Here is a 144,179-nt window from a genome sequence, read left to right as displayed (position 1 = left end):
AAGGTACTGGAAACTCAGTTTAAATTACCATGAGTCAAAAAGGGAACTTACTGACTTGTGTAACCTGGAAGTCAAGGATGGATTTGGTTTCACACATATTAGAATCTGGGCTGTACTGATGTTATTAGGCCTTTCTCTTCATCCCTTGACTCTGCTTCTTGCTGTGTATAAGTTTAAATGTTATCAGCTCCAGATAAACTTTTCACATATGGTTAGCTAAAAAGGCTAGCGGTGGGCACAGTTCTCCATGTTCTCAGCTTAATAACATTAGAGGAAATAAACATCTCTTTCTAACCTTTGTCTTCAGAAAAGACTCTGATTGGCTTTGCAAGACATGTAGTTTTATGATTATTCCAGTCTTGGTTATGTGTCCTTCATCACTGACTCTTCCACTCCCAGTGGCCAGAGTGTACTGGACACCACGTGTTAACGGCACTGCGAAAATACATGTATTAATGGGAGAATTCTCAAAAAAGAAAAAAAAGTGAAGCTAGCCATTAAACATATATCTACAAGTATGATCTAATAATGGAGATTAGCCTCCCTAGACTGGGAACAATGAGGTAAGCAGCACACAGCCTGACCGGAGTGACATCCTAACATGATTTATTTTTGCCATGTAGTACTTTGTAAGATTGAATTTTACAAAAACGGCTGTAACAAATCTTCTATTCCATATATTTTTCTTCAATATGATCTTACCATTTTCTCATCAAGAGGTGGAATCTAACTCCTCCCAGGCTGCTCCCCACTGCCCTCAGGCTAGACTATAACCAACAGAATACGACAGAAGTGATGTTTCATTCTGAAGCTAGGTTAAAAGTAGTTTTTCAGTTCCTGCCATGGTCTCTTGGAATGCTTGTGCTTGGAGTGTTCCCTCTAGGAATGCAGAAGCCCTAATGTGAGAAGTCCAAGCCACATTGCTTAGACTCATGTGGATATTTTGATTGACAGTCCTAGCTAAGCCCAGCCTTTAGTCATCCCAGCCCTGGCACCAGCCGTGTGAGTGAAATAGCCATCTTGGAAGTCTATTCTGCAGCCCCAGCATTTTCAGCTCTCAGCCTCCCAGCTGAGGCTCCAGATATAAAGGAGAAAGATAATCTGAAGCACTGTGTCCTGGTTGAATTTCTGATCCCTAAAATTTATGAGCGTACTAAAATAGTGGTTGTTTTGTGCTATTGAGTTTGGGTTGGTTTGCTATGCAGCAATAGATAACTAGGACATACTCCATACTGTAATTGCCCAGCGTGAGCTTTGCAGAGGGCAGAGGATGTCTTTTCCCCCTGGCATTGGAAACACAGTTACTCCAGATGAGAAACATATAGCTTGATAATGATATTACCAGAAAGAGACTTAACAGATACTAGTGGAGAAACCAGATAAATTATTTTAAAAGGGTGAATTTTGAAGTTTTTAAGTCAGTGAAGGATATTAGTTAATGGAGAGGAATGGAAAATAAAACCCAGGAATAGAGAGTTTACTCAGCAACTATTTGGGAGAACAACAAGAAATTGATTTAATGGGGAGAGGGGATGGGTGTATACCTACATGATGAGTGCGATGTGCACTGTCTGTGGAATAGACACGCTTGAAGCTCAGATTCGGGGGACGGGGGGCATGGGCAATATATATAATCTGAACTTTTGTACACCCATAATAAGCTGAAATAAAAAAATAAAAAAAAGAAGAAAAAAAAGAAATATATGAAAGAGAGTAGAGATGAATTTCAAAAAATGGGCAATTTATTGGGGCCTTGAATGCTCTGCTAATAAGTTTCAATTTAGATAGGGACTAATGGGGGATGTTAAATTTTATTCTGTTAAAAGTTATATATCAAATATGGTAAGAGAGACTGTCATGGTAGCCACGTTTAAAATGACTGTGAGCGAGGGATCCAGAGAAGTGGCAAAAGAAACAACCCCATCATGCAGTGACTAGAGTGTCTGGTAGAAAACATGAATATTGGGTACTTGTAGAAAGGGTGGAAGAAAAATGTAATAATTTTATAGCCTATTGTAATTAGAGATCAATCATAAATTCTTGTTTTCTATAGATGATTAGTCTCCATAATTATTCTAGAGCATGACTACGGTTGGTAGTGAGGAGCAACTGGGAAAAGAAGCTTATTTTGAGGGGATTTCAAGTGTTATTAATTAGATGTGTGGTTTTCAAAAATAGCAGTAGAAACAAAGATATTTTCACATAGCATATTTGTGATTTTAGGTTTTTTACACCAGTCTGTCTGTCAATCCTGGCTTTCAAACGAGACTGATGGAATATGATGGACGATGTAGTGGACTTTTGGTTTAGGACTTCCAAATCCCAGTTAAAAGCTATGAGATCGAGAGCAGATAACATACCCAGAAGTTAGTTTTTACATTGGGAGATTATTAATTGACTATTTGGTTGTTTATGGAAGAATCTGATGTATAAACATTTTGCATACAGATAAAATATTGTTAATATCAAACCATATAGTTAATTTTGGGGGGCTCACAAGAATAGGTTAGAAGATTTCAATTGTATCAAAGGAGTATGTTATAGGGGTAGAGCCCTGAGAGTTATATAAATTGGGCTGGTGTCTGGATTTTATGTGGGGCTATCAAGAGAGGGGTGGTTCAGGCCAAACTGAAAATTGGGAAATGATACTGGATGTTGGATCAGAATAGATCCATTTTAGACAGAAAGGAGCCAGAAATGCCAGCAGAGGTAGCAGGTCATATGTAGACACTGTGCCGAGTCCAAAGGTAAGAAATGAGGATTCAGTGGACATCAGTTTGAGAAACAGATTTATATAGATGGAGGAATGAAGTCATAAAGATATCTGTAGGTATGAGTAGGAGAATTCGAGGCAATAGTATGATCAGTTTGCTTTATCTGTGGTCCTCTTGATGTGGGACATCCACACTGAGGATCTAATGGGACATTCTCAGATGTGATTACTTAACTATTATTAAGAGGTACATCTTCTTCATTCTTCCAATTCTCGAAATTGCAGTACATGATTCTTTGGCTAAGATAATTCCTTTTCATATCTCAAGCTTAGATTCAAAAAGCTGAGTAAATAGGAAAGCTGTTTTCCTAGTTGGCTCAGTATTGTTGACAGCACCTTCCCAACATGAGAGTGGGTGATACCACAGACACCACACATATAGCCTCAAATTTGCATCCCAAACCCCAAATACAGCTACTGTAGTTTCTTTTATCCCTTTTGAAGTCCTATTGTCATAGAAGTGGTTTTACCATCTTGCTTGTCTTCTTGGTATTGCTCATTCTGTCAGCTTGGATCTTCACCCTTTTTTTGACCCTAGACATGTCTTTCCAAGGTTTTTGGATTTCATGCTTCACAGCCACAGGCCATCACTGCTCTATTCAAGTGTTTATTTTGGTTCCCATTGACAGGGTCAAACCTTAAAGGGATTAGTCAGCTAAGACAATTGCATATACTGCTAGGCAGGTGTTCATGTGGTCAGTTATATGTCAGGTCTAACTTTGAGGTTATCTTCTATTTTTACATGTTATTTGTGTGATGAAGTAGAACTTTATCATTACCAAGTAATGCTGTGGATTTGAAAGTTAACAAAGATTAGATGGTGAATACAGCTTATGAATATAAACAAAAAATATATCTTTTCCACTTGCAAATATTTTTTCACTTACTGGCTTGGGAATTGAGTTACATTTTAGGTTTAAATTTTTTTAAAAATTCATTGATTTTTAAACATAACCTTTTTATTTTAGAATGGTTTTAGATTTATAGAAAAATTGGGAAGATAGTAGAGAATACCCAAATTCCCCAAACCTACTCTCCCCCATTATGAATCCTACATCAGTATGGGACATTTGTCATAATCAGTAAATAAATATGGATACATTACTATTATCCAAAGTACATAATTTATTCAAATCCCCTTAGGTTTTACCTAATGTCCTTTCTCTGTTTCAGTAGTCCATCTGTGATACCACATTACATTTAGTCACTATGTTTCCTTAGGTTTCATTTGACTGTGATAATTTCTCAGAGTTTCCTTTTCTTTGATGACTTTGACAGTTTTGAGGAGTATTGGCCAAGATTCATATAGAATATCTCTCAATTAGAATATTTCTGACTGTTGTTTTCATTAATAGACTAGGATTATGGGTTTGGGGGGAGGAATATCATAAAGTGACATTCTTATCATATCAAGATTACAGACTACTAACATTTATCACCATTGATGACCTAGATCACTAGACTGAGGTAGTGTTTGTTAGATTTCTTGACTGTGAAAAAACTTTTTTTTTCCCTCCTTTTCACAGTGTCATCTTTGGAAGGAAGTTGCTATGCACAGTGGAGAGATAAACTCTATCTCCTTGAATGGTAATATTTATGTGAATTATTTGTAATTCTTGTGCATGGAAGATTTATTTACTCTCCCCTATTTATTTATTTGTTTATTTAGTCAATCATTTATTTATATCAGTATGAACTCATTGATATTTATTTTTTTGGGCTATATTCCAATACTACTTTATTTACTTATTTATAAAATAAATTTAATTTTTAGAGAAGTTTTGGGTTCACAGAAAAATTGAGAGGAAAGTATAGAGAGTTCCCATACATCTCCTTCCCCCACACATGCATAGTCTCTTACACTGGAATATCCTAACCAGAGAGTGGCACATTTGTTAGAATAGACAAACCTACATTGATATATCATTATCAACTCTATTTTACATTAGGATTCATTCTTGGTGTTGTATATTCTATGGGTTTTGACAAGTGTATAATGATGTGTATCTACCATTACAGTACATCATACAGAATAGTTTCACTGCCTTAAACGTCCTTTGTGCTCTGTCTGTTCATCCCTTCCTCTTTGCTAACCCCTGGCAACCACTGATCTGTTTACTGTCTCTATAGTTTTGCTTTCTTCCAGAAGGTCAAATAGTTGGCCTTTTCAGATTGATTTATTTCACTTAGTAATATGCATTTAAAGTTCCTCTATGTCTTTTCATGACTCGATAACTTATTTCTCTTTAGCACTGAATGGTATTTAATTGTCTGGATGTACCACAGTTTGTTTACCCATTCACCTACTGAAGAACATCTTGGTTGCTTCTAAGTTTTGACAATTATGAATAAAACTTCTATAAACATTCATGAACAGATTTTTGTGTGGAGATAAGTTTTCAACCCTTTTAGGTGAATACCAAGGAGCACAATTGCTGGAATGCATGGTAAGAACATGTTTGATTTTATAAGAAACTGTTAAACTGTTTCAAAGTAGATGTACCATTTTGCATTCCCACGAGCAATGAATGAGAATTTTGGTTTTTACACTGTTGTCAGTATTTGGTATTTTCAGTGTTTTGTATTTAGGCCATTCTTATAGGTGAATAGTAGTATCTTGTTTTAACTGGCAATTCCCTAATGATGCATAATGTTGAACATCTTTTCTCATATGAATATCTTCTTTGGTGAGGTGTCCATTTAGATCTTTTGCCTTTTTTAACCAGGTTGTTTGTTTTGGTATAGTTGAGTTTTTTGTTTTTGTTTTTTTTTTACTTTGGATAAAAGTCCTTTATAGCAGTTACCAACCGTTTTGACACAACAGAATGGTTTCATGGAAGACAATCTTTCCACAGACTGGGTGGGGGGATGGTTTTGGGATGATTCAAGAGCATTACATTTATTGTGGACTCAAACCTCCCTGCTAATGGTAACTTGTATTTGCAGCCACTCCCCAGCACTAGCATCACTGCCCCAGCTCCACCTCAGGTCATCAAGCATTAGATTCTCACAAGGAACGCACAACCTAGATCCTTCACGTATGCAGTAGGGTTGCCGCTGCTGATCTGACAGGAGGCACAGCTCAGGCAGTGATGCAAGCAATGTGGAGCAGCTATAAATATAGATGAAGCTTTGCTTGCTCACCTGCCTCTCATCTCCTGCTGTGCTGCCCAGTTTCTACCAGGCCACGGATTGGTGCAGGTCTGAGGCTCAGGGCTTGGGGACTGCAGCTTTATCAGATATGTCTTTTATAAATATTTTCTCCCAGTCTGGTTTGTCTTCTCATTCTCTTGACAGTGTCTTTCAGAATGCAGAAGTTTTTCATTTTAATAAAGTCTAGCTTATTAATTTTTTTTAATGGATAACATTTTTGGTGTTGTCTCTAAAAATTCATTGCCATAGGCAAGATTATTTAGATTTTCTCCTAGGTTATCTTCTAAGACTTTTATAGTTTTGCTTTTTACATTTAGGTATATGATCCATTTTGGGGTTAGTTTTTGTGAAGAGTGTAAGAATGTGTGTAGATTCCTTTTCATTTTTTTTGGCCTGTGGATGTGCAGTTGTTCCAGCACCATTTTTCAAAACGACTATCTTTCCTTCATTGCATTTCCTTTGCTCCTTTGTCAAAGACCAGTTGACTTTATTTGTATCTGTTTATTTGGTTGCTCAAATTGTCCCAGCTTTGGCTATTTGCAGCTTTCAGTTGACTTCTGAGATCCCTTGGAAATATTCTCAACATTTTTGTTTGTTTGTTTTTGAGAATTCTTTACTTTCTGACACTACAAGTTACTCTAAGCTCATCTTGTGTGTTTCCTGTTCCATTCCCAGAATCAGCTCTTTCTCCAAGGAGCCCTGGTTCCTTTGTTGGAGAATGGTATTAGAAGTTAAGAGCTGATGGTGAGGTATGCTCTCTGTTACTGGGGCATCATTGTTTTAGGTCCTCTCAGATAACATAATAAGGAAATAGATGTGTGTCTACTAATCTATCTATACACACACACACACAAACCCACACACACGCATATTTCTAAAAGTAACTGACTGTATCTACATTAAGCACATTTGTTCCTAATAATGTCCCCAACTCTAACACATTACCATATTGTTGTATTTTTCTTTAATTTGGTCAAGAGGTTTCTCTGGAGAGGAGCTCATGGCTATAAACTCTAACTCTGTTTGACAAGGCTCCATGAATATTTACAACGTGTCTTTTACAGGATACTTCTTTATTCTGGTGGATGGCATAATGCCTATGTGTCTGAATGTGACCAGGTATCCCTCTCACAAGAAACTTGTTTGTACTGGCAGAAGTGTTTATGGCTCTTGTCTGACCTATGTTCAGTTTATTCCTACCAAGGGAGACACTCTCTATGAGAGCTCTGGCCATGAGAGAAGTCAGGTTTGGGTGTGTTGGTCAGGTGAGACACAGAGAAAATAACTCAACAAAACACATGAAATAACAGCAGTGTGTTATTTCAGATCCTAGAGAGAAGAGGACAGTGGCAGCACGCCTTTCAGGACCAACTAGAACTGGGTGGCTGTCTGGGACATGCACTCTCAATCAGTGGGTGAGGAGTGAGAGAGATGGACTTGTCAGCCAAAGCTTTTATTGGGGTCCAGAGCCTTATTCAAGCAGATTTTCTGCAGGGCATCTAATTGGTGGATTTAGAGCAAGCAGACAAGAATTTCGTGGAGTCATGCAGTGATTGAGAGGTGGTTAACTGTGGCATATCTGTGCAGTCCATGCACAGTGTGGGGGTCAATGGTTGAGTCAAGTAGGATGTATGTACCTGTCTCATAGGAAGGTGGTCACCAGGAAGTAGTTGTATAAGGCAGGTATCTAGATCTACCACATGGAGAAAATGGGAGGAGGCGGAGAATTGGTAAGTGTATCAAGGGTGACTAAACTCTGCTTCTGGTATGAGAAAGTCCAACTTACGTTGAAAATGGATGCTGAGGCTACATAAAATTATAATAATTCACTACACACACATATCATTCTTGCCTTCTCCCCTTGCTTAACAGTAACCTGTCATTCCAGTGAGAAATCTGGCTACCGCCGTCTACCATTCTTCTACTTAATTGCTCAATTTCAGTATACACGTATAGTGGTTTCAGAATTGTTAACCCATAGCCCATGGGAAGTAATTTTATCAAATAGAATACAGTGCTTATATACATTTTTTTCCTTTAGTCTTGCAGACTCTACTTATTTCCAAAGTTACTCATCTCAGCACCTTTTCTCTCCATCTCCTTTTGATGAGGTTGTTTCATACATTTGTGATAGAGTTATAGTCTCTTGTCACATTCTGCGTTATATCTTGGGGTCCTTTGACTTCCTAAATGGTTTTTAAAATTTTACGTACATTAAGGTTCACTGTGCTGTAAATTTTTATTGGTTTTGACAAATAAATGGTGTTATATATCCATCATTATAGTATCATACAGAATAGTTTCACTGCACTAAGAAAAATCCCTGCGTTTCACCTATTCATAGACCCATCTTCCCACTGCCCTCTGGCAATCACTGATCTGTTTACTGTCTTTAGAGTTTTGCCTTTTCCAGAACGTCGTATATATGGCATTATACAATATGCAGTTTTTTCAGACGGGCTTCTTTCACTTAGCAATATGCTCTTAAGGTTCATTGATTTCTTTGCATGGCTTTACAGTGCATTACTTTTAATTGTCAAATAGCATTCCTTGTTTGAATGTTCCACAGTTTGTTTATCCATTCACCTATTGAAGGGCATCTTTGTTATTTACATTTTTTGGTGATTATGAATAAAGCTTCTATAAACACTCATGTGCAGGTTTGTGCAGACATTAATTTTCAAATCAGTTGGGTAAATATCTAGGAGCACAATTGCTGGATCATACAGTAAAACTGTGTTTAGCTTTATAAGAAACTGCCAAACTGCTTTCCAGAGTGGTGGCATTGCATTCCACCAGCAATGAGTGAGAGTTCCTATTGCTCTGCATTCCTGCCAGCAATTGGTATTGTCAGTTTTTTGGATTTTAGCGGTTATAATCATTGCGTAGTAGTGCTATCTCATTGTTGTTTTAATTTGCATTTCCCTAATGACAAATGATGTTGAGCATCTTTTCATATGCTTATTTGCCGTGTCTTCTTTGGTGAGATGTCCAGATCTTTTGCCCGTTTTTAAATTGGGTTGTTTGGTTTTTATTGTTGAGTTTTAGAGTTCTTTCTGTATTTTGATACAAATCCTTTATCAGATATGTGATTTGCAAAGATTTTCTCCCACTCTGTGGCTTGCTTTTTATTCTCTTGACAACATACTTGAGAGAGTAGAAGTTTTCAGTTTTAATAAGGTCCAATTTTTTTCTTTCATGGATAGTGTTTTTCTTGTTATATTTAAAAACTCATCATCAAATGTATGGTTATACAGATTTTTCTCCTCTGTTTCTCCCAGAAGTATTATACTTTAGCATTTTCTATTTAGGTCTATGATCCATTTTGAGTTAATTTTTGTGGAAGGTATAAAGTCTGTTTCTAGGATCTTTGTTTTCTTTTTTTTGTATATGAACATTCAATTATTCCAGCACCATATACTGAACATACTGTCCTTTCTCCATTGAATCGCCTTTGTGCCTTTATCAAAAATCAGTTGAATATATTTGTTCAGGTCTATTTCTGGAGTTTAGCCAACTATACAGTCAGAGGTCACAGTCCTCACAAGACTTCCCTCATTTAAAACACCAGCCACAAGGTCCAGAGGTCCCTAGGACCACCTTCACTTCAGACCAGTTGGCTGCTGTAATTGTTAGTTTCATGTGTCAACTTGGCTAGGCTATAGTACCCAGATATTTAATCAAACACTGATATGGATTTTGCTTTGAGTATATTTTGTAGATTTGTTTAACATCTATAATCAAACTACCTTAAGGAAATGAGATTACCCTTGATAATGTGGATGGGACTCATCCAATCAGTTGAAGGCCTCAGGAATAAGCACTGAAGTTTTCCAAAGAAGAAAAAATTCTGCTTCGAGACTGCAACATCAACTTATGGGGAATTTCTAGCCTACTGGCTTGTCTTACAGATTTCCCACTCAAGACTATAGTATTAACTCCTGCCTGAGTTTCCAGCCAGGTGAACTGCCTTATAAATTTTGGACTTGCCAACTACCACATTGCATGAGCCAACTCCTTAGAGTAAATATCTTATGCGCATATATGAGATTATGAATACATATCAATATATCAGATTATATATATTATCTGTTTTAAATCTTTATGAACTATAATATATATGCATATATGATACACATCCCATATATACATATAAATCTGCTTTTCTTGAGAACTCTGATATAGCTACAAATTCTGGGATCCTTATGATCACTTACAGGTCAATAATTTGCTAGAAAAACTAGAACTGAGGAACACACTATACTTATGATTTCCATTTTATTATAATGAAAGTATAAAAATTAAAATCATCCAAGGGAAGACATGCACTGGGCAGAGTTCCAAGTCCCAACTTGAGATCTCTGGCTATCCTCTTTTCTTGGAGTCATGGGCAGCATTGCCTCTCAGCACTGACGTGTGACAATATACTCAGAGTATTACCAGTCAGGAAGCTCACCTGAGCCTTGGGTGTCCACAGTTTTCATTGGGTCTTGATTACATACTTCAGTCTTCAGCCTCTCCCAGAGGTCAGGCTAATATTCTCAGTCACTAGTTCCTCTAGAGGTCAGAACTGATATGGCATGGCCCAAATTTTCCATTGTAAATCACATTGTTACACTGTCCTGTAGCCAAAGCCCACAGGCTAACAAAGACTCTTCGATCAGATAAAATATTCAAAGCACCTACAGATTCCAGTAATTGAGAACAAAGTTCAGACTTTTCTTTGGGTAAAGTTATTTCTTCACTACGTACCACATAAGAAAAAAATTATATGAACATTAAATATCATGAAATTGAATTTAAATATGAATGTTAATTACAATATTTACTGGTATTGAAAAATACACACTGAGATTTAAAAAAAGTTACAGTTTCTTATTTTCCATCAGAAAGTGGATCATTAATTATAATATGTTTAAATATTTTAAAATACAAAGTTTTCAATAAGAAAAGTATTAAAATTGTCAATTTTTGTACTTAGGCAACTTAGTCATTAAAACTTTTCTATATTATTACATGTGTATCTTTTATAGGATGTTGTTTATCTCTCACATTGTAGGGAAGAGAACACCCTCACACATGATCTTTCCCTCACATGTGTTCTTCCAATAAAGTTGGCAAGTCTTTAAAGTTAGCTATTATTCCTGCTTATAAAATTATATTATTTTTTGTGTGTATGTTTTTCAATGATTTGCATGAGCCAACTCCTTAAAGTAAATATCTTATGCACATATATGAGATTATGAATACATATCAATATATCAGATTATATATATTATCTGTTTAAAATCTTTATGAACTATAATATATATGCATATATGATACACATCTCATATATATATTGGAGTCATGGGCAGCATTGCCTCTCAGCACTGACGTGTGACAATATACTCAGAGTATTACCGGTAAGGAAGCTCACTTGAGCCTTGGGTGTCCACAGTTTTTATTGGGTCTTGATTACATACTTCAGTCTTCAGCCTCTCCCAGAGGTCAGGCTAATATTCTCAGTCGCTAGTTCCTCTAGAGGTCAGAACTGATATGGCATGGCCCAAATTTTCCATATATAAAGGTCTCCTTGTTGGTTTCCATTAGCTTACAATGCTTTTGAAATGTCACATCTTGAAAACAAATTTAACTAAAACCACAATAGCTCTCTGTCTTCAAGTGCATTAGTACCTGTAGCACCACAAAAAACACAATCATCACTGACTTTGAGATTCAGCATTTTAAAGGTGATTAGAATAATCAACATGAAGGAAGCAGGCTAATTTTTTGGTAGTGGTTACTTCCTTTTAAAAATAAGAGGCTTCCGCTATGGCTAAGGCCACATGATGATGTGTGCAATGCTCATAGGCTGCATTGCTCAGGTGGTTTCGGAGAAAAACAAAGGATTTTCCACTCTTCTCCTATTCTCTCAAGCTGCCCCTGCTGGGTCTGTAGGGTGATTATGTCTGAGTCAGTAGTCTGAAATACTCTTATCTCACTCAGAAGTGTTGCGTACAAATCATCCATTAAAAGAGTATACTGAAATATATCATTGAATGCTGTTTTAAGATTTTGTAGATGACTTTTCAGTTTCGAGTAGCTTCAGGGGAGGTATCCCTGAAAACTGCTTTATTTAAAGTTTCTCTCATTTCCTCATTAATTCATAAATTCATTTTCCCTTAATCATAACGTCATCAGTTCCCCTTCTCCCTTGTACACTGTCCTAGTGAAGCAGGGACCCAAGAGTTCTTTAATGTCAGGAGTTGGATGCTTGTTTTTGAGTCAGTCATTTTGTCTTGAAAATGTTCTACAACTAAATCTGGTCCAGATGAGATCTAGTCTTAATGTACAACCTGTTTTGGGTCATAGCCTTTGACTTGATTGTCATGGAAAGAGAAAGTATGACATAGTTTATGTGACAGATTTATTAAATATATCAAACTTTGAAATAGATTCCTTATATTTATAAACTTTTCTTACTAATTTGTCTGATATTAAATATTTGTTTTCTCTTATTTTTAGCCAGACACTATGTTGAAACATTATTCTGTAGATACATAGCATCAGCTGCCTAGAGCAGTTCCAGAATAGGATATTATTACATAATCTTAAAAATACTTGACAATGCATTCATTTGTTTTACTGAACATTAGCTAATTCATACTGGTATAGAAAATATTATACTATTATTAATCTTGCCATAATTAGAATTAGAATAATAAATGTTAAAAATAAAACAAAAATAATGTGTATGCCATTTTATAAACAGAAAATGTGTTCATTTATATGTCATCATTATAGTTTTTTTATATTTACAAAGCATGCATTTTGCAAGTATATTCTAAACCTGAACTAATTTTAAAGTTATCAAGAGAGTGAAAGACATTTGTAAGTTTTTACACTGACTTTAGATTTGTACTTATAACCTTGAATATAGTATTATGATCAATTTATTTGTAAAAGTTCAGCTAGCTTGATATTTGTCTGTATATTGAGCAGGGAAGGATTTTAAATAAATTAGTCCCACCATGCTATGTATATGAGATAAAACTCTGGGCTCTTAATCACATAAACATTTTTTACGTTCTGCAATTAAAGAATTCCTTGGTCTACCTCTTAATAAAGCTACTGAATGCTCTTTTTTGTTTTTACAAAAAAAATCAACTATATTACTGAATTAATTGAATGCAAAGGTGTCTTATTTCACATCTAGAACATACTTGGCTTAGAGCTTATTCTCAAACCAAATACTAAATATTTCTGAACAACCCAACTGGTAGAGTGAATAATAATGAATGAATAATGGTGGAAGGATGTGAAAACTCATATTGTATCATATCAATACTTCTTGATCTAAATTCTGTGAGTTCTCTCATATCTTAATTGATATACTCAAGGGAAAAAATGTTTTTCCAAGTTTTAAAAGGTGTGGCAAAACTGTGTTAAACTGCCTTCAACATTTTGGTTTTGTTTTAAAAAGAGCAATAAATCTCAAACCATTTTATATATTAAAAGAGTTGACAGGCTGACTCAAGTCAGTAGTAAAGTCTGGCAATAGGTATGGGTAAGCTATTCAGGATTTCTCAAAATATTTTACTTATAGAGTGCCTTTATTATTTTCAAATAGGGCCCTATTGCCATTAATTGGAATACTAGAGTTCAGAATAGTAGGATATAATATGGAAAATGCTGATATAGATTTTAAAAGTTTACCCCTGGATAAATCTATAATATAAAATAGTTACATAGGCCCTATAATTTGGGACTTTTATGGCTTTTATTACTTTGACTGAATTGTTCTTTGGTGTGATCTCATTGGCATACACTCAAGGACACTTCGGGCAACAGTCTTGTGAAGTCCAGTGTTTTGTCTAATGTAAGGATGTTATTTTGATATATAGATATTAGCAAGAACATAAAACTTATGGCAGGTTGTATTTTCCAAAAAGTACCTCAATAATGTTTCCCATTCCCACATGTTCTTATGCACTGTAACCTGTCACTCCTTAAATAAAAGATGGATCTACTACTCCTACCTCCTAATTCAGGGTGAAGGGGATGGAAAACAGTATTTCAAGCAAACGGACACCTAAGGGCTGACCTTAGGTTCCCTGCAAGCAGGATGTGAAGGCTAAGGCAGAATTGCAAATGGCCTGGCTAAGTGTTGAAGGAGTGCCCCAACACAGAACCAATATGCAAAGACTCAGAGAATAGTTTCATTTTTCTTTCTTTTTTCTTTTATTGGCTCCAGGTGTTTAGGGATGTTTCTGTCAAATCTTACAAGTAAGAAGAGACTGGGGCCCCATTCTCACTCTTCTCAAACAGAATAATGCCCAGCCTAGAGTCTTGTATCCTGCAAAACTAAGTTTCATATATGAAGGAGAAATAAAGACCTTCTCAGACAAGCAAAGACTGAGGGAATTCATCAAGACAAGACCTGCACTCCAGGAAGTACTCAAAACAGTGTTAGACACGGATCAGCACAATAAACACCAATGTAAAAATCATCCAAAAGCTAAACATCAAAGGCCAGACAGCATAATGGCTGGAGGGAGAAAGCAAGGCAACAAAGTTGCACTCAATGGGATGAACAGAAATCTGCCCCCACTTATCAATTCTCTCAATAAACGTGAATGGCTTGAACTGCCCACCAAAGAGACATAGGCCGGCTGAATGGACAAATATGCACAAGCCAAGTATCTGCTGTCTTCAGTAAATACATCAAACCCACAAGGATGTATTCAGACTCAAGGTGAGGGGATGGTAAACAATATTTCAACAAAGCGATGCCAAAAGAAAGCTGGCATGGCAGTTCTGATTTCAGATAACTTAGTCTTCAAGTCAACAAAAGTAATGAAAGACAAAGATGGTCACTATACAATGGTGAAGGGTCCAATTCAGCATGAAGACATCACAATTTTAAATATTTATGCACCTAATTCAGGTACACCCAGATTCATAATGGAAGTCCCACTTGATCTAAACAAAATGATAAACAGCAGCACAGTAATAGCTAGACACTTCAACAACCCTCTGACAGAACAGGACAGATCCTCCAAACAGAAAATAAGCAAAGAAACAATGGATCTAAACAGAATCCTATAAAAAATGGGCCTGGCTGACATTTATAGAGCATTCTACCCCAAAACCACTGAATATATGTTTCTCTCATCAGCTCATGGGACATTCTCAAAGATTGAACTTATCCAGGGACACAAAGCATGTCTCAAAAAAAAAAAAAAAAAAAAAGAAGTTATACTATGCATCTTCTCAGACCACAGAGGAAGAAAATTAGAAATCAACTCCAACAGAAACTCTCATCTCAACACAAAGTCATGGAAACTAAACAACCTTTTATGAACGATAATTGCATTAAGCAGGAAATCAAGATGGAAATCAAAGGACTCTTTGAACTAAATGATAAAGAAGACCCAAGTTGTCAAAATCTGTTGGTTACCGCTAAAGCAGTCCTGAGAGGAAAATTTATATCTGTAAATGCCTACATCCTAAAGACAGAAAGATCACAAATAAACAATTGAATGAATCATCTCAAAGAAGTGAAAAAGCATAAGCAAACCAACCCCAAACCCAGCAGAAGAAAAGAAGTAGAAAAGATCAGAGTAGAACTACATGAAATTGATAATAAAATAACTATATGGAAGATTAATAAAAAGTTGGTTCTTGGAAAAAATAAACAAAATTGACATGCTTCTTGCTAGATTAACAAGCAGCAGAATAGAAAGGACTCTAATAAGCTCCATCAGGAATGAAGAAGGAGAAATTACAACTGATGCCACGGGAGTACAAAATATTATCTATGAATACTATAAAAACCTCTCTGGACATAAACTTCAAAGTGTGGAGGAAATGGACCAGCTCTTAGAAATGCACAGCCTCCTGAGGCTCAATCAGGAAGAAATAGAATTCCTGAACAGAGCAATATCAAGTACTAAAAATGAAGCAGCAATAAAAAAACCTTCCTAAAAAGAAAAGTCCCAGACTGGATGGTTTCACACTCGAATTTTATCAGACTTACAAAGAAGAACTGGTGCCTATCTGGCAGAGATTATTCCACAACATTGAAAAGGAAGGAATCCTCCTGAACACGTTTTATGAGGCCAACATCACCCTGATACCAAAACCAGGAAAGGACACAACAGAAAAAGAAAACTATAGACCAATATCCCTTGTGAATATAGATGCAAAAAATTCTCAACAAAATACTAGCAAACCGAATGCAGGTGCTTATCAAAAAAATAATCCATCATGACCAAGTGGGCTTCCTCCCAGAGATGCAGGGATGGTTCAACGTACGCAAATCCATAAATGTAATTCACCACATAAATAGAAGCAAAAAGAGAGACCATATGATCCTCTCAGTAGACGCACAAAAAGCATTCGACAAAAGTCAGCACCCTTTTATGATAAGAAAGCTTAAGAATACAGGTAGAGATGGGACTTACCTAAAAATGATACAATTGAAAGTGTTCCTGCTTAGAACTGGAACCAGACAAGGTTGCCCTCGATCACCGCTTCTCTTCAACACAGTGCTGGAAGTCCTAGCCAGGGCAATCTGACAAGAGAAGGAAATTAAGGGCATCCAAATAGGAACAGAAGAGGTCAAACCATCGATCTTTGCTAACAATATGATCTTACATCTAGAAAACCCCAAAGATTCTGCCATGGGACTACTGGAATTGAAAAACAAGTTCAGCAAATTCTCAGGGTACAAAATCAACATACAGAAATCAGTAGCATTCCTATACACCAACAACAGTCAAACTGAGAACCAAATCAAAGTCTCAATAGCCTTCACAGTAGCAGTAAAGAGAATACCTGGGAATATATTTAACTAAGGAGGTAAAAGACTTCTACAGGGAGAGCTATAAAACACTGAGGAAGGAAATAGTAGAGGATGTTAGTAGGTGGAAAAGCATACCATGCTCAGGGGTCGGCGGAAGCACCATTGTTATAACGTCTATATTACTCGAAGTGATCTAAAGATTCAAGGCAATCCATATTAAAATACCAACATCATTTTTCACAGATCTAGAGAAAATAATTCTACACTTCGTATGGAACCAGAGAAGACCCCGTATATCAAAAGCATCCTTAAGCCAAAAGAACAAATGGAGAGGCATCCATTTACCAGACTCCAAACTATAATACAAGCCTATAGTAACTAAAACAGCATGGTACTGGCATAAGTACAGAGACACAGACCAATGGAACAGAACTGGGAACCCAGATATAAAACCATCCTCATATAGCCATCTAATCTATGACAAAGCAAACAAACACATACACCAGGGAAGAGTCCTTATTCAATAAATGGTGCTGGGAAAATTGGATAGCCACATGGAGAAGACTGAAATAGGATCTGCACCTTTCACCTCTCACAAAAATCAACTCATGGTGGATAACAGACTTAAACCTAAGGTGTGAAACTATCAGAATTCTAGAAGAAAATGTTGGGAAAACTCTTATATTGGCCTAGGCAAAAAAATTAAGAAGATCCCAAAGCAATCACTGCAACCATAAAAATAAATAAACGGGACATGATCAAATGGAGAAGCTTCTGTACAGCCAAGGAAACTATCACGAGAGCAAATGGACAACCTGCAGAATGGGAGAAAATATTAGCATGTTACACATCTGATAAAGGACCAATAACTGGAATCTCTATAGAACTCAGGAAAATCAGAAAGAAAAAAATCAAACAACCTTATCAAAAAGTGGCTAAAGGACATAAACAGAAACTTTTCAAAAGAAGACAGACTAATGGCAAACAGACATATGGAAAAATGCTCAACATCCCTAATCATCAGGGAAGTGCAAATCAAAACCACAATGAGATGTTACTTATCTCCAGTGAGAATTGCCTTTATCACAAAGTCCCAAAACAATAATTGTTGGCATGGATGCAGAGAGATAGGAATACTCATACACTGCTGGTGGGACTGCAAAGTAGTACAACCTCTGTGAAAAGTAATATGGAGAAACCTCAAAGAGCTACAAGTAGAACTACCATTTGATCCATCAATCCCACTACTGGGCATCTACCTGAAAGAACAAAAGACATTCTATAAAAAAGACATCTGCACTAGACGGTTTATAGCAGCACAATTCATAGTTGCAAAGATGTGGAAACAACCCAAGTGGCCATCAGTACATGAGTGGATCAATAAAATGTGGGGTGTGTGTGTATGTGTGTGTGTATACCATGGAGTTCTACTCAGCCATAAAAAACAATGGTGATCTAGTACCTCTTGTATTATCCTGGAATTTTTTTTTTTATTTTATTTCATTAGATTTAGGGAGTACAAGTGTTTTTTGTTACGTGGATGAATTGTATAGTGGTAAAGTCAGGACTTTTACTATATTCATCATCTGAATAGTATACATTGTACTCAGTAGGTAGTTTTTGATCCCTCATCCACCTCCCACCCTCCCCATTTCCAAGGCTCCAAAGTCTCTTATACCACTCTGTGTGACCATGTGTACCCATCATTCAACTCCCACTTTTAAGTGAGTACATATGGTGTTTATTTTTCCCTTCCTGAGATATTTCACTTAGGATTATGGCTTCCAGTTCCATTTAAGTTGTTGCAAATGATATTATTTCATTCTTTTTAATGGTTGAGTAGTATTTTATACCACACTGTCTTTATCCACTCATCAGTTGATGGGCACTTGAATTGATTCCATAGCTTTGCAATTGTAAATTGTGCTATGATAAACATATGAGCGCATGTATCTTTTGATATAATGACTTCTTTTCCTTTGAGTAGATACCCAGGAGTGGGATTGCTGGATCAAATGATTGTTCTACTTTTATTTTTTTTATTTTTATTTATTTATTTTTTTGAGACAGAGTGTCACTTTGTTGCCCTGGCTAGAGTGAGTGCCGTGGTGTCAGCCTAGCTCACAGCAACCTCAAACTCCTGGGCTTAAGCAATCCTACTGCCTCAGCCTCCCGAGTAACTGGGACTACAGGCATGCACCACCATGCCCGGCTAATTTTTTCTATATATATTTTAGTTGGCCAGCTAATTTGTTTCTATTTTTAGTAGAGATGGGGTCTCGCTCTTGCTCAGGCTGGTCTCGAACTCCTGACCTTGAGCAATCCACCCGCCTTGGCCTCCCAGAGTGCTAGGATTACAGGCGTGAGCCACCGCGCCCAGCCGTGATTGTTCTACTTTTAGTTCTTTGACGACTTGCCATACTATTTTCTACAGAGGTTGTACTAACTTACATTTCCACGAATAGTGGATAGGCATTTCTTTTCCACTGCATCTGGGCCAACATCTATTTGTTTGTTGACTTTTTAATAATGGCCATTCTTACAGGGTAAAGTGGTATCTCATTGTGGTTTTAATTTGCATTTCCCTGATGATTAGTGATGCTAAACATTTTTACATGTTTTTTGTCCATTTGTATCTTTTCTTTTGAAAAATGCCTGTTCATGTTTTTTGTCCACTTTTTAATGGAGTTATTTTTTTTCCTGCTGATTTGTTTGAGTTTCTTGTAGATTTTGGATATTAGTCCTTTGTCAAATGTATAGTTTGCAAATATTTTCTCCCATTCTGTAGATTTTCTATTTAATCTGTTGATTATTTCTTTTTCTGTGTAGAAACTTCTCACTTTAATTAAGTCCTACTTATTGATTTTGGTTTTTGTTGTATTAATATTTGCTTTTGAGGTCTTAGTTGCAAATTCTTTGTCCAGGCCAATGTTACAGAGTTTCCTAAGTTTTCTTCCAGAATTTTTATGGCATCAGGTCTTACATTTAAGTCTTTAATTCATTTTGAGTTAATTTTTGTGTATGGTAAAAGATGCAGTTTCATTCTTTTGCATATGACTTTCTAATTTTCCCAGAACCATTTGTTGAATACAGCATCCTTTCCCCAGTGTATGCTTTGGTCTACTTTATTGAAGATCAATTGTTTATAGGTATATGATTTTATTTATGAATTCTCTATTCTGTTCCATTGATCTCTGTGTTTACTTTTATACCAGTACCATGTTGCTTTGATTACTATAGTCTTGGAATATAATTTGAAGTTAGGTAATATAAAGGTTTCAGATTTGTTCTTTTTGCTTAGGATTGCTTTGGCTATTCAGGTTCTTTTGTTTTTATTCCATATGAAATTTAGGATTTTTTTTCTAATTCTATAAAAAATGACATTGGTATTTTGATGGGAATTGCATAGAATCTTTAAATCACTTTGGGCAGCATGGGCATTTTAATAATATTGATTCTTCTAATCCATGAGCATGGGATATTTTTCTATTTGTTTGTGTCATCAGTTATTTCTCTCATTAGTATTTTGTAGTTTTCTTTGTACAGATCTCCAACCTCCTCAGTTAAATATATTCTTAGGTAGTTTATATTTTTTGTAGCCACTGTAAATGATACTGAGTTCTTGATTTGATTCTCAGGTTGGGTATTATTAGTGCATAGAAATGGTACTTATTTGTGTACATTGATTTTATAACCTGAAACTTCATTGAATTTATTTATTTATCAGTTCTAGAAGTCTTTTGGAGGAGTCTTTAGGGTTTTCTAGATGTAAGGTCATATCATTGGCAAACAGGGATAGTTTGACCTCCTCTTTCCCGATTTGGATGCCTTTTATTATTTTCTCTTGCCTAGTTACTCAGGTATGATTTCTAGTACTATGCTGAATAGAAGTGGTGACAATGGGGATCCTTAATATAGTTCTCAGGGGAAATACTTTTAACCTTTCCTCATTCAGTATGATATTGCCTGTGGGTTTTTCCATATATGGCTTTTATTATTTTGAGGTATGTTCCTTTATGCCTAGTTTTTAAAGAGTTTTTACCAAGAAGAGATGCTGGATTTTATCAAATGCTTTTTCTGTATCTATTAAGATGATCATATGGGTTTTGTTTTGAATTCTGTTTATATGATGAATCACATTTATTGATATTTCTATGATGAATTGTCCTTGCATTCCTGGGATGAAACCCTTTTGATCATGGTGAATTATTTTTCTGTACTATACTAGAATCTATGCTGTGTGAAACTCACATGATATGGAAAAATCATGAATGGGTGCTTGGTGGGAAGCCCATGTTGAGATTACAGTGGAAAACATGTCAGATTACTATAGACTCAGTTAACATCTGCCCACAGCTTCTTAGGAAATCCTAGGTGGTAACTACCCTACTGAGGCCAATCAAACAATAGTAATATGATAAGCAATAATAAGCCATTATTTTAAGGCACTAGGTTTTGGAGTGGTTTTGTTACACAGAAACAGAGAAGAAAGAACTTAAATGAGTAAAACACTCATTTTACTAAAGTTTTTACCTCCATTTTATGGCTATATTTTTGTTTTACCTTTGACTCAACTCTCTTATATGCTTTATGTTTATACTATCTAGTTTATACTTTATGCATCTTTGTAAAATGCCTTGAATTCATTTTAGAAGAAGACTACCTTCTTAGTAAATAAGAAGATTAGTAAATTAGTAAATTAAGTATATAATTCTTTATGTATAAAATTCATATCATGTCTAGGTCAAAAAATATATATTAATCCACTTAACTTTTGAGTCTCATAAAGAAAGTAGAAGGAGAGATACTAAGAAGTAATATTACACTTCTGCTTTCAAGGAAATAGAGTTTTGATGAGAAAGAAAGAGCTTTCTATTTGCTATGTATGTTAGGGCAAGTAGAAAAAAAAATGTTTGGCTATGTAGAATTATTCAGCTTATTCAATCTATGCATACAAATATATTTGGAAATAAATTACACAATGCTAAATATGTCTCATGCTTTAGCACATAGAAAAATAAAGAACTATGTTTCTAATCTCTGAGGTATTCTTAATCAGAATGATGAGATTTCTAGATGAGGGTGGCAGATATAACAAAATGTCTGAATTCTCAAATTAGTAACTAATAAAATTCCTACTTCATTTATCTCAGAAACTTGCAATATCCAGTTTACTAAATATGGAAACTAGAAATTACCTTTATGTTATAACAAAGAAATCTTATTGTTCAGGAAACAATGCTGAACATTTAAATAGCATAAATAATAGGTAAAACCAAATGCATTTTACATACAAGTAACAGGCATTTATTAAAGAATATTTCTTCCTTTCTATTGAAGATTCCTTTGTTAGTTTTTCTCAAGTGTTAAAATAGCTCACTTGCTTTTGTCTTTAAAGATATCAGGATTGTGTTTTAAAGGAGCATATGAAGAGTTTTACATTAGGCAAGAGCAAATGAAATGACTGCAAACTGTCCTGAACAAAGAATATGAAGTACCCAAATAATGCTAGTGTAAATTTTTCCCTCATTTATGGGAATACATGGGAAGCTGAGAGTACTAAAATGTCTTTGCTTTATATACATTGTGTTTAAAGAAGAGACAATATTTTTCAAGGTCATGTAAATGCTAATAGAATTTATATTTAAATAAAATGTATTGATGTAACCTTCATACAGGAAAGACATTTTATTAATAATTTTAATCAAATTGAAGGACAGTAGCTCCTGCAGAGGCAGTTTCTATGTTTATAGACCACTATAGGGCCTCGGCTGCAACCCCACTCCAAAGAACATGTTGACAATGTTGAACATTTAAAATTCTCTCTGACATACTACCATCCTCACAATAGATGGCAATAAAATTTGCAGTTAGAGATTTTTGGTGGAGTGGAATGGAAGTTGGGGAAAGTAGATTGGGAGATGGTAGAAGATAGAGAAAGTAAACCTACAATTTCACTTTCTCATTATTCTTTTTTTGTTTTTATTGCTTCCTTGCTTGTTTTAGAAATAACTTGCTGATAATAATGTGGAAATCTTCAATCTGAACAAAAAATTTGTGTCCATTTTTTTTGTTTGTTTGATCTTTACTGGTGAGTTCCACTGCATACCTAGAGCAGTCACTAGGACCTCAATCAACACAATCAAACAACAGTTGGTCATCTAGGTTACAATAACACTAGCTAATACTTACATGCCACAGGTCACATGCTAAGCACTGTATTAATTATCTTCCATATATTAAGTGATTTAGCTCTGACAACATTATGAGGTTGGTACTGTTATTTCTATTTCACTTATCCCAGAAAAGAAACTGAGGCCCAGGGCTATAACTTGCTCAAGATTTCATAACTCACTATACTAGAAATGGAATTCTAGCCAAAGCAGTCTGACTGCAGAGTCTGAGCTTGTATTCATAGCCCTGCACTGCACGGCCTCTCTGAAAGTAAAGTTCTAAAATGTGAGAGGTGATTGTTTATTTACTCATTCATTTAGGAGAATCTAAGAAATCGATCTGAGTGGGAAGATCAAATTAGGGAGCATTTAGGTGGTTCTGCAGAGGACTTGGCAGCACTTGAAGAACAAGAAGCAATGTTGTTTTGAATAATTACTTTCCTCACTCGGGTCACCTAATGTCTTGCAGAAAAGCCCCCTGCATTAGATTGAGTGAAAGATGTAGTTGTCATGATTGCCGAGTGGGCTGAAGTGACAGAATAAATGACTTCACCTGCACAGTGTCACTCTCCATGAACCAGGATGCACAGAAAAAGCAGGAGAATTTTAGGGTAATTTGAACAATATCTGCAGTGGTGGCAATGCATGGCTGTTTCCTCACAGCAGGCAGCAGTAGCAGGGAGTTTGTTAGGGCTCCTGTTCTTAGCACCTAAAACTTCCACAGCTTAACTGACTGCCAGGATAATTAACCCCTCTGTACAGTGGAGGTTCTTTTAGATCCACTTCCGATACATTAAGGAGAAGAAAGAAAATAATCATTTTCAGGTTGAGCAGCCTGGCCCTTAGATGCTGATATATGGCAAATTGCAACCCAATAGGAAATGAAACCACATTTCTTAAAAACAATTTTGAAAGAAACCTATTATTTTTCCCCTCTTTTTTTTGAGCGCATAAAATACTTTATAGATTTTATTATTTACAATGCCCCAAAATGTGGGGTTGGAATTAGAAATATAGTACATTGACATGGGAAGAGATCTGTTATGGCTAAATGAACCATCTCATTTTATATTATACTAACCATAACTCTCATACAAACCTATGGTGTGAACATCTGAATGAAATACCAAGTAAAATGTTCTGTACTCTCAGATTGCCTACTGATCTTTTTTTATTTTCTTCTTCTTTTTTTAACCACAATATTAAACTGGGTCTATAAATGCTTGTTCAAGCCAGGATTGTAGGGTAAATAATTCAAATCTTTTTCACGTAAATGAAAATGCTCAAGGAGCTTTGTGGATCTCAAATCCTTGCTATGGTTTTCATTGAATACTTACCAGAAATGACAAGCAACCTTTACATCATTCAAGGAGTTATAATGTTCTGGCTTATCAATATAGGTTCACATTCATCTTAGGAAAAAAATAACAATGGCATTCGGTATTTTCAACAACAAAACAGAGCTGTATGGCATAGAGAACATTATTTCTGAAAGTCATTAAGTTCTTCTAATATATTATTACTCTAACCCAGATTGTATACCAGCTGTGTAGTTTATGATCCATCCTCAATATGGAATATTATTCAGCCACTAAAAAGAATTAATGGGCTATAATGTTAATTTACCAAGTAAGCAGGTAACAGAGACATTTTTCTAATGAGATCTCATATTAATGATTTCAGTATGATATGATCAGGAAGAAAAATATGGAGGAATATATAACAGTTTGTTAAGATGAATTGCCAATTTATTAAGTTGAACTCCCTGGGCTAAAATAAAGGTATCAGCAGGGCTGACTTTCTTCTAGAGGCTTTAGGGTCCCTTGCCTAGCGTAGCCTTTTTCAGCTTCCAGAGGCTACCCTCATTCCTTGGTTTGTGATTGAGAACAGGGGATAGAAATAAATGTATGGGGAAGAAATAGACAAGCAAAGAGAAAAAGGATAAAAACATTTTACCTTAAAACATTTGATATGCACTAATTTCAAATTGCATATGCATATAGAAAGGACATGTTAAAATCCCAAGTTAAAAAAGAATGTCATGCTTCCTGACTCCTAGAGGACATAATTGTAGGCAGGAATATTGTCCTTATACTACACAGATTTATAGCTGTAGAACATGCCCTGGAGAGGCAGAAAGCTGGGTTTTCACTTTCTGTCTGAGTGAGTCTGAGCAAGTTTCTGAGAACTGGCATAGGGGAGCAGGAGAAGCTGGGGCCTTGAGTTTGAACACTGACTTTGCAATTTCCTACCTGTGCAAGAGTAGGTATTCTTCACATTGAAAAATGAGGATAGAATTGTATATGTCACTGCAAGAATTAAATGAGATAGCACAATTTAACAACTGAAATCGTTATCAACTTTCAAGAAAGAATTTTTTTTCTTTAAGTGCCATTACTGTTATTGCTTTCTATCTACAATCTAAAACCTAGGAGTTTGAAGCTTGAACACTAAATGATGACTTCACAACAATGCCTATTAAGTGCTATGCTATCTTGTACACTCTGTATGTACTATATTGTAGTGAATGGGGAAATTAATAGGAATCAAATTAATCAGACAGCTTCACAGAGGGGAGCCTTGAATGATGGGTAGAATTTGCATGGGAGAAGACATCCCAGATAGAGGAAAAAACCTGAACAATGGGGTAGTCTTTCTGGATCCACATTGAATTCATAATGCATGCTTTCATCAAAGATTTCATGTTGGGGTGATTAGACAATAATGTTGAACCATTAAAAAGGGTCCTATTATGTAGGGCATTGAAGAGAGGTATAGTAAGTTAGATAGAATATATAGAAAATTAAGAAATACAGAGTTAGTATTTAATCTTAAGGATTTGGCATTGAATTGGAAAGGACTGAAGAAATGATGTCCTCACAAATTAGTATGCAAAGTTTGTTATGCCTAGTATGCAGATCGCGGAGTATTTGCTTATGGACTTTGTTATAATTTTTTCTAACTGTTACATTGCATGCAAATAAGTTTTTTTTCTGATGACAGTGTTATCAATCGATCAACAGATTTTTTTATTAGGGTATTATTACATCTCTAGTTAATAGCAAGTTTTCACACAGAGAATTTATCTTACACTTATTTAGTGTCCATCCATCTCATTTGAGGCTAAGCCTAAAATATTGAGCTTTTTGATTGAATCTTTTGAGATCTTATAACTCCCCCACCTTTGTTTATGAGGAAAAGAGGAGTTTGTAAGTTAGTATTTATTGATGAACTTATGATGTATGTTATGGGTTGAGGAGATTGAGTCTCAAATCCTAATATTTACCCTACTCACTATCAAATGAGGAAGTAGAATGAGGAATAACAGCCAAATAAAAAATGAAGCCCAACTTTATTAGTTTGGCAAGCTCCTTGCCAAAGAAGATCTTTGCTAGACAAAACTGAGCTGAAGCATAGTATAATATCAAAGCTACTTCAGTGGTCAGTTCCTTTGCTTGCTCTGCTTCACTAATTTGAGATTGCTGGGCCAGCCCTTCCCAAGTAACTGTAAGACATGTGTGAGACAAGCATGAACAGCTTGCCTAAGTCAGCTTCTAGAATGTGATACCTAAAGCAAAAAAGCAAAAGGCAGACTGTTCAGAGGATCTAGACTCATTATCACATCAATCATGTGGTCAGGAGGCAGCAAAAGATAAATAGCATTGATTCAGGAGCCCCAAAAGAGAAAAGGTATTAGCCATTAAAGAAGAAAAAAAGAAACTACATACAATGAATGTCCTAAGCTCAGGCTAAATATTAAACAATTGCAACACAGTGCAATGTTAAATAGATAAGTACTATACAGAGTGAGGATAAAAAGGTGGGAGTAATTAATTACTTGTGTGCACCAGGGAAGACTTCATAGAGAAAGATACATAGGGACGAGTAGGTATTTGTCAGAGTAATGATTACGACAAGGAGGAAATTCCAGAAATAGGGAATTTGTGAAACTATAGTAAGTTTTGGGAAAGGTAAACAGTTTGGTATGACTGAAGAAACTTTCATAGGACAAAAATGAAAACTGGGGAGGTAAGCAGATATGAGAAAGCCTTAAACGTCATGCTAAAGAATATAGGCTTTATCCAAGGATATCTCTGGGAGGGTGCGTGGAAACAAGACACCTGAGTTAAGGTTTGCCCTAATGATATGAACAGTAGTTTGTCTCTAAAGATGTTACTACATAAATATTTCCATAGTATTAGTTTCCTATGGCTGCTGTAACAAGTTATTCCAAACTTGGTGGCTTAAAACAATATAAATCTATCTCACGGTTCTGGAGGTTAGAAGTTTGAAAATGGTCTCCCTGGGCTAAAATAAAGATATCAGCAGGGCTGACTTCCTTCCAGAGACTGTAGGGAAGAATCTGTTTCCTTGACTTTTTCAGCGTATAGAAGATGTCCTCATTCTTTGGCTTGTGGACTTGTTCCGTTTCAAAGCTAGCAGTGGCTGGTAGAGCCTGTGTCATGCTGCATCACTGTGGCACTCTCTCTTCTGCCTCCCTCTTTCACTTACAAGGACCTTTGTGATTACAGTAGGCACACCTGGGTAAGCCAGGATACTCTCTCCGTCTCAAGGTCAGCTGATTAGCAACGTTAATTTCATCTGTGACCTTAATTCTCCTAGCCATGTGATCTAACATATTCATAGGTTTTGAAGATTAGTACATGGATATTTTGGGGGACCATTCGTCTGCCCACCACATCTAGTTTTGTACACAAAAGAAACACATCTGATTGAACAGATTAGTTTTTCAATAACACATTCTTACAAAACTATCCTGTAACGATGATGATAATAATAGATCACAGGTTTACCATGTAAGAAATTAGAAGATATAATGAAAAGTTATTATAAAGGATTCCCTAAAAATATAAAAGACTTAGTAGCAGCTAGCTCATCTTTCTTGCGAAAACAACTCAGCAAAGCAGTAGCAGAATTGCTTCATTTGGGTAACATTTTATTTGTTACAACAAGATTTGACAGATTTTAACACCTGGAGAAATTAATTTAAAATTGTAACAATTAGTGTATTGGCACACTTTTACAGGTAGGTGAAGAACAATTACATATTTTTGAAATAAAGCCACTGCTTCTACATCTTAATGAGAAGCCATACATTTAAGCAGATAAGCTTTAAGAGATGGTAGAAAACTGTCAGAAAATATAGATCCACTGTGAACACTTCTACAGTTATCGGTGATTTTTTTGTTATAAATAACATTTTTAAATGTGTACTTTTCTGAACAGAAAAAAATAGCAATTCACTTGATGAATGCTTTCATATTTACAATGCCCTTTTAAAAATAGTAAATTAAAAGGGAATATGTGATATGGACTATATTTCTAAAATTAAAAATAATAAAGTATTCAAAGATACTAGTCTAATGAGATATGATAATTTTCACCACTCTTAAGGTAATAGAATTCTTCAGCTTTATATATACTATGTTTACATTTATAGGCATAAACAGTATTATATTTGACACATTTATATTTTATTGATTAAATATCTGAAATCAAAATCTGTGAATAGAAACAGTATATACTTCAATCTAATGTTAACTGAAAAAACAGATATATGTCTTTTTTTAGTTTGTGGAGTTGTTTTTTTAGACTATTGGGAAAGGAAATGGATATAGCAAATAAAGGTCTAAGTCATTTTAGCAGAAATTTAAGTTCAGAACAATTCACAAAATGGTAAGATGTGTTTCTTCAATTCTTTATTCAGTTCTCAACAGTTTCTCATCTAGTTTACAGAAACACAAGTTTATTCAAAATACATCTCCTTTTTATCACAGCCATTCCCTTTTCACCATTTCATATTCAGCCCCTTCATTCTCTCACGTTGCACTTTCTATAATGGACCTCATTACCAAGGTGGTAGGGGACTAGTTTCAGAGGCAACAGGAGTCACAAAAATATCAAACCAGTGGTTTCCTTCAGGACATTCATATATTTTTTGTGTTAGAAAGAAAATCTTTCCTTGGGTGCAGTGATATCACTCCTGAGAAACCAATTACTTTCCAAATATCTGCAATACTATTTTTGACATAACTAACTATGTCATGTAGGAAAGCATACTACAGCTATATGGTACATAATTTCAACTCTTGTTATCTGGAGTTCCTATACTGTAAACAGAAAAACTGATTTATAATATTTGATTATCTAGTAATTCATAACTGAATAATTTGATTGAATCAACTTTATACACTGGTCATCCACAGCTTGGGTTTTTGGCTTCTGTGCAGTTATAATTATCCATAGTTCTCTGTTTACCTTAAACAGCCAAAACAACAAGGCACATTTTTGAACAATCTATAATACTCTTCTTGAATCTAAAAAAAGAAACAAAAAGGGAGAAATGTTAAACATAATCATGACAGTAACATCAATTATTTTTCAAATCACAATAAATTATTGCATTTGGTTTTCTAAGGTAGTATTGCTTTCTGATTATCTGTCAGAATATGCTTATGTGAATGTAAGCTTTATTTACATCCCTAATAGCAAGATTTTTTAAAGCATATTTTCCTATGAACAGCTAGGTGTTCTGATTATTTTGATACTAAAATGACACTGTTATTTAGGCAATAAAGGCAGAAGCTATAAATCTACAAGAATAAGAATATTCTATTAATTTGGTAACTGATGCTACATGAATATACTATAGGGTTGACCAAAATAAATTGCTTACCTTTCTAGATAAAACACACAGGAATAAGAAAATGAACATCCCTTGGAAGGCATTGCTGACTGTGAAGAGGTAAGCTGTAACCACGGATGCTTGCACGACATGGAGAACCCCAAAGATCCAGGTGGTGCCAAGAAGGAACAGGAGAGCCAGGGCTCCTCTTGCACAAGACCTATCATATATTTAGAATGTTTCAGCCAAGAAAGCCATATATGCTCAACAGAGTTCTCAAATTACTCAAATTATGTGGAAAATGAGTTTTTGGTATAACCATGAAGTCTTTTACAAAGACCAATAATGATTTTTAAACTGACAAGTTGCGCTGCATTTACATGGTATAGCCTTTAGGGTATGTTCCTGCACTGTGGCAGGATGTGCTTCCAAAGTCAAGGTACTATCATTAAAATACGGTATTTTAAAAGGAATTTCCTTAATCTTAAAGTATTTTATCTGGTGTACTGCAGTGTGCATGCTTTGATTTCAAGTCTAATGTTGCAGTAATTTCTGAAGGTAAGACACATTTCTGCTAGAAAGTATTTTCCCTAAGAAACTCTGGGAAGTATAGCATGTAGACTGGGATCAGCCTAGGTCCATGACATCAAAGGAGGCTCTGCTTTCCTTTCAAGGTTAGTAGAGGAGAAAATATAGGATACAAAGCTAGATTTTTTTTTTTTTTTTTTGCTTTTGAAATACAGTTACTTAAAAAAAATTCATGCCAGGATACTGATTTATTAAAAAATAAAGAAAAAAAGACACACCCTCAGGTTTACAAATTTTCAACATTTGCTTGTGACTTTTGGTAAAACAATATTCAATCCTGCTCACTGAGGATACTGCCTTGAAAACGAAGCAACTAATGATTATTCTCTCATTCATTTTAGGCCAATCATTCTCTACTGCAGAAGGTGTTTTAGTAGTGCTCCTCAGAAAATGAGTCATTTTCAACTTTATTAAAACCAGCACACTACATGAAACCATGAATGGTGAGGACTCAAAGAAAGTAATCGATCAAGCATTTGCTAAATCCCAACTATAAATCTTGTGCAAGGTATTGAAACTACAGGAGTGTTCCCAGGCAACACAAATAGTCAGTTGTTTCCAACGTTCCCTATAGTATACTTCAGCTTTTCCTGAACAAATCATTTTCAAGGACTCAATAAATCAGTTTTAAAGACAGGGGGCTGAGGAAAAATTATGGCAATATGCTAACTAGGAATCACAAGAAAGAAACAATTACTAAGCTCTGAGAAATGTTTTACCAAAAACAAAACAAAACAAACAAAAAATCAACACAATATTAAGGCCTACTTTTGACTTAAAACACAGTCATCCTCTTTTCCCTTTCAAAGGGGTGTATATTTGAAAAGATTGCTTCACTGACCATTTAATCTGCAGTGGCTGTAGTCTTATTAAACATATTAAATTCTATTTTCCAATAAATATTTTAGATATGGTGAAAGAAAGTATGAAACAATGATTTTAAAAATAATTCCAAAAATTATTTGTACTTTAAGTTACTAAAGCTTTTAGTGACTAAACAAAGTGGATTTAAAGAAACATTTACCTTATGTTCTCATAGCAACTAACTTCTGGTTTCAGTCCTGCAGTGTGACGAAAAACTTTGTATATGATAACTCCAAAAGCCAAGAGATTAACCTGGGAAAATATATTAATTTCAAAGAAGAGATAATTTTTATAGGAAATTAGATACATATAAAGGAAATAAATAGTGAAGATTTCAATAAGATAGAAACAAATAATCATGGCATTTTTATATGTATTACGAAGTACAAATGCTCTAGTAGACTTAGGCAAATAAATCTGTGGTTGTTCTTCACCATATCACTGAAAATTGTAACTAATTAGTACAATTCGCCAGATTGTGCCAAACAGCCTGTTCAGCAAAATTCTTCAGATCACACCTAAAGATTGAAGAGTATCATCTGCTGCCACTAATATGATTAATATACACAGTAAGATAAATTTTGGTTTGGAAAGCCTTATAAATACTTGAGAAAGCAAATTTCTGTTCATTAAATTGTATACTGTTTCTTTGAGGAGAAGTGTTAGTGATAATTCTGTTAACCCTTTAGAAATTGAGACTGGAAAAGAAAAAATTGAAAGGAAATTAGAAAACACAACAAAACAACTTCAATTTCTATTGCTAGAAAATGTTTGAATGTACTTTCTTTTGTAAGAATCATGTAGAATCTTTCTTAATATTTATGTTGAGATTTCCTTTCCCTAGATTTAACCTTAGAAGCTTTCAAAATATTAATCGATGAAATAAATGTTGCAAGGCAAATAATTTTTTTTTAATAAACACATTCTATTATTTACATTATGTAATATGGGCTAAATAGAATGCACAGTTTTTACCCTTTTTAATGTGACTGCATTATGAAGTTTCCTCTTTTTTTCTTCTTTTCCTATGTTTTTTTGAAAACTTCAAGTCATATTTGCAGTGACATACGACTAAAGGAAGGGTATATTTTAAATGTATATCTATTCTAATATGAGCACATTAATAATTTAAAGTATGAAATATTATAGAAATAATTGGAAGGTTAATCTTTTATTGAATATATTTTATTAATCCAAACAGATTTTCAAAAGCCATTTTGAAATGACAATAGCAAAGTACAATATTATAATTTTCAGCTAATTCTTATACTAGTTATTCAGAGGCTTATAGATATCCAAAATTTCTTTCTTCTATATTCTAAGGAGTTTTATATAGGTTTCCAAATGAAATTTAGTAATTACTATTATAAAAAACAGTATGACATAATGAGTCAGAGAATTTCGTGTTGTCAATTCTCCATGGAGAGGTCCTTGAGAGCAAATCTTATAGGAATAAGAAGTCTAGTCCCTTCTTCCTGTTTCCAAATGTCCATTACTTCTAATTATATGATTAATGAATTCTAATTACAGTAATGCTTCCATACAAACACTTTAGCAATTGCAGAGGAGAGATAAAGTATATTTAAATTGATTTAGTTGACAGTTTCACTCTATTTGTATGTTCAAATAATTAACTGAAATGACAATTTAATAATATTTATTTTTATGAATAGCCTTTGATACTTATGAAAGTGGAATACTTAGTATTTTCTAGGTTTCAATAGCTATAACTTGTTTGAATAAATTTGAAATCAACAATTGTACTTAATTTTATAAATGTATATTTTTTAAATAATAACAAGTATTAAAATTTGCTTAGCATAAATAATATATGTCAAACCATCATTGGTTTGAAAAATCTTCAAATAATTTTTGTGAGGTACTTACATTAAACTTGTCTCAACAAAGGAAGAATTATAAGAGAAAAGAAATGATTTAAAAAGTGTTCTTTAGTCCCACAATTTTTCCACATAAATGAGTAATGTACAATATTTATTAAAATTTCTTAAATATTTGATTTTGATAAAACTGAGTTTTTGAAAAATAGTTGTTCATACTGCTATGGTTTTTCAGAAGTACATACACATTTTGGATATGCTAGTCTACATCACATGCTAAAATAGTGAAGAGAGGAAATGGAACATTCCCTTGGGGTGACCCAGATCCTGAAAGTACATTTTTTTCTGTTTACATATTTATAAAAACCAGGTGCTGCTGGGCAAGTGGGAGACTAATTCTTATTCCATAAGCTTATATTTTCCCAAATGTATAAAAAAAAGATTAAAATAATTTTATCAAAAGGTTTTACAGTTTTATGTAATAAAAAAACCCAAATACATTGATTATATTATGCATATTCTTTGATAATTATATGAATATATGGAGCTTTTTATTTTCATTTATTCTAATAATTTTATAAAGCATCTATTAAGTGTTTGGTATAGTAGCAAGGGCTGGATACATATTAATAAATAAAAAACATGGTCCTTTTCTCCATTAAGATTCCATTAAGAAATTAGGTAGTGAACAATCATACAAATACTTATAAATCCACAAACCTTGGTAAATGCTATTAATTCACAAATTTGAAATGTTAGGAGAGACAAAATGGAGATGGATTAGAATGAAGGCTCAGGAAGTACCTGTCTTAGGACTTAGTATTTAAACCCAGTTCTTATAAATTATAATGCATTAGCAGATCAAAGAATGAAGTGATAAAAGCACTCCATGAAGAAAAACAGCACAGGGAAAAGCCCTGAGGCTTGAGGATTTGAGAAAGTGATATTCCTATAAACAATTGATAAAGGTGTCTAAGATGTAGTGAGCAAGGGGAAGAGTAGCGTGAGATGAGGTGGGTGAAAAAGACAGAGACAAATATCACATGGATTTTGTCTAAAGTGTCTGTCTCTTACCTGTCTCTCCTTTTGCCATCATTATGCCAGCTATCACAGTAGTCCTAAATAAAGTCTTCCTTACCATTTAACAAGTATCAGAATAACTTTTTCTTTAATTTTTCTTAGAATAATAATTTTTACCAGTAATAATTTTTATGATACGTAAAGAATCAGTTATGCATTACAGACCTTTTCCTCAAGAAACTTACAGTATAATGGAGGCAATGACCAGTCAACAAGCAAGTACAACAGAATTCAGAAAGTATACAGCAGTTGTTTGCACAGTGGCATGAAAGGACACAGGTGAGAACACCCTAAAATATGATTTCTAAGCCAATCTTGAATGACCAGTAGAGTCAAAGGAGACAACACAGAGAAATAAGTGATTACTCTGGATTTCAGCCATTGGACCTGTCTAGCACACTCACTTCCTAGGTGATCAGACTTAATGGTTCAAAATGCTATCTATCCTTAGGCCCTATCTGAAATTCTCCATTTGGAAGTTTAATAGGCATTGTGAATTAGAAAAATGTCCAAAACCAAATTGCTGTTCTTCCCCCAAAGAACTATTTTTGCTGCAATCTTACCCATCTCAAAAACAAAAAAAAATTATATCATTCTTCTAGCTTATCAGTCTTATCCATCAGCAAAATCTTAACCTCTACCGTCAAAATAGATTCAGAATATGAACACTACTTACTATCTCCACAGCTGTTATCCTGAAAGAGGCCACCATCATACCTCCTGGCGGCTACTGCAGAAACCTCCTAATTGATCTCCCTGCTGTCATCTTTGCCTTCCTACAATCTATCTCATCACAGCTGTAAGATCAGTCTCTTTAAAAGGTAAAGGCAGCTGATCTCAGTGCCTCACACCTACAATCCTAACGCTCTGGGAGGTCGAGGTGAGGTGGGAGGATCTCTTAAGCTCAGGAGTTTGAGACCAGCTTGAGCAAGAGTGAGACCCTGTTTCTACTAAAAATAGAAAAATTAGCAGGGCATGGTGGTGCATGCCTGTAGTCCCAGCTACTTGGGAGGCTGAGGCAAGAGGATTGCTTGAGCTCGGGGGTTTGAGGTTGCTGTGAGCTAGAATGATGCCACTGCACTCCACCCAGGGCAACAGAGTGAGACTCTGTCTCAAAAAAAAGTAAGCCAGATATTTTCTCTATTTAGAATCCTCCAATGGCATCCCATCTTATTCAGAGTTAAAGCCAAAGATCTCACAATGGCCTTGAAGGTCTGAAATGTTTTGGTCCCTGCTTTATCTCTTCTTTCAAATGTTACTTCTCTATACTTTGATCATTTCACTGTACTCACAGTGTATTCTCCCTGGTTCCTCCAGGACACCAGGCAGGCTGCAGGGCAGTTGTACTTACTGGGCTCTAAGACATTCCCGTGGCTCATTTTCTTGCCACCTCCATTCAAAAGCCACCTTAGCTGCATACTGCCTCCCAGTGTACATTTATTCAGATGATAAAATCAGAGCTGAGTTCAATTCTATGGAAATTCAGAAAATGATGCATATTCTTGACTGTTTTCAACAATGCAAACTCTGTATGGCAACATGGTCTTCCTTTGCCTTAATCGCTAGAAAACCTATGAGACGCTCTCCTTGAACAAACTTTAGCAGGTGCTTCTCAACTAGACCTCAACCTTGGGTTTCAGAATCTATCCTTGTGGAGTTTAGTTTTAGCAAAAATCCTGCTCAGTCAGTTTAGAGAGAATCTTCCCACTTCTGATATCTGATCACTCTCAATATCTAATCAAATGCCTCATCTCCCACCCTTGATATTTGATTACCCTGGCCTGCCTTTCAACAAGAATCCTCTCCAGGCAGTTTAGCAAGAATTCCCCTTCCCCATGATGTCTTTTCTTAGTAATTATTCCACTATCCTCAAGCTGCTCCTTGGCTATACCTTCCTGGTTGTCTTTACTGTTTTCAGAGTTGAGTCAATCTGTCTCTCCTTTTGCCATTGTCTTGACACCTATCACAATAGGCCAGAGTAAAGTCTTCCTTACCATTTAACAAGCATCAGAATAATTCTTTAATTTTTATCAGAATAATTTTTTCTTCAGTTACCCCAAATTTGCTAAATTTGCTGGATCATATCCAATTTCATAATATTCAGCAAATTTGGGGTAACTGGAAAAGCCTACATTTACTCCTTTTACATTGTCTGCATTCTCTCTTTATTCATAAATATATAAATTACTCAAAATCATTTTTCTAACAGAGTCAGAAGCCATAAGTAAAAAATCCGTACCACCTAAAGTCATCTAAAGGCATGTGGCTTTATGTATGTAGACATGGAAATTAAGTTAAACTGTCTGTAGTTTACATGATATGGAAAAGTATCTTTTGGGAGTTTTATGAAGTCTGAAGGGTCTGAGTTGAGGAAAAAAGAGTGGCTCAAAACAAGACGATATAGAATTAGAAAGCATTTCTGATAATAAGAAACAGTTTGCAATTAATCCACAGGTAATGACTTTGAGGACAGTTGAGAAATGTCTGCACTTTAAGTAGAACAGTTAAAAAGATGATACTATTAATATTAGCAATATGCTTACATGGAAGTGGCTACATCATGATTACAGACTTGAGTACTTGAGTAATTCTTTAAAGTATAAGGAAAAGCATTGATATTAACCTTAATCAAGAAAATGGTGCTTTAAAATGATGTGCATTTTTGCTTGTTGGTGTTTACCTATGTGTGCTTATTTTATCCACTGCGGTTCCCTGATGATTTATCTCTCAATGTTAGTGCCTCAAAAGCACAGGAGCTAATTAATGACTTGTAAATGAACATTTACTCATTATAATTTTTGTCTGATTTTTAAACTATTTTAGGTTGTCAACTTGGAGTTCATGATACTTTTATAGGAATAAACAAGACAATGACCCTATATGGCAAACAAGAACTCTGAAATTCACTGCTTCATTTCAGAATACAGAAGAGAATGAAAATAGCTGTGAAGGAAAAAATCAATCTAAGTCATGAACATAACCCTTGAGAGAAAGTAATATTTTAAATTTAAAATCATATTCCTTGTTTCATCTTAAGTGATATTTATCTATACAGAGACCTGCTTCTTAACTTGAGATATATGCAGTTCATATATTTCATATATTTCAAAGTTAAAGCACATACATTTTGTTGTTTGACAGTGTGTTACAATTTTTTAAATGCCTTATTTTTTAAAACCAGAAATTTAAATAGATGAGCTGGTGAAAGGACAGGAGCTAATTCTGAAGAATTTAGACCTACAGGTATATTCAACCCAAGGGCTTCAAAATCAGACTTCAAAATGAAGCATTCCAATCTGTCATTTTTCTTTTCTCAGTCTTTTTCTCAATAATTGATGAAGCTATCTATATGCTGATGTTAGATCTCACCAAAAAGAATGAGAAAATTTCTTTTACAGCACTTTTAGACCCATGCTTTAATTTTTCATATATATCAAAAGGAATCTGGTTCATTTAAGAATGTGTCATGATCACAACTTCTATGTCCTTTCAAATAGTTTTATTACGTTTAAATTAACTGGCCTAGGACAAATCTGCTTCTGCCATGAACAAAGGGCAGGTTTCTACTGGCCTACTGAATGGCCGTATACAACAGTTGTTCATTCTCAATCCTTAGAACACAGTAGAAATGGCTAAGTCTGTAGTTATCAATTTAAGCATCAAAATTAAAAAGTATTCTCTATTAATTGTCCATGAATTCCATTGGAATTACGTGGTTAAAGTTTTGTCTTCTGATTTTCTCTTTATCATTTCCCAATTGGAACCACCACATTAAATGCCTTAGTTACAATGCTGATCATCTAGAGTACCAGAAAATTGGGTGTGTGGTAAACAGAATAATGTCCCTCTGCCCCAAAATGTCCACACCCTAATCCCTGGAACCTGTGAATATGGCAAAAGGGATTTTGCAGATAGAGTTAAGGTCATAAATTTCAGATAGAAAGGTGATCCTGAATTATCTGGTTGGACCTATTAGAATCACATGAGCCCTTAAGGCAGAAAAGATTTAGGAGATGAAAAGGTAGGGGAGAGGAGGCAGAAATTGAGATGGAGGCAGAGAGAACTGAATCATGAAGACTCCACTAGAGGTTGCTAGCTTGGAAGACAAAGGGGGCCATGAGTCAGGGAATTTGGGAGGCCTCCACAAAGCTGAAAAGGACCCATGTTTTATAGCCAGCAAGGAAATGGGCCTTCAGTCCCCAAATCGCATGGAGCTGAATTTGGTCAACAACCTTAATGAACCGGAAACAAATTCTGCCCCCTGCCCCACACTCAGCCTCCAGAGGGGCTGATGCCTTGATTTTAGCTCAGTGAGCCTCTAAACAGAGGAACTAGCTGAGCCATGCTATACCTAGACTTCTGACCTACAGAGCTGAGACAGTGTGTGTTGTCTTAAGCTCCTAAATTGTGCTAATTTGTTGTGGCAGCAATAGAAAACTAAAACAGGGAGAAAAGCATGTAAATTCACATATATACGTGTATACATACATAATACATTACACTTATACATTAAACATATATAATGAAATATCCTGTAATTATAGTGTTTATTATTTTTAAATAAAAACTTAAAGTTCAGTTTAAAATAAATGCCAGTTTATCATTAACTCATGTTTATTATTGATGTTCTAGATATTTGGTGAATAGGCAATTATATAAAGTCTCCCATGTTTATTATTTGTGAATTCTGCTTCTGTTTCTTAAAAAGATTAAGACAAATTATAACTAGTAAATGAGTTCCTTTCCAGGAAGTCATAAATGCAGCTTGTACTTTCAAGTACCCACCAACCAACTTTTCTTTTGTATAATACTCACCTTTATATGCCCTTCTCATAGGGATACGAGATGTAGCAAATCAAAATATAGGAAACTAGTATCCTGGTTCCAAATATTGGTTCCATATATTGTTTGGGACATATTTAAAAATTCCTTGTTTACTTACAATTCAAGTAACTGGGCATCCTGTATTTAGTACGGCAACCCTAACTTCATAGCTTTCAAATTATTTTCACATCTGATCTTTTTGTAATCTGAGGACATTGGGTTCTTAGTGGAAAACCCCAAGGAAGTCACCCTTTTCATATAGGCTGATCTGTAACTGTTTGAAAAGAGACTTCAAAGGAAGAGGAAGGAAAGTAGTAAATTTTCAGATGCTCCAACTATTGTGGAACCTGAATGTATGTGTATGTGATAAGATTGATAAAATGTCCTAAAGCTATGCACTGGAGGAAAGGGCATCTAAAAGGACTGGGGCCAGAAAAGAACACATGTGGGCTTGGCAGAACTCTTGCCCCTGGGTGTTTGTAGTAAGGCTGTGTGAGGAAGAAGTGGATCGGGTTGGCACCTGTTAAATACCTTTTGTTATAATGTAACATAATGGTTAGAAATAAAATGTATAAGGCTTAGGTGTAAAATGGCATTAGCATAAATTTAGTGAAAACTCATGGAAATTATGATGCCACAGTTTTTGTTGATCTACTGTCAGAATTGTGACAAAGAATAATTTTTCCCCCACATATACCTACACGATACTGCTAGGGAGCATTTCTGTCATAACATCATGAACCTCATCTTGCTTAGCACTCACCAGGCTCAGGATTTAGCAGCCTTGGGAATATTTACAGAAGTAAAAGATATTCCTCTGCTGGGATTACCAAAACCCAGTTCAGAAGGGATTAGACCTCAGTGAAATGGGAGTTCCATCTATAATTATATGAAAAAAAAGTTGAATAATCCGAAATGTATTGAAACATACGAAACAATTTGAAAACATAATAAATATATTCAAGTAGGTTCTGAATATCACAAGAGGAGAGAATTTTTAATAGATCACTCTGGGATGTTAACAGTATTCATGACACTATGCTAGTCTCTTGAGATTTATACTTTAGAAGACAGCAATGTTCTCCCACCCGGGCATTGATTGCTGGGGAAGACAATTGGATGAACAATTGTTCTGAGATAATGTGGCATTTTACACATACTTACAAACTACTGTAATATTGAAACTCAAGTCAGTGCAAAATAGTATTTTTGAGAGCTAAATACTTATTGAGTGCTTCCAATGTGCCAGACATTGTTCCAAGTATTCTTTACTTACTAATTTATTTAACACTTTCACCACCTTTATGAAATAAGTATTCTTTTTCTTCTTAATGCTACCATTACTATTATAACTGTTGTTGTTATCATTATTACATTTGTTTCACATCTGTGGTAACAGAGGTAGAGAGAGGCTAAATAACTTGCTGAAAGGGACACAGTTAGAAAGTAACAGAGCCAAGATTCATACCCAGTAGTCAGGTTATGGCGTTGATGCTCATGAACACTTTGTACAGCTACCAAATTACAGATGAAGGACCAGTGAAGAGAAGCTAAACCGACATCTAAAATTTTAAGAATTTAATTGTGTAGATATTTAATTACTTGACTAGCTAACTATTGCTTCATTTTAGAAATGCTTAAAAGGAGGAGTAAAATATCAATATGAATAGTGATGTGGTTAGCTATATGGCATTACTGTTCACTGCACTTAGTCATGATGCCAGTGATGAAGGCTTTGTTAACAGTGAATAGGATTTAGTGTGTTGTGCCAGCAATCCTCTTCTGGAGATGCTTGTTCTCACTGTTCTTTTCAATAAAGGGATCTAAGAATATGGAGGTTTTTTCCTGTGCTGGTGAACAACAAAGCTTTCCATCCTTTAGAGTCCAAATACAATTTCCAGGTTCATATTAGTGGTCTACAAAGTGGATTGCCAAAATAATCTAATGGGGCACATGAAGAACACATTACAATTAAAACTGATATATTTAAAATTTTCTGTAAGTAAAAACTTCTGGAAAGTACAAGAAAGCATTACTGAAGATTTGAAGAAATAAGTATTAGAACAGAGTACTCAAGGTGGTAGATCTGCTACACATAATGTGAAAGTACAGATTTAATGTATCTTTGAGGTTGCAGTTCTGATAGTCATTAAAGCCAAGTATTAAAATAAACTGAAGTCAGATCTATACCTTTGGATTGCTGTATTTAAAGTGTAATCAATATTTCATTTTAAAAAATGAAATGCTGATATTTTAGTGAGGATCATATTGAATTACTTTAAATATTGTTATTTCATCTTTTATTCTTTAAACTTATACTTTAAAGTATGTTTTATAATATACATAATATATATTATTTAAAATAATGTAATAAAATAATAAATTAGGAAACGTATATACATTTTCAAAATGTAAACATTTATTGAGGTATACTTTTTACTGATGGGTCTTTTACTCAAAAAAGCTTAGAGACCACTTTCTTACATGGTATGACAGTTTTTTAAAATTTTGGGGGAGCTTATTTCAATATCAGCAGAAAATACTTCCTCTTTTTTTATTTCAATAGACATAGGGGGTACAAATGTTTTTTGTTACATGGATGAATTGTATAATGCTGAAGTCAGGGCTTTCAGTGTAGATGAACAGGATAGTTTTAAGAGAGAAACAGATGTACCTTCAAAATAAATAGAATAAATGGACTTTAGAGCTACATTCCTAGATTCAAATTCCAGTTCTGATACTTACTAAATGGGCAATTTATTTAATTATTTGTATCTTGCTTTCCTAGGGTGTAAAACATGGATAATACCAGTACTTTTCTCATAGAGATTTTGTTTGTATTAAATTACATAATTAATGTAAAGCACTCAGAATAGTGTCCAATATTTCAGTTTTGAACAAACATCAATTATCATCACTAGGTTATAAAATTCATATAGAATTATATTCTTCAAAATTGTTTTCAATATTTGAAGTGTCCAAAAATATATGTAATGTATATTTATTTGAAAGCTGGCTAAGCATTATTTTATTACATAGTTTCATTGGACCTATAAATAGCACCTTAAACTATCAGAACATATTTGTCAGTCTTTATTTTTGGGCAATATATCCTTAATATAAAACAGAGAATTATTTTCCACTCTCAGGGCTTTTCTCTGAAATGATACCAGCAAAATAAATATTGAAATGGATATAATTCAAGAGTAATTCAGTCATCATTTGTGTAAACAATTCTTCATTTTTGTTGATACTTTTTCAGGGTAGAATTGTAATTTACAGGTCAGAAACCTGGCTATCTTCAAGAAGTTTATTGAAAGGAAGGGATAACTTTATTTAAAGCGTGATCCATAAACAGAATAACTTAAACATAAGACGTATCCATATTGAGTGCAATATGATATTCTGGGATATTTTATAGAGAGGAAAGCTATCTTTTCTTATATTACTCTAGGATAGATCAGGGGTCAGAAAATGTTTTCTCCAAAGGTCCAGATAGCAAATATCGGAGGTTTTGAGAGTCATATGGTCTTTAAAACAACTACTCACCTCTATCCTACTATTAAAGCAGCCTTAGACAATACATAAACAAATGAATATGCTGTATCACAATAAAACTTTATTTACAAAAACAAGCCATGGCCATTGCTGAGTCTTAGTCTAGAATCCAAGATCCAAGAGTAAGCTCTTTTTTCTGTTTTATTCTGTGATGTATTCTCAAGATCCAGAACAATGTCTGACATATAAAAAATGCTCAATAAACATTTGTTGAACGAACAAAAGGGTGAAGGATGAACTCTATATTAAATTCCCATACATCCTGAACAGCATATGTAAAGGAGTAGTCAAGCATTAATTTGATTAAATATTTTTAAAAATTCATTTTTTATTTTGACACACACCTTGATTTTGACACAACAGTATTATATATAATTCAAAATAGATTATTTGTAGCTAAATAAGCCAAAAGAAACTGAGAGATATATTCTAAATTATAAAAATGTAATGACCCTGCAGGAATAAGGTTGAGTAAAGGGAAAGGATTAAGTTATACTTCTTTTATTTTCTAGATATATACCATGAGAAATCTTCAATATTTTGCATCTTACAGAAACTATAGATTCATGGATTTTATGATGTACATTCATTAATCTAAGATGTGGGCACACAAGTAAGCCATAATAAAAGTCTTAATCAGCAAGTTAGCAGGAAATTTCTTCATTTCATGTTATAGCTAAACAATTGCTCTATTTTATATGGCTAAAATCCCATCCTAACATATAATCATTTTAGGCATTAAAAGAGTATTCACACTTCATATTTTAACATGTTTCTATTAGAAATGTCTTAATAGCTGAATTTTTTCAGTGTTTGAGAGAAAAATTTACTAGTCTTGAAAACCAAATCATAAGGAGAAGAAAATTGGAACTTATAAACATGAAGGATATAAAGTGATCCCATGGGTGTAAGTGAAGGTCATGGGCTTATTTTTATAGTTGGTTTTAACTGTAGATGTTTGTAAGCCAGGGAAAGACACTAGAAAAGGAATAAAGGTGATGGAAGAAACTGTATGCGAAGAGAATTTACAACAATTGTTTCATTTAATGTGACAATGAAAAGAATGTGATGAAGTCTCTTTTGTTAAGACACAAGCAATGAAAAATGTTTTTGCATATACTTGCAGCATAAAATGTGGATAGAGATTAGTAAGAATGAAAAACTTAATATAAGTTTATCAAACTATAAACTTGTTATAAAAATTATATGAATTCATATAATTATTTGCTTATAATCTAAAATTGAACTTGCACAATTAAATTTAAAGATATATCTAAACTTATTGCCAATTTAAATTTAATTTAAAAGGTAAAAGCAAAGGAGACATAAAATTGTCCTCCAAATTATTATAACTGTCCTTTTTTACTTTTTAAAGAATGCTCTTATTCTTTTAATTTTATTTCTTAGATAGAAGCTCTGTATACAGAGTTGATGTCATTATCCTCATCTATTATGCATCTCAGAAATCCAGGGCATAGAAAGGACCCATTGTGTGTATTCTTTTTTTTTTTTTTTATTTCAGCTCTTCATGGGGGTACAAAAGCTCAGGTTATATACATTGTCCGTGTCCTGCCCATCCCCCTGAGTCAGAGCCTCAGGCGTGTCCATTCTCCAGACAGTGCGCCTGGCATTCACCATGTAGTCATACCTCCATCCCCCCCCCCCCCACCTCCCTGAGTCAGCACCTGTGTATTCTTTACCAATCATATTGCTTTTAAGAACTTCTGACATTGTTCGGCCGGGGCCTTATTTTCTTCAGTTAAATACAAAACATCCTAGTGAAAGCATGCATAGGTAGACTGATGTACAGGGGTATAGCACTCATCTCTTTAGAAGAAAAAAAATTAAGTAAAAATGATAGGTTATAATGGATGTTGCAAATTTTTCTCTTTTGTAAAAATTTCTCAAAATGATCCTATTTCCATGATGCTGCTGATTTCTTTAAATTTCCTATATGATAAAGGAAATAACATTTTTGAGTAATTACTATGATTGGTGCATCATTCATTTATTTATTCAACAGTATTACTTGAGTGATTATTGCATGTTAAACCTTAAGGATAACAGAGTGGGAGAAAATCCATAAGGTTGTGTTTTCACAGAGCTTACAGTCACCTGGCGATGACAGATATTAATCAGTTATTTACATTAAAACATGTAATTATAAACTGAGAAAAGTATTCCAAAAGAGAAAAAAGGGGGGCTTCTATGAAGGCATATAACAAAAAGATTTATTATAAACCAATGAGTCAGGGAGGACTTTCCTCAGGAAGTGTTTGAGTTGATATCAGGAGGTTAGATGGAGGGAGGGACAGAAGGAAGTGATAGGGAATGTTTTAGTGCAGAGGTGCTGAGGTGGGAAGGTACATAGAGCCTCTCAGGAACTGTCAAGCAGCCCATGTGATTAAACACAGAGGGCCCACCGGAGAGTGGCTGAGCAGCAGATAGGGGCTAGAAGATGCAGTACCTTCTCTAGGTACAGTGTCCACATGTCCTTCTTTCCCTGGGCCAGTATTTTTTATGTCTGTTGACCAGAATTCTGTTCCCTTTAGCTGGATTTTTCATTTGTTAACATCTTATTATGATAAGCTCAGAGAGATTTGCTGTGATTCACCCCTAGCTTCTGCCACGTCCACAGGGGTACCCTGTGGATGTCACATGTGTAGTGAACGCACTCTGACTTTCACATGGGGTGAAACTTGGAAGTTAAGCAGCAATAATATCTCATCTCTCTTTTCTGACCCTATCCAGACACAGTGTAAGCATCACCTCCCATGCAAACACACTCAGACACAGGTGGTCAGTAACAACTGCCTCCTGCATGTTGTCAGAGGGTAGTGGAAGAAGGGTTCAAACTGGCTGCCACTGTCAACCACATGGTTCTATCCCAAGAACCCTGGCTGCCACTGTCAGCCACATGGTTCTATCCCAAATCATTTTTACTTTGTAGGAAAGGAAACTACTTTTGAAAATAGATTTTAGCATAGAGCTGTTTTGTAGCCTGACCGATATAATAAAACCTATTTGAAGTGTTTTGTCACCTACTTTCATCCTCCAAAGGGTCTGTATTTTGCTGATAAATAAACAAATAGGGTCACCCTTATCATAGGCCATGGGAAAAGTTTTAGACTTATTCCCAAAAGCAATGTGAAACCAAGAAAAATGTAAACACGGAGTGGAGGTGATAAACAGATCAGATCTGCTTTTCTAAAATATTGCCTCAAACTTAATGTCTTGTCTTAGAGCTGTTTGCTTATATGTCACCTTGATATGCTTTTTGATAGCAAGGTATCACCTTCATTTATATCCCTTCAGTTCCTAGCACAGCCTTATTGGGGCTTCAATACTTGATAAAAGATGTGACCTATTTTGAAATATTCAAAGTGTAGCATCTATTTTTTCCAAGATTTTTACTTTTCACACTACCTGTACTTTTATTTTAATTTAATAGTACTTATATATAGTTAGAGAAAATCATAAATATTTTTAAAGAATCTAACATTGGATCTGTAGCTTGTGGATATTTTCTCCCATTCTGTAAGCTGTCTATTTTCACTGTTGATTATTTCCTTAGCTGTGCAGAAGCTTTTTAATTTAATCAAGTCCCATTTATTTATTTCTGTTGTGGTTGTGATTGCCACTGGGGCCTTCTTCATAAATTACTTGCTTGGGCCAATACCTAGAAAAGTTTCTCCTACATTTTCTTCTAGAATTCTTATGGTTTCATACCTTACATTTAAGTCTTTTATCCATCTTGAATTTATTTTTGTGAGCAGTGAAAGATACTGATCCTGTTTCATTCTTCTGCATGTGGCTATCCAATTTTCCCAGCACCATTTATTGAATAGGGCTTCTTTTCCCCAGTGTATACTGTTGTCTGCTCTGTCAAAGATCAGTTGGTTGCATGGGGATGGTTTTATATCTGGGTTTTCTGTTCTGTTCCATGGGTCTATGTCTCTATTTTTGCGCCAATACCATGCTGTTTTGGTTACTATAGGCTTATAGTATAGTTTAAGTCTGGTAATGTGATGCTTCCAGATTTGTTCCTTTGGCTTAATATTGCTCTGGCTCTTTGGCTCTTTTCTGGTTTCAAATGAAGTGTAGAATTACTTTTTCTAGATCTGTGAAACATGACATTGAATTTTTATGGGGATTGCACTGAATCTGTAAATCACTTTGGGTAGTCGGGACATTTTAACAATGATGATTTTACTGATCCATGAGCATGATATGTTCTTCCATTTTTTTGTGTTGTCTGTGATTTCTTTCCTCAGTGTTTCATGGTAGTCTTTGTAGAGATCTTTCACCTCCTTGGTTAAGTATATTCCTAAGTATTTTGTTATCTTTGTAGCTATTGTGAATGGCTCTCAGCTTAATGGTTATTGGTATATAGAAATGCTACTTATATGTATATATCCAATAAAGGGCTAATAACCAGAATCTACAAAGAACTCATGCAAGTCAGAAAGAAAAAAATCAAACAACCTCATTAAAAAATGAGCAAAAGACATAAACAGAAGCTCTTCAAAAGAAGGTAGACAAATGACCAATAAACATATGAAAAAATGCTCAATGTCACTAATCATCAGGGAAATGCAAATCAAAACCACAATTAGATCTCACCTTAACCCAGTTGGAATGGCTTTTATTGAAAAGTCCAAAAACCAATAGATGCTGGCATGGATGCAGAGAGAACAGATGCAGAGAGAACGGGTTGGTGGGACTGCAAATTAGTACACCTCTTTGGAAAACTGTATGGAGATTCCTCAAACAACTGAAAGTAGACCTACCATTCAATCCAACAATCCCACTACTGGGTATTTACTCAAAAGAAAAGAAGTCATTTTATCAAAAGTCACCTGCACTAGGATGTTTATGGCAGCACAATTCACAATTGCAAAGATGCAGAATCAACCCAAGTACTCATTAATTCACAGTGGATTAACAAAATGTGGTATACCATGGGATACTACTCAGCCATAAAAAAAAAGATGAATTAATGCCTTTTGGAACAATTTGGAGACCATTATCCTAAGTGAAATATCTAAAGAATGGAAAAATAAACACCACATGTACTCGCTATTAAATTGGAACTGAATGATGAACACATATGTGCACAGAGGGAAGTAAAATACAGTGGAAATCAAGCAGGGGGAGAGGAGAAAAGAGGATGAAAACTTACCTTACAGGTACAATGCACACTATCTGTGTGATGGGCACACTTATAGCCCTGACTCAAGCATTAAAAAAGTGATCCATATAACCAAAAACATTTGTACCACTGTAAAATTTTGAAATAAGAAAAATAATGTAATAGAACATAATTTTTTTCTAAAGAAAATAGATCTGCAAATTAGAAGTATGAAATGAAGGATAATTAAAAATGATGGTGTATTAATCTCACTTTTCAGCTTTTTCTCTATGAGAAAAAATGAAAAAAGGAACTTGAGCAATTTGATGTAATATAGAGTATTGGGAGTTACTTATTGATGAATATCAATTAGAAGAAGAGTAAACACCCAGATTATCTGTATTCCATATATGGATCTGTGTTCTGATAAATTCAGGATTTTAGGTAGGATATTTTGGTTAGTTGTTAAAAAATTCTTATCATGTATTTAAATAAAGCAATGCAAAATGGGAAGAGATATATTTATAGAGACACAATTTTCCCTAATTTCAACAGGATCAGGTAAGTTATTTTGACACCTTCACTAAGTAAATTTAAATAATTGAAAGTTTATGAATAATTTTTATAAGGTCTGAAGTTGCTAGATTTCTCAAAACTCATCCTAAAACCATTTCTGAAAACCAGGATATAAGAATGAGTTTTTCACGGACCTAACAAAGATCTACTCCCTTCAACCTCTTGTGTAAGGGAAGATGAAAGGATATGTGTGGTGGTGCAACAGTGCAGAGTGTAAACTCTGGAAGCCTGAGCTCCTCTTTGCTTCTCATTAATTGGGTGATCCTAAGTTGCTTAAGTTCCTAAGTGCTAGTTTTCACTCATTTAATATACAGGGATAACAGTAGCTCTTACCCAAATAAATGTGAATTGAATTCTAATGATTAAAAGCTGCACCCTGACACTGAACAACTGGGCTCTCTTTTTGATCAGATACTATCAGGAGCCATGTTTTTTTTTTTGCATCAGAAGGAATATAAATATTCACTCCTTGGGCAGCACTGAAAGCAGACAGGGCAATGTTCTCCTAGGAGAGAAAGATATCAAGACAGGGCCACACAGACTGTCCATTCTCTCAGAATGAGTAATTCATAATTTTCTGGGTATATAAAAGAGAACATAGGGAGACGATAAACACTTATAGGGAAGTTTAAATATCTTCAGATGTGTAGAACAAGGGCTCTGCAAATGTTAATAAAACTGATTCAAAGAAGGGCTCCCTCTTATTGCAGATCAGCTTGGGCAAGGATATCGTGTTACTCTCAGAGGGTGATCAGAAGTCCAAAGACTGGCCAGAGTATACACTGTGCTCTTGGCCAAGTTTAAGGAGTTTATGAATTCTTAGTGAATAGAAATGTGAAAGATTTATCTTGTTAGTTACAAAAGAATGCACATAATTTGCTTTAGTGTAATTAGTCCTTTTCAAGGAATTGTTCCACATTGTTAAAAAGTTATAAATAGCAGAACCCCTCTAGGTACTCATAAGTAGATATATCAAAATTTCACACTATATGAAAATTTAGTAAAATATCATCTTTTACTAAATGCTGTTACTATTAATATTTTTATTTTCATGTACTTCTTGAAGCTTCTGTGGGGATTAATCAGATATATTAAAAGTGTTTTGTAAAGATGAAAAGACTACTCAAATGTATAGTGAATAATAATTCTATTGACTATCTAGCTCTACCAACATCCATAGTTTTTCACTTTTATCATATCATTATGTAACATCCTTCAGTGTAAAGCTACATTCATAAGGAAATGCTAGTGGTGAACTTCATCTTAAACAGTTATTTCTAACTGGGCTTGAGAGATCCAAGGGATTTTTTAAAAAATATCTCTTAGATATCTGATTTCTATGAGGTTATTCAATTTTTATGAAATTTTCTAATATGAGTCCCAAGGATATTATCTTTGAAGGTATTCCCAGTAAGAATACAACTCCCACATATAAGAACACATTGGAAACTACCAATGTATTACTTATGTTGTTTTTTTTCTTAGATTCTACTTTTTCTTATTTTAAATTCTAGTTATCTATTGTTTCAAGAAGGTCAAAATAACATGAGAAAAGTGGCAAAATGTTACAGGCACTTATTAATACATATTATGGATGAAGGTTAGAATATTAAAGCATAGTGAACCACACAGGTCACTGAAAGATGTCCCTAACAAATATGATGACATTAAATTAAAATATTGATACTATTATCCAGAACATTTAAAATTACAATGGGTAGTGTTTCTAATATAACTTTGATATGGTCATCTAAAGTGCATTGCCCAAACCATGATTGTAATTATTTTTCATATATTTATGCGATTTGTAAACAACTGCAAAATATACTCCTATTCAAGACAACTAACATCCATGTCTAAACTATTGGTTCCCAGTGAAGAGAACTGGGGATATGATCCGCCAGAGGACATCTGGCTGTGTATAGAGACATTTTGGGTTGTCATACTTAGGGGTTGATGGTAGATGGCATCTAGTGAGTAGAGACCAGAGATGCTTATAAATTTCTTATAATGCACAGAACAACCTCCACAACAAAGATTTGGCTCACAGTGTCAACTATGCCACTGTCGTAACATTCTAATCTATCCTAATCCTTCCTTTTGATTATTGTATTATGATTTAGCCATTTAGACACCTCAGAAGATAATATCTAGTGTTGGAAAGAATGTCAGCAAAAGGGCATTCTTATATGTTGTTGGTAGAAGTATTAATTGAATTAATTGTTTTGAAGGACAATTTGTACAATTTATAAATATATATGCTTGCATTCTACTTCTAAGAAGTACCTCTTAACAATTTTATAAAATGGATATATGCAACTATATTGGAACAAAGATTATCTGTGCAGTATTATTTGTAATATGTACAATTTGGAAACAAATATTCAACAATAGGGAAGTAATTTAATAAGTTAGAGCACACTCATAACATGCAATGATAAAAAGATGGTAGAACTGTATACTCTAACAAGGAAGAATGAATATGATATATTGCAAGTTATAGACAATTTCAATTTTTAAAATTTGTAATCAAATACACACACATGGCAAAGGCCTGGAAGGATACAGAGTAAGTATTAAGAAAAAGAGTAGTTATGGAGAGTACATAGGATGTAGGATGGAATGTTCATTTTTACTTTACATAGTCTTGTAATGTTTGCATTTCTTCCAATGTTCAGCAATTTGTGCAATTAAAAATATAAGAATGCATCACATAATAAATATATGTAGACATGGTCTGTTTTGTAAAGATTATGTAAAAAATTCATTTTCAGTAGGTTTTAATAGGTATTTCCTAGTAAAAGGAAATGAAGAGATTGTAGACATAGAAAGAATAATTAGAGGAGGTCGCCACAAAAAACGAGCGGAGTTCTGGGCAGACCTGAAAAGAAGTTAACAGTAGTGATATAACAACACACAATATTAAGAGTTTTGATTTAAAATCAAATGAAAGCTCACATTTTTTTAAAAAGAAAATGCCCTATTTGGACATAGCTTAATTAGTATTTGCCTCAATGAAGCAAATTCTATTCTTCAATACTGAATGTGTCTATGGGAAACTTCAATTTATAGTTAAAAGTTTAATTATTTTTACAAACTCTTCTTTATATTTGTGCACTTGGATCTAATCACTTGCATAGTTTTAGTTGAAAGAATTCCACATTAAAGATTAAAAATATTGAAGAAAGAAATAAATTATAGAAATTATCTTCAGTTTGCAGCTTGCTTTACAAAGATTTAGAAGCCTCTTTCTTGTACAGCTCAATCTTTCAAAAGCATGGCAACGCCTTTTCAAGTCCAGTCACATCTTAACATTTTAAACGTAGTGATTGGTAGATAGAATCAGTGGGGGTCACTGGGTAATATTTCAGAATTCAAAGAAATCCTTAATATTAGTGAATCAACACCTGAAGAAGTACTTTCATATGATCAATGCAGAAAATGTTGCTGTTTAAATACCTAAGTAGTTAACACTTATCAGAGTAGATTAAAAGCTTGAATATTTGTTTGAAACAACACACCTAGGGGTAGAAAAAGCCACTAGTGCTGAACTAATTCAGTTCTTACTCATTTACATGTTGTCTCAAAGGCATTTCACATCATAATCCCAAACCAAGCATGCCCAGGGCTCCATTCATAAAAAAAGGCAAATACCATTTAATACATTAGTCTCTAGTCTTTCCTCTAGTAGTTCTTACTTGATAGATGAAATGCAAAGATTCCATGTAAGAATGAAAGCGACTGCAAGTTGCTCTATAGAGATTTCTTCTCTAGAGTACCTGTCTTCTTAGATTTGTTTAGAGAAAGCCGTGAAAGCAATCTTATCCCTTATTTAAGGTCATAAAAAATTGCCCCTAATTATCTATTTAAATTTGTTTTCTGGAAAATAAATACTATTTATTCCATTAAGTTTCTATTATGTTTTTTGTTTTTTGCTTTAATATATTTCACAATTACTTTGTTTTATTTTAAACTTTTTCTGGCATAGTTTACTAGAGACTTTTAAAAAATTCTATATAGTAACAGGCACAAGTATTATAATCATATCTTGCTATAATTAAATGCTGCCACATATTCATCAATATTTAAAAAATCAGGATCTGCAGATCTGCACATAGTCTCTCTCTCACACACACACACACACACACACACACACACGTGGCCATTATTGTTTTAAGAATTAGATTAAAGGTGCTAATACATGAAGAATGCTTAGATTCCTTCCAGGAATATACTGGGGCTTAACATTAAAATTCTTCTTCTTATTATTAATAGCTCCCATTATCTGAGCTGAGTCTGGGGCGTTTAATTCTGGATAGATTGAAATGAAATGGGAGAGACTAGCAGCAGAAGATAGGTTAGAAGGCAACTGCAGAAAAAGCAATGTAAAATGAAAAGTGGGATTGAGACAAGAAATAGTTTCAAGTTCTAGACCCAACATTTACCGGTAGACTTAATAGCCTTGGGTCAGTCACTTAACATTTTGAATCAAAGTCTATGTTTCTTTCACTATGAAATGGGATGATCAAAATGTGATAGATTTAAGGAGATTGAGTATTAAGGAATAAGCTGTGTTTTTCAGTTTAGAAAGGAATTTCTACTTGGTGAAGTATAAGTTTTTTTTTAATATAAAAGTAAAATTTTTTTTTCTCTAGACACTGACATAAATCTACATGCCACAGTTGTTAGTAATTTTAGATTTTAGAAAATCTGGTCTTCTTTTTCCATTCTAGAAACTTGGAGTACGTATGTTTGTGTCTAGGAGTTGGGGCAATATGGTTGGTCCTGAGATACTGGGCCTCCGTTGCCAAGGCTCCACAACTCTGCTCTTAGAGATTGGAAGAGTCTGACCACTTGTTGATGATGGGGGAGTGTCATGATATCACTTGGTTCATATTACTGTTAGTAGTTTCAGTTTGTGAGAGAGCATCCACTTAAATGGTAGAAACGGTTTACTTGGTGTTCACTGGATTTCATTTTCATCTTGGTCCCTTCAATTCTTCACAGAGGGGCCACTATGTCTCCGTTCAACCCATTCTCTTCATGTACATAACTTCACTTGATTTGCGAAGTGCTACAACTTCTTTTGACTTCTCTGACTTTTCTGTGCTTATAGAATAGCTAAAGTCTTTGTGTGTTTCTCCACGATTTTATTCTTAGGCACACTATATGATAATCTTTTCCTTCCCTGCTGTTGAGGAATACTTCAGTAAACCTGCAGCCTGCAGGAATCTCCAAACAAAAGCAGGTGCTAGTCTCAAAGTTCACATTTGGCCCCAAATCAGGGGATATATGTCAAACTCTCACAAAAACAAATTGCTCAGCATACTCTGCCCTTATTACATACAAGAGAGACATGAAAATTCTACTAACAATCTGGGATTAGGATGATCCTTTTATTATTTCTGACTTCATATTTTGCACACCTTTGGAGTTTTCTACATCTTGTCTTCAGGGGATAGAGTATCACCACCTGTTTTACTCATGGGTAAGGAAAACAAAAAACTTCTAACAGAGAACATTGTATACCCTGAAAGGCCAGAGATTCCTAACTCTGAGCCACCACCACTTGAGCTTCCCTCCTCAGTCCTCTTACTGGGCTATCGCTGCTCCTATTGTCTCTGTGTAAGACCTGTGGGAAGAGTCAGGCCCAAACTGCTGGTAGTTCTTTTTTAAATGTTTGGTGTTCAAGATCTCTTTGACTTACCTTTGAACTAGGTGCTATTCTGGGGCAACAGGAAAAGTGTCACTTAACGTTGTATTATACAGCTGAATAATAATAATAATAATAATAATAATAATAATGCTATGCCAGCATTAGTGCAGAACAAAGGTAACTAGAGTAAATTAACTCATTTTGATTCAATAATTATTTAAAAATTTTTAGTATTTTAAAAGATACTATGAAAGATAAACAGTATTTAGTTTTAGAGTAAAACTGAGATGTCTCACCCATTTTTTTTTTAACTAGCTGATTCTCTGTTTAACCTGAGAATGATTATCATCCTGAAAAATACAGGTGATAAACTGGTTCACTAATTCCAGATTAAAACAATGTGATGGTGTTCACTTAGACTTCTAGGAAAGTTTGCAGGACTCGTTTTTAGATAAACCCATCTAAAGTCTCTACCTTATGTAACACAATTCCAATTAGCCTTGCATAAGCAACTCTAAAAAATGATTTCAGAGAATACTTTCCCTTTCTCATTTGAGAGAAATATGCTCCTGTTTTTACTGTTTCAATACAATTGGGAGCCTGCTACTTTTCACTTAAACTTTGAGATTCTTTGCTCCCCAGACCTCTCACTTGTGTGGAACAGTATCAGAGATGGTTCACTCTGTACGAGGAAATCACTAAAACTAGAATATGTAGAATATGTCTTCACACAAAATAGTCACATCAGGGCAACCCATGAAAATATGTGAATGGTACAACATTCAGTTTGTATTCTAATGTGGGTTGAAAATTTTGTAGTTATAATAAATTAACTCAAATTGTTTTGGCTGAGATCTAGCCGATGGCTTTTCTTTTTAAAGTATTGCTAGATTCACTGTGAGAATTATAAATAGTTTTCAGTGACAATTAGAATATACGGTTTCTGAATGCACTTGATTTTACCCACACCATTAAAAAATAAAGCTTGATGAAAACTCTCTGCTTTGCATTTCAAGTCTCTCTCCGTTTAGCAGCTCTCTCACAACCATAAAAAACTCAAGGGAAAAGAGTGAGGGAGAAAAAGAAATTCAAAAAAGATGGCTAGCTTATGGTCAAAACATATGGAACAAAGTCGTCCAAAATATTGTCACAACTCCTCCACTGACAATTCATTCCACTCTAGTCTTGTCAGACCTTCCAGATTCATTGACAGACTATTATATTCAGAATGGCTGTTGAAAACTTTCAGCACTTAGAAATGTTCTTGAGACATATAAAAATGTCTTTATTTAGAATGGAACATATAATATCTGCCAAATTTGTAGGTTCGAAACCACTTCCAATAAGAATTAAAAGGCCCTCTTCCTTGCTGAAATAGGACTATCAATATATGACTTGTCTGTTCATGAGAAATAGTGGGTTCTTGTCTCTGACGTTGCAATTTAGTTTAAAATCACTTTATGATGACAGGGTACATAAAGATGATAAAACTATAAAGATGACAGTCTAATCTTCAAAGATGACCGATCATCGATAAAACATTAAATAACGTAAACATCTGAAATGCCAGATTATCAGTTGGTTGGCACATTCTCAGTATTGAAGTATGTTGAGATATTACTGATAAGTGAAAAATGTTTTTATCACTGTGTTATGCAGAAATCTATCCTCTTCCAGAAAGGGCAAATGAATTGTAATACCTTTGAATTTACAAGATATATATATTTTTTTCTCCATCAAAATATATATAAAATGTTAATAAATGATATACTGTAAAGTGTTCAAAATTCTTTTGTTTTAGATTAACATCTGATTGCTGGGAATTTTAAGCACACTTTAGTCATCACTTTTTTGAATTCTAATAACAATTTCATATATACTTACAAGAATGATTAGACATGCTGGTCCTATAAAACTCCAAATAAAGTTGTTTTCGGTGCTAAGCCAACATCTGAAAAGTAAATAATAGATAAAAATCTATAAATATGTTTGTAGGCGGTGCAACAAAGCAAAATCACAAAGATATGCAAAGCATATTCAGAATTGCATTTCAAGTGCTCATGAAATTATTTTAACTTACACTTTGGTGGTGCCATAATATCTGTATCCTAATGCTGCTGAAAATCCAACTACCACAGCGGGGCTGAGATAGCCAAAGATATAAAAATTCTTGTGCAAAAATCCCTTGTTGTAGATGACTCCCACCACAATGAGATAAAGATGTATGCCTTCAATGCACATCCACGCAAAGGCAGCCAAAAAGAAGTAATGTAGCAGCCCAGCAATGATTGAACAGAAGAGCTAAAAAGCAAAGAAAGAAACCAGAGGCAATGTTTGTTTTAAAACTATCATAACATAAAATCTCAACTTTCTCTGTAAATTATGAAGCTTTTTGTAATTGATCACATTCAAATATCCATCGTGTCAGGTTTTTGAGATGTACTACTTCTAGCTGATTTAAATGAACTGTGTTTCATCAAAGTGAGGCATAACCAATCCTGTGATAGAACTAAGTTACTGTTCTTGGACCGAGATTTATTATTTTTATAGATTTATTTTGTGTGATAAATTGTGGATTATTCACATGTAAACAATGGTATCTTGCTGAATACGTTATGATTTAAGTTGATTTCTGTTTTGGAGGTGCCTCTCCTTTATTTTATTCATGCTCAATGAATGAAAATTATTGATTATAGTGTGCTAAACAAAAGAAAATGAATATCTTGATTAGGTGACAAAATAAAATTTACAGAACAGACAAATGATATATTTTACTAAAATATCCATTATAGAATCACTTTTAGTTGTAACATTATCACGTAAATATGAGATGGCTTTCAGTTAAACGTTACTTAACAGTGTTTACTTCACACCTAGAACTGAAGTTAAGCTTATAAGAAATAACAGGAAAAGAAGTAGTTACATGTACCTGTATAATCGAATTAATGATATGTATCACCAGAGGGATAACATAATACACACTTACACACCTATCCCACTTATTTAAACAGAAAACAATTCAAGATTAATAAGATTAAATACTAAAATATGTTGGAGGGTACTAAATAAGGTTGGGGAACACAGAGGTCACTGGCAATTAAAATCTGGGAACCATGTTACTGAGGAAGGGAGATTTGAGATATGGCTTGAAAATGGGAAGGCTTTAATAAATGAATGAGAGTTGAAAATAAACACTACAAGGAATAATTTTGGAGTGAAGACGACACTAGTTGGCACCTGAAGGGGGAAATAGGCATTGGAGACTAGTGCAAAACACGAAAACAGGTAAGGAGTTTATATTCCAGCATATAATATTTAGAATTGATGCTCTGTGGCAACTACTTGAGAAGAAAACCTTGATAACTGATTGTTAGTTTCAGTCTTTGAAAATTTTTTAAGAAGGATGGAAATATGGAGGCAATTTCTTGTTCTGTGGTCATGAGAACACACTTCTTCAAGCTCTGACTGCAGGGAGTGCAATTGACCTAAAGCTCCAGCTACAGTTCACACTTTCCCCAGCCAGCGACTGAGCACATCAGGGTCACTAAAGCATTCCTGCTCCTGAGAGACAAAGGATGCCTCTGACAGGTGACTTTGGCTCTAGGAACTCCCCCAAAGACTCCTTGATCCCCCCGCTGAACTTTCCTTAGAACTGCACTGCTCTGTAAAACGCTTCCATCCACTCTTCTTTTCTTCCCTTTCTCCTTCACTTGGGGTCAGACCTGAGTCTGAGTCTGATGGCTCTCCCAGCCTCTCCCCATTTTCTCTCACAGGCATTTCCTCTAACAGATGTATTGCATATTTAATCCCAGTTTAGTATCTGCTCTAGGAGGATTCAGACTAACACAGGATGAAACTGTTTTTGGTAAGTCTGGATTTTTATAATCACCTGTTTTAGTTTACAATAAATACAATTTATTCCTTCAAAAAAAAAAAAAGAAGAAGAAACTATTTGGTGATGTTCAAGATCAATAATCTTGGGAAATGTGTAGCTAGGAAAGTTCAGATACTAAGTGGAACCAATTTATTATATTTAAACCTATAAACCCTGGCTGCATTTATGTTCAGTCCCTATCCTAAGGTAAACTTTATTTCCAATTCTCTCTCTCCTTGGTCTTTTGTTTAATGGACTCAATAAGTAGTTTATTTAGATATGTTAGCATTATCAAACTTAGAAAGGAAAGCTTAAGAACAAATTATTAGTATGTTTGCCCCATTAAACCTTTAATTATAATTCATGTTTCCATGACATATATATTTACAAAAGTACAAATATCTACAAAATAAAAATAGAGAAAAGAGGGCCTACATACCTTATTAGTATTTGTATTGATCCCAACAAGAAAAACAAGTTCAGCAAGAAATAGGCTACAACAGAGATTTTTGTGAATTGTTGTCCTGGTGCTTTGAATTTCACTGAAGAACCAGAAGGTAAAAATGCATATGGCAAGACAAATCAGTGAAATAATTATCCCTAGTTGAGTGATCCTTGTAAGAATATTATAATCTTTAATACCCTAAGGGAAAATAATAATAAAGCTGTTAAGAGAATAACTCGGTAACTTGTCAAAGGAACTACAACATATAATGAACTTCCTTTTTCAGTGAAACATTAATCAAAATGTTCATAAAATGTAAAACTATAAATGTGCATTTATATGAGAAATATTTAATACTTTCAAAAATCCTGAATATCCAGAGAAATCTGATATAAATCATGTAGCACTTTACAGTTCTGTAATTGGTGATTTTTTTTCTAGGCATAGTATTTATTAGTATAGGGTTTAACAATGTTATCCTCATCAATTTCATTATATTAGAAAGGCAATTCATTATTGTAATGGGAAAATGGTTAATTAAAACAGATTTATCAGTGGTAAGACCAAGTCTTATTTCTATGCGGTGATTCATCTAAAGCACATTAAACAAAGGTGTTAGCAATGCTGCATATATGAAATATTAAAGTGGTATAGTTCAGAGACTTTGAAAAGGGGAATGCTGGTTTTATTCTAACTAGATGAATATTTATTTTTATATACAAAATAGAGACTTTTATGCTTAACAGCCAGAAAAAAAATCACTTTTATGATTGACAATATTTTTAGGCAGATTAATTTGGTTACTTTACTTAATGATGGATTCTAAATATAGGTGGAAATAAACCTGTAATTTAGTGAAGATTATGATACAGGGATATAAAATAAGAAATTATTTGATGATTATATAAGTGAAATATTACTAACGCAAAATGTATATTAAAAAGCCATAAAGAGATTTTTCATGTTTGAAAATTTTGTGGGGTTCCACATTGCTGAAAACATTACATTAGTTATAAATGTGCTAATACTTACTGATCAAGTATCAGACATTTTTGAGCACTTTTTCTGTCAATGGTAAAAATATACTTTCAATAAATAGGCAAAGGCCCTTAAATTCTATGATACATTAAAATGGGTAAATAGCTTTTGAAAGAAGCATTAAAAACTAATTTAACATGTAATCTACTAAATATTACAGACTAAATAAATCCTAGACTTGAAATAACTTACAATCCATTTATTAATAGATATGATATCTTAGAAGGCAGGTAGGAAAACAAAGACTAAAAGAAAGATAAGGGTGGGGTTTTATCAGTTATATTAAATATGCTATTTATACCCTAGAAAAACATAGAATATCATTTTCTTGAATGATATTGAAAAAAACAGAAAAAGGAACATAGATAGGCAGATTTATAAATATGAAGTGGAAAACTGCCTTACAATGGAATGACCAGAAGACATCAAAATTGCAAAATGTGTCAAGTGATTACACCGGCAAGAGGTGTGGGTCTCATTCGAGTACATCAGCTCACAGCCTTCTGAAGACCAGCTGCCATTCCTGGTATCAGGTGAGTAGTTCCAAAATGCACATAGACTCCTATATTTATCTGTGGTCTGAAAAAGAGAAATTTTACTGATGAATAAAATAGAAAAAGTTGCATGTACAGTATTTCTTTGGTCATATTTAAGATACCATGTGTAAGATTAAAACAATGCTTAAAAGTGAAACATAAATTCTAATAAATCTAGGCTGCTGTTTTGTGGAAGAATGGAAATTTATATTGCAAAAATGCTGTGCTTTATCAATCTTGTGTCACAAAGTTGTGATAATTTTTATTAAATGAGATTATGCGTATGTCATTTAGAAGAGTGTACGACACATAATTATCACATTTATCTTTGTTCAACAAACATTTATTGAATATTTACAAGATATTTGTCATTGATCCAGGTACTAAAATTACAACATTGAACAAAACAAAAAAAAGTATTTGCATTGTTGACCTCACATTCTTAGTTGGAAATGAAAATTATTAAATAAGAAAAGCAAACCAGGGAAAGAAGAAAGAAAGTGGGATGGAGGTGGTCTGTGGAGGTCTTTCCTAGGGGATGATGTCTAAGCAGATACTTCAATGAAGCAAATGGTGAGTCCTGCAGACTTGGAAACAGAGGGTTCCAGACAGTTGGAATGGCAAATGGAAAAGCTCTGAAGTGAGACTGAATAGAGGCCTTCCAGAAACATCTAGAAGCCAGTTAAGTTTGAGCACAACGTGTGAAGTAAAGAAGTGAACAAAAGATCAGAGACAGAGGCTAGATCACACAGACAATGGGATGGTTATTCAATACATGGTAGAGTTCTCTTTATCATATTTTTATATTCACTAATCATAACACTAGACCTAATACATGAAAAGTTTTAATAATAATATTAATAGAAAGTTGAACTTGTAGAAATAAAAACTATTTACAGTTACTTAACAGTTTACAGTTAACTAAATGCTTTCTCATTTACTTTGCTTTGCTTAGTTTGACCCTCAAAAGAACCCTGTGAGGTATGTATTGTGTTAAGAGGTCAAGAGATGTCTAAAGATATATTAAGATTAACCATAAGTATGTGGAGTAACATGGAATCAATTCCAAATCTTCCAATAGCTATTCATTAAAGAAAATATGTCTTGAGTATCAAATATATGGCTTGCACTGTTCAGGGAGCCAGGATTATCAGTTAAGAAGATGAAGCATCTGCTCTTCAAGGATAATAAAAACTCAGATGATTTTAATATTAATACAATAAGATAATTGCTTTAATGTGATACATACTAAATACAATGCTTGGATCAATAGTTGGAGTACTGACAAAGTCTGAGTTTGACTGGATTGAGTCTGGGAAGACAAGGATTGAGCTAAAATTGGAGAGATGACCAGATTTTTTTCAAGGATGTCAAGCTATAGAAAGAAAATTGAAATTCTTTATCAGTTCCCCCCCAAAAGCCTGGAATGATAGGGAAAGGCATGTCTAGGTTGGCCATTCAGACACGATCAGGTCACAGAGGCTTGGGAAGGATGTCTCCAAGACAACAAATTAGCTGACAGATAATCTTACATGTTTGGATGTTTTGAGAGGCAATTTATAATACTGTCAAAAAATTTGGAACAAATTAATAATAGATAAACAGAAATCTAACCAAACAAAAATAGAGAAATTTATTAACACTAGGAAAAAGATTCAGGTTCATGTTTCAGTCATGAATAACACATACCAAATTATAATACTACACACATTGAAAAATTATTTTACTAAAAATTGGAGGTAAGTGTGGGTGGATGGGTGGATGGGGCAGTGTGTACATCACAGGGGATGATGTGTATAAGAAAACTAAATCTGAATCTTCCATAGACGGAAGTCAATATATAACATGTATATTTTACCACTTTAAAATGAAGAGGAGTTATTGAGTTTGGGTTGAAGATGATACAGGGCCAAAGGAGAATGATTTTCCTTTTTTTGTAAGAAGCCAGAAGCTTGAGCGTATTAGCCAAGACACTAGCACCAGTATGAAGAGATCCAGGAAAGATAAGTTGATAGATATAGCATAATTTCTTGGGAGGTAGGCTGGGGAGGGAGTCAGAGAACTTGACTGAGCAGATGTATCATAGCTGTTGAAGGTATGGATTCTGGAGGAAGACTACATGGAAATGAAACCTTCTTCTACCAGTTGATTGCTGAGTGACCATAAACAAATTATTTAATCTCTCTGAGTCTCAGTTTCCTTATCTATAAAATGGTGATAATAGTATATAACTCATATGGCTCTTATGAAGATTAAATGAGTTTTTTTTTAAGTGTATAACTAATATTCCTTTGAGGTAATGCAGAAGTATGTATTAATCAGTCAAGTCACAGATAAATTATTGGGGAATCAGAATACCGGAGATATTACACATGAGATAGTTTTTATTTTCTGAGAAAAAAATGGGATCAAAATTTCATTGTCAGAGAGAGTAGAAGCTGGGATTAAGTAGGTACACTTTCATAGGGGAATGATGAAATTTCATAATAGTCATTACTTTGGGAAAAATATTTGAACAGGGAGGCAGATTAAGGACAATTAAGTCTTCCTACTAATTATTGTAAAGAGTTTCTGTTCAAATGTGTGTTTAATTTTGTTTTGTTTCTTTGTCAAATAGGGATTGGTGAAGTGGGTTGCCCTTGGCAACTCTTCAGCTGCCAAAATATTCCACTGGTAAACAGCACAGTTCACACTCACAAAGATGTAGAATCAACCTAAATGTCCATCAATTCATGAATGGATTAACAAAATGTGGTGTGTGTCTGTGTGTGTGTGTGTGTGTGTGTGTGTGTGTGTGTGTACACACATCGTGGAGTACTTCTCAGCCATAAAAAGAAATGAATTAATGTCCTTTGCAGCAATATGGATGCAACTGGAGACCATTATCCTAAGTGAAGTATCTCAGTAATAGAAAAACAAATACCATGTGTACTCTTTACCAAGTTGGAACTAATTGATGGGCACAGAGAGATTAAAAGTCATCGGAAATCAAGCAGTGGGGAGAAGGGAGGAAAGTTGGGGTAAAAACCTACCTGAAGTAGAATGAACACTATTTGGATGGGTGATGGGCACACTAATAGCCCTGACTCAAGCATCATAAAAGATATCCATGCAACAAAAACATTTGTACCCACTTAATATTTTGAAAACAAAAAACTAGAAAAACCATCAGACCACATAAAAGAACAATGTTTAATTTCTAGTATTAAAAATATCTTGGGATTTAGCATTTGAAAAATAAATCCAAGTCTAGTTTCTGTTAAAACATTTCATGCCTTTTTCCTCTCAACATAATGCTTACCATTGTTTGTTTCAGCTATTATTTAATATTTACTTAATTTTCCTTACATTTACTTTCTCTCTACATTACATGTCTTTATTTAACGGAGATACATTTGTACTGGTGTAAGCAGATATGTTCTTTAGGTTTAGAAAGTCCCTCCTCCATCATATTAGAAAGCCCCTTCTCCATCATTATATTTGCATATTGCAAATATAATTGATTGGCTTTAAGATTTTTCAAATGGAGCTACAGAGGTACTTTAATCATGTACTAGAACTGAAATTCTGTTGAAAGCCCAAGAAAGCATCCACTGTAACAAGACAGCAAACAATCTATGATTTTGAGTTTCCTCATTCATTTTTAATGAAAATAACTACATACTAGGTTAGTTCTAATCATGCTTTTTATTATACGGCTTTAATTATCTATGAGTTTGAAAAATGATTTAGATCATTTAAGGCATTTAGATCATTATTTAGAAGAAAAATTACAAGAGTAAAGTGGTCTCTGCTAATTTCTTTATGAAATATTGTAAACTTCTCTATGATTTTATTTTAATCAACCCCCCAAATCCTTCAAGTATTATTTTAAATGACAAGTATTAACCAAACACTTCTGTTATTACACAAATGACATTTATATCTTTCATTGTGATACTTTTCTTGTAACTCATTCCTTGCAAATATGAAAACTTCCACATTAAACAATATGCTTTGAAATAAAACTAAAATATAGCTTAATTTCAGAGAATCAAATATGCAAATTCTTTGGTGTTGATTAGAAAATTTAAATAGCACTGAAAGTACAAAATATTTTTTAGAAAAATTAGTTAAAACCACTTTACTCTTATTTTATTTTTGGATCTGTAGTTTTAAACTCAAGAATTCACATATAATTTAAGTGACACAATAAAAGAAAAAGGTCACTTATATAGATTAATGTATCACAGTCATAGCCAACAACTACCAGAAAAACAGCTTACCTTTAGGTGACTTAATGTAAATGTTATTTTTTCAAGTTCATACAATGTTGGTGGGTTTGAGCTAATCGAGACTGAAATTACTGAAGAGATGACTCTTTCCTCCTCTTCAGAATTATCATAATTTTGAGGTTCCAATAAGAAGTTGTCAGACGATGAAAACAAGGGACCAATACTCTTATAATATAAAAATGCAACTGCAGCATTACCTATCAATCAAATACATATACTTAGAGTGAAATTCTTATAAAACAAAAATATATTTAAACTCTTAAAATGAACATAAAAATTGAATAGACAGCAATTTTACTTTAAAAGAATTATACAAATACCCAGATACTAAAATGTGGGCCACAGTAAGCCCATGACTCTACCATATTAAGATTTATATTCTCTGACCTCTGCAAATCCAAAAATAATCATGAACTGATTTATCCCTTTTGTATCCCTTTTGTGCAAACTATCTTTAGGAGAAAAATAGTCCCAGATAAATTTAAATCCAAATCCTAAGAACCCGGTTGTGAAGTATATTCACTTCAAAGATAAAATTTTGAGTTATTACTTCCATGTGCAAATATATAAATTGAACAGGTAATGGGAGAAAATTATCACAGGCTTAGATTGAACGAGTTGTGACATGTCACTGAGTTTAAACGTATGCCCACTGAAATGGTTCTTACTTAATATTGATAACATATAGTTATGCAGTGTCAGAGTAGGAAAGGCTGCTTTGAGAGGCAGCCATTTATCTGTGCCCCTGAAACTCCCAAATGCAGTGCATTAGCACATAACTCAATACTACAAAATCAAAAATACCAATGTTGATAGTATCATCAAAAACAAAGCACTATAATAACAAAACTGGAAACCTCCACATCACACTAAAAAATAGAATTCTTTGGATATGCTCATGTTACCTAAAAGTTGCCAAAGTGTATCACTATTCATATTTTCTCTCTTAACCTAAAACAGCACCTCAAGAGATTGCTAAGAGCCTTGCTAAACCCAGATACATTAAATAGAGCATTTTTCTTAACTGCCAACTTAGAAAACTTACATTAAAAAAAGAAATGGATGTTAGGATGACCTGGTTGGTCTAGTAAAATTATGGCTCCAAGAGATAATAACCATCCCAGCCTTTGCTATAAACAGATCAGGGCCTGAAGTAGGACCTGGATACCTGTTAGGTCAACATGACCTGGTCCAGTTGATGAACCAGTTCATGAGACAGTGGCTTCTTAGGAGTTGCAGCAGGAGATGGTCCAAAATCAAATGAAGAATCAAAAAAAAAAAAAAAGATGGATTTAAAAAATCTATTAATTACTGTATCCTTTCTAAATGAAAATGTTTATTTAATATCAAGTTCTGACTTTAAGTAAGGGGTGCCACAGAGAATGTTCCAAAATACCTCTTACCTCCTTTAAGAATATAGTCTCAGTATTTTTCCATCTTCATCATTTTAAACCTCTTCCAATTCCTATGATTTCTCACTAATTCTAGGCCTGATCTAGGTTTGAATTCTCTTATCTGATCTATACCTTTTATAAAAAGCTAAGGGTTCATTCACTAATGAAAGGGACTAAAAACTTGGAATCATTTGTAAAGAATAAGTCATTTTCCACTAAACCATTATCTATCCTTCCTCATTTTTCTTCTTGTTTATTCTAGTCTTTTTGCCCTAAGATCTTTCTAATATCTGTTAACATTACCATATCTTTACTAAGAACAAGTTATAGCCTTCAATTCAATGAATAGAATACATATTTGAGCAATTACATAGTGCAAATAACTGTGATAAGTTCTGAAGACTTTACTTCACAATTAATACTTATATATATTTGATAAAGGATTCCCATTTGGTAGCTCTTCTTACTTATTCGTATTTATTTTCTTTTTGGTAGTTATGCTGCTTTTAAATGAAATTAATAAAGCCTTTTATTACTGTGGTCCAATCATGAGTTGGACACCACACTATTGGAAAACTATCAAGATGGCAGCAGGAGTTATAATTTTCCTTATGTTAAATTCCAAAATCAATTTTTCCCACATAGACTATGCAATGAACTCCTTAGAGAATCACAATGATCTTCTCAGAGATTTATTGCTCTCAAACTGCCTTATTGCTTTCACTTGAGAATAATTAAAACATCTTATCAATAGGGCTTCATAGGCTTCTCTTTCTTGTCATCTAAATATTATCCCAGTTTCATAAGTTAAAAGTAAATATGTGGAATCTCTTAATAAAAATCTATTGTCTTTTTATTATAAAACCATATTTCAGAGCATTGAATCTTGTTATGCTCATTCTCTACACCTCCCCCTTAACTCTTCTCAAATTCAATCTATAAAAAAAGATTAAAGATCCACCTGTGCCTCATGGATTGCTTTTATTTTCCTACTAATTACATTGTACATGTTTTAAATAATTCATGTATTTAATTAATGAATTTTGTCAATCAATGGATAATCACAGGCAGACATTGAGAGAGCTTTATCAGTTTGTTAGATTTGCCCTGATTTTTAGATCCAACCTTGAGGAAAACACATTTTCTCACTCTGCTGTATCGAGAGCTGATATTACAGTCCCTTTGAAATGTCAGTTTGTATGTGGGATCATTAAATATAGCAAAGCTACCATGCAATCAGACAAGATCTCCTTGAGATATTAATTCCATGACAATTTCATCACCTGTCACGATAATAAGCATTTTCAATGTCTTTTCCCAAACTTCCAAACACTACTAAAATTGTCTTTGAAATTTCAACAGTTTAATACATTCTTTGGATTTGAGCCTAAATATTAGATGTAAGCTTGGTTAATTAGAATATGGTATAATAGGGTAAGAGCCCAGGGTTAGATGACAGTATGGTTTAGTTATTTTTGCTTCATTTTATGACCATCTATTTCTTACTTTTGTGTAGAAAATGACAAGAAAGAATGGTTAAGTTAGTACTGGTGGATTAGAAAAAAAAATCCAACATCAGTGCAGGGAAAAAAAAACAAAAAACATACTCTTCTTAGAATGAATGTGCAACATATTTTTAACAATAAAGAAAATATATCTTTTTATGAAATAGTGTCTACATATGAGACTGTATGTGTGTTGTATATATTTTTAATTTGTATTTATGACCATCCACACATTCTTTGAGAAAATATTATAATTCATGTTTTCCCTAGGAGATATATTTTTACCCATATAAGAACAAAAATAACGAAAATTCTACTATCAGCACAGTTTTTTCTAAGTGAATTGCATGCACTAAGAGAGCAGATAAATGGTTAAAATAGTACCTACTTGCTTCACTATAGTTAGGTGACAGGGAAAAGCTGATTTAGGAAGGACTGATCCCTTTCTTAACTCCCTCCTTCCTAGAACTGATTCTGTACTGTCTGCTGGTGTGCATGGAGATAAATCCACTAACTTTGCACATTAGTTCCATCATCCACAAAGGATATTCAGTTATACAATCATTAAATTGCTTGTGAGTACTAGCATTCTCTGATTCAATTTTTTAAAAATGCAGCCTTTAGTTTAGTTGAAGAGTTTACTAAGCAATGACAAATGGAAAAAGTCTAAGCCCAAACAAAAACCTACTTTTTTAAAAAACACTATATCTGTGTTACTTCTTCACACAATCATAAATTTAATCTCCTGATGAAGAATATGGTGGATTACTGAAGAAGAAATTCAAAACTCTATGGAAATTATAGCATCTTTGCTGCTGCATAAGAAGTAGTAAAATCAGGGTTCTTTTGTACATTTGTGTTGGAATGTCAAAAATGATTATCTGATAGTTACAGAGGTTGGAGGTAAGACAAGGACCCAGATATTGTCAGTTAAAATTCCCCTAAGGTATTTGTACAAATATAGATATTCTGTATGCTGTAAAATCATCAATATTTTTCTATAGAAAAGCACACGTTATATGTAAATCTGATATAATCAAACATATGATAAGTATTTATTGAAAATTCATTACCCATATCATATATAAGATTGTTAAAGTCCTACCATCTGAATCATATGCAGCTCTTCTCTTTGGAAGTATATTTATATAATCTCCATTCACATTCATATGAGGATGAATATGATTCATGTGGTTTGAGTCAAAAAAGAAAACTTTGAGAGCTGAAACAAACCATGAAAATAAAAAAATTATGAAATTAGTTTAATCAGTATATCTAATCAATATAATTACTTATTTGGAGACTTTCATCCATCATTATTGTATTTTCAACTTCTTATTTATGGCAAGGAGAATGAACATATTCTGAACATGTTTGGACAGCATAATTTATATCTTTAAAATCTGACTTGAGTTTTAGTATTTTGATTTCACTATAGCACTCATGGCTTAATTTAATCTTTACTGAATTAAATAAAAAATAAAATATGCATGTACTGAAAGAAGCTATAAATCATAATTACCAAAGCAAAGACGAGTAACTACAATGTCTCAGAGTATGGTATCTATAATATAACTTACTATTAAAAGAGTGATTGAATTAAATTCTTGAGTGATAATTTCCTTATCTGGGTTCATTTCACCTTTTTCATGGAAGAATATCATAAAAATTTAGGGCACTCATATATTAATCACAATGATTAAAACCATGATTTCAAGTAAATGGTGAATCCTAATGAGATTGTTGTATATCTACTATTTCATAGCAGGACATCATCCAGAAAATGTAATAAAGATGCATGCAATGATTATTTCAGAAAACGTGCCTTGTTTCCTCAGAACAACCTTACTGGGATCCACAATTCGATACAAGATCCTGAGTGTTTTAAGTATGAAATTGCATGAAGCAGGAAACATTAGAATTTACTATATTGATTACTTCATATTATCAAAAGGCAAAGAATTCTTTTTTTCCTTTTTTTTGAGACAGAGTCTCACTTTGTTGCCCAGGCTAGAGCAAGTGCCGTGGCATCAGCCTAGCTCACAGCAACCTCAAACTCCTGGGCTTAAGTGATCCTACTGCCTCAGCCTCCCAAGTAGCTGGGACTACAGGCATGCACCACCATGCCCAGCTAATTTTTTCTATATAGATTTTTAGCTGTCCAAATCATTTCTTTCTATTTTTGGTAGAGACGGGGTCTCACTCTTGCTCAGGCTGGTCTTGAACTCCTGACCTCGAGTGATCCACCCGCCTCAGCCTCCCAGAGTGCTAGGATTACAGGCGTGAGCCACCACGCCCGGACAGGCAAAGAATTCTTAAAGAAAAAAATTGAATATATTATGTCCAAGAGATCTGATGTAAGTATCATTGGTTAAGGTAGAGCATACCAAGCCATAAGATAACTGACTCAAATAACAAGGGAATAATGTATTTAAATGATTAACAGTTCAGGAAATGGAAAAGGTGGACAGGAGAGGAAGGAGGCAACTGTTACATATTCATCCTTTTTACTAGTACGTCATTCATACTGCTCTTGTAATATGCATCACCATTCATTTCTACATTGATAAAACTATACCAATTTAATCAACAGTATTATAAATACTCCCCACCACCACCTTTGAGAATGGCTTATTTGAAAAACACTATTGCTTTGAAATTGACCTTCCCTTCTTACCTACATCACTTGAATTAGTATCAAACTGAGTGGTCTTTAGGAAGTTCTGAGATATCCTTAAGGTAGCCTGCTCAGCAGTGTGCATGAGTTTTGCAAGATGAGTTCTCCTATGATTCGTAGATAACTTGTCCCAAACTATAAATGTATCCTTTTGAACGAAATTATTCACGGTTTTTACAAATTCCTATTGAAAAGAAAAGTTATGTCTTTTAAAAATGTTAGAATCCTACACTAATCACAGATGAAAGGAAAAATTTCAAGCTCAATTATGTTAAGAGTTAAAGCTTAACATACTTACAGTAAGAGTTGTATTAGAAAGGGCGTCCTTGGCTGAGATAGTGTTATTCCTGTAACCTAGTAATAGGGATGATTCAGCTAATATTTCTATATACGTAATTATGTCCATTGGAGAAAGATCTGTCACAGAATTTCTATAGACTTCTTGTAGTAAAGCCACAGGTTCTTCTATGGATCTAAACTGAGCAAAATGAATCCAAAAAAAGTAAACTAATTTAGAGTTCTACTGGAGCTTTTCAAGGATAAAACTTATATGTTAAATTGATTCTGAGGTTGGCTTTCTTGTTCTATACATAAATAATATCAAACTAATAAACTCAAGCTATAACATACAGCACTGAAATCTGAATTTATTTACAAGAGATTAGCAAATAACTTAAAAACCATAAAAGTTAGTTCCAAAAGAAACAGAGCATGTTTGAATTGATAATTTTTTAATTAGCTTTTAATATAAATTCTTATTCTTTGATATCAAATTATACTTTATCCGATGAACTTACCTTGATATTTAAACTCTTTAGTACTTATAAATATTGACATCCTAAGTAATAAATTATAATATAATACTTTGAATTAGAATTTAATCAACCAAAGGAAATTCTTTACAATGTGATTAAATGAAAATTTTCTTTAGCTGATAGCTGATTACTCCTATTGAAAGTCACAATTTCAAACATATGACAATAATTTTGTGAATGTCCTACTTTATTTGCTCTTTGAAATATTCACTTTGAATTACCAAATCTAGTTGCATTCAATTATGTCTTCTTCAAATGTGGAAATGGTCTAGAGTTAAAGTAGATTTTTATTATTTTAATCATCAACTTTCTTTACATATTGAGAAGAATTATTCAGTGTACCAAATAATGAAAACGTAAAAAATTAAATACGTAAAAGACTTCTTGAATACTTTTGGGATTTTTAAATTAATCCTATCTGTGATGCAAACATGATACTTAGATTTCCATGTGTAAGTAGTTTCAACTCCACCGAAAGTCCAACTCCTTGTTACTTTTCTTGAAATGTGACTTTGGAAGTATTTTAACTGAAACCAAAATGTCAAAATAAAATAAGGTGTTAACTCTATTAGTCTACTTACTTTTGATAAAGTTTTATTAATATGTGCAGCAATACAGACATTATCTAAATGGCAGTTTGCATTCACATCTTCTGTAGAAAAAGAAAACAGATTATACAGTAGATTATAAAAATTTTTTTTCCTAAGCTGACCATATTAATTCCATTGATTTTGCACACATAATGTTTAAACATTAAAAGGACATTCTGTAACACTTGAGTTTCAGCTTCAGTTTTAGAATACACGTTATTTTATAGAAAATGAAAGAAAGTAGTTTTAAGGACTATGGTATGTTAATTACATAAAATATATTATCTATATCTTGCATTAAATAAAACAATACCTTTTCTTTTGTGAATGTTATAGAAGATAAAGGAATCCTGGCACATTTCTTGGAAGGTGTAGCTCTGTGATACTTCCTAATTGTGTAATACATATTTTATATAGTTTTTGATCATACATAACATTTAATAATATAATTTACCTTGGCAGTAAGTACCATCATTAGCTGTGAAGTGTGATTTTCCTGTGGATGTCTGATAACCTTCCTTGCAAGAGCAGTTGTACCCACCATTCACATTTTCACACACCGCATGATCACCACAGACAACTGATTCACTGCACTCATCTATATCTGGAAATATTTGAAAAATTAATTTTTTATTTAGTGCTCATATAGTTGCTACCTTTTTGATAACAGTATTATATATGGTTAGTGGTTTCATATCAAATTTCTCAAAAAATTCTAACATTTCAAAAATGGCAAAACAAACTTAGCTGCATATATTTTTTAACTCTAATTTGCCCAATCCAATTTGACAGAGAATTGAAAATGTTATTCATGGGCTAAACTCTCAAACTGCTTTCTGAATAGCATGATTAATCAGTAAAGTCATGATACCAATTTTCATCATTGACAATGTGACATTTAGTCTTAATTTAATAAAAAAAAACAATTTTTAAATACATTTAAACACTTTTTTCCAGTATTAAACTGAATTGATTATAACAACTCAGTTTAAACTGGAGGATAAAAGAGTGATCTATTTTCTTTCCAAAGCTTCATTTTTGCCTGTAAGTTAACCTGAAAAACTAAGATGTAGTGGAATGTGTTACTGAACTCCCTTAAAATTTTACAACTCATTACTTTTGTTTGGGTTATATTTTACCATTGTGCTTAATACACAATCATCATAGATAAAGTAATTGTACAGAATAAAGTCTTAGATTCTTGGTAGCCATATATTGAAGCCATAATAAGTGCTGAATTTTAAGCTCACATAATTTATATTCTTAATTTAAAATTTTATGTAGTGCAGTGAAATATGCTTTAAAATTTATAAATACAGTATAAATACTCTGCCAGTATAAGAAAAGATTCCAAGGAACTGAAAAATCCTGATCATTACTTTAAATTAATACAAAGATTTTTGTGTTTCTAGCCAAGCTCTGAGAACTTGGAGATACTTTCTCCAATTAATGAATGAACCTGTAGTCTTAAATTTACAATTTGATTTTTTAAAAACTAATAGAGTAGCACAATACTGCTTGCTACAATGAAAAGACAAGTAATCAAAGTCTAATTTAAAATGTCATCTAGCTAGGTATCTTAAATGCATCTGCTCCTAATTTCTCACTTAAAAATACAATAAAGACAAAAAAAAAATCCAAACTCACACCATTAAAAGCTAGAATTTACAGTGAGTCTCTTGCTAGATTCTTGAAGAAATTTCTGTTAGCTAGAAAGGTGATGGCACTAGATTTAAGAAGACAATTAACAGCCCAAGCCTGAAGGAAGATTAGAAAAGCTCTTGTTTTTCTGACAAGTCTATATATTCACGATCTCTGCTACCCAGAAATCTTCTAAAGAAAGAGGAATGTTGCTGCAGCGTCATCTCTCTTCCTCTCATTTCTATGTGTATTCAGAAACTACCACTCCACAAAAACAAATGGACAGAAAATAAAGTAGGAGACAAGCAGATTGACTCTTGGGATGTAGAGAACCACCAAAGAAAGCATTTAGTCCTGGCTAAAGACACAACACAGGTGGTAGTGTATACTAAGGCTATTATTATTTTTCTTGTTATCAACGAAGTGGTAAAAAACATAGCACTAAATCAAAGACGAGTCTTTTTGGTTTCTTTTGAGTGAGGCTGTTGAAATAACACACATGCTCTACCCCAACTGGGAAAACACCCTAATGAAAGTGTGAAGAGACATATAAAGTATATCATAAGTAGAACAATTGATTTAATGGGCAAGAAAAGTTATCATGTTCTTTGAATGTCCATGTTTTGTAGTTTAGATGCCTTCTATGCTAATAGTAAACAAGGTTTTGATTTCTCTCAATTTCAAAACCATTTAAATGTACATTACCCAATCTCTGAGCAACATAAAAAATCTTGGCTCTATAAACTCAATTTCTATACTCCTTCTTGCACTTTAGACTTAACCGTACACAATCTTGGTGCTCACAGCTGATTCTGTTTCAGCTTTTCCCTGTGCCTCTTCCACCCTCTTTGGTATTTCTGTTGGGGTCTCTGTTCTAGGTCAAGCCCTCCCATCATTCATTCAGCCAGTTTGTGTTCCAGCATGTCAGCCTTGGACCAAGTAGGGTATTTCATGTTCTGGATTCACCAAGTGACATTATGGCAATCTTTAAAAATAACGAGGTAGTCTCCTGGAATGCTAACATTTAAGATTAAGTTTATGTGATTTTTTTTTATAGTAGACTCCAAATGTTATGAAAGAACATTAATCATCCCATCAAAGTAATGTTTTCCAAACTGTTGTCTGATCTACCTTTTTATTTTTTCATTATTTTTTACTAAAATGTGGAAATGAGGTATACTGAATTCGATACCCTTCTCATTCTGGGCTTTAGTGGTAGAGTTTACAGAGTTTAACCCAGGAATATGTTAGAGTTAACCATGGAATATGTGACCACCTCAACTGGTTGTGTGCCTAGGTAGTCAAAAGAGCTTCCACTATCCTCAGCTCTACATCATTCTATGCCTCCTTTTTACCCAGTGGTATAGAGAAAACCATAAAACATTGAAAAAGCATCTCATCTCAGAATCAAATGAAACTGTCTTGGCCAAAATGAATGTAACTGCCATTTTGCAGTAAGATCCACACTAACTTCTCTTGCAATTTCTTTCAGGGCCCAAATGGTTCGAATCTAATAAATTTACTCTGTTTCCTTCTTCCTGTAGTAAAAAGGCACTGGGTTTGCTAATTAGAAGACCTTAATTCAAATCCTGACGCTAACATTCATTATCTGTGTGACCTTGGGTAATATCTTAAAAAAATACCTTCTAACTCAGAAGAGCCCTATTTCATAACAAATGAGGAAATGTATGTGTAGGTGTTTGGAGTAGTGCTTAGGACATAGTAGGTACCTGATATTGTAAGTGGAAAATCAGGATCAGTGATTCTATTCATACTGCATGTTTTCCCATTAGCAGCAGCCCTGTGAATAAGTAGGTTTGGAGATACAGATTGATAAAGGGTGTCTTTTTAGGTTGCCATGTCTTGGTAATCCACAAGGCTGTAAAAGAGAAAAAGAACTCTCTCCCTCATCTTAATGAAAGCTAAATTGCTGGTATGTAATTATTGAAGTCAGGCTAGAACTGACAAAACAGATTTATTAATTGACCTACTTTCCCCACTACCAGTTTATCACTTGACTTTATACTCATAATTTGATATCACTAAATGAAAGCATATCATTTACAAATTTCATTCATTTGCTACTTTTTCATTAATAAAGTTATGCTTGTTTTTCATGTCTACAATTAGCCAAGCCAGCAGTATTTTATCATAATCTTCTTTCAAAACACGATCATATGATGGTTATGATTCCTATAATTATTATCAATAATGGAGTTCTCTAATGTTTAACTCACAGACTGCAAAGAAAAAATATTCAACTGTTGGAAATAATTTTCAAAGACAAAATTCAATTTTAATATTATTTAAAGCTAGAAAAAAATCTAAAATTATCACAGAGTACCTAAGGACATAAAACATTATAAGCAGTAAACACTGCTCTAAAGCATGTGGTGAAAGTGAAGGAATTCTTGGCTTCTACTAATCTGGCCTTGAGAGAGTCCTTTCACAATTGGAGGCCTCAGTATCCTCATTCGTGAAACGCTGGTCTGTAACTAGGTCTCTCAAGAGCTGCGCTTCTGATATTTTGTTTTACTGTGATTCCAAGGGTAGAAAAAATATGCATGGTGCTAAGTCTCACCCAAAGCATTCTGCTGCAAATTACCTTATCTGTGAAACTTAGTGTTTGAATATGGACTAAAGGTAAGGAACTTTGCTTGGATCATTTCTTGCCCTATATTGGAGTCTTCCATTTTCTATTCACAGAGGTTCTTAATGATTATAATTACCAGACATGTCAAATTTAAGGGTCAGCTAAAATTTCAAATCAGAAGCAGTACACTATAAGGTGATATTCTAATTTAGAAAAGGAATAGATTTATGTTTCTTTGTTCAAATTCCCTAAGGATTATCATAGTGCACAATGAAAATTGCTACAGGAATAGAGGAAAAAAAATAGCTGCACTGCTTCTTAAAAAAGCTTAATCCTTAAGGACAAGAAAAACTGGTGAGAAATAACATTTTTCCAGAAACTGAATTTTTCACTGAATAATCCATCAAACAAAACAGGTAAAAGCAGAAGGACACAATAGCAGGTACTGGGTTTTAATACAGTTAGTGCATTTGCTGACTACTTAAGTAGCTAAAAAGGGAATTAGCAAAAAGTTAGGGCCATTCCACAGTATCTCAGCAGAAATGAGTACTGAGAGAAAGACTTTTAAATTACAAATATACTACACCCCCTTAAAACGCTGGCAATCAATCATCTTTGTGTGTGTGTTTTCTCTGTGTCTATGACTCAGTGTTTTCTAATGTAGGAATTCTCTACATGAAGGAACATGGACAGAGAAATATAGCCCTTTGTGAATTGAGGGATATTAAAAGTAAACATGATCAGATAAAAAGACAGATGTCTTCTAGAGACAAGGGACATTAGGGAATGGAGAGCACAGTTAAAATTATATTAAATTACAGTGATTAAGATGTTACAAGTTAGACTTCTCCACTAACTGGAACATTTCTACTAAAGCTTACAGAGCTATGTAATGCGAACTTAACTAAGTACTATAAGTTTTCTGGGCAGAATCTCATATATTTCTATTTCCTGAATTATTGGTATGCTATATTCCAATAAATTGTTTTTTAGCAAACACTAAACATAAATTATCATTCGACAGAAATAGCATTATTTCCTCGTATTTTAAATATTTTATACCGTTGCAAAACTTGACTCACTGCATTTGCATGAATTAGATTAATGCAGGAGATGTAAATGGTCCACTCATCTACATATCTGTGGAAATTAATAACAATGGCTTCCTAGATACAAGACTGTGATTCTAGTCCTACTTTTGTTCCTAAATGTGTGAGTTTAGAGTAGCCCTTTACTTCCTTCGGCAATAAAATGAGGAGACTGAAAATCTTCCCTGTTTACATAGCGGAGTAAACGTTGTGAAGCATAGGTACATGAGACTGGATAATTTCTTTAATATAGACATTTCACAGATAAGTTTTCTTTGAACATTGTATCTTAACTTATCATATGTGAATAATATCTCACTAGGGAACTAAGCAAAGACTTTAGTGTGATCTAGGCTAACTAGAATATGTCTCTTTTATTTAACTATGTAATGCAAAAGCAGCACACTATTCCTGTCTATGTTGCATACATGTTCCTAAATTCTAGTCCCATACCTAACCTTGGCTATATGATTAAATTCTCAGGGCCTAAATTCATCTATTAATTTCATAGCTTAACAATCATAATTAATTATACTAGTTATTGGTAAATTGGATATGTTTTTAGAATCCATGATTAAGATGATTTAACATTTATTTTCAAAGTTAAAAATATTCAGCTCCAGAAAATTTGCTTCTCAAAATTGTTCATGTTAAAGTTCTAAATAATCTTTTTTTTCCCTCAGACTGTAATCCAAATTCTATAGGATCTGATAAATCAGATGTATGACCAAATTAGAAGAATATGTTTTACAAATCTTCTAGATATTCTCTTCAAACTTAGAAGACATGAATAATCACTTAGGGATTGAATTGAAATTACTATTTATACAAAGGACATTTAAGTGAACCTGAGATGATTTTCTAAATAGGACTCTAGTGTTCAGAAAAACAATGCAGATCTGAAGTGTGACTAATTTTCATCAAGGCAGAAGTAAAACCACGAGTACAAATCTTTTGTAACTAATGACTGTTTGAAAAACTGTGGAACCCATTGCAGAGTGCACACTTATAAAGCATCAATATCTTATAATACAAATGACAATTTTCTTGAGTTAATGTATTTTTCTTAAGTATAAATATTTATTTTGTTGTTTGCCACCATGCTAGATCACATGGCTTCATGAAACACTTTTCTTTGTTTCTGTAAACTATTTTATTTTCTCAAAAAATTTTTTCTTCTTTCCTTGAATAAATATTCCATAATAACTAATCATAACACCATTAGAGAAATAAAGAAATTGAAAATATTTAACAACTACAGTACAATTAGGGTCTGGTAGAATTTGGTTCAAATATTATTTAATCTCTGGAGTTTAATAACAAACAATAAGAGATAGGTACACATTCTAACTTAGATCATTGAACTTACCTATGCAGATGGTTCCATCATTAGTGATAAACCTGTCTTGGTTACTGCTCGATCTAAAACCAGGTACACACATACAATAATAACTTCCCTCTGTGTTAGTGCAATTAGCATTTTCACCACAGGACTGGGTTAAATTTCCACACTCATTATCATCTGTGGACATATCAATTAAAAACATTATTTTTATATAATTGACATAAATTTCTACTATTTTGCATCAGCATTTGGGAATTCTGGCTGTTGAATAATTTAAGGTAATGCCATGTTTATTTCTAAGAAAACTTTCTACTAAAGAATCCACATTCCATACTTGTCTTATTCTCGTTTATAAAGTGAAAACTTTTTTGTAGTTGCAAAGCAAAATAGGATCTCTTACTTTTAAAGCACTAGATAAAATGATTAAATCTATATTGTGATTTTAAAAAAATTTATATGTAATTTAATTATAACAATGTCAATAAATATATGCTTATTGGTGAATTTATAATACTCTTCTTGAACAGTCAAAAGCACATCATAAGTTAAAAATGAAAAATCCGATTACAAATTGACATACTCATTATTTACTACTTATTTTCATCCTTTGTTTCATACAAAAATTTTGCAATACTAGGTTTTCAATCTCTTAATTTATTCATTAATGCATTTATTCCTAACTACATCATTATTTGTTCTACAGAAGAGTACACAATACAAAAAAATCTAAAACAAAATTATAACATGGCCTTTACCCTTACACTCTTACAATATAATTTACCAGAAAAGATAAAAGTTCATACATCCTTTTTAAAAATCAGAAAGCAGATTTATATTATCTGTTAAATACATGGATTAGAAAATATGTGCTTCTCAGAGGTGATTATATATGGGCTCGAGACAGAGAACATTTTCCAGTGACATGAGACCCTGTTGTGGGTTGAATTGTGTCTCTCAAAAAGATATCTTCAAGTCCTAACCCCATAGTGTCTGTGAATGTGTTATTATTTGGAAATAGAACCTTTGCATATGTAATCAAGTTAAATTGGGGTCATACTGGATTAGAGTGGGAAAGCTGCTGAAAATACAAAAGTCAGTAAGATAAACTGTGAATAGTCATATAAAATTCTGATAAGTTAAACCTTTAACATGTATGTATTTAATTTATCTAAACTATGTATTATGTAACTCTCTGTGGCTATATATACATATATACTCAGAGAGCAGACATTTATGTCTATGTATGCATAGAAGAGAAATTAGTTTCTTAAAATTAACTGAGAGTGGCTCACAAATTGAACACAAGCACCTAAATCAAGTTACAGAAAAAAATTTCACCCACTTTGGGTCTGATTCAATCATCCAGTTACTCAAATATTTATGGAGCTTCCCAGTTCCCAAATGTGAATATGTCTGTACTGGGAAATAAGTAAAAATTAATCAAAAGTCAGGATCTGTGCCCTGCTGTCAGAGTTCACATTCTAAAGGCAAGTTAACACAGAAGCATATAATTGAGTTTTTATTAAAATAAAAGTTTTCATTTTTATCTCTAAATTTGACTCCCTTCCCAGAATACTGGGAGAAGTTTATATTAAACTTTAAAGGAAATTGTGCTCTCAGATCAGTTATTGGTAATATAGAGGACAATGAGGATTGTATCCCTTGTGGGCTATACCTGCAAGAATGATATGCAAAAATACAGAGAAAAAGGACTCACTAGGTCTGAGGTATTGGTCAGAGTCCAAGAAAATGAAGCACTTTATATCACCTAACTGTGATTCTAAAAATAAATTATCATACCAATATGTTATTTAACTCCAACATATTTTTACTAATCTTGGGTAACATTAATAGCCAGAAAAACCCCAAAGTTGATATTAATCTCTCTCTATTGTATGGTTTTGAGCACGTGACTTCTTAGCTTTCTTATCAAGAATTTGGAAAGAAAATATTACCTTACCTATCTCTCCATCTCCTGAACTGGATTTACAAATGGACAAATTCCCTAATGGTCCAACTCAAATCTTGTTCAGTAAAATACCACTCATCTGAAAGTAACCTCCTCTCTTCCCTCAAGATAGTGGAGATACGCAAGAAATTATCTTTGTGAAGTACTATATAAATATGAATTATTTAAATAGCCTTAAACTTTCCAGCATCCAACTTCATAATAATTAAGCTTCAAGGAGAAAGTTTCTTTGGATGGGTATACTATAGAAAAATATCGAAAAAAGCCTGCTTCCTTTGTGCTCTTATTTCTAATGTTCACATCAATTTACTAGTTATATTACCTACTCCCTGTATATTTAATCCTTCCTGGTGGATTATAAAATAAATATTTAGATTAAGATGTCCCTTGAAATATTCATTATAATACAGTTACATTATAGATAAATTTTTAAATGTTATCAAAAATTGCCAATAAGGAGAATTATTTGGCATTCTTTCACCAAAAATTCATCTTGGCTCATCTCTAGCACATTGAGTTGAGCATGGCAAGAAGAAAGGCATACACACAGCCCCCAAATACAAGGCATCCATGGCCCCTGGAGAAGATTTACAAAGACCCAAATTATTAGATTGTGGTGTGTGTTACAAATAAAAGAGGCATTTAGTAGTGCAGTGGTATTATAACTCAGAGAAGGGAATGGCTTCCTCAGGTTTGTTTTCAGGATAAAAGAGTGAAGATTATTCACAGGGAAGGCTTAGAAGAGAAAGTGATGCTTGAAGCCAGGCATTGAAGCATAAGCAAGGGTTTAGACAAACAAAAGGGGCCGCAAAATCCATCGGGCACAAGAAAAAGTTTACTCAAATGCTTGAAGGTCTGCAGGAGCAGCATCACTTAGAGGAGAATTAGACTGTTGAACACTGGATATGAAGGTAGAGGCTGTAGGGTAAGAATTTGTGCAGGTAAGCATGACCAAAACTGGTCATGAATTGAAAATTGTGGGTGATGGCTACATGAAGATTTTTATGTTATATATTTTTGTTTTTACTTTTTTTATTTGAAATTTGTCTTAATAAACTAATATTTAAAATATCAGTGGAGCTTGGAGATTAACTGGATATTTGAGTTGGCTGAAGAGGGAGGAGAAGCAAAGATGATTTGGGGAATTCGGCAAATAATCCATCCACTTACCAGGGCAGGAAGAAGCAGAGAATGAGCTTTCTTCCGGGTTAAGATAGTTCACTTTTGGACATGAAAAATTAAGGTGCCTGAGTTAACTGAGGACATTTCAGATAGGAGTATCAACAATTGCATAGTCAACCATATATCCACAAGGTGTCTAATCATGAGAGAGAGGTCAAGATGCCCTTCTTCTCTTCCAGAGGATGAGTTAAATTCAGGAGCTTGGCATTTACTGGGCTGTAGTGAAAGGGGCAAGCCTGCTGTTTTCCTTTGCACTTCTCTCTAGATGGACCCTTTCACCCTCCTTCTAACTCTTCCTGTTTTGATTTTGGTTTAAATGAGCTTGACTGTGGGAATTATTGCACTCGTGTTTTACCTCCCAGACCTCCTTTTCTTTCTTCTTCTTCTTCTTTTTTATTATGCTTGTCTTGAGTTTGCCTTTTCTCACCAACAAAGTGATAAAGTCCAGAGGACTGAGGCTAGGATGTGAAGATAGAGAAAAAGGACAAAGGAAGCCTCTCCACCAATTTTTGTTTTCAGCACTGATCAGATGGTTCTGCCTACCCTGCCAGAAAACCACACAGGGGTTTAAAATAATAAACAGGTGCATATGTCTGAAATACCCTTTCAATATATTTTTGGGCAGCTTGTTTCTGTGGTCGGTGGTTAATTACTCATTCAGTTATCTTGGGTTTATATCAACAACTAGATCAGCATGATTTACATCCAATAATCTGAAAGAATTATTTGAAAGAAAGCATGTTTTTCAGGCACTCTGCCAAATGGCACATTTTATTTTATTTAGTTGTTGCAGTATGACAATGATTGATATTGTCTCCATTTTACTTAGAAGGCAACTAAAGCTCAGATGGGTTAAATTGGTCCTAGTGTAAAGAGACAATCTGGTGGATACAGTTTTTGTACTTAAAACTGTCTAACTCCAAAGACTGAGGGTTGTTTTTTTTTTTTTTTGGCATTGTAGAATGAAGTGTACTTTATCATAAAGTGTGCTTTTAAATAAGACATAAATAGTGAGCATCTAATGCTTCATATTCAAGAGTGATATTGTGTGCATGTTAATGGCATGTTTTGGTCAACAACCTATACGATTATATCACCTTCTATGCATAATAAAAGACAATTTTACTAGCTTCATAAGACACAGGTATTCCAGAATCTGAACAAGATTTTATTGTGTATTCCATTTTTCAATCTATTGACCAAAGATGGGGAAAATAATTAAAAAAGAAAAAATAATCTCCTCTGTTTTCCTAGCACTTGAGATATTATTGGCTGGGCTCAAATTGATTATAACAACTTGAAAGCCACGGAAGTTTAACAGCAGCATCACTCCTGTAACACTTTCCCTCTGGACGTGATTGCCAGTATTGCTCCGTAAATCTCAACACTAAAATGACCATAACCATTATGGGATTCCTTGTGAGACAGGCTCTTTATGTCAAAGGTGGAGCAACACAGAAGGCTTTTTTGATGGTTTTTGTTTTGTTTTTTTGTTTTTGTTTTTGCTTTTCTTCTTTTCTATTTCTCCTCGGTGCAGCCTTCTGGGTACATTTGTTTTCAATAGCACTGAAAATTCTCTTCTTATACCCAGAACTCTATTGAGCTTAAAAAATAATCATTATTAGCCTTCTCTATTATGGTCTTTCTATGGTTTGTAATTTTCTTATGAATACCAAGGTAAATATATAGGTAAGGAGATAAGGGGGAAGGAAAGAAAGGTCAGCAGAAGGGGAAGAAAAAAGGAGAACTTCAGTGAAACTAGAATGGGTTCGATCAGTCAAGGAAAGTAATGGAGTTATTGTTTCCACACTGGAACAGACGCCATTGCCATCCTCTATATAAGACAAGTAAAGGTGCCAAAGGAAAGATAAAGAATACCTTTCTGCTTCTCTGTGAATTTCTTTTGCACCTGAATCTTTAAGTGCAGGCCAGAATAAGAGTATGATACACACATAACCTATCTCTCCACATATATATACTTATGTGCAGAATTACCGATTATCAAGACAGATGAAAACACAAATCCAATACTGAAGATATACTTCCCACTTTTCCATTGGTGATTATAAAGCACATAATGCAAACTCACATTTCCTTGATCATTGATTTAATAAGTCCAACTTATTAAAGGAAAAGTCAGATATATCAAATGAAAAATGTTGTAATTATCAAGGTAAACAAAGTAGAGTTACATAAGAATAAAGTGTTTATACTGGGTATTATTTTTAAATTTCTTAAGTAGAAATGTGTTTTCTAAACTGTTTGAAGCTGCAAGTATCATTTCAAGATTTTTTGGAAGCAAAAATGTGCCTTTATCTAAGAATCAGATTTTGAAAAGGATATTTAAGCCAGGAAAAAAATAAACAATATGTATATGGAATGGTCTCTGCTGCTGTTTGTATGTACTTATTTTCGGAGACACATGTAGCACTTAAGAAAATGATCCCATTTTATACTAATATCAGTTTTTGGTCCTCTCTTTGTCAAAACTATTAATACATACATATTAGTAAAAACAAGCAAAATAGAGTATAAATAGAGGAAATGAATGAAAGGAAAATAAATGTTATTTTCTATACCTGGGAAACCACTTTTCTTGTTCATTGGATGCAGAGACTAGGACAAATTCCTGACACATTTATTTCAAACTATCAATGATTCTATAATTTTTTCATTCCATTGTATCTATCAACTATAATAGTAAAGATGAGTAATACTCTTACAGTCTCTCTGGGACTTAAGTGATGGCTATACAGTCGCTTTGGAGAAGCTAGTTTTATTGACTTTTGTTTCTAATCATTGAATTAATGCATATTCAATGGGGAAAATCAAATCACAGACAGAAAAATTTTATAAGCTCTCAGTTTCAAAAAAAATAAAATTGCTAGTTCACAAAGAAAAAAAGATTAGAATAGGGCCAGACTTTCACTAACATCGCTGAAAGACAATGGGGCAGCATGTACAATTCACTGAGATAAAATGACTGTGTCTTTGTAATTCTCTAACCAGCCAATGAAACCTTTCACTCATCAGGGTGAGAAACATTTGTAGAAATACATGGATTCAGAGAGTCGGTCACCTATGTACCGTGTGTGAAGGAAATATTTCAGATAATGTTCTAACCAAATACTAATGAATTCAGAAGACAGAGGGGAAGATGAGAAGGAGAGGCAAGAGTGGTAGATGATAAACCCTGCAATACAGAAGTTGAAATGGCTGATGACTTTGTGATTATGAACATGTAATATAAGTGCTCATTAGGATTCTTGTAAAATATATACTGAAAAGAGAAACTAATAAATAATCTAGATATAATAGCATTCACATTATTTTGGTCAGAGTGAGGGTGGAGCACAGTGGGCAAGTAAAACACACTGGGGAAACAAAGAGTTGTTATTTAATTTTAGTAAAGTACAAAAATATGGACTTGATTATAAGAAATGGGGAATGGACTAAAAATTCACAATTGAATTTTCAAAAAATCCCTGAGCAAAAGGGATGAAAAGTAACTGGACAAAGTCAAACTTCAGAGAAAAAAATGATACTGTGACTGAGTAAAAACAAAATAGCTAACATGAAATAATTTTGGTGGAAGAAAAATAGCAATCGAGTATATAAACTGTTACACTAAATGAGGAAGACCTATACTTCGTCATTATAACAGCTTGTCAGATTAGATTGCAAACAAAATCCAGTTATATTTTGTTAATAAATAAACATACTTAAAGTTTAAATTAAAACAACCTTGAAAATAAACCAATGGGAAAAGAAAACAGGGATGAAACATGTAATACCAAAGTAGAATTTAAGAGTAAAGTCATTAAATGAGATAGAGGAACATTATATTACAAAAAAGTTCAGTTTGTAAAAAATTTTAGTAGTTATAAATATAGAACCCCAAATCAACATAATGCCTAAAAGCTATAGAGAAACAAATTATGTGAAATTCAAAAAGAATTAGATGAATGTGCAATTATACCTGAACATTTAAATTTTTCTTTTTCAAAATCTGATATATTCCATTTACTAAAAAGTATGTGATTATATCAATAGGTATCAAACATATAATTAATAAAATTCAACAGATAAGATAAAAACTCCTTTAACGTACTAAAGGATATTTTAGAAAAACAACATAAGTATTATTCCTAATGATGAAATTTCAGTCAGCATAGTCAAAGTACCCTCCAGGACTTGTAGAGATTTAATAGTGTATAAAATGTGCCTATTTTCCAATCTCTTTGCATATGATGCCAATTTGATAGATAAAATATGAGATATCATTTTCATAATTATGCTCAGATCATTTATTTAAATATCAATGAGGACAGGCACCCTGTCATCTATTTATCTGCCATTTATTTGTGTTTCTGCTTTTGATAACTGGCTCTTCGTACTTTTTGCCTGGGCATTATTAATTTTCTTATTGATTTAGGAGAGCCTTTTAAAAATGATCAACTATTGTCTCTCATTGGTATGATACAGATGTCAAATTTAAAACTGTTTTATTTTTGGCATAGTTTGTTTTGTTTGCTTTTTTGCTTTCTAAGCTTCAGAGATCTTTTTGTAGCCAAATCTTGCATTGTTTTCCTTCCTTTTTTTGATCTTGTATCACATTTATAAAATATTCCCACCTCTAAAATTACGAAAATGTCTATTAGTGTTGTTAAATTACCTTTGTTTTATTTTCTGCAATAAATTTAAATCATAAGCAAATTGTTCAATTTAAAATGTGAGATAGAAATCTATTTTTACTAAAAGGGGCACATTGTTTCATCATTTATTACATAATTGTTCATTTCTTCTCTTAAGTTGAAATGCTACCTTTTTCATATTCATAATATGCTCATTACTTAGAACAGTTTATAAAGTCTCTGTTCTCTTGATAAGTTTTTTTACACCTACATCAGCTTGGTTTAATTATTAATGAGACCTCATTTCCTTGATTTTAAATGCCATAAATTTTAAGACACATCATCATTGTCATAAAATATTTTGGGAAAAAACTGTATCCAATCTATACTTACTAAAAGTTTATGCATTTACCCATACAACTACATTGTACTTTCTTTACTATATCATAAAGACTGATTCTAATCCTTTTTCTCATTATACTCTAATATTACTTGGAATTACATTTGGTATCCAACAGAACATAGTATCATGATGACATGTTGACTTCCATAATTTGTGATTATATTCTTATTTATTATATTTAGGGGTGACATATATTGTTGAGACATAAAAATTATCAGGACTTGACTTCTCTTTCTTTTCATCTAAACCGAGATCTCACTTCTTTCCCCTTTCTTGCATCATATAGCACTGAAAATTTACATACTGTTCTCAGCTCTCAGTTTAAGCTCTGAAAGATAGATGACCCATATCTGAGTGATAGCCCTCCCTGACGCCTACCTTGGTTGGACCAGCTTCACCTAGGCTTGCACATTTCATTGTCTGTTCATACAAATTTGACTGTACTTATATCTGAGCAAGAAACGGCAGCAAACTCACAGCTTATTTCTCTATCAGCCAACAAGTTCATCCTGCTATCAAAGTGATTATTATGTGAAAAATATATTTGTCCTAATATACAAGTTTATGTTAGATTTTTATTTTGGGTAAGGCAAGAGCCTAACATTCATTTTTCAAATGTCTCAATCTAATGTAGTTTTCCCCTATTTTTAAAATCTTTTATATAAAATTACTTTGCCCCAGTATTATTTTTCATAATGCATAATATTGAATAATATTTATGACTACAGTGAATTAAATTAGGTATCAATAGTATTTAAAGTTGACAAATTTTTTAAATTAAAATTATCTAATATTTGAGAAAACAACAACAAAAATAAAAACCCTTCTAAATAATGCATAAGACAAAGAAGAAAGCAGAAATCAAAATGAAAATGCCGTATACTTCAGAAAATAGAACTGAGTTTAGGCATATTTAGTTTCATGCACAATGTTTTATTTCACTTCAGAGATATTGCATTTTTTACAAATTGAAAGTCTGTGGCAAACCTGTGCCCAGCAAGTCTTGGTACCATTGGTACCATTTTTTTTTCCAACAGCTCATTTTGTGTCTCTGTGTCACATTTTGGTAATTCTTAAAATATTTTAAACTTTTTCATCATTATTATATATGTTATGGTGATCTATGATCAGTGATCTTTGTGTTACTATTGTAAGTGTTTTGGGAGGCCATGAACTGTGCCTATATGACAGCAAATTTAATTGATTAATGTGTATTCTGACTGCTCAACCTACTAGCCATTCCCCTATCTCTCTCCCTCTCCTTGGGCTTTCCTGTTCCCTGAGACACAACAATATTGAAATTTGACCAATTCATAACCCTATAATGGCCTCTAAATGTCAAGTAAAAGGAAGAGTTGCAAGTCTTTCACTTTAAATCAAAAGTTAAAAATTAAGCTTAGTGAGGAAGGCACATTAAAAGCCAAAATAGACTGAAAGCTGGGCATCTTGCACCAAACAGGCAGTCAAGTTGTGGATGTAAAGAAAAAGTTCTTGAAGAAAATTAAAAGTGCTACTCCAATAAACATACAAATGATACGGAAGTGAAACAGCCTTTTTGCTGATATAGAGAAAGTTTTAGTGGTCTGGATAGAAGATCAAGTGATCCACAATATTCCCTTAAGAAAAAGCCTAATCCAGATTAAGAGCCCTACCTCTCTTCAATTCTGTGAAGTCTGAGAGAGGTGAGGAAACTGCAGACACAAAGTTGGAAGCTAGTAGAAGTTGGTACGTGAGGTTTAAGGAAAGAAGCCATCTCCATTACATAGAAGTACAAGGGAAGCAGCAAGTCATCTAGAAGATGTATCTAAAATAATTGATGAAGGTAGCTACACTCAAGAACAGATTTTCAATGTAGACAAAACAGCCTTATATTATAGGAAGAAGATGCCAACTAAGACTTTCATAGCTAGAGGGGAAAAGTCAATGCCTGGCTTCAAAACTTCAAAGGGCAGGCTGACTCTCTTACTAGGGGCTAATTCAGTTGGTGACTTTTAAGTTGAAGACAGTGCTCATTTACCATTTCAAAATCCCAGGGTTCTTAAGAATTATATCTACTCTGCCTGTGCTCTATAAATGGAAGAACAAAGCCTGGATGACAGCACATGTGTTTACAGTATGGTTTATTGAATATTTTAAGCCCATTATTGAGACCTACTTCTCAGGACAAAAGATTCCTTTAAAAATATTACTGCACATTGGCAATACACCTAGTCACCTAAGAGCTCTGATAGAGATGTATAGGAGATGAATGTTGTTCTCATGCCTGCTAACAGAACATCTATTCTGCAGCACATGGATCAAACAGTAATTTTGTTTTTCAGTTTCAGTATTGAAGAAATACATTTCATAAGGCCATAGCTGCCATAGATAGTGATTCATTTGATTAATCCAGCCAAAGCAAATTGAAAAACTTCTAGAAAGTATTCAGCATTCTAGATGCCATTAAGAATATTTGTGATTCATGAGAGGAAGTCACAATATCTACATTAATAGGCACTTGGAAGAAGTTTATTCCAACCCTCATGGATGACTTTGAGGGTTTCAAGATGTAAGAGAAGGAATTAACTTCAGATTTGGTGGAAATAGCAAGAGAAATAAAATTATAAGTGGAGCCTGAAGATGTGACTGAATTACTGCAATCTCACAATAAAACTTTTACGGATGAGGAGTTGCTTCTTATGAATGGGCAAAGAAAGTGGTTTGTAGAGACAGAATCTACTTCTGGTGAAGATGCTGTGATGGACATTATTGAAATAACATAAAGGATTTAGAATATTCCATAAACTTAGTTGATAAAGCAGCAGCAAGGTTTGAGAGGATTGACTACAAATTTGAGAGAAGATCTACTGTGGGTAAAATGGTATCAAACGGCATCACCTGCGACAGAGAAATCTTTTGTGAAAGGAGAAGTCAATAGATGTGACAAACTTCACTATTGTCTTATTTTAAGAACTTGCCCACAGCCACACCAAGCACCACCGTGACAAGTCCGCAGCATCAGCTTCGAGGCAAGATCCTCTACCAGCAAAAGATTATGACTCGTTGACGTCTAGATGTTTATAAAGTATGTTTAAATTAAGGTATGTGCACTGTTTGTTAGACATATATAGTATAAATATAACTTATATACATTTAGAAACCAAAAATATTGTGTGACTCGCTTTATTGTGAGCCTGGCTTTATTGTGATGGTCTGAAACTGAACGCACAATGTCTCTGAGTTATGTCCGTAAACATTCACAGAAGAAAATGGAAATAGCTGATTTATCTGTAAATAAATATTCATCCTTATTAATAATCAAAGAAACTCAAACCAAAAGAGCAAATGTAAGGCTAATTATCAGCTATAAAATTGGCAAGCTATATTTAAAAAGCATAATCAGTGTTTTAAGCCGATTAGATTTGATATTTTGTGATTAATAGTCAAATTGGTTATGACACTATCCCACATTCAATACCACCATTTGTCAGCACAAAAGTTTTTAAACCATACTGAGTCATTAGGTCAAAATAACAGAGACACATTCATATCATCCTTAACATCTTACGCTAGTGATATCTCCACCCTGACCTTCGTACGTGCTTACCTCCCAGGCAAAGTAGCAGAGCAGGGCATGGACTGGTGGACAGCTTGGTCTTGTGACTTTTTAAAAAATGTATTTAATAGCATGTAACTTACAGAAGTCGTAGAATTAAACTGTATTTCCTTAGATTTTATTGGTGTGGACTTATTTTACTTTAACATTTTACTTTCTTATAATTCTACATGAGAGAATGTAATGACTTTAGAGAATACTGAACCAGAGTCAGTATAATCACATATCCTGCTAAGAGAAGCATAGACACTATTACATCAAAAGCCCTAAAAATGATCATATCCTTTTCCCCAGGAATCCTCCTTCTAGGTATTAATTCTAAGGTTCAGAGATCTGGAAAAAGTTATATATAAGAATATTCACAAAAAGTACTATAATATTACAAATAAGCAAGAGGTTAAATGCCCAATAAAAATAATTTGAACAACCTAAGAATGTACAGCCATTCAACATAACACTTTAAAGAATATTCATTAACTTTAGATAATATCTACAGTTTAATAAGTGAAATCTCCTGAAAAACACGAAGATGAATCCTCTCCCTTATTGCTTACTGATTAGTTGAAATATCTCTTCCTTCTTTTAAGAAAGATGCTTACTTGGAGGAATATCCCTATATTAACTATTGCACCAAAATAAAAACGTGGCTTTTTAAAAAAATAATCTGCTTGCATCATGATTTTTCTAAAACTATTCAAGTGTTGTAATTTTATTTGTACCCATGGAATTTTATGATTTTATGTATTTTATGTTGTAAATATTATCTAAAATTTAAAATTATCACACAAATATAAATACCATAATAAACATTTAAACTAGATTTCTGATAACCATAGGCCTTTGGAATATACCATAAATCTGACAATAAATATGATTCCTTGCTCTTGAAACAGTAATTATGGCCCTGACACCTGTATTGAGTGATCTAACGTAATTATTCTGTGTCTCAAACCATGTGGATGACCGAGACCACTGTGACTGAGACGCGGAGTCAGGAAAATTGACTCTTCCTGAGTTAAATTGGTTTAACTCTTGCACTTTACTATGTGCTTCTTAGGGTAATGTTTTGAATTTTTTTTAACAGTAATCTGCTTGTGTCCTCTCTCCCAAATTCATATGTTGAAATCCTAATCCCTAAAGGGATGGTATGAGGAGGTGGGGCCTTTGGCAGGTGAATGGGATTAGTGCCCTTATAAAAGAGGCTCCAGAGAGTTGGTTTGCCCCTTCCACCAGGTGAGGGTACAGAAAGGAGTTGCCAGAAAGTGGGTATTCACCAGACAATGACTCTGCCAGTGCTTTGATCTTAGACTTCCCAGCCTCCACACTGTGAGAAATAAATTTCTGTTGTTTAGAAGCTACCCAGTTTACAGTATTTTGTTACAGCAATCAAAATGGACTATGACAAACCTATAGTAAGAAATGTATTTTATACACCCACATAAGGATATATTTATAAATAAATTAAATTTTTATAAAAAATAGTCACCCTTCCATCATGTATTGCATGTGCTCTATTATTTTTGATTCTATACTATTTCAGTATGTTTCAAAATGCTGGTCATGATTGGCTACTTTGCATGACCTCTTAATGGGTCATTAAAGACAGATTGAACAAGCAGAGGACAGCTCAAGTCACTTGATTCTGTTTAGTCTAAGTTCTACACTCTAAGACACCATTTGATGATGGCCTACTATATGCCAGATGCCAGAGAATGCTTTTCAATGTCCCTCACAACACTCCTGCAGCGTGACATCATGGCCCATGTAGCCCTGAGGTTCTTATAGGTCCCCATCATAAGTTTTAGAAAAAGATGCCCCTCTGGGTGGACCAAGCTGTGCAGGCATATGAATAGGTGAGTGTATGGAGCCTTTGCATCTCTCCTCTGTGCAAAAGCAGCCCTGTACCACGGTACAGGGATTGGAGAGTGAACACGGGCAGGATTTCAGTCCATAATTCCATCAACATTTAGTGTGCTCCTAACATGCCTCTGTTGGCAGTTCTTTGTCCTTCTCCTTAAGAGATCACATTTACTCTTCTATGTTCAACTATGAATACTGGAGACATACCTACATTTTTTTCTCCACCCTTGATTTCTCTCTGTATTTTAATTCAGTAGGTAGTAAATATTTCCACTTACCTCTCCATACAATAAATACGGACAGTTTTAACTTACTGCTTTCCTCTTCAAAGATGGCAGCCATTCTGACTCCCTCATGTTCTTTCTATCCACATATCATTTCACTAGTCTTCCCACAGTCCCACACTGAAGAGATCTTTCCTTACCTTCTCTCCCCTGTCTTCTCCATCCAAGCAGAAACTTTATCTTGACAGTGACAGGATAATATCTTTTTCTTTTGCTATTTCCCACAAATCATCAAATATTCTTCACAAATCATAGTGAAATGTCATTTATGTGTTTTGTTTTCTAACTATGTATATATAGAAAATGTGGTTTTTATTTATTTAAAGAAAATAATACAGAAATTTAACTTCAATGATTTTTCCTTCTTTGAGGAACATTCTTTCAAATCTGACAGATATCTCACTCTGTAAAAAATAAAGTGCAATTATAGTGAGAATGTAGTTAAATTCTATGGCTACACAAAACCAATCAAATAGCAAACTTTAATTAGCATAAAATGTGGTGCCAATCTACTTGAGAAAAATGTCCATGGAAGTTAACCTGTTCTTAAGAAAACCTAATATGCAAAACTATGGTGTGTATAATATCTTTTCATATTTTATTATTATAAGTTGAGGAACCTCTACAAATCTGACCACTGTAGTAAACTGTGAGTTATTAATATTTGCATTTTCAGAAATTTCCAGAAGTTACCTGGGACATAGAATGTCAAATATTTTTGTTCATTGAGAGAACTATGGTATCAAGCTTTATGGCTGCACCTAGATCTGACTACGTGAAACATCTATTATTGACACGCTGTTTAAAGCCTGTATGGGATTTGTTAGAGGTATAAATCATTCTAGTGTTCAAACTGTAACACAGAAGCTGTACTCCCCAACGGGCAGTCCAAAATCTACATTTCATTTGTCCCAATCCCCCTTTACTTCTTTGAAGACCTGTCTGCTTTTCTACCTGATCCCAAACTCCTCTGAACCCAGAAAGCTGCTGAAGAGACCCTATCAGATAGGAGCACTCTCACTCCTAGGTTGCTGTCAAGATTGTCTTTCACTGCCTTTTGAAGTCTCCTTAGTCAGATGGAAACATCTAGTTGGATTTGTATATTTGTAATCTACTTTGGGACTGTGGAAAATGAATTTTGAATTCCTAATTTTGATACTAGCCAGATTAAATATGACATTTGTTTATATTTTAAAATAAATGTTCCTTTATCCTAAAACATGCCATAAAATTATTCTCTTATCATTCATGTCTGCCTGGTCTCAAAGCATTAGTCATTTGACAATTTTACATGATTTCTTCATAAAATGAGAATAAATTTATCCATAATAGAATCAAGACCCTAAGAAATGATTAAAGCATGTGAAGAAACACCGTTTTATGGGGCACATAATCAACATATGCACATTTCTTCAATGCTTAGAAGAGTTCATTGATTTAAAAATTGTTGCTGTTCAAAAAATGTGAGTAATTTATAGCTATTTAAGTTGAAAATGATACTGAGTATAATCAAATATCAGGCTTCCAGTCCTAAAATAATTGCCTAAAGGGTCAGTTAGAAATTGCTTTCCTCCATCAGCTTTGCAGCCTTATACCGCTGGATAGATACACTGAGCTGTGTGAAGATGATTTCACTAATAGTACAGACCCTGGAAAAAGACATGATGCCTTATTTTCTGGACCAGTGATCTGACCCAATATGGGATAGTAAAACTGATTATATAACTTGAAATACGAATACTTAAGAGCAAAAAATACTGATTCAAAACTTTGTCCAACTTGAAAATGAGTGTTCAAGATCAGAGTGATCCTGATATTACTGTAAAATGTACATTCCTTTATCACTCTAGTGCTCTTCTAGCTCAGAGTATGCAGTTACTGCATTTTTTTATGTTTAATAACAGCCTTTTATGACAAGCCACTGAAGTCTTAGAGGTATCTCATTTTTATTTCAGATACTATTTCTGATCAAAATACAAAGCAGGAAAGGTCGCACAATAACCTTAGAATTAAGTTGTTTACATCCCCATACACGATGCAAAAGTAAGTGAAAACAGCAAGGACATTTTAGGCAGTTTGGATTAGGCTGCGTTCCTACTATCTACTTAAAATGTTTTTATGTTTATTTTTCCCCTAGCACTACTCTTAGCAATGTCATTTCAAAACCTAATAAAATTCTTCCATTTAAGTCCTTTCTTTCTAAAATGTTTCATCAATCATAGTAAAACTGTGCTCTGTCATGGAGTAATTGCAAATTGGCATGCCAAAAAGGGCATCTACACGTCCTCATTCGCCTTATCTTCACACTGGGCACAGATGACAACCAATTTATTAGTTGAGATATTGTTAAATTCATCAAATAAAATACTGTTTTCTGCTTCTGTAACATTTTCTGTTACGGTATCTAAGTTGTTTCTTTCAAAAGCCCATTTAAAGATGACTGTGATAGCTGTTAGTTATATCTAATGACTTTTCTGTGCAGACTTATTGAAAATGGAAACTTCCTGGTTCTGGCTAAATGACGCATACTAGATAATTTGGAAGAAGAAAGACATGTAATCAGAATGCAACTCTGCTTATTGGTGTGATAAAAAGTATGAAGACCTTAAATTGGGGAGATAAATCCCAGTCCTGGATTTATTTACAATCATTTTTTGGGGGGAGGGAAAGGGAGGAGCAAGTCCCTTAGTTCTATTTTGTGGCTCTGTTTTCTTACCTACAAAGTGATGATATTAATACTGCAGATTTCTAAATTTCTGTAGATTGCTTTCAGCAATAAATGATAATAACTATAAATTAACTTGAATAAATAAAGCTGTGAAGCTAAAATATTTTTAGTATTTTAATCTTTAAAAATAGGAATTTAACTAATTCAAAATATAGAAATCCACTCCATGTTGATAATTATCTAGCCCAGGGTTCAAGTAAAATGTAAATATACATTTTTGGAAATTATTTTTTTAATGTAAAAGCTAAAATTGTTTAATTTTTTTTTAAATTTGAAAACAACCACACAAATATGACTCAACAAAACTACAATCTGTATAATACTTTGTTAAAAGAATAAAATTTAGGTGAAAATTTAGCTGATGATTCAATTTTAGTTATGCTAGAAAAAGAAATATTTGGAGCACTAACTCCTTGTGCTAGCTTGTTGATAACATGCAAATCTTGTAGACTAACAGAAAGATCAATAACAGAACAATATGCATTTCAGTTGTTACAGTATTCCTGGGAGTTTTTCAAATAATTAAGTGTTAATTTAAAAAGAAAATAAGAGAATTTTTTCATTTTGCATCCCACCAATTTTGTAGCAAGTAACAAAATTATTTACCAACAACAGGTATAAGTAGAATCTTTTTTTAAATAACCTACTCCAAAAAACAATAACTAGAAAGAACAAGAGATTGTAAGTGTTCAACTCCACTGTCCCCATTTCCACCCATCTTTTATAAAAAGAAAGCAATTGCTAACTTTGAGCATTTATTATGTGCTAGGTATTTAAATTACCATGTAATTTAAATACTAAAACAAACATTTGAAATGATTTTGTCCCCATTCAATAGATAAAAATACTGAAAGAACAGAGATGTTAAGTAACTCACTGAAGGACACAGCATTAGGGAGTGTCAGAGCTGGCATTTAAATCTGACAGCTAAGCTGACCCTCTAACATATTAAGCAAGTTTTGTATTATCTCAAATGAACATCGTGACAAAAAAGTAAGGTTTATTTCATTTTGACAGTGATGATGGCACAGAACCCAAAACAAAACAAAACAAACAAAACGAAGTTCTTTGAAATTTTGGTTGAGAAGGACCATCATGGGATTGAAAAAAACACAGACTGAAGAGTCATAAAGTACAAAGTTTGAATCTTATGTGACTAGTCCAGATTTAATTTCCTTGTTTGTAAAATTGAATTAATGTCAATGGTAAGATGACTTTAGGGATTAAAAACCATTAAGTATCCTCAGGTAGTACTTGGCACACTGTGGGTGCTATAGAAATAGTATGAATTATAAAGCATGCTAACTATTGAACAACTATGTGGGAAAGTTAATTATTTTTAACTTACTGCTTATATTATGAAATCCTACCTCAATTTATGTAAAACATGTATTTCTAACCATACCATATCATCATGATGAAAAAGTCTGACTGGATTTTGTGTTAGTGCTAATGGCCTATATTTATAGGGGAATCTCCACTAAGGCAACAAATAGAAATTTAGAATTGTGTAATTTTAAGATTGCAATTAATAAATCTTATTGATTAATATGTTTTCTTATTTATGTATGCAGAACAAATGAAAATTATAAATATTTTAAAAAGAATAAAAATCAAAACATGAAGAACTTGCATTAAAAAAACCCAGAGGCAATAGTTTTATTCCTATAACAACCCTTTATAATTTAAGTACCAAATACATTCACCACTAGATCACTGACATAAGTTTATTAAATTAGAAAGGGAACATGTTGGGAAATAAAATTGATCATTATTTTTAAGATGTGGAGGACAGTGTTGGCTATTTGGTTTCATAAATGTAATCTGCTTATTGCTAAAGCTTTCACAAATACTATGCAATTTTCTGTTTTCTGATTCTGCAGTAGTTCTCTTTTATGATTAGTTTCTCAAATTGTAAGACCTTTCACATAATTTCATGGCCAACATGCATCTGCATATGGTTCCCACCAAATGTTTCTTGTACCACAGTGTTACTCCATCTGTTGTTGCTGCCTAGCCCAGTCTGCACCAAAAATGAGGGAAGTTTGGTTGGGGAAGAAGATTGCCAGTGGACCCTGCTCTCACCAGGTGTGGGCCTTTCAGCTATGAACATTGGACTGAATTTAGTTGCAAAGCACATATTTCTGTAGTTTTAAAGGAAGCCAGACAGGTGGTACCCTTAGGTTGTTAGCATTTGCATTTTCTCTCAAATATCATTTCCTCTGCTTTACTGCTTTGTTTTCCTTCCTGGTTTAGTCTTTTTTTCCTTAGGAGCTAGTTTCAAAGCATTTTTAAAAATAGATTCTTAATTTTGGTTCATATTTTAGAGTTAAAGCAAGAATCACTTTTGCTGTCCAATCTGTGTGTCTTTTTAAAATGTTTATTTTTGCTCCGCACAACAGAGAAAATATCTAGTAATTCCTTTCATATATATGTATAAGGACTATTATATGAGCTATACTGTGTATATAGAGAGATTTAGTATAGTTCTAAATAACTGAATGATTCCTAGCGAACGTTCTGCTTATAAACTGAAATATTTTGAAACTTTTCACATAAGCATATATGGTTTTAAGAGATACTGTTATAACTATACTTAAAGTTTCAAATTAGGGCTACTTTATGAGCAAGTATAATATGTTAAAATGCAATTGGAATAAAATGTAACACATAAATCTCTTCTAAGTGATGTAAGATATATCATATATGAAAATAGTTAAATGCCAATAGAAATAAGAAGTCTATGTATTAATATGTGTGTGTGTATAGCTGAGCACATAAAACACCTTTTTCAACAAATTTTACCATTTAAAATCTTTTTATTTATTTATTTATTTATTTTTCAGACAGTCTCACTGTGTTGCCTGGGCTAGAGTGCCCTGGTGTCAGCCTAGCTCACAGCAACCTCAAACTCCTGGGCTCAAGCAATTCTTCTGCCTCAGCCTCCCAAGTAGCTGGGACTACAGGCATGCGCCACCATGCCCGGCTAATTTTTTCTATATATTTTTAGTTGTCCAGATCATTTCTTTCTATTTATTAGTAGAGACGGGGTCTCGCTCTAGCTCAGGCTGGTTTCGAATGCCTGACCTCAAGCAATCCTTCCGCCTCGGCCTCCTGGAGTGCTAGGATTACAGGCGTGGAGCCACCGCGCCCGGCCCATTTAAAATCTTTATGAAAAATTGACTTGTTTTATTTTTTTAATCTGTCTCCAGTTGTAAAAAGTGTTAAAATACCCATTGGTGCTAAAGTGTTTTTGTTTAATGTTTCTTTTCTCATATACATTCACTCATATTCTATAATTCCCCTCTCTACAATTCCAGGAAGACTTCTGACAATTCTAATAAATTAATTAAGGTTGGGACAACTGACACCATGCTTCGGTAGTTAATCTTGAGCTTTACTTGGATTTCATTTTTTAATTATTGAGGATATATTTATAGCAATGTTTAGAGGAAAATGTAGTTTCTTTTCTTTGCCGGATTCAGTATATAACCCAAGTGCGCACACACACACACACACACACACACACACACACACGCACACGTGTGCACCCCTCCTTCCAGCATCTCGTCCAAGTCTGCACAGCCACAGCTGTCCTCCCCATGTTATTGTACCTCCCTATTCTTCCCTCAAACATAGACAGAAATCTTATTACTTTCCAGTTTCTCTTTACTGAAAAATCTTCTCCTTAGATAACTATGCTGATTTTAAAATATTATTTAATAATCACCTACAAAAATGGGGGAAAACTTTCCACGTATGGGGAAGAAGTCTATGTATGTCAGCATGTGGATATAGGTGAATTTTAGGACAACAGTACTATGATCTATTTTCTTCTACTTTTCCAGATATCTATTGGCAACCCAATTGTGCCATTTGGCTGTAAGTATTTTTGTCTAGTGTCAACTTTGAAAATGTGATTCCAAAATCCTATGAGGTTTCAAAAAAAAAGAAAAAGAATGAAAATGTATGTAGTGACGCTTTTCATGTTTACACAGCATTATACCCTAAAAACATCCTCTGTTACTGTATTAATTTCCTATCATTGCAATAATGAATTAACATAAACTTGGTGTCTATAAACAGTACATATCTATTATCTTACAGATTTAAAGGTTGCAGACTGAAATGGGCTTCACTGGGCTAAAATGTATCAACTGGGTTGAGTTCCTTTCAGGAAACTCTAGGGATAATCTATTTTCTTGCTTTTTCTGGCTTCTAAGGACTGTCAGAATTCCTTGGCTCATGGACTCTTTCCATTTTCAAAGCCAGAAATGGCTGACTGAGTCTTTCTCATATTGCATAAATCTGACACTGATTCTTTTGCCTTCTTCTCCACATTTTAGGATACTTATGACTACACTGGACCACCTAGATAATCCAGGATAATTGCCCTGTTTTGAGGTTACATGACTAGCAACCTTAATTCCATTTATAACATTGATTACCTCATGCCATGTAACGTAACATACTTGTAAGAGATGCCTACATATTCAGATTTCTGGGCCACTTATACCACTCTTTGTCAGTGTTATAAGGATCATCTTAAATGGTCTTATGTGAACTCTTCACTTGGCCCTTTACAGTTAGACCTCAGCTGACCTCAGACTTTGCCACTGATGTAATTTCTTAGGCTCTAAACTGCAGATAAAAATCTAACTGAGGGGTTATCTTGGTATTTAAATAAATTATTATGTATATATTAATAAAATTCTTAACTCATGCCTCAATAGTACGTACTTGTTAAAACATTCTGGTAGCTAACCACCATAGAGTCACTCTTTTGTGCCAGGCAGTATATTAGATGTAATTACTATTATGCACATTTTATGGATAATGAAACTCAGAGCAATCTGATATTTGAGTATAAAAGGAATATGCTTACAATAAATTTTTGGAACAATTTTTTTGGCACAGGGATCAGATTTACCCTCCCGCCAAAAAACCACCACCATCAACAACAGCAGCAATAACCAGGAAAAAGATGTGAAACTGATTTTCATGACACTGGACTACAGGTATCAAAAAACAGTAATCCCTGAGAGATGAATAAACAAGTAAAAAATAAAAAAATGAGATAAGCCACATGATTGCCCTGGCTTATTGATTTAAGAGAGTTTCTTGACTGTGACCTAGATGAGCTTGATGGATTCCTGAGTTGAGCAGATCAAGCTAATAGTCTCAGAAGAACAAGGTACCTCTTACAAGGTAGGAGAAAACAAAAACAAAACAAACAAACAAAAAACTTCAGACAGAAAGAATCCTAGAGAACTGCAAAAGTCACCTTGAGGATTCAGCAAAGTGCTGCATGTGAGGAAAAACCATCTGAAAGGATAAGAAAGAACAGTATAAGAGAGAACTTTTGCTCATATAGCAATATTTTCTGTTCTCACAAACTAGATGGAAAACAAGATACTGGGTAGAATGTTTAATAGGATTGGGCTTCAGTAGTTTCTCCCATTTAAAAAAAATTGCATAAAGACATGAAATATTAACAAAACAAATCTTCTAGAGACAAAATCTTCAACATCTAAGGTAAAAAATACCCCAGATGTCTGTTTTTGTTTTAGTTCAGTATAGTTTTATTTGTATGCCCATAAGCTAGGATGGTTTTTATAATTAAAAATGGTTACATGTTTAGTTATATAAGTAAATAAAAAAGAGCCTTGATTTTGTCCTGTATATCCTAAAATATTTACTTTCTGTGTATTTATAAAAAAGATTTGGCCGGGTGCGGTGGCTCACGCCTGTAATCCTAGCACTATGAGAAGCCAAGGCGGGCGGATCGTTTGAGCTCAGGAGTTTGAGACCAGCCTGAGCAAGAGCGAGACCCCATCTCTAGTAAAAATAGAAAGAAATTAGCCAAACAACTAAAATATATAGAAAAAAATTAGCCGGGCATGGTGGTGCATGCCTGTAGTCCCAGCTACTTGGGAGGCTGAGGTAGAAGGATCACCTGAGCCCAGGAGTTTGAGGTTGCTGTGAGCTAGGCTGATGCCACGGCACTCTAGCCCGGGGAACAGACTGAGACTCTGTCTCAAAAAAAAAAAAAAAAAAAAAAAAAGATTTGCCCACCCTTAACTTAGATGAAATGAAATGGACTAATTCCTTTAAAAACACAAAATATCAATGCTCACTCAAGAAGAAATAGATAATCAGAATGGCCTTATGTTTTTAAAGAAGTTAAATTTATAATTAAAAGCCTTTTCAGAAAGGAAACTCCAGGCCCAAATGGCTTCAATAGTGAATTCTTCTAACATTTAAGAAATACATACTAATTCCACAAAAACTCTTCCAGAATACAGAAGAGAAGAAAGTCATTTCCAATTCAATCTATGAGGCCATGCTTACCCTGATACTAAATCAGACAAAGATATTACAAGATATCTACAGACCAATATCCCTCAGAGCAAGAGCATTTCACTTTTAAAATTAATCAGTATGATTCACTATATTGACAGACTGAAAAATATAAAAGATTCTATCCATCAATGCCAAAGAAGCATTTGACAAAATCCAACATCCATTCATGATAAAAACAATTTTCAGCAAACTGGGAATAGAAGGAAACTCCCTCAGCCTCATAAAGGACATTGATCAAAAAAATCACCTAAAACCATACTTAATGTTGAAAAAATTGAATGCTCTCTTTAAAATGAACAGAAAAATGAGGATTTCTGCTCTCATTTCTTTTATTCAATATTGTAGTAGAGCTTTCAGCCAGCGTAACAAGGCAGGACAAAGAAATAAAACCCATCTAGGTTGGAAAGGAAGAAGTGAAAGTATCTTTATTTGCAAGTGACATAAGCATCTACTTGCAAAGGATAGTCTTTTTAGCAAATAGTAATGAAACAGTTGGATATTCATATGTAAAATGAATTAAACATTTATCCATATCTCATACCATATATTTAAAAAAAGACATCTGCACCCAAATCTTTATAGCAGCATAATTCACAATCGCAAAGATGTGGAAACAACCCAAATGCCCATCAATACATGAGTGTATTAGTAAAATGTGATATATGTATATCATGGAGTATTACTCAACTATAAGAAATAACGGTGATGTAGAATCTCTTATGTTCTCCTGGATAGAGTTGGGACCCATTCTACTAAGTGAAGTATCCCAAGAATGGAAAAATAAGCACCACATGTACTCACCATCAAATTGGTTTCACTCATCATCATCTAAAAGCAGATTTGGGAATAACACTAATCGGGTGTTGGGCAGATGTGGGGGGGGAGGGGATGGGTGTTTACATACATAATGAGTGTGATGCACACTGTTTGGGGAATGGACAAAGCTTGAAGCTCTGACTCGGGGTGGAAGGGGCAAGGTCAATATACGTAACCTAAACTTTTGTACCCCTATAATATGCTGAAATAAAAAAAAATAAATCAAAATGGATCATAGATCATAATGCAAAACCAAATATAGGATGAATCTTTGTGATTTAGTATAACAATTATTTTTTAAAAGAACACAAAAAGCACAATCCATAAAAAATCAAATTAATAAACTAATCATCAAAATTTAAAATTTCTGCTCTTTGAAACACATTATTAAGATAATATAAAGTCACAGATTAGGAGTAAGTATTTACAAAGCATATATCTCATGAAAGACTTGTATCTGTAGTATATAATAAACTCTCAAAACTCAATAATAAGGAAATAACCCAATAATATTGCACAAAATATTTGAACATTTCACCAAAAATATAGGGACTGTAAATAAGTATATGAAAAGATGCTCAACATCATAAGTAACTTGCCAAATTCAAATTAAAACCACAATGAGATACCATTACACATTTATTAGGATAGCTAAAATTAAAACTATGCTCTACACTAAATGTTGGTGAGGATATGGAACAACTGGATCTTTCATAAATTGTCTATGGGAAAGTAAAATGGTTTAATTATTTTGCAAACCATTTTGTCAATTTCTTATTTAATTAAATCTACACTTAACAAATGAGCCATCAATTCTACTTCTAGGCATTTACTCAAGAAAAATGTAAGGATATGTCCATACTAAAACTTGTATATAAATTTTCGTAGCAGTTTTTTTAATAATAGTCCCAAACTATAAACAACTCAAATGTTCATCAACAAGTGGATGATTAACAGATTGTGAAATATTGATAAAGTAAAAGGAATGAACTACTGATATGTCCCACAATATAAATAACAAAATAATTATGCTGAGAAAAAGAAGCCAGATATTAAAAAGTACTGTGCATACTTTAAGATTTCATATATTTGAGATAGATACAGATGATCGGTGGTTGCTTCAGACCTGGTTTGTGGGTGGATACGATTGATTATGGTGGAATATATGACAATTTTTTAGGGTGATGGAATTGTTCTGTATATTGATTGTGGTGTTGGTTAAATTGTTTTATAAATTCATAAAAACTGATCAAAGTTTACATCTAAAATGGCTGATTATTATTTTATGCAAATTATACCACATTAAAGTTGAGTTTTTTAAATATAAATGGCTGAGTATTGCTAACACAGTCTTGAAGATAAGAAAACAAGGTAGGATGACTTTATCAGTAGAGACTTATTTAAAGTTAATCAAGAACATCAAGAACATGTGATGCTGGTACCCAGAAAGAAATCCCTGTGCAAATTGTGTATGTGTAGTAGCAGTCGTAGTAGCATGTGTGTATATTTGGTGAGTAGTTTGGAGAATAAATGCTATTTTTCATCTGGCACTACCAGAACCTGGCTATAAACCGCTTCTATCCATGTTAAAATATTGGTATAGCCATTACCTGGAATTAATTAGAAAGAACTAACATAATTAAAACAGCCAATAGCCCAATATAGGGCCAGTAGACCAGAAAAGAAATTCATTAAGTAAATAGGAAGTCAACAAATAAGCATGTGTTTCTCAATTTATATTCAAGTTAACATATCCCCCAACAAATTTTGCAACAACATAAATTTCCACAACCATTCCCCATTCTGCTATCTCACCCCATTTACCTTGGCCACGTGGAAAAGATGTGGGGATCAGATTCTTTGGCATCTAGTGTAATAGGACTTACACTTGGCTCTTGCACCCTAAGGCATGTATGAAATCATCAGCATTACAGTTCTCTTGCAACTTAAAAGTAGCCCTTGGTAATCTATATTGCTGACTGGGTAATCTATGTGCCTGTTTTCAGGTTCCAGATTTTTGGATCTTGGGGCACTCTCAGGAGACTCTCTTGCTCCATATGAAGAATCAAGGTGTATCACCTATTGTCATAATTGAACTTTTACCCACATAACTATTTTTGTTTTAAATATATATTGCCTACCATATAGCTGATGTTGTAAAAGTGAAAGACACTGTTGTTGCCCACAAGAACATGAAAGATGAAAAGCTACAATTTCTAGGTAGAAAATTGCTTGCAATAATCAATGCTTTACTTCCTCTCCTGTGTAATTCCTCAGGCTATCGTTGCCAGATTTTTCTGGTTTTATTATCATCTTTTTCTCATAACAATACTCTTCAACATATATGAAATATACATCCCTTTGAACAGGATCCTCCAAGAAACCTTACTATACTTTACAAATATGCACAAGAGCAGACTAACATTTATTGAATCTTTTCCAGTTGTTGAAATCTGTTAAGTGCTTTACTTGTGCAGTTCCAATTGATCCTCACAAAAATTCCTGTGGGTTAGATTTTATTAGTTCTGTTTCACTAGTTAGAAAATTGGAGTCAAAGAGGCTAACTTTCCAAAGTTTACAAAGGTGGAAAGCTTGAAGTCAGGCGTAAAACACCAGTTAATCTAATACCAAAGATTTTATCTTTTGTTCTTCTCTATCTTAGCATCTGCAAATGAATTGATAATCTAACGTCAGTGTTCCACATTTTAATGTTTTTGGACTGTGAATATTTATTGCTTAATGCTAGCAGCAGCAATCTTTAGAATCGGTTATTAGTTAAACTTAATGAAAACACATCTCCAAATGTGTCTAAATTAAACTAAGAAAACACCACAGCCTTCTCTAGACCTTGCCTGCTTATCTCCCTAATGTGGCTGGCCATCCTAAGAAAGTAAATCTAAAATTTTAAGATGATTTATAAATGGTGAACCTAACACAAAAAAATATAGATTGTTCACACACTCATAAGAGCTGTATTCCTAAAATATAAATGCCATTAAGTCCTTTCACTACTTACAAAAACCTTTGTTTTCAAAACTAACTTTAAATCCCACAACTTGATATATAAGTCCATTTCCTACAGCTTGATATTGAAGTTCCTTCACAATTCAGTCCTTGGCTACTGCCCTCATCTCTCCCCACCCTTGCAGCCAATATTTCAGACCTGAGAAGTACTTGGAAATTTTCAAACATATTGTGTCTTTCATATTCAGAACCATCAAACATATTTCTTCTGATATATTATTCTTAAGTTTGCTTTAATGGAGAATACTAATGTTTGTGTATGCAGTTCGGGATTATTTTTTTCCAGAAGCATTCGTAAGTTACCTGCACAGACACACAGACACACACACACACCCACACAGACCCCAGTTTGGGTGGCATTCCATTCTTACATGAGCTACCTACCTCTTCTCAATGTACTTATTCTTACTGAGTTCTAATTTTTTTAAATAAACTGTTTGACATTTTCACTAGGCCTTTATTTTGAAGAGTCAGGACTTTGTTTCTTTCTAGTGCCTAATATATTATAAGCTAAGAATAAACATGTAATAAATATCTAGTAAAAACAAAACAAAATAAAAGTGCTGCTTCTTATAACATTGTCTCCAGTAGAGACCTATAAATTGAATCTACTTAAGTGTTTCATTGTAAAACAGTGCTGACTTCTACAATTAAAAGAGTTTTACTTAATATTCCTAAAACAAAATTTTACAGCCACTGAGGAGTTAAAGTGTTATTTATATAGTAAAGTCGAAAATTTTAGAAGAAATCTTTAGCAACTAGTTTACCATTGAGAGTACTAACTGTAGCCTAATGGAATTTATGAGCAGTTCTGAAGAAATATTTTATTTCTTCACAGAATCACAAGGCTGGAAATGAACCAAAAAGGTCATGCAGTTCATCTCTCATGTTTAAATCATCCCGCAGAGACGAGAAACTACACTATTTGTAAAAACCTTCAGAAAGTAGACATGACAATTTCTCTTTGTAACCAATTCCAGCACTTTACACCTTTCTCCCTAAAATTTTTTCCCTAAACATAATCTAAATTTCTAGTGATAGAATTTAACCAGTTTTGTATTATACAATCGCTGTTGAAGGCTGAAACTAGCAGGTTAATATCCTCTGTGTGGTGGTTACCATACACTTGTACAGTGTAGCCTATTACTAGACCCCTGAGTAATTCTTTTGTCCCAGGTTAAATTGCTATTTTCCAAAATTATATTAATCTTCCTCTCAGAATTCTCACCGAAGACATTAGTCTCTCTGCAGGATAACCTTCTAATGTCCACTCCTGCCCCTCAACAAGTCTTTCCTGGCAAAGCAGTCATATTATTATGCAAACTTCAAAGGAGAGAGAAGGAAAAAAGATCAATAGATCTATAAAATCAATAGATCAGAAAATAATCAAAAATTCCATATTTTAAAGTAAAATAGATGAATTAATAAGAAGTGTTTCATTCAAACAGAGAAGACAATGTAGAAAAATTGTGAAACCATGATTTTATTATGCTCATTCCCTTCATAATACTTCAAATCATTTTGTGTTAATTTATTCCACAACTGATTCAGGTATAAATGTTATATTCTAATTATTGTTTCATCCACAAAATGCTTACAATAAGAGCATCTACCTTATAGGGTTTAGGAAGATGAGTGAATATGAGTGAATCAAAAAAGACATCTCATTGAGTAGGCACTCAGTAAATATTAGTTGGCATTATTCATAGTATTTGTAGTAGTATTGATGATGTTGTTATACTCCTTAAACATATGAAACATATTGTATAATTTTAATTCTAAAAAAAGCACTGAAATGACTAAGAATATTGCTTTACAGAAACAAATAAAAGCCTAGTTGATATCTTGATTTTCCTTAGTTTTATGAAAGCGGTTGCTTAGAGAATATAAATTCTCTGCCTTGTGTTTTGAATTAAGTTTAAACAACAATGCAAAACAAAGATTAAATACAAATTTAATTAAATAAGAATTATTTTAGGTTCTCTAATGTCCTTGATATAATTACACGATATTTTTCTATTTCCACATTATGTTCAACATTTATTGTAATTCATTTTCAACTTCATTTTTTACCTCTATTTTTAGTCTTCTTTGTAAACTGCCTCACCTGTCTTTTTCACTTTCCATTAACTTTCAATCTGTAGGATCTTCTAAGAAATACGGTAATGACGTTTGCTTCTTTGAGCCTTATACAATTTTTGCATTGATATACTCTGCTTAAATTTATGTTTTTAATTTTTTCTGATTTATTATAGAATCCTGAACTTAAGTTTAATCTCATTCACTAAGACCACTTTCTAACTTGAAAATCTCATTTATATGTCCCATATTTGCAAGCTCTCCATTCTAACACATGTGTACCAATTTTGTGAGGGCCTCACTGTCCGGGGAACCAAAGCAAACAAGTTGACTACAGATCATAAAGTGCTTTAGATTGTAAGTAACAGTAAACCCATTTCAAAGTGGCTTAAGCCATAAGGCAATTAATTATCTCACAAAAGAGAAAAAGTACAACAGTGGAGCAGCTTCAGGGTTCATTAATTTAGTAGCACAAACATGTCATCAACGTTATTTCCTCTTTCTGTTCTGTCATCCACAGGATTGAAACTTTTTCCCTTGAGCTAGCTTTTGTCATGGTTATAAGATGACTTCTAATGAGCTTTGAATTTCTATTCTAAAAATATGAGGACTATATAATCTTAATATCTGTCTCTAACAAAACACCTAATGCTAGATAAAATGTGACAAATAAAATAAATGTAATCTTAAATGTACTTTTATTTTAGAAGGTAAAACTGAGCATAGTAGAAAGTAAGAGAAATTCCCGGGGACAAAAATAAATAGAAAGATAAAAATTAGGATGTAAAAGCCTCAAAAGATTTTTGGAGGGTGATGGTTTTTAATGGCTTCTCTGGGAAAGAAGACAAGGACTGAACCTGTACAAGGTGGAGCTAGAAGTGAAATAACTGCCCAAAGTCAGGATTTCAAAGGGCTGCATATTCAATGATAGGATGGACTTTAAAAAGGTACTCACTAGGAAAAAGACATAATATTATTTGTCTTGCCCTAGGCCGTGAATATTGGGGACGGAAGAGGGGACGTTTAAGAATCCATAACTACATGCCTGTGGTTATAGAAACTCCAAACTGACAAACAGCAGAAAGTGACCTTGAGGTGGCAGTGAAGGGTATACAGTGGTTGGGAGAAGCAAATGAATATTCTTTCTGTAGAGAAAGATCCTTGACACAAGCACCACAAGATTCCGACATATAAATGCCTGCTAAAATAAGTTCTAAAATTAAAATTAAACAAACACACACACTATGCAAACAATCCCCCATCAATGACGATCAGCAGAAACAACAAAGAGCAGATTTAGGATTCTTTACAAACAAGCTTATTGGATACAGGACATAAAATAACTATGTTTAAACATTAAAGGGATTAATAAAATTTGGTATATGTATGGCTAAAAATTGATGAACTAATACCTCTTGTATTAACCTGTATGAGACTGGAGATCATTCTTCTAAGTGAAGCATCACGAGAACAGAAAAACAAACACCACATGTACTCACCATTAAATTGGAACTAATTGATCAACACTCATGTGCACATATGGAAATAATATTCATCAGAAATCAAGCAGGTGGGAGGGGGAGGAGAGGATGGGTAAATTCACACCTAACGGGTACAATGCCACATTATCTGGGTGATGGGCACACTTATAACTTTGACTCAAACAGCACAAAAGCAAGTTATATAACCAAAACATTTGTGCCCCTGTAATAATTAAAAAAATAAAATAAAGTATGTGAAAGCAACAAGGTTCTATTAAGGAAGACTAAAGAGAGTTTAAAAGAACCAAGTAAAAGCTCTAGGATTTAAAAAAATGACATAATAATTAAAGTTAATGTAGTGAACTGGTTACATGACAAGAGTACATACAGCTACAGAAAAAATGTTGAAGTGAAAGGTCTGAAGAATTACGTAACATGTAAGACATATAAACAAAGAGATGGAAAGTGGGAAAAAGTTTGAGACATGAAGGATAGAAAGAGCATGTGATTGGAATTGCAAGGAGAATAAATGAGAGCGAGTCATTACTTTAAAAGCTAACAGATAAAAACTTTACAGAATTGAAGACAAGGATGTTTAAATTCAGACAACACAATTCAAAGCAAGATAAATGAAAAGAAATATAAACATGGAATTACTACAGTAAAATTGCAGAATGATCTCATAAACAGCTATGGAGAAAAGATAAATGACCCACAAAGAAAAATATAAATGAGGGCACATTTTTTAAACAACTAGAAAATAATGTACCATATACCTTCAAAGTCCTTAGGAAAAAGTATCTGTGAACTCAGAATGTTATATTTAAAAAACAAGAAAACATAGACATCTTCAGATAGACACTAAAAATTCATCACCAATGGTGAACCTCAGGACCAAGAATATTGCACTCAGAAGGAAGGAATGGCAAACATGAAGTAATAGTAGGAAGAAATGGATATTGAGGTTAAGTATAAAACAACATTACCACATAAACAGTATATTCAAAAAGACAGTAGAATGCAGTGATTCAAAACATGCTTTCTGGAGCTAGACTGTGTTTAAAATACCATTCAACTATTAGCTAGCTGGGATATCTTTGGCAATATATCAATTTCCACATCTGAAAATAGGGATTATGAGGTTTTTATGAGTTAATATAAGCAAAGATGGTAGAATAGTTCCTGGCACAAAGTAAGCACTTTATGATAGTTCTTATTGCTATTATTACTATTAATACTACTTAAAATATTAATGACTAATTTGAGGGACAAAAAAATAGCAAACTAAAATACTGGACTATAATAACAATTAAGAGGTGGATGATTGCTGTTAAAATATTTAAGTTCTTATTTTTTAGATATGTAAAAATACTGATTGTTTTGGGCTTATTTAAGTAATTATGCAAGCTAAAATAAAGACTAAGGATATTAGTAAAATAAAAGAAATGGAAAAAGTAAATGGCTGGGCGTGGTGGCTCACGCCTTTGTATTCCTAGCCCTCTGGGAGGCCGAGGCGGGTGGATCGTTCGAGGTCAGGAGTTCGAGACCAGCCTGAGCGAGACCCCCCGTCTCTACTAAAAAAGTAGAAATAAAAATTATCTGGACAATTAAAAATATATATAGAAAAAATTAGCCGGGCATGGTGGCGCATGCCTGTAGTCCCAGCTACTTGGGAGGCTGAGGCAGTAGGATTGCTTAAGCCCAGGAGTTTGAGGTTGCTGTGAGCTAGGCTGACGCCAGGGCACTCACTCTAGCCCGGGCAACAAAGTGAGACTCTGTTTCAAAAAAAAAAAAAAAAAAGTAAATGTCCACCAGAACACCAGAACACAGTCTGGATTAATTTTAAATGTATCCACGTAGGCAGAAAAGACGTGACATCTATGAGAGGTGACTGCTGTTTGTTTGACATGACAGTACCAAAAGTCACAAAATGTAGTTTACAAAAGTTTTAATGAAGATAGTTTGATCTAAAAACAGTATGTCAAGAAAAAATTTTTCAAGCATAAAAGGAAGAGTAAGACATTTTCAAATACAGAGGAAAACAAGAATACAGTGGCCAGAAACCCTTCTTGAAAAGAAAACATATTCAGTGAAGAAATTCAGCTAATTAATAGATTGCATTTCTTTTTAAAGCCTCTACAAATGGAGATATATACGGAGAAAATGACACAGAGGTAATGCTAAAATCTTTTTATCATAAAATCAAGACTAAACTACTGTGGGAATCACAGTAGAACAGAATGTCAATACTATAAATTTTCATAAAGTAAAAATAGTATTCAAAACCAGGTTAAAGGAGAAGAGAAGGGAGGAGGAAGTGTTAGTACGATAAACAATTTATTTTTTGCAGTACTGGTCAACAAGTACTGTTCAAAATCAGAATGCGTGGTTAAAAAAAAAATCTCTGCACTAGAATTATGTTTACATATTTTTGCTTATATTTATATAGCTGTTTTAAAACATTTCTCTTGTGGTGAAAAAGAGAAATCTGCCATCAGCAATTCTTTCAATGTCATTTTAGTTTCTTTTTTCTTCTGTTAAATCCTGATAAAATGAGAGTGGACTCCTTTCAGTGAAATAAGACATAAATAATAATCCAACTGTTATAACTATCTATCTATCTATCCATCTATCTATTCCCTATCCATAATATATTTTTATAGGTGTCCATGCATAGAAAGAGACCCTGAAAAATGTTAATTAGATACATAAAAGCAGAATTACAAGTTAGGGATTTGAGAGTGATATTTTGATTTTTCCCTTTTGAATGACTTGAAAGTTTTACAATAAATCTATATATCACTTTTATAAAAAGAAAAAATTCGTCCTAAGATAATATTTATAAAAAGCATAGAGTTTATTCCTTATTTGATCAATTGAACAGCAGTGTCTCAATTTTGACCTTTTAGTTGTCATTGCAAAACTAGTATAATATGCTTCCTCCACTGGTAATTTGAAGTTTCTTGATAGTATTATATAATCTTTCATTTCACATCTAAATGAAGACAGGAAGCCTGAAGAAACAAATTGCATATAACCACCTCCTCTTCAATGGCAGAAGACAGCAGTGGCAAAGCTTGAGTCATACATAAAAAATGTGATTCATATGTAAGTTTCCACAACAGAACTATGACTAATTGACTTTGCTTTTTGGGCAATAAAATTTGTGACAAAGATGTCAATTAAAAAAAAGTATTATGTGTTATTTTTTATTCTTATTCAAACTTTCAAAAACTGTGGTAAGAAATAATATTTTGCAAGTAATAAAATTGAAGTCCAAATACAAACTGTGTTTCTACTAAAATTAAAATATATTCCAAGTTATGAACTCATCATAGCTAAGAGCAGCTGGTGTCCTACTTGAAATAACCATAAGCAATGTAAGTTAAAGCCTCAAAAAATTATCAAAGATAAAAAAAGTATATTTTGGAAAAAAGATTGGATAAAGGGTCTAAAAGTAAATTTATTCTGTGGCAATAAGATGCTTTGAAGGCATTTTAATCTCAGTACATGGGGTCATGAAAAAAATAGATAAGTCATGGCATGATGGTATATTTTAAACAGGATATTTTGGAAGGAGATATTGGTGCTATTTTAAATAGTAAATTTTCATCCTCTGATTTCTTTTTACCAATAATATATACCTACATATTTCAATATCTAAATCATTATCTAACAGAAAGCTTATAATTACAATTTCCATGAATGATTTAAGACAGCAACAATGACAGGCCATCCTGGCATACTTGTCAATGAATGCCTCCTCAGTATCAGTTATTTCCAAATTACCATGGGAGAATGTACCCCAAAATGTGTGCAAAGCAGTCTGTTGATATATAGGGGAAAATGTTAACTTTCTTTTCATTTATTTATATCTCATGCATTTCTATATTGTGGTATTTCATAATGTAGAGTGGTGTAAATATAATTAATAAGTGTACTTATGTTGGATGCGCAGTCTGAAAAATTTTTATGAATTTGGATTAAAACATTCACCACCATTAATTAGAATGAAGTTGATTCTTATGCTGATTCTAATTATTTGGAAGTTAACTGCTTAATACACCATATGAAAAAAATTCTAAGGAAATGTGCAGTCATTGTTGGTAAGGGATACCATGATGGTTATCTATAGGAGAAGGTAGGAAGTGTGTGATCATCAGAACCTTATCATATGACATCCTATTCTAGGTACTGGCAAACTCCGCTTGGTTATTTTATGTGGATTGTTTCTTTTCTGCTATCCTGTTCTTTTTGATATTGCAGGAATCTTACAATTTTTCTAGACTGGCCATATTTATTTACTCTTTTGTCTGTACTACTCAAGCATTATAAATAGCATGTGGAAAAAAAAAAAAAAGAAAATAGAATGTGAGGGTACTCCAATGCCAAACCTGTGCCTGTGCCCACAAGTAAGCCAGAATCTCCTGCTCTAAACCCTCACTTAGCCTGCGGGTACTTTTCCTGTGCTCTAGTTCCTATTCATTTATGTCTTCATTGAACATACGCCTTCTTCTAGCCCTTTTCTCTCATCTTCTACTTTTTCTCCACTCAAATTTTCCCAACAGCATTCAAATTTGGTCAGTTCCCTTTCTTAACAGCCAAACTACTTAAAAAGATTAGTGACACTTGGCTGTGGCTTTTATTTCCTTACTTCTCAAGAACTGTTTAGCCCATTGTAAATTGGATTCAGTCACCAAAACAGTACCAGAATCATTCTTGCTAATGTTACCAGTGATCTTGTAGCTGATGGCATCAACATCTATGCAATTGTTCATACTACAAACCTAAGAGACTCCTCACATCATCTGAGAATACCCAATTCATCATTGAGACCTATAGATCTCTACATTTTATTTATCTCTCCTGTTCGTCTTCCTCTATCTTTATCCCAGCAATCTTGATGATGTTATTATTGCCCCCTTTTTTTCCCAGTGAAGTAGTTCCCCAACTGATGAGCCAGCATCGAGACTCGCTGGCTTCCAGTTCATTTCCTTTACATTGGCTAATGTGATTTTCAAAAACAAATATCTGGAAATGGAATTCAGTTTTCCTATGGATAAACATCAGGGCCCTATATAATATGGCCACTGAAAAACTGTTTAGATACCTGGCCTATGATTACACATTTTACTTACTGTCCTTCAACAACTGCTTTTTGTCACTGGAATTGACATTCCTTTCTCATTCATTAGAGCCTTCAGAAGTGCATGTAGGGATCATTCTTATTCCCAACCATTCCCATCCTCAATCATGTGCTTCATGGAGCTAATACCCAGCTCAACAATCCGTTTAAACCTGGCCTCCTTATGAAATTTCCGGGACCACTCAGACCACTCAAATCATTAAGTAATCATTTGGGTGATTTTGTTTTGAATGTTTCTCTATCCTTCTACAATCTATGAGGGCCACATATTCTTATTCATTGCTTTATATATTACCTTAGCAAAGTGCCTAAGTGTTCAGAAAAAATTCATTGAATGAGTGAAGGCATGAATTAGTGAATGGTAAATTATCCAAAAGAGCTTCCAATTTGATTCAACCTTAGTGCACTATTGTTAAAAAAAAAGTAATCTACACTAACTATAGAAAAATTTTTTACATTTATCATAAGGCATTATTCATCACCTTATTATTTGGATTTTAAAAAGATGGCAACTACTTATTTTGGTTTCTGTAATTGAGGAATATTAACAAACTAGTAGGGTAGTTGCAAATTTTATTGGAATTAAAAATAACAAATTTTAAAGCCAAACAATTTAAGGCATAACCTAATACTTTCTTGCCAAATTACAAAATGAAAGTAATGGAAAACAAATGATATTATATCAAGAGTTTAAACACTTTATTTCAGGATATTTTAGAAAATTTAAATTTATCATTAGCTCTTTGATAATTACTTTGAAATGACAGGTTAAAAAAATACTGGAGTAAATTTAGACTTAGGAGAGCCTGATAGCACTTCTACCACTGGAGAAGTGCTAAGAAGTCTGTTCTGACTTTCTAAAAATAAGTTGAGATTTAGTCTCAAAAGGATGTCTTTTCATTCTTAATTAATTGCATTCATATTTAGTTCTCTACATTTTATTTATTGGAAAGGTTTCTAAGAAATTACAAAGGGTTCAAATGCAGTAAGTAAATATTTGATTGTCTTGAGTTGACATAAGTTAAACTGTAACTCAGAAATGTTGGTGAACTGAATGAAGGTGCCTTGACATATTTCCATTCAAATCTGTCTTTGTTCAAGATGAGATTTTACACTGCTGAGTGCTTGACCAGCCATGGAAGAGCAGAATCATGATAGAGTAATTCCAATCATCGCTCTCAACCAGTTCCTGTCAATGAACACACATCCTTTCTCCCAGGCACTGAAAACACTGCGAAGTGTTGTCTCATAAGGCTATTCTACAGAGCCACTGTTTTTCTGAGTTTAAGAATCTACCTGGAGATTATATAGATCACTTGAGAGGTAAGATATCAAATTGCAGTCTTTGAAACAAAAGTGTGCCAATTATTCAATCTTTCCAGGCTGCGAAATAATTTTTCATTCCATTTCCCCAGAATTATCTTGCTCAAAAAAATACATTTATTTCTCTATTCCAACAAGCTTTTTTCCAAAGTATACTGCAAGTCTTTTTAAAATTTGCATAATAATTAAAAGAAATTGCATATACAGAAATATCTGTCATCTATCTATCTTCTATCTATCTTCATATATGTTTAAGTAACTAATTTCAGTGGAAGATTTGTAAGCCAAACAAAAATATTTAGAATTTTATATATAGAAGCTTGTTCAAGTTTTCATGTAACCTTCATTGTTTGCAAGTAATAAGAACTTGTGATAGATATTAATATTTTTGTTAGTCAATGTTGATAAATATTCATAGTAAATAAACTGTTTTGAAAATTTATACTTTTTAAGTCTGTCTGTCACTTTACTTTATATCCCCTATTAGGTACTATGCATTCAATACTAAACATCTGGTTTGGGATCATTTAATTTTATTGGCATATATATATGTGATTTGGGAGAAATTAGTACCAAATATTCTTTATAAACATGCTTCTGCTTTAAATGCAATCTTCCATCATGCTGACCAGGTGACTGGTACAAAGGAAGTTAAAGAAACTCACTCTTTAAAGAAAGATTACTAATAAGTAAATAATTTTTTTTTCTGATTTCTTTTTACTTTGAATACAGTGAGCTTAAAATATAAATTAAGAATTAGTAAACTGTTAAAGAGTAGTGTGTAATATGTTCTTATTCCAGGTATATACTGAGCGCTCAAATGTGTTGCAGTTTGTGGAGTTTGGGAAAGGCGGAAGAACATCTGGTTATTACTTGTGTCACGTTAACTACAGAATCTTGCTGCTTAGATGACCTTAATCAGCTTTCCTGAATGGTCTGGGAAAGTGCAAAGGGAATGAACCCAGCAAAAACAATTTTGACAGAAAGTGATTGACAGATTTATCTTAGTAACAGTCATCACTTATTGAGGCCTTTCTATATGGCCAGGATTATAACTAAGTATTTTATTTGTATTTTCTTCTTTAATTTTCAAAAATTATTTTGATGTTGATAAAACTATTTACATTCTATAGATGTAGAAACTGGTAAATGACAGAAACAGGATTCAATCCTAGGGATGGTTTCCTCAGAGGCTCTGCTTCTTCCATATCCTTTCCTTTCACAATCAGCTGTAATTTTACTTATTTTTTATGTTTTTTAAAATTTTTTCAGTTTATTTATTTATTTATTTTATTCTCAGAATATTATGGGGGTACATTTTGGTTACATATAATGCCTTTGCCTTGTCCAAGCCAGAGCTACAAGCATGCCCTTCCCTCATACAGTGTGCTCCGCATCTATTCATTGTGAGTTTACCCACACCCACCATCCCCTTCCACCTGACCAGCACCCGATGAATATTACTTCCATGTGAGCACCTTAGTGTTGCTCAGTTAGTACCAATTTAAGGGAGAGTACATGTGGTGCTTGCTTTACCATTCTTGTGATACTTCACTTTGAAGGATGGGCTCTAGCTCTATCCAGGATAATACAAGAGGTGCTAGTTCACCATTGTTTTTTGTAGTTGAGTAGTATTCCATGGTATACATATACCACATTTTATTAATCCACTCATGTATTGATGGGCACTTGGGCTGTTTCCACATCTTTGCAGTTGTGAATTGTGCTGCCATAAACATTGGAGTGCAGATGTCTTTATTATAGAATGTCTTTTTGTCCTTTCGGTAGATGCCTAGTAGTGGGATTGCTGGATCAAATGGAATTCTATTCTTAGTTCTTTGCGGTATCTCCAAATTACTTTCCACAGGGGTTGTACTAATTTGCAGTCCCACTAGCAGTGTAAGAGTGTTCCTACCTCTCTGCATCCATGCCAGCATTTGTTATTATGGGACTTTTTGATAAAGGTCATTCTCACTGGAGTTAGGTGATATCTCATTGTAGTTTTGACTTGCATTTCCCTGATGATTAAAGATGTTAAGCACTTTTTTATACATTTGCTGGCTATTATTTTGTCTTCTTTTGAAAAGTTTCAGTTCATATCCTTTGCCCACTTTTTGATGGGCTTGATTTTTTTCTTAATTTTCTTAAGTTCTATATAGATTCTTGCTATCATCCCTTTATCAGATGTGTAGCATGCAAATAATAAGCTGTAATTTTACCTGCTACTGATCATAGGGATAGTGTCATTAGGTTTTGCTCAATCTTGATTGAAATCATCAATATTTTACTTCTGAATCAAAAAAGCTGAGGCTCATATTTTCAGTTGGTCCCTATCAAATGCTTCATCCTCTGAAATCCACTGTGAAATAAACAATAGCCATTTTTCTCTTCTATATTTATTATCTATACTTGATATCCTAGTTTTAAACACTTACACTTTAGAACTTTAAATTCTACTTTCTAAGTGTGTCATGTTTCCATTCAATTTTATCTTTTTGATTTTTTTCTATCACAAAATTTTGGAAGAATCTATTCAATTTTAAGTATTGTTAGAAGGACAATTTCTTTTCCATTAATAAAGTAATTGATCTATAAATATTAAGGTACTACTAGTAGTTAGGTCCTTGGCTCCCAATTTAAGAATAACTAGAATCTTTTATTAAAACTGCATCACCAATAATTGATAAGACTTAGGTTTTATCTTCTTAACATAATAATGCAAGTTGTATTATAGACCACAATCTAAAACCTTGCTTAAATTCAGATTAACTCTATACTTATTTATTCTTAAAGCAACTATCTGATTTTTTTTTCCTAAGGAGAAGTATAAAGAGGTTGTTGACTATAAAACAACAATTGATGCCTCTACTGAAAATTTTCTGACATATTTGTCTACTAATAAACTGAAATTCCAAGTCCAAAACACATTTAAAAGACCATTCTTCTCCACATGGTATTCCATTATGAAACTGCTGCAATGAACATAACATTAGTTGAAGAAACATAACACTATAATCAAGCATCTGTTTGCCTTCCTGCATTGCATATACAAGAGAGATTTGTTGTACTTTCTTTACTATTCTCAATAGGTTTCTGTGTTTATAAAGGTCCAGAAATAATCTTCAGAACTTACCCTCCATATGCCACAGGAAATCTGGCATAAGAATGTTTCTGACACAAAGGATATACAACTGTCTTATTTTGAAATATCAAAAATTTGCCACAAAAGCAAAACTATCAAGCAAACCACCTCAGTTTCTGCTCAATCTCACCAAAACTTATTTAGTTGTCTGTACATGTCAACTGTCATTATCAAAAATGCACGACAGACAGCACATTCCTTCCTCATTCTAGTTCTGAATGTTAAGCACGATTTCAATTACATTTTTAATACTGAATTCTTTAAGACTCAGATGTGTTCTTGTCCAGCAGAGAACCAACGGCATGAAGTAACTAGATAAATATGATCTACATTTTGGTTCTGATGTTATATATACAAAAGAGAAATAAAGTGGAGATATTATGCAACAGAAGGAGATTATTTAGTTCCCATGTTAGCAAAAAGTAGTTTCCTTCCTTATGAAGGTAACAAATGATTAACTTGCTAGTCCAGTGTGAAGGGATAATATGGTTCCAAGTATGTATGGTTCCTTTAACCTAGTCAAGACACATTGCCAGATATTTCAATTAATGTGTACCAAGGTCATAAAATCAATTTCTTATCAGCCAAAAACATACAGTAAATTTTACTTTCAAACCATAATCTCTAAATTAAATCTGTGTACCAAAAAAATACCGTGCAGAAACTCAGTCATTGGGTTTCTCCCCGATAGCATTTTCACAAATGGCACAAGGCTTTGTATATTATATTTAGCCTACAATGTTTGGTTAGATTATAATCTTCCTAGAGAAAGTCATTATCTCTTTCCATGGCAAGTAAAGAACCAAAGTGTTAATTTCCTCCTTAAAATAAGTACAAGAACAGTTCTAACATTTTTTCAGCAATTTATTTAGAAAATTTTAAACAATTAAAATCTATGCAACTGTATACTAATCTGGATTTCTTGGTAATATAAATTATGTATCTGAACATAAGATTGCAGAAAAAAATCATGTTAATATGGAAAATAGCATCGCCTTGCAGTAATTCCCATGTAGAGGGACTTCATAGGAACAGAGCTTATCCGACCAACAGCACTCGAGATAATCACAATTTTAATGAAAATCATTCGACATGAATATAAAATACCATTGTCTATTACATTTAGGTGTTGAAGTTCTTTCCCTATTTTCGAATTGCTCTGAACACATTTTTTCTTCCTAATATCCTTATTCTCACCCTACTCACAACTACATATAAGAGTACAGTTATATAATGTTGGCACCCTTTCTCTATGCTCAGTGGCAATGGACTAAGATAGTTAAGAGAGCTGAAATATTTCAATAATTTTGCCTTAATGTTTTAGTAGTCATAAAATCACAATTTTTGTACCAAACAAATATGCTTTGTTCTATTTATTTAACAATCCAAATATTTAATATATTTATACAAATTCTGTATAATACACACTATTCAGTGGCATTCTCTCTCACAGCTCACTAACAAACTATACAAATCTATTGTAGCTTCAGATCCTTGAGACCAACTCGATGTTTGATGTTGATAAAATATAGGATATAAAATTGCATTTCAGGCAGATAGAATGTAGAAAATTATCTAAAATAATACATTTAGAGTTTCTCCAATTATTTTCCCCACATTCTCTTAAACATGTAATCTTTTGGTTGATTATAATACTGTTAAACGGAATGAAAAGAATCATTCCTAGAGCAAGAAAGTAACACATGGGAAGGGTAGATATATGTGATATATATAATATGATAGAAACAATATTTTCTTCATAATCATTATATATTGGGAATACCAAAATTCTCATAAAATTATTTAAAGTTGTAGAGAGAAAGAATATTTTATTTCTTCCCAGCTTTTTTATGTGATCATGTCAAACATTTTAATGAAATTTAGAACTTAATATTAAATGCCATAAACTTACTTTTAATAACAAATTGTCTTTCAAAATGCAAAAAAAGATAAAACTTCATCTTCAATAGTTTACTGAAGAATAAATACAGCTCCATGTAAAGCTGCATTTATAGTTTGGTTCACTGGAAGGAGTGATAAATGTGAGACAGCCATTATGAATAACACATAGACTAAAATTATTTTTGTAATTAAAAAAAGAACTGTGAAAGTACTAATATGATTAGAAGTAAAAATTTCATTTTTTTAAGTGCCAGTGATTTCACACTTCCCAGAATTTTTCTGAAAATATCATATTTGATACATAAGATCCATAAGGAAATAACAGTCAAAGTGATTCTTGAGACTCTCTGAACAGAAGGGCCACAGTGTCTCAAAAATAGAAGGGCATTACAAGGCATTAGTGCCAATATTACAAATAGCTCTGCCTTAAGACATATTGCATCCTAATTCATGAAAATTGTACAAAAAAACAATAAATAAGTCAATGAAAATTCAGTCTTGCAAAATTGATCACTCAAAATGGAGTAGGAAAACAAAGATATTATGGAGCAAACAAATGTTAAGTGTATGATACTGACTTTGGTAATTTATGCAAATTTTTCATCTGGCTATAATGGATTCTCTCTATTTACAGCAAAATGTTTGGGATGGAATTATATCTAAGGTAATCCTGTTACAACAGCCTTTTACAATGTGTAAAATTCAACCAGATCCAAGTGCCTGATTCATACAAGCAGAAATACCATTCATAAGGTCTCAATAAATTCAGCATAGGTGAAGGTAAGGAACAATATAAATGGGACACCAACAAACCAGAATTGAAGCATTTTGTAGATTGGATCTAAGGCATTTTGGTGGTTTCCAAGGTTACAATCAAGAATAAGAACTAGTTATATTCCTCAAAGAACAGTCATAGTTGGGATTTCCCAGTCACTATTGAAAAGTAGTCAGACTCCATCAAAACTTGCTACAATATTATACATTAATACAAAAATAAAACGAGATTATTCATTACTAGGATGAACTACTAGGAGAACGTGAATAAATAAACAATTAATTCATAACAAAAATAAAAGGTCTTGCAAAGAAAGTGACATGCGAATTGAATCTTAGACAGTGAGTCTCAGGTTGTAATATTCCTTATATTGAAAGTACCCAATTTGTCCCCCTGAGCACAGACACAATGGATCATCCCACCTCATTTTTTGAGCCTAATGCAAAGGTATTTTGATGCCTGGCAATAAATATCATTCTCAGAATAGAGAAATTTTGCTTACAGGGTCTTTCCCAGCTGAGAGGACTGCGCCTCTGATCAATTCCACTTTTACTACACCTGAACATAAACACTCACTCATCAAAGTTCTTTTGCAACTGCAACACACGAACAAGTTCTACTATGTAGCATTTTCGATTGTTAGTTAAACGGTAATCATAAAATCAAATGAACCACAGCCCTCCTGCGCCTAAATTGAATATACACACCATCTTATTGAAAGGGAGTGCTCTCAATCACAGAATAGTGACTAACCATCACCAACAGGGGAGCAAATGTAAAAATCATGGTTTGTTTTTAATGGTTCAAGTGACGCCAATATAGCCCTTCTCTCACTGATCATATTATATTTAACACCTTACTTTTCGGCACTCTGATGCAGGAAGGCTTTCTGAAGATTGATCCAGAAATTCTTTCCAAGGGAAGAAGCCACCAGAAAAAACATGGAAAAACGGTTTCATTTATGTGTCAACCTCTATTTATTTATAGCACCTGCCTGGTAATATTAGGAGAAGAACTATGAGGTCACATCTTGGATCAGCAGGAAAGAACATGAGGATACATCAAGGTCATGAATGGGGAGGAGTACAAGGAGGAGATAAAAGCATCTCCTGCATTGGTCATGCCAGCTCCAAAGGTCAGAGTTTGAAAAAACTAACTGTGTTATACAGCGGAAAGTGCACTGAGCTTAGAGGCAAGTGAACAAAATCCATACCCATTTCACTTTCATATGTCCAACTGAGTCCAAAATCAAGGCTATTTACTCAAGAAATAGTTGAACCGGAATTGACTACAATGATGTAAAATGTATAACAAATAAATGTGTTACTATAACAGGATCAAAAAAAATTCAAGCTGGGGGGGACATTAATAGAGAGATCCTAGTCCAATCTGCTTATTTTAGGGAAGCTGAAGCTTGGCTGGTCTTTGTGACTCCTAAGGAGAATCTTAGCTGAATAGGGCTAGAATATACATTATAAATCTAGGGACCTTAGCACAAGAAAATTAGAATTTATTACCAGAAAATCTAGTTCCTGGGGCATGAGATACTAGGAGGGTTTCAATTTATAGGACTGGGTCTTAGTTGCTGGGGTATAAGGAGATAAGAGAGGAATCCAGTAATGGGAACCTGGAGGATAAGACATTGGTCTAGAAATTATTTTATTTTTAAGATGATACATCACAGGATTTCCAGTATATGCCCCTCTACTTTAGACTAGAATTAGCCTCAGAAAAAGGATAAAGTAGCGGTTAAAGGAAAGTAGACAGATATGAAAAAGGAGACCCTTTGCAAAGGATTGATAGAAACTTTCTTGAAGTGGCCATCTGCATCTCTGGCTGCTTGGCATATACTCACCCTCCTGCTGCTACCAGTCACCCAAATGTCATTTTGAAAAGCACTTTTCTCACCGTTTTCACAATGTGAGTGGGTTTTTACCCTAGACTGAAGGAATGGGGTAGCCTGAGGTTAAGTCAGCCAGTACATTCCGTTATTATTTAAGGACATGAAGATAAAAATCAACTTGAATGTATAAATAAAAGTGACAGGTTGTGAAATAAACTATACTCCTCTTTTATAGCAGGATATCAATAGATGTTTTTTAAGCATGAACTGAGAAATGGAGGCACAGGCATATTCTTTGGAGGGTTAAGTGGTCATTAGACAGTTATTTTAATTGAAGACTCGTGACTTTCTTAAGCTTTGGGGAATTATATTCTATGTTTTATTATTTCCTCTGCTAAATCTTGCCGGAACCATTCTTCAATAAGGCTTCTATTAATATTAGATAGATATTGGTCTTTACATGTTTGGTCCTCTGTTTTTCAGTTTTGTTTTCACGTGTTCCGTCTCTACTTTTTAGTGCTACAATTTGAGGGGGATTATTTTACAGCCTTCCTATTGTACACTGTCACCTCAATTTGGGACTAATATTGCTCAGAAAATGAATATATTTTATTGGAGGTGAAATATATATTAGGTTTGTTTGACGGGAGCAATCAAAATATTAGCCAGTTTTAGGCATTATTTCAGGTGGCCTGGGTGGGAAGAAGGCATCAATTTTCACTCCCATGAGTTCCTTATAAGCAGATGGCCAAGTATCCTTTGAGAGTATTTTCTCAGCCTTATCTAGGGGCAAACAACAATGAGGAATAGAGGGCCCAATCTATGTAGTCTTTGGAAAATAATGTCTCAATTAATCATGCAGACTTACACTCCATTTCTGGGAAGAGGATAGGGTACCTCCACCACAAGGAAAAGCCACCATCTTTGCTGCAGCCTTCTCTGTGTGCACTGAACTGTTCCCTTTCATGACATTGGACTCTGCTTTGACAATTTCACTCTTGTGGACTTCTCATGGCTCCCTCTGGTTTTTTACCCCTTTTATTGTCAATTCACTGAGCTTGAAGGAGGTGGGTGGATGAACAGGAGTTAAACACTTATATCCAATATACACATTTTATCAAGTTATTAAAACATGTAAATAGTTTTAGCTGCCCTGCATTTATTCCTAAGATATCTTAAATATACATACCAGTTTATATATATATAAACTGCTTTGATCTTGTAGTGGGGAAAAAGCAGATGGGGGAAGGGTAGAACCAAAATAATTCATTACTATCTCAATGAGATTTAATTTTCTTATTTGCAGATCTGCCTCCCAGAGTAGTTTGAGGACCAAGTGAGGAAATTGTTTAAATATGCTTTCTCTGGCAAATTACTTAATTTATTAATTGGGAGTAATACTAGCCCTTACTTCAAAGAGCTGTGAGGATTAAATTCATAAATTCATGTAAAGGTTAGAATAGTTTCTAGCTCACAGAAAGCAATAAAATCAACATCAATATATTACTCTTTTTTTGTTATTAAGCTGCAAATCTAAAACTTACTTATTGAAGCATTAAAGAGAGTAAATAAAGAATAAGAGAAATAATGGGGAAATAGATAGAGGACTGGATAATTTACTTCTAAAATAACCAGGAGTTGGCTATGAAGTGTGCTGACGCCCTACACAACTGGGACTATAGATAACTGACCTTCCCAGAACAAAGGAAACATCATCGATTTTGCAAAATAAAGTTTGAAACCTTAAAATATTGACAAAAGGGTACAACTATAATAAAAAAGCAGTAAGCTGGAATTCAGTGAGTTTTTTTGTGGTATAGGAGGTGTTATGTTCACTATTTCTTTGCTCTCCTTTCTACCAGTATTTTTCCTGAAAAGCAACAGAGAATTAAAATGTATGAAAATCTACATTGAGAGCACAATTTTCATTTAATTTTAATTTTCTAACAGCTCCAAAAGATATGGCAGAACATGAAATCTAATATGGTATAGCTACCATGTTTACTTTGCATGCAAAATACAAATCAGTTCTAAAAAATCAATATCCAATTTTTATTGTCAGTGATGCCTTATCAACAGCACATATTATATGATCCATATCTCTAGTTATAGCTATCTATCTACCTATCAACTTTACAAATTGATGTTTTAGCCTTAAGTATAAACATAAAATGGTATCCTTCACTTGGAAAAAAATCTACAATCTAATAATGTCAACCCACATGATATTTCTTGTTTTATAAGTAGAAAATGTATCGTGAGAAGTCTTACACAGAATTGATTTAATGCATAATTTTGAATAACTTTTTGATTCTTGAAATTAGAACTCAGAAACTGTGTGTTCATTTTTATTATTTCAGTTTCATTCTTGGTGCTATTAGTTACTTGATATTACTTTTCTGGTTCTATATTCAAAAATCCATCTAGATAATACTGATTAAAAATGATTAAAAGTAATGAGGCTTCTATGTAAAGAAAAATTTTCATGATGTTTCATTATAGGTTTCTTGGGAAAATCCAAAATCATATGTTCATATTAAACGTTTAAGATCTCAAGATATTTTTAAATTTGTATCTCATTAATTCTTGTAATTGTCCTATGAGATAAACATGAAACAGGATGATTTTGAAAAATGACTCCTGAAACTGAGCCCGCAAAACTGACAACAACAAATCAGATCGGAGAAGTTTTTGGCTTTAAAACTGCAGAATTGCTTAGCAAAACTCAAATGGCATAAGCCCTTTTATCTTTGTCCTTTTCAAAATAAAATTTTAGCTTAAAGGAAGTTTTTTTTTTATAATGATTTATTGTTTTATTTTTCTCTGTGAATACACTGATGAGATTTGTAATCTTATGGAGTGGATATTTTTGAGGAAGTTCCACCTAATTAATGTGGTAGATTTTGTTCTCTCTATGGTATAACCCTTCTTGTGAACAGAGGAACAAGGTCGTATTTCTAATACAAGGAAAAGGATTTCTGAAATTGGCAAAGCTTATTTTATTTATTTGGTTGAGGTTCACAGACATCATGATCCTGGAATGTAAGCCTTGGGTTAATTTAGGCCATCATTTTGTGAAGAGTTTTCTTTTCCTTTTTACTACAAGAAATCCCAAGGAAATATAAACCTCACTTTAAACAAATTTGATAGACAACTCTCTCGAAGCACATCAGAGTTCATACCTTTTCAAGTTTGCCATAGTACTCATTTACCTAAGAAATTTCTCTGAAGTATATAAAAATGCATTTGTTTTACAAAAAGCATTTGCTTTTACCCGAGAATTTTTGGTAACATATATTATATATGAAGACAGTTGTATGCATGGTATTATTGAGATATATAATTCCAATTCTTCAATTAATCCTTAAATATTACCTAAAAATCAGGAGTCACCTCCTTCTGAGGATAGAAGGAAAGGAAGGAAGGGAGGAAGGAAGGAAGGAAGGGAGTAAGGGAGGGAGGGAAAGAGGGAGGGAGGAAAGAAAGAAAAATGCTGGCCTAGGTACTACTCAACTCTCTGCTCCAAAATTTGAAAACCACAAAGATAACAGAAACATAAAAGGACCAGAAAAGTTTCAGATGAGCTACCAGAGAGCTGATAATGCCTGACGAGAACTGCAAACAAATATTTAAAAGATACAAATATTAAAAAGATACCCATTTGAAACCTTAAGACAAAAAAAAGATAATATTTAGAAGCTATTTTGAAAAATAGCTTCTCTAGAGGGACCCGAAGCAGGTAGTTTTGATCCAGTTTACATTCTGGGTATGTAACTCACGTAAGATACATATCTGTACAATTTAAAGGTTATTTGTGAACTACAACTTTCCTTGTTTTCATAGTACACTGTCTTAGTGAATAAATACACTAACTTTGGTGAGCAGATTATTTAATTCACTAAGCTATGGTAAACTAAGCTGATGGACTACCTCTTCTGGTAAACAAATTAAACTTTTGTTATGCTAAGTATTTAGGGGTGTTACTTTTGAAAATTCCAAGTATGAAAGTATGAATACATATTGCAATTGCTTAAATAGGCAAATGATTTTGCCTCATTCTCAGTCATTTTATAGGTAATTGTGATCTATTACTCAAAATGTACTAATCCATTTTTATAACATTTTTCTTCTTTGTAATGGTTATTTTATAAAATGTTTGCATTAATAATTGCATCATGAATATATTTCTAAATAAGCTGGTTTACCCCTAGGAATTGTTTCAACAATGCATTATGTTCATCTTTGTTACTTTTAGAGGTAGAAACATTAATAATTACCTTTGTAAGTGGATTTTTGAAGAAGAGATAATGTTTACAAGATGAATGCATGAAAATAATTTAACTATCTTTAAACAAATAATAGAGCACATGCATCCAAATGAGAAGTAATAACTTGAAAGTCAATACATTTATTCCAGTGATCTTGCTGTTACTCAAAACATCTCATAAGTTTTCAAATTGTCTTTACTCCATGTTACTCACGCAAAATGTTTCCTACATATTATTTTATAACCACACACCATTTTTAAAAAAAAATCCATTTGGCCATTAATCATTCCCTTTACCCATAAGATTTGGATAAAAGTTTCTCTTAGCTGTTTCTGAAAACTAGATCCACTCTCAAAATTTCACTGCCACTGAGGATAGGAAAAAGTATGCATTATATATATAAAATATATATATATTAAAAATATATATAAAATATATTATATATAACATATATAATTATATATATAATATATATATAAAATATATAATGCATATACACACAGTAATTCTAAAGTAAGAGTGCTAATTCATTTTTGAGTACTGGCAGCATTATTGTAGTAATTGAACAACCTTACAATTATGTTTAATTGAGAAGTGGATAATGCCCATTAGCACACTGATTCTGGCATGCTTCTCTTAAAAAATAATTGACAATACTTTACAGTCACACCTCACAAAAGTCAAATGGCACATGTATCTCTCTCTATATTCATATCCATTATAGTTAAATGTGAAATATTGAAATGTGATGCAAAGAAGAGCATTCGGTGATTTTTCTGTTTACATTTCTATTATGGAAATGATCATTTCATTAAATGTGTAAAACTGAGGTTATTATTTGTAGGACACAGTTTATTTAGACAGTATAGCTAATTGTGTTAACTGATATTCATATCACACACATATACATGCACACACACATTTTGTATGCTTTCCATTTGTTCTGCTGCCTGGTGGTTTGCCCATTCTGATGAGCATCCTCTTTATTACTAAAGAACAAACTATCATGGAAGCAATCATATGTCCTCAGCTCTTATTCTATCCCAGGCAGAATCATGCTCGTGGATTGTTTTAATTAATCCTTCTCCCACATTCTGAATTCATAGGTTATCTCTTCTTGAAAACTTGTAGATAGCTATTGTGAAATTGTTTCCTCTACCTTTACCAGTATCATACTGCTCTCTAGTTCACTATAACATCGATCCAGTTGAGTTCTACAAGCACATATATGGTCATTAAATATTGATAAAAAACTGTTTTTTATTATAAATGTAGTGTGTCACCCTAAGCATAGACACCAAGGATTCATTATTTTCTTCGTGATGTTGCTTTACAACAGTCATGTTTCAAGCTATAAAAAAGATTTTAATACATGTAATACAAGCCACCAATTACATCCTTCCCCACCCATCCAGTCCTCACCTGGGGCAATTGTCTTTTCTCCTACCCACTCTGATTGCATGAAATTCCCAAGAACACAGCCCCACTTAATGAGTTTATCTGAGAGTAGGGAGACTGCCTCTTCCACACATCTCTCACCCACGCATACACTGAACTACATTCTCCCCTTAACTCCTGCCTCTCTCTAACTTCTCCCAGCTCAGTTTATCCCAATTCAAGCAAAATCTTGTTTCAGATGTACACAAAGATCCTCTCAACACCTTTGCAACCTTCCCTCCCTGTTTTCTTTTAATACTATGCTAATTACCTGGGGAAGGAAGGATCTCTCATTTCCTAGATTGATGAAAATTGTGTACCAAAGGGCAACCAAAAATGTGCTGAAAAGCATAAGGAATAGCAATAGTAATACATATTTCAAAACTAAATCTAAATTTAATCTTTAAGGTTAACTATTATCAACAGTTTCAAAAGTGTTTAAATGTACCCTGAAATTTCTATAAGAACTTCACATCTTTTCTTAAAATACCCTCAAACATTAGCATAAAAACACATATGCAAGTGAATTCCCATTAATACTCCAATAAAGCTGTTAAGATACTAAATTCCTATTAAAATCATACTGTTCTCCCAATTTTGTTTAGAAGCCTATACTCTCCTAATTATGTGAGGTGATTAGTAATATGCTGACATTTATGGTGGTCTTTAAAAGGTTGAGATCCCAAGGTTTGAGTCCTAGCTCTATGACTTGGTATCGGGACACTGGGAAACTCACTTAAGCTTTCAGAGTCCTATTTCTCTCACCTGCAAAATGCCGTAGCATGGAGTTAAATAGAAGCTAGTCACAACTAGTCATAATGGTGCTTTTAAGCAAAGGACAGCACCTATCCTATTTAAAACCTGATAGGAAAATTAAAGATATACCGGGTAGAATGGCATAAACTACAATTCATTGTACAAACCTGAAGTACTATTGTTTTTATAGTTTGGGTAAAATAGCTTCTGGTTGGCAAACCCTTGCTAATTCATTTTTACTCTACCTCACAGGGTCATCTTCCTCATACACATGGTTTACCATGTCACTCAACTACTTAAGACCAGCCAATGGTTCTTCTTTGTCAAAAGAATAAAGTCCATACCCATAACATTCTGAATTTATTCCTGCTGACCCCTTAACTAATACACCCTGTGATATATATCTGGCATTAAATATTTGGAACTCCTTAAAAATACCCCACATGTTCAACTTCTAGGCCTTTGTTCCTTCTGATTCCTTTGGCCTGCCTTGTCTTTGGCACTTTGTAAATATTGATAAATCTGATTTATTCTTCAATCTGAAGCTCAAATATCTCTTGGATGTGGAAAACTTCTCTGTGTCAGTTGTGCATCTCAAATATACCTCTACCTATACCTTTTAAAAAACTGCATTATGATCATTAATATAGTTCTTTAATAGTTCTACTACAAACACTGGAACTCAAGCCCAATTTCTTATTTATGATTTCAACCCAAGGACATAGCAGTATATATTAACCAGAGGCATTATGGTTGAACATATTGATTAAGAGTACAGGCTGTGAAATCAGATAGACTTAGGTTCAAATATTGGCTCCACTACTTTGTTATATCACTTGAGCTGTTCACCTAACATTTTTAAGACTCTGTTTCTTCCAGATAAAATGGAAATAATAAAGAAAGTGTCCTAATTAATATCTTAGACTCAGTGCACAGTAGATATTAGCTATTCTAATGATGATGGTGGTGATGATGATGAAAGTACTCAATAAATATTTGTTCAATAAAAATATGATTAAATGAAATAAATTCACTTCCATTAAAACTTATTTCTATGGGACTATGTAATCCCAGTTATAAATGATTTCTTCAAAACTAGCTGTTGTAGTACATTTAGCAAGCTTGGGGCATAAGTTTATTTGGTGTCTCTGAAAGAGCTAAATTTTATGATGATAATGGTAGTGATATTGATGATGCTAAAAAGGAAAACAAGTTCTATTCCTCAAGAAGTAGGCATTCTTTATTGTTAAACTTCTGTCTAGTCATGTCTTACTGATCTAATACCAATACCATCTTGGAGAAAGACAGGAAAAGTGGGGAATCTCTTTAGAGATGAAAAAGCCAACAAGCGCCTCCAAACTCAAAATACAACCTTGACTATTCAGCAGTTGGGAATATAATGTTTTAAATTTAATTCTAAAGAGCATATTAAGTCTACCCACTAAAAATATGTCAAACATCTATCAATGAATTAATAAAAGGTGAAAGAAATGAAAACCAGTGTCTGAACAGTTTCAAGAGGACATTACAACCCTCAGATTATAAATATTAAAACAAGTGAATATGTAACTTTCCTTAAATAGAAAGGTATTTAAGTTTAAGATGAACTTAAAAAAAAATTCCCTTTACAAATTGTGTTTTGTATGAAAAGAAATCACAGGCCAAATGTCCTGAAGTACATTTTTCTCCAATGAAAAATATTTTCTGTTCGTTAGCTGACTATTGACTTACCCAGGTTTTGGGGGGGAAGGGAAACCAACTTCACTGGGTAATGGAAGATGTGTTTTTAAAAGAAATCCTTAAAAACATGAATGTAAGCTGTTTGGTTGCCAAAGGTCCAAATTGTGAAAAATTATTGATGTTACTGCTGATAATCTTGACAGTTGAAAAGTATATAAATAACAGAAAGGAAGTGCTGCTTATGAAGTACTATGGCACAATTTGTAAGGATTAGTGGGAAAGCACACTAATTTGTGAGATGCAATCTTTTGAAGATCACTCAACTTTCAACTTGCCATAATGCCATTCAATTAAATGCACAATAAAAATCTACGATTATTTGTGGAAAGAATTTTGTAGTGCTTGTAGAATCCTATATTACAAATTCTGGCTGTATGTACAAGCAGAAACGCCTGATCTAATGCATCATTAAACAAACAGCAGCTTTGCTATACATTTTTTAAACATTAAACTAATTATGATGAGGTTTGGTCTTACCATAGTGCATATTTAATCTTTTTAAAGAGCCTATCAAATTGAATCATGAGATATAATTTGTTTATGCTATAAGCAAGCACATGCAATATTAACAATGCACAATATCCTGGTTTAATTAGAAAAAGTTCATGTTATCTTAAATACATTTAGGAGTATAATACCACAAAGCTCTAATTTGAACTTGCCGTTTAATTATATTTTAAAACTAATTTCTATGACTTGGAATTTTTTTTCTCTCTCTCTCCTACACAGAATTTTGATCTATCAACCCAGTTACAACTAGCTTCTACTGAAAATGAATAAAGAAAGATTGAGTGAGACTTGAGGGAGAAGGGAGTTGTGGTAGCGGTGGTGAAGAACACAGACAAAAAATCACTTACATGTGATTATCAGATGGTGTTCCGTTTATCGAGGAAATGGGCTAAACTGCACCCTAGAAAGATTTTTTCTAGCATCATCTCTCTGGGCTGTGGCATAAAATTCTATGAATGAAATCTACTGTTTCAGAAAAGAATATCTTTTCAAAATTCTTTCTTCTCTGTCTCTCTTCATTACCTACACCTAGGAGGTGCGCGAGAAAACTTCAGATCTCTTTATACCATCCTCAAATTTAGTCAGTCCTAAACAAGGGCAACTCATAGCGAGATAGCCTGAATTTCATGAATTCTGTTCTTTTGCTCCCAAAGCGACTGACTCTGCCCTTTGAACCTGGGTTGCCCAGCTTAAACTCAGGGACAGTCTTTAATATTCACACCAAAAATAAGAAATGCTTGAAGTCATTAAAAATCAATAATCAAGTAAAAATTTTAATATGGAAGTTCAAATTCATTGTTTAGTTACTTAAGCTTTTTAAAAATAGTATGAAACCAAACAGTATAACATAAAACAAGTTAATTTCTTGAGGACAGAAAGACAATCACATTCTGATTTAATTTTTATAATAATCAAAAGAAGTAATAAAGATGGTTTACCTTCACAAATTGTGACACCGTTTCCTGAAAATCCCATGTTGCAATAGCAGGCTTCAATTCCACTGCGTACTTCACATTTTGCATTGGGGAGACAAGGTGTCTTGGTGCAATTTTGAGCATAGGAACAATTCAACAAAGTGGAAAAACCCACTAAATAAAATAGAGAAATATACCTTTTCAAAAAGAAAAACAAACACTTCTCTCCATTGTTGAGTTAGAGTACAATAAAATACAAATGCTCTTCTCTTCTTTCTTTCCATTTAGATAAATGGATTATGAAAATTTCCCAAAGGAGCATTTAGCTAAATAACAGCAAAAAAGCAAGTAAGCAAAAAGATTAAAGCTTTCTTTCGGCCCCCAATTTCAACCTTTGTCAAGTAAATATCAACAAAGCTAAAATGTAATAAACAACCCAGCTTTTGTAATAAAAACTGCTTTACCAGATCAGTGTACCATGGTGATTCAGTATCACCCTTCACCCTCAGGTGGGACATGTTTAAAGGTAACTGCCTGACTGTAGAGCAATTTCCCTCTCTGGGAGTAATTCTGTGCAGAAATGAAGGTAAATTGAGTATTTGGCGCTTTTCAAATTCAAATCTGTGTTATTTTAAGATGATATCTTACCATCTGGGAAGACAAATGCAATTGCTGTTTGTTTCTGTGTTCTAGTGATTGTTTTTAGTTCTGCCTTTTTCATAATAAAATTTGTTTTACATTTTCTTCCATTAGGAGAAATTTAAAAACAACAACAACAACAACATCATCAACAAAAACTCAACATGTTGTTCAAAGATTGAGTTTCCAGAAATGGGAAAGCACACAAACATGACCAATGAAAAAGAAACAAAACACAGAACAAGACTTTATTTCAGAGTTATTAAAAATAAAGTTGGAAATGATATTTTGTGGACTGATAGGAAAAGATAAGGAAAAGCACAGGAGGTTCCTTTTTTATTGTTGTTCCAGGCCTTCTGGAGAGATGTTTTGAGGACCAACAGTTATGAATCATGCAAGTCATTGTTCTGGAAACAGTCATCGAAGATAAAGTGTCCTTAGCTGGTACCAAAAGATTCTTAAACATTTGATGCTAAATCTTAGTCTCACAAAGGTTTTAGTTTAAACACTGTCTAAACCGTAATTATTTCACCCTCAGAGATGTGATTTATTATCTTTCCACACAGCATCATCAAAATGCTGTCTTAAAGGAACCCCGAGTCTGAGCTGGCAATCTCCTTAAAATGCCAGGAAGCCTCCCACAGGTGTTAACGTTTTGGATATCCCGAATTTCCTGATGCGAGAAGAGAATGAAGGTCAAAGTCAGAGACTTGACGGACTTTGGGGACTTCATGGAGAGAAATAAAAAGGTTAAGAGTCCCTGGGCCTTGAATATCCCACTCGAGAGCTGAAAGGCCAGGGAGAAAAACATCCTGAGAAGTACTGCGTCACCAAATCCCCTTGCCCTGGAGCTTTACCTCATAAAAACAATTAAAAGAAAACAAACACAAAACCGTTGCCTGTAAGCGATCGGCCCTCAAGGGTCTCGGTGGCGGTGACGGGGCGCCAGCACTCACCTAGGAGCGGGAGGAGTTTCATTGGCGGCGGCGGCGGCGGCGCGGCTGGGCGTGCGGGGACCCTGGAGCCGGGACGGAGCTGCCGGGCGGGCGCGTCAGGGTCCCGGCTCCGTCCCCTGTGACGCGCCGGCTTCCTCCGGACACTTTCCGGCCGTTTGTGTGTGTGTGGAGCTAGCCCTGAGTCTGCTGGCCGCGTCCGGCCTCCAGCCCCTTTCCCCACACCACCTGGGCTCCATTCCCTGCCCCGCGACCGCCACCCCAGCACCGAGCGCCACTGCAGACCCTCTAGGGCATCAGCGTGCCCCCAGGGGCAGCTAGCAAGGTGCCACCGAAAAGTCAGTGCTAAAAAGCCAAAGCTCTCCAGACACCCTTGGGAGTGCCCCTCCTAAAGAGCATCCAGAACTCAACAGGTTTTAGGGATCCTTTCTGCCACCTGATTCCAGGGCACAGACTTTTTTAAAAAAAAATTACTGATAAATTTACCTAAAGAACGAGGAACCCAAAAGAAGTCAGGAGACCTGGGTCCATGCAAAGGGGCATGCCAGTCCTCAGTCCTCACTTTGCTATGACTCAGGGTTCCAGGGTGTAAAATAGGGATATGTTCTGTCTTGTCTACAGGTTAGGATTGTGTTTTCTGTTTTCAACTAAATTTCAAGTAAAATCCACCCATATCCCCAGAACAATTGGTGCATCCTATATGGTTTTCCTTTTGCATATTAATATGAGTTGACTATGTAGAAATAGACCACGTTGGAATATGAAACAATTCTTGCTTAAAAAATTAAAAATAAGTTGTCAGGCAAAACTAATGTATAATGAAAGGAAGCAGAGCAATGGTTGCCCAAAGTTGGAATGGGGTTGGAGAAGTGACTGTAGATAGGCACAAGGAAAATTTGGAGACAATGGCAATATTCTATATCTTAATTGACATGGTAGTGACATGAGTGCATGCATTTGTCATAACTCATCAAACTGTATTCTTAAAATTGGTGCATTTGATTGTAAGTTAAGTACATTGAAAGTTTAAGTAAATTGATTTAAAGAAAAGAAACCCTTAATGTTTGTGCCATCAACACAAACCATTTTGCCATTAAATAGTCAGGCACACTTTTGTCACATTCCATTTCTATTCTGTATACTTTAACAAATGACTGATGCAAATCTATTGATACTTTGTATAGAAAGCAACCTCAGAAAGATGAACATGACCTCTGGAATCCAGGGGACTTACAAATGACAGGAGCAACAACTAAACTAGTCACAGTGACACAAATCACAAAACGACTTATGCATAAGTCACTATGTGTACAGTTGATACAAGTCACAAGTGGTTATGTATTGACACATTTCTTGGCTCTCCACAGCATTTTCCTAGACCCTTTCGATCTTAATTTAACATGGGCAAAAACTTCCTGAGAGTAGTATCGCAATAGATGAGGCAAATGAAGAACAGAGGGGTTGTGTGACTTGCCCAGAATCAAGCAGCTAGTCTAAGTGACTGGCCTTGATTCAAACTCAGGCTATTTGCTCTCAATTACCCTGCTAAAGTCTTTTGTGGCATCACCCTCAGGGGGTTGTTGCAAGAATGAATCATCAGATATTACTATTCAGAGAGTCTGAAAAAGTTATTTAAAAGCATATTTTAAAGAAGTATTCTCAAAGGAATATTGAACTGTAAGTCTAAATTTTATCAACAATATTCCCTTGGGGCATGTCTAACTTCTGAAGATAAAACAATCACTTAGAGCTTAATTTGGGCCTAAATATAGCACATGAAAGTTAAGTCACTTTAAGCTGCCTACCTGATTGTGGCTTTAACGGAATATACCAGTGCGAACACTCATCTTGCAATATTAGATCTTATCAAATCCATGATTAGTTCTATCTTAGGTCTGTCTATAAGTGCCAAATTATACAGGATTTCCTCAAAAAGTTCTTAAACAGTTCGCCATGGAAAATATTTACTGTGAAGATCTGGGTTTAGTTCTAGCTTTTACCTTGAGTGAATTCTTTGATCTTGTTGGGGATCAGCTCACTCCTGTTAAATGGAAATATTATAATAATGCCTGCCCTGCTAGATCACAGGGAGTTGCTAAGGTGATTAATATACATGTCAGAACTATCAGACATCCATACCGTTAACACTCAACACATCTAAATATGAATATAGGAAATTGGTGCACAGTCGATATATAGACTTTCTCCAAAAGTGTGTTTATGGTGCCCACAGAGACTGGCACTAGGAACCTAATGCTGTTTCTGGATCTCCTCCCTGAGGTGCCTGTGATAGCATCTAATTCCTCACCTAAGTGTTAATAATGTCATTGGAGTCTAAGTGTTTGTCCAACTCTGTGACTATACTTCTAAATATTAGTTGTTAATTACACATCCTTTGACTATTCTCAATTTTTTGAACTTTTGGCACCAATTTGTTAATTTGGGTAATTCCTCATAACTACATATTATCTTTAGTCTGCAGTACCCTCAACTGGATTACAATTTACCACATAAAGTCTCTGCCATGCATGGCTCAATTTTAGTCAAAACTAAAATTAACAATGTACAGTTGGCAAAAGTGCTGTAGAAAGCTTAAAAAAAAAAGGAAAATTGAGTTACGTATGAAGTAGGGAAGAGTGATTTGATCACAATATACTCAATGTTGAGATTAAGGAAAATTTTGGCAAAGTGGAACAATAGCCACCAGGGTAGGGGAACGTCCATGAACAGGTAGGGACAGTGGTTTCAAAAGTGGACTTGGGTGTTAGTGGTTCTTAACTTGATCCCTTAGAACTCCAAGGTCAGGAATGGAGTTTTTTGTTGCTTCCTGATACCTCACACAGCCTGAGTGTGATAGGTATGGAATTAAAAAAAAGTAATAATTGTTTGAATTAATTAATTAATAAGTTTCTAGGATAGTACATAGGGAAAATTATCAAAAATGTAATTTTTATTTTTGGAGATTAGCTGGAAATTGTTTGCCTCAAGGATCTTTTAGACTTTCAGATGCATTTCATGTCATTGAAATATAGCAAAGATTAATCTTTTGCATTGAAAAAGATTTATAGAAAAACCCAGAAAAACTTTGTTATTTGTACGATAATTTGTATTTCCCAAACAGTAGGAGAAATAAATTGTTTCTTTTTTTGTCTAGTGTTAAACCTATGTTCTAACCAGTCAGTATAGAGATTCTACAATGTTCAAACCTGGCTATCTGAAAATTTGTGTCACTATAATCTATATTCAGTATATTTAATATCTGTCAACAGTTTGTATCAAAAATAGATTATTACTGTTTTAATACATATTTCTACTTATGCATTTTTAATAATTTCATTGCCTAATTAAAAAACTTAAGTTTGTATTTAAAAGAACATTTTAAAAATTGGTTTTCTAAGACTATGAAAAGGAATACTTGACAAGCTTTTCTGCTACTGATTTTTTCAGTGGAAGTGGGTGCAAAAAGCATCTGGTAATTTTCAATGTGTTGACTGGAAGGGAGGAGACCCTAGTTCCTTCCCAGCCTAATTATTCAATTGTTTGGTGACCTTCAGTAAAATCCTAACCCTTTCCATTATTCTGTTTAACATATTTGAAAGTGTGCCCGTTTTATATGCTTTATTCTCTCCTAGGGTTCCCATCCATAAAGATTTATAAACTAGCTCCCACAGTTAGGCTCCAGTTTTTCTTGAGCCAGCCATTGATTTAAAAGAAGAAGAAGAAGCAAAAGGAGCACCTGCATCTGTGCTAATTGTTTGCATTTTAACTGACTTCTAAATTATTTTGTTATTTATTTCCTTTGGACCTTTTCCATGTTATAAAAATATTAAACTGACCTCATTTTCTAAAAGGGCAGTACTCCTACAACAGAAGCCACGTTGAAATCACCCTGTATTTCATATTGTTACTCTTTTTAGCTATGCTTTCAATATGTTGTAGCACTGATTTATTCAGAGTCAATTGCCCTTCTTCATGGAGTTGACCAAAATAACACCCTGAGAGGTTACAGAATCCGTCAGGATGTACAAGTAATTTAAATTGTTTCTTTAGGTTTGTAATGCATTGTACTTTACATTACATTTCATCTACCTTTGTGTTCTTCAATCACTAGATTATTATAGCTTCTTAAAATTCTCCACAATTGCTCAATATTTTTAGGAAAATTAAATGTTGTAATTATGTACTGAGAGCATATTTCAGTTGCTCGTTATTCACTGTTATCTGTTGTTATTAGCATGTATATTGACAATACAAGTCTCTGGTAAAGATCTCCAGGGAACATCATTATTAACTTTCGTCACTTTGAGAATTATCTTTTTACTCTTACTCTTTACTTTCCACTTTGTCACAAATCTTTAATCTCAGATAAGATTTAGTTTTTCTATTGTAATCTGTTTTATGAATGAATAGCCTTCCATGAGGAGGGACTGGCTTAAAGACTAGAAAGCTATTTGGAAGTCTAAATAAAGTACATTAACTGATAATCATTTGCAATTTTTCTCATTTAAAAAATTTTTTTTAAATATGGGCATCAGGCTCTGAGTTTTCCCGCATATCTCTATCTGTAAACTCAAATTACCCTAAATAATACTGTCCCCCATCAATTGCAAACACAAATTTGCCTATGCTGAAATAATCAGACAAATTTAAAGGCAACCATTTACTTTTCCAAAAGCCATGATGATATAAAGACATTACTGACACATAACTCATAAATTGGCAATATTAAACAAGTTCCCATGACATACAGTTTAGTGTAATTATAGTATGTATGCATGTCTTAAAAAATTATTCACAAACCAGTTGCACTTTTTTTCCCAAAATTCTTAAATAGCAATTGATTTTGCAAGTTTTAATTATACCAAATAATCCTACTACATAATCTAGTAACATAGTACATAGTACAAAGTCATTTTAAAATCTATCAATAAATTTGAACTTTTTTGTTATATGAAATAATATAAAAACATTTGTTTTATTCATTGAATTACAAGAGAGTTATGGAAATCTAGAATGCTGATCAGATTTGGTAATAATTTCAAGAACATTTCTATAATGGACTTCTAAAGATTGAGCAAGCATTTAAAATGATATATTTTGAAAATAAATCTTGTTTGTGAAATGTAAACAAACTCTTTAAGATTCAAAGAATATTGATATGGAAAGAAATCTAACATTACCTTATTTTTGTGATGAATGTGACTGCTGAGCCCAGAACATTGGAAGAATGAAGATTTTTTATTAGTAGATATTCAAATATTTACAAGTAATTTTCCTAATAAAAATACACATAAAATGAAAAGGATTTTAAATTACAATTATAATTATCTGAGAAATTGTTTAGGTGTAAAAGACATAAGTTGCAGTTAAATTATCATCAATATAATTGACCCTTAATCCTGAGGTTGAGATTCTATTTTAGAATGTGCCTCCCATTTTGTTTAATTAAATTAGAATATAAAAATAGGTTTCCAATGTAAGCAGTTAACATTTTTGTTAATCTAGGCACTTCTCCTTAAAAAACATTGAGCTGCGTATGAAACCCTTTCTCAAGCAGTTTTTGTTTGATTTCCATTGCACTATTTTTTTTACTATTGGCCATAATTTCTTATGATTATTCTTTATTTTTAAAGTAATTACAGTATTTTATTATTAGCAGTGCATCTTATAAATATTTTCCTCACCACCCTGATATTTTTGAGAATATAAAATGTTTTACCTACACTTCAAAACGGCACTTTTGAAAACTACAATAATATATATCACTAAAATTGTGAATCCTCTGTTGACTACCTTTCCTTTGTTGAAGGCTACAATTAATTTTATGCATTGTTTTTACTTTCAGTGCTAAGGTTGATGTGTATAATATTTAAGTGATATGTCTTGTTTAGAGTTTTCTGTGGTCCATTACCGTAGCATTTGAGAGAAACCATATAATTATGGTCTTAGAGGTTGTCCTGTAAATATACTAATTTTGTTCCATTTCTCTATTGTCCTTGTCAATAGAATAGCTAAATCTTATCCTGTTTTTTTTATTTTTGTTTTGTTTTGTTCTGAAGGACTCACAAGGCTGTCAACATGTGGATTAATTTTGTACCTCTGTCATCATAAAATGTTTAATCCTAACAAAGAGTGTACTTCATACTCTCACTGAGAGATAACATGACAAAAAAAAAATCAGTCTATTTTTATCAGAATCTTTAAGTTGTACCTTTATGGTTTGTGTTGAATGCTATATAGAACTGAAGAAGTATGCGTATGATAAAATAACTTGCCCAAATGTAACTTTTAATGTGTATTATCCAGCTCTCAACCTAATAGTCTGTTATTGGAGTATCAAATCATTCTAACACTGAATCATATGTAAGGATTATTATGCCATAAAAGCAATAGTCTGCATAATGTGTCTAATAATTAATGAAGGCACTAGGAGTACGAAAATATAAAATATTTCTGAATTTCCCTGCTTTATTTCAAAAACTGTGTCCTATTTCATATTTAATATGCACAATCACATTCTAATTGGCTTCCAGTGATTTCATATGCCCAAGGCAATGACAAACTTCTTTTATCTTCTGAAGCCAAAGGCCTACTGCCTACACGAGTACGGGAAACTCAGCAGTGTCCACTCCTGGCCTTTCTGCTCTTCCATATCCTTTCAAACCACTTGCAAAGGCCTATTTATCTCTCTGGTCCTCAGTGAGAAATTTTTTTTTAAAGAATAATTTTTTTATGACTAAGGGAAACTATTCTAATTAGGTGATTGGAATCAGACTAAAAGAACTATTGTAAGTTAAAAAGCATAGCATGGAACAAACTTCCATTCTGATGGGCAATTTCTAAGACAAAGGCTCTTAGCATTACTCTAGAAAAACTCACTCTGTATTCTCCTTGATAGAGTCTTAGGAAGGGTTGGTCTTTCATAAGAAAATATACATAGGCAGGTTAGTAAATCTACAAAAAGGTATTTTTTTCATTTAAATAACAGAAAGAATAATTCAAGTATTAATGCATTTCTCTATGTTGTTTCAGATATAACATCAGGTATTTTCTATTTATTCATTAAGACTCCAGCCAATATTACTGAGTGTTTACCATGTGTTATATTCTGTGTAATAATAGGGAGATTCAAAGCTATAGTGTGACAAGCAGAAACATCCCAAAATAGTCCTTGGAACTAACTGTGGGTTGCCTGGACAATGAGATAGCTGGAACTTGAAGATCTTCCGCTTTGTTTATCAGGGGGTCTCCAGGTGCCCAGGTATTTTCCCAAACAGCTATTGTCAACATCTGGTATCAAAATTCAGCTTCCTGGAACCCAAATTGACTGATAATTCCTTCCTCACAACTGACAAGATTGAGCTCCTATGCAGCTTACTAAACAAAGAAGCAGGACCCTCTCTCCACGTACAGCCTTTTCTTCTATTAGTGACCTTTGGCTTGTAAATTTACCTGGACTGGTCACGGTGCAGGCTTAGATTCCTGTGAAGGGGTCTTGGCCCTCTCTTGTCTCCCCCATCTTATAGAGCAAGCCCAAGAAAATGACGTCTTCAGCTGGCAGCAGACTCCTTGGAGACAAGAAATCTTAGATCTTACCTGCCTAGCAGCAGGGACTGTAGGACACTTGGGAGGTTGAAACTTATTTCCTGTGAGTAGTTGGGTGGAAAAAGCAGGTCCCTCCTGATAGGAGAAGAAGAATCCTTAATCCAAGCTATCTTGCTAGGGAAACCAGAGAGTCCACAGGGTAACTTTTAGACAGTCCCGTTCCTCATACCATAAAAGTTGACATGACATGTCCCTAGCTTCAGTCATGTTAGAGTTAAGCAAGGCTAAACCAAAGATAATAATGCAAAGAAATAATTGTCATTAGTGGTGCAAAGAACATAGCCTGTCATGAGGGTACGGCAGAAACTGTGGCTGCTTCCCTAACAAATATTATTTCCATTTTTATTAGTAAGGATATGAAGCTGTGAACATGGCGGGCTAAAATGAAAGATGGATTTCCTAGTCTGCCTTGCAGCTGGGATTGATGAGACTAAATTCTGGTCATTGAGATATAAGCATAAACTTTGGATTTCACTTTTAGAAGCCTCCTCCACATGGACATTTTTTTTTTCTCCTTGCTTCCTTCATTCTGCTTCTTATGACACAGTGGTAAAAACTGGAACTCTAACGGTTATCTTGGGCTAGGAGAAAGAGCCACAGATTCATGATACTGGAGTGGTAAACTAGTTTTTCCTGAGAACCGTAGAGCTGCTGCAGCTTCCTAGAATTGGCAGAATTAGCTACCCACAGTATTCTTTAATGGGAGAAAAATTACCTCATATCTTTTTGAGCCATTGTTATTTTTGGATTGTTATTTGGGATTTAGCATAATTAAACCTAATCCCAACTGATTGTGTTTTGAGAATTATCAATGTTTTGGATTGGAGAGAACTAGAGAAGAGGACAAAGTTGTACACCAGGACAAAGGCATGGCTGCCACAGCGGTTCGCAGGTGTCCTTGTTTACTGAAAGGACAGTTACCTTTGTACCAACATGATGTATCCTGGCCTCAACATAATTTGTTCTTGGCTTCTTGTAAGTGATGATCAACTGCTGTCAGCAAAGGAAATCAGAGGTTCGGTCAGGAAGTAAGAATATTAGGATAAGACAGGGCAACTGCATGGCCTAGAACTAAAGTTAAGGAAATTAAGTGCATACACATGTACATATGTATGTATGAGTATTTATATATATGTGCGTGTATGTATGAATATGTGTGGATATATAGTTCTAGACAGACATAAGTAAATTTATATACATTTACATAAGTTATATCCCTCTTTAAACAAATTCTTTGCCCATATTGAGCTTATAATAGTTCTTTTAAATTGTGAATTAAATTAAAGAGATTGTCCTGATTAAAATATACATGAAAGTACCCCTGAGTGGCAAGGCCAATATAAGTGATTTAACTGCTCATGACTCTGTCCTCTGAGTGCTTTGCTTCTCCTATTAAAAATAATGACAAACTTTCAAGATTTCAAAGAAATCCATAAGGATTTTGCTCAAAAGATTACTGAAACCTTTCTAGAGAGGTGACATGGTGGCTTTTATAGATTATGAAGGTCATTAAAAAATAAGATAGCATTTACCAGAGTAACATGAAAAGAACATCTTAGCATGTTGTCAGTGATAATGGGAATCTTTATTAATTTGTAACTATCACACAATGTTTTTGTAACACAATCCTGGGCTTTGAGTGAAGCAAATGTGGCTTATTGATAAAGTCTTTTGCTCTCTAAGTAGTTGACATCCTAAATGAAATACTTAGAACTAGTAGCTTTACTAGGAAAATTGTCAGTTGTGGTTTTCCTTTCAAATGCAGTTATTAGATAATGTTAGCTTATAGATATTGGTGGAATTTTCTACAAGGGGAAAGTGGTAACATTTTGATCTTTACAAGTAGCCTTTTGATGATTTTTATTAATCAAGCACACAAAATCTTTTGCTATGTGCCAAATTTTGTATAACAAATGAATTTTTTTTAACAATTCATATTATCTTAGAAAAGTATTGATATTGATAAGGTTCATTGAAAAATAAATTTGAAGAGAAAACATTAAGAAAAATTTGAAGTAAATTTTTTAGTTATGAATAAAATAAAGATTCAATATTATGATCTATTATGGAATAAAATAAGAATAATCTAAAAGTCTTGTCATATTATGAGCACACCTTACTAATAAGGGACACCATTTGTTCTGTGATTTGTGATTGTTTATGCAATTCAATCTCTTCACTCTACATGTCCTCTGATTTTATTTCTCTGTTTTGACACATGCTACAGTCTGCCTTAGTGTTGCTACTGGTATATAACTAGAATACCCCACATAGACAGTAAGCTCCCTCAGGAAACAAACCCTATCTCACTCGTCTATAGATACGTAATTTTGAGTCATATCCTATGCTTACTCACTGCTGTCCACAGTGAAAATCCATCCTGTGGTTGTTGTTACAACAACAATACTTAAGAATGCCTTGGCACCAGAACCCTCCTAGTCAAATTCTCTGCAGTTGTTAGCTAATTAATTAGTTAAACAGACAAACAAAATCCAACAGCCAAACTGATTTAGTGAGCAATTTCTCAGTGCTTGTCTCCAACCTTAAAAGGATTCTTACTTTTTAACTCAATAGTTCCCAATTTTCACATATATTCTAAGAAAAAAAATTACACAAACAAAACTAGATTTTGACAAGTTTTATGTATCAAGGAATTTGCAGCCACCATATTTTGGAAACAATTTTAAAATACTCAGTAAACAGAAAATAATTAAGGAAACTATGCCACAACTAGTCAAGGTTATGTTTGTATAAAATTAGTGATAGTAATACTAGAGAAAAATAGGTATATTGGGGTTTTGGGGGGGCTAATTTCAAAACGCTGTATCAGTGCTGTTCTTTTATTTAAAGAAAAGTTTTAAATTCATAAAATAAAATGAAAGTAAATGTATGACACATTTTAAACACAATAAATTATAAATATATAATAAGACATGAAGTAGAATTATAAATGTATATTTCTCATTCAAATATAAATTAACATAATGAATGGCTTTCCATGATATAAAACAATATAAAGTGAAAAAATATTTAATTATGAAATATTTAAAGCAAAATGATATTTGATATTTTTTTCAGAAGAGCACTATCTTAAAAAAAAGTGTCAGTATTGTCAATGCTAAGTCATGAGTATATTTTTGTGCAGATTATTCCCTGCTGCTAAAGAAGCTCTGACTATACATTAGTCAAGAGAATGGGGCAGAGACAGGTTATAAAATAACTCCAAATACTTTACTCTAAATTCTTCATTTTCAAATAATACATCTCTGAGTTGATAACCTTGCAGGGATATTTTAAATAAGATTTTGGGGTTTTTTCCCCTATCTTTGCAAACTTTTTATTGA

The 144,179-nt window shown here is 33.6% G+C and overlaps 1 protein-coding gene across 3 annotated transcripts; it reads right to left on the bottom strand.

The window, feature by feature from the left end:
* Nucleotides 1-28,593: 28,593 nt before the first annotated feature.
* Nucleotides 28,594-133,458, bottom strand: ADGRL4 (adhesion G protein-coupled receptor L4). 3 transcript variants are annotated; one of them, XM_045547682.1, is made up of 16 exons: nt 133,234-133,458; nt 131,663-131,812; nt 77,489-77,641; nt 71,252-71,401; nt 70,789-70,856; nt 69,691-69,870; nt 69,393-69,576; nt 67,821-67,937; nt 63,808-64,013; nt 59,412-59,585; nt 57,963-58,166; nt 55,730-55,950; nt 55,534-55,600; nt 31,147-31,238; nt 29,586-29,754; nt 28,594-29,226 (listed from the first exon to the last, which is right to left on the bottom strand). In XM_045547682.1, exons 1-16 carry the CDS (start codon nt 133,253-133,255, stop codon nt 29,164-29,166), a joined length of 2,220 nt encoding a protein of 739 aa, XP_045403638.1. In that variant the 5' UTR covers nt 133,256-133,458; the 3' UTR covers nt 28,594-29,163. The 3 variants fall into 3 exon arrangements, with proteins under 3 accessions (XP_045403638.1, XP_045403637.1, XP_045403639.1); XM_045547681.1 differs by having other exon boundaries at nt 70,789-70,859; nt 133,234-133,457; XM_045547683.1 differs by lacking the exon at nt 77,489-77,641 and having other exon boundaries at nt 70,789-70,859; nt 133,234-133,313.
* Nucleotides 133,459-144,179: the final 10,721 nt, after the last annotated feature.

Source organism: Lemur catta, chromosome 3 (genome assembly GCF_020740605.2).
Source record: "Lemur catta isolate mLemCat1 chromosome 3, mLemCat1.pri, whole genome shotgun sequence".
Lineage (NCBI taxonomy): Eukaryota > Metazoa > Chordata > Mammalia > Primates > Lemuridae > Lemur > Lemur catta.
Note: the sequence above shows the minus strand (reverse complement) of the source record. Positions and strands in the feature narration are given on the sequence as shown.

Coding starts and splice junctions, on each gene's coding strand:
- ADGRL4 (XM_045547681.1), bottom strand. CDS start 133,255: ATGAAACTCCTCCCGCTCCTAG. Junction 67,938..69,392: donor TACTAATTCAAGTGATGTAG/GTAAGAAGGGAA, acceptor GGTTTGTTTCAG/CTCTCAAAGTTTTCTTTTTT. Junction 29,227..29,585: donor TGTGTGTTTTATCTAGAAAG/GTAAGCAATTTA, acceptor TTCTTTTTTTAG/ATTCAAGAAGAGTATTATAG.